This window comes from Muscardinus avellanarius (assembly GCF_963383645.1).
Source record: "Muscardinus avellanarius genome assembly, chromosome: 3".
NCBI lineage: Eukaryota > Metazoa > Chordata > Mammalia > Rodentia > Gliridae > Muscardinus > Muscardinus avellanarius.
This window is the reverse complement of record NC_137788.1, coordinates 131,867,861-132,012,039: the sequence shown is the minus strand read 5'-3', so window position 1 is coordinate 132,012,039 and position 144,179 is coordinate 131,867,861. Positions and strand designations below refer to the sequence as shown.

Sequence of the window (144,179 nt, the reverse complement as noted above, 5' to 3'; positions counted from 1 at the left end):
ACTAAGTAGCTGAGGCTGGCTTCAAACCTGCACAATCCTCCTGTCTCAGCCTCCCGAGCGCTGGGATTACAAGCGTGCGCCACCACGCCCGGCTTTCACTATTTCCAAAGAACCAAATCTATATGGAATCAACTGACCTAGAGCTACTAGAAATGGACCAAGAAGGGAAACTAGCCCTGCCATGCCCAATGTCAGCATCTCCTGCTGAAGAGGAAGGCCAAGGGGACACAGCAAAGACATAAAGGATGTGACCACCTATGAATCCAAGGTGAATAGGAGCGAGGCTTGGTGGCACACACTTGTAATTCTAGTACTTGGGAGGCTGAGACAGGAAGACCACAGGTTCGGCACCAGTGTCAGCAACTCACTAAGGCTTGCATCAACTTAGACCTTGTTTTTCCAAATAAAATAAAAAATAGGCCAGGCGTGGTGGCACACACTTGCAATCCCAGTATTCGGGAGGCAGAGACCGGAGGATCACCAGCCTCAGCTACTTAGCGAGGCTCTTTGTAGCTCAGTGAGACCCTGTTTCAAAAATAAAGAATAAGCTGGGCGTGGTGGCGCACGCTTGTAACCCCTGCACTTGGGAGGGGGAGACAGGAGGATCGCACTGGTTTGAAGCCAGCCCCACTGGCTTACTGTTTCCAAAAATAAAAGTATAAAATAGGTCTGGTAGTGTAGCCCGGTGGCAGAATGGCTTCCACGAACCCCAGTACCAACAAAAATAAATAAATAAATAAATAGAGGGAGAGAGAGAGAGAGAAAAAGGAAGAAAGAAAGAAAGAAAGAAAGAAAGAAAGAAAGAAAGAAAGAAAGAGAGAGAGAAAGAAAGAAACTTAGGGCTGGGGCAGTCACTCAGAGGTTGAATGCCTCTGGGTTCCATCCCCAGTACCACAAAAAATAAAATAAAATAAAGATAAAATAAATAGGGCAGAGTATAGCTCAGAGGTAGAATGACCCTGGTTTCAATCCCCAGTACTACACACACACACACGTGCGCGCGTGCGCACACTCAAATACAAAGTGGATAGGAATCCCAGAATCATCTCAAAACAGGACAGTGTAGGGCAAATAAAAGACTAGCCTATCCACTTGTCAGGAGGACACACAGGCTGGTTCAAGAGGTTCCAACAGGATATGAATAAAGGAAGTGGCCACTATCAGTGTGCAGGGTCTAACCCCAATCTCTAAAGCAAGCGCCCTGGAGTTTAATCCTGCTCCTCCCCAAATGGTCTCCTTGCTCCTCTACTAAAGGGAGAAATTGGGGTGACACAGAAGTTGGAAACAGCTCGGAAACAGCTGGAGCAGGCATGAAATGACAATGCCTGGAGCTCAGATGCTCTCGGGTCTGCACTGATATCCTTCACTAGAGAAGGTGCTAGAACACAGCCACTCGGCCTGTGCAAAGCTCAGGAGGAAAGCCGGGTGTGGTGGCGCACACTTGTAATCCCAGCATTCAGGAAGCTGACACAGGAGGATCACACAGTTCAAAGCCAGCCTCAGCTACTTACTGAAGCTCTCAGCAACTTTAGTGAGACCCTGTTTCCAAATAAAGTATAAAATAGTTCTGGGAGTATAGCCCAGAGGTGGAAAGCCCCTGGGTTCCACCCCCAGTACCACAGAAACACGAAAAGGGGGGGGGGCGAGAAAGAGAGAGAGCGCCTGCGCACAGGCGCACACACCCCCGGGTTCAATCCCCAGTACTGTACCCAAAAAAAGTGCTTATGAAATGAACCCAATTTGATTAACCAATGTAAAGCCTGACTGGCACAGGTGCCAAAACACAGAGAAACACATGGTGTGAGCACAGTAAGGTGCCCTAGCAAAGAGCTTGTCTAAACACGGCTGTGGAAGATGCGAAATCCCGCAAATGTTCTCACTTGCCCTCACCTTCCACTAATGTGCATCATAGGACTGCATCTCTCTTCACCCAAAGAAACCCCCCAGGCTGTCCTCAGAATATACACTTACACAGGGTAATGAGGAGAGTATGAAATTTAAGCCAGGAATGGCGGTGCATTCAAAGGTCACAGGTTCAAGACCAGCCTTAGCAACCTAGTAAAACTCTATTTCAAAAATAAAATAAAGCCGGGTGTGGTGGCGCACGCTTGTAATCACCCCACTTGGGAGGCAGAGACAGGAGGAACGTGCAGGTTCGAAGCCAGCCTCACTGGCTTAAGAGACCCTGTTTCCAAATAAAATATAAAATAGGTCTCGGAGTGTAGCCTGGAGGTAGAAGGGTTCCATCCCCAGAACCACCAAAATAAATAAATAAATAAGTAATAAAATAAAATAAAAAGGTGCTGGGTTGGGAGTGTAGCTCAGAGGTAGAATGCTACTGCATTCAATCCAGAAAGAAGGAAAGGAGGGAGGGAAGAAAAAGTAGACCTTGATAGAGACTAGCGCTTACTGGTTTTTATGACCTAGACTAATTATAAAACCTGTCAGGAGCTGGGTGTGGTGACATGCTTGCAATCCTAGGACTTGGGAGGCTGGGACAGGAGGACTGCAGATTTGAGAACAGCCTCAGCAATTTAATGAGGCTCTCAGAAATCTGTTTCCAAATAAGAGATAAAATCGGTCAGGGGATGTAGTTCAGAAGTAGAATTCCTTTGGGTTTGATTCCCATTCACACACACACACACACACACACACACACACACACACACACACACACACACACACACTGTCAGGGCCTTTATCTACTAGCTGCAGGTCAGGGGAAAGTCAACAATCCATCTTATGAGATGGGGCTAATGGGATTAATAACTAATATAATGTGAAAAGAACTTGAAATGTGATAGGAAATTCAAAAGCTAGTTGCTGCCAGGTGTGGTGGTGCACACTTTGTAATCCCAGTACCTGGGAGGATGAGACAGAACCACAGGTTCACAGCCAGCCTCAGCTACTTAGTGAGGCCCTCTGTAAATTAGTGAGACCCTGTTTCAAAATAAAGAATAAAAAGTGAGGCTGGGAGTGTAGCTCGGAGGTAGAATACCCCTGGGTTCAATCTCCAGTACTGAAAAAAAAAAAAAAAAAAAAAAAAAAGGCTAGTTGCTATTGTATGAAGTCTTGCCACCACCCACCCTCCATTACATTAGCAAGACCTAAGAGGAAAGAGGGCTACTCTGGCCTTTCCTATCACTGGTGGTTACCACTGCCCACCCTCTCCCCCTTCTTGTTTTCAGTGCCTTCCCTGCCATTTATATAACTTCATCCAAAAGTTATAGGCTAGAGCTGAAAAATCAGTACCACCAACACAAGGAGCACAGGAAACCCGAGGAGTAGAAACCATCTCCTGAGGAAAGTCAAGACCCAGGAAGAAAACAATCAGCACCCTACGCAGGGCTGGGACCAAGCCAGCAAATGTCCATGATTCCCACAGAGAAGGCTTCTTTCTAGTTGCAACAAAATGGAACAAGAGAGATTTCTCAATAACCTTTAGACACGCTGAAGATGTTTTCAGGCTCTGCGTTCCATCTGGCACTCACAAGTGTTGGCAGATGCCTGCATCGCTGTATGCGGCCCTTCTTGATCATTAAAATGATTCAAAACAATGGGGGCACCAGCAAAGGAGAGAGTTCTCTTGGCATTCATTTAGACCAGGCACCAGGGCTGTCCAAGTTCATAAGGAGAAGCTGACAATCAGTAAACAATTATTGAGTACCTGCTATGTGCCAGGAATGTTCTGGGCTCTCAAGACACTTGTGGCAAACATGACAAAGTCCCTTCTTAGATTTTCATGGAGGAAAGAATATGAATAAAACCTGTCGGATTCCAACGTCCCCTGCACCATGCTGCATAATGGGAACAGAAAAAAGGAGCAACCATGAAGCCAGGGTCTCCGAGGTTCTAGGCTACCAGGATGGAAAGAGCCTCAAACCCTTATCACTGTCCAGGGGAGTCAATAAAAAACAGACCACCTATGCCGGGCGTGGTGGCGCACGCTTGCAATCCCTGCACTTGGGAGGCAGAGACAGGAGGATTGCGCAGGTTCAAAGCCAACCGCGTGTGCTGGCTTAGGAGACCCTGTTTCCAAATAAAAATGTAAAAATGGGTCTGGGAGTGTAGCCTGGAGGTAGAAGGGCTTCCAGGAAGCCCAGTACCACCACCAAAAAAAAAAAAAACAAAAAACAGACCACCTAGCTTAAATTCTACCAGTGCCACATAGTAGCTGCATGACCTAGGGTAAATTATTTGACTTCTATGTGCCTCAAATCCCTTAGAGTGGGATAATAAAATCACTCATAAAGGTTGTGAAAAGGTAATACCATACTGATCTGCTTAGGGTAATGGTGGATATACTACAATCCCAAGAAATACTAGATTATCATTATCAGCATTAACATTATTGTTGTTAGTCACTAGGAAGAGAGGGAGGGACTCGAGGCAGCAGCTAATGGTAAAAGGACTGACAGCTCACACGTATAATCAGCACTTCCCCTTTCATTTACGAATATGCACCAGGGATTACTTCCCTCCTCACCCCAGGAAACCCGAGGCTGCCCTAACATATAAACTATCTGAAGACAGGAGCTATTTCACTCATCTTCATAACCCTTGCTAGCAAAGAGTCCTATAGAGAATAAATGAATTTAAACTATTTTAACCAGATTTTAAGCACTTTGAAACCATATGGCCATCTGGATAGGAGAAAACTAGGAGATGTGCTCTAGGTACACACCAGGAAAGCCAAATTCAGCTAGGCATGGTGAAGCATGATTGTAATCCCAGTACTTGGGAGGCTGAGACAGTAGGATTTCAGGTTCAAGGCCAGGCTCAGCAAGTAGTGAGAGTCTCATCAACCTGGCGAGACCCTGTTTCAAAAATAAATAAATAAATATAAATATATTTTAAAATATATATATATATATATATATATATATATATATATATATATATATATATGTGGTGGAGGTGTATTTTGGAAGTAGAATGCCCAGTTTCAATCCCCAATATCCTCACCCCAAACACAAAATGCCAAATTCTACAGGCAAGCTTCCCAATCGCCTAAGACACTGGTGTGGATCCAGGGGAAGACAGCTGGTCAAAGCCACCCAAATGCCAGGCTGCGGCTCTAGAAGCCACAGATCGCTACATACCATGTGCTCCATGCAGATGCTGATCTCGCCATCGCTATAGAACGCCCCGTAGAAGCCAACGATGTAAGGGGAGTTGCACTCGTGCAGGACCTGCAGCTCCCTAATGATCTGGTTCCGGATTGCAGGTTTGATCTCCAGGTGAATCAGCTAGGAAAAAAAGATGGAGGGAAGAGAAATTTTATGGACGGGATGAACGGGAAAAGGAAAAAGGAGGAGAGGGACCTTCCTGCAATGTTTAAGCTCTTAAGGGTAAAGACAGGAGAAACAGGCAATTTTTAATTCATTGATTCATTTATGTATTTATGTATTTATTTATTTATTTTTGGTTCCAGATATTGAACCAAGGGGCACTCTACTTCCAAGCTTCACTCCCAGCCTTTTTATTTGGAAACAAGGTATCACTAAATTTCTAAGAGTCTCTCTAAATTGCTTAGGCTGGCTTTGTGGGGTTTTTTGTTTGTTTGCAGTACTAGGATGAAACCCAGGAGCATTCATCTCCAAACTATACCCACAGCCCTATTTTTTACAGGATCTCACTGAGTTGCAAAGGGCCTCACTAAGTAGCTGAGGCTGGCCATGAACCTGGATCCTCCTGACTCAGCCTCCTGAATGCTGGGATTACAAGCATGCGCCACCATGCCCAACTGACTGGCTTTGAACCTGTGATCCTCCGGTCTCAGCTTCCCATGTACTGGGATTACAGACATGCACCAACATGCCTGGCTAAAACAGGCAATCTTTTTTGTTGTTGTTGTTGTTGTTTGTTTGTTTGTTTGCAGTACCAAGGATTGAACCCAGGGACATTCTACCTCTGAGCTATAACTCCGGCCCTGTTTTTTATTCTTTATTTTGAAACAGGGTCTCACTGAGTTGTAGAGGGCCTCACTAAGTAACTGAGGCTGGCCGCAAACTTGCTTGAAATAGGCAATTTTTACAAACAAGTTTCTGCCCAGAGTCCTGAGTATTGCTGTATAAGGTGGGCTGGCACTAGAAAGCTTTAATGAGGAGCAAGAGGGCCAGTTGCGCTTTTGCTCTTGGGAGTCAAGACGAGGTCCGAGGGCTCACTACTGTGAAGAACAAATCTGAACGAAATAGAAATGGAGCCAGGAGTAGTGATGCACACTTGTAATACCAGCATTTGGGAGTCTGAGACAGGAGGATCATAGTTCACAGCCAGCCTCAGCTACTTAGGCCCTTTGCAACAGTGAGACCCTGTTTCAAAAAAAAGAATAAAAAACAGGGCTGGGGACAGGAGGATCACGCAGGTTCAAAGCCAGCCTCATTGGCTTAAGAGACCCTGTTTCCAAATAAAATATAAAATAGGTCTGGGAGTGTACCCCAGAGGTAAAAGGGTTCCATCCCCAGTACCATAAAAAAAAAAAAAAAAAACCAGGCTGGGGATATAGGTCAGAGGTAGAATGCCCCTGGGTTCCACCCCTAGTACTACAAAATAAAAAATAAAAAAATAAAAGGGGCCTGTGGAGCTGACATATGAGGGAAGAAACTGGCCTTGAGGACCTGGTCACGTCAGGCTGCGGGTAGGAGGCTTGAGGAGCTAAGGCAGGCTGGCCTATGCTTTTCCCGAGCCGCTCGGCCTCAGGAGCTTGATGTGGTTGGGCTTTAGTCAAAGCCTCTAATACCGTCCTTGTTCCAATTGTGGAGACAAGTAGCACACATGGTATCAGCTACCTAGGGCTGGGGTTAGCTCAGTGGCAGAGCACTCGCCTAGCCTGCACGAGGCCCTCGGCTGGATCCCCAGCACCAGAAGTTTCCTCATAAGGTTCAGCTTCTAAAAAATGCCATGGACAACTGAGCATGAGAGGACATGGAAGTGGTGCTATCAGTGTGGGTTGGAGCAGCTGGTGAGAGCTAGACAGGAGGTGATGAGCACAAACATGGGGACAGGAATGAACATGATGAGTTGAAAAACATGGAAGAACCGGGCATGGTGGCGCACGCTTATACTTCCAGCATTTGGGAGGCTGAGACAGGAGGATCGTGGCTCATGGACAGCCTCAGCTACTTAGTGAGGCCCTTTGCAACTCAGTGAGACCCTGTTTCAAAATAATAAAAAAATAGGGCTAGGGGTATAGCTCGGAGGTAGAATGCACTGGGTTCCATCCCCAGTACCCTCCCCCTGCCCCCCCAAAAAAGGAAGAGCCCATCCCCTCTGGACAGAGGGACTATGTTCAGAGAGAAGACCACAGCTAGACAGGAAGGAAGTCCAGCTGGAAGACTGCGGGGAAATGAAGGAATCCCCTGGCAGGGAGGGAGCACAGCAAAGGTGAACTCGGCTTTCTTGGGTTGGATAACATAAGCAGCGTCTCCTGCTCTTAACAAATGACACACTGGCACCTGGCACCCTTTCCTAGCACATGGAAAGCTGCAGTAGAGCCACTTGCTATTTCCCAGACTGAGAATGGGATTAACAAACTAACACAGTCATTAGCATGTTTACCCACAGTCTGACAGATAACAAATTCAAAATTCAAATAGTAGCTGTGCATGGTAGTGCAGGCTGGTAATACCAGTGCTTGGGAGGTTGAGACAGGAAGATAAGACAGCCTCCGCAAGTAGTGAGACTCTCATCAATCTAATGAGACCATATTTTAAAGTAAGAATAAAACAGGACTGGGATGTAGTTCAGAGATAGAACACCACTGGGTTCAAGCCCCAGAAATACAAAAAATAAAAAATAAAATATAACTCAGCACAAAATGAAAGTGAAAAGCCCATCTTCCTTCCACCCTTGTCCCCAAGCCTCCAGGGCTTCCAAGAGACAATCCAATTACCGGTTTATCCAGGTAAGCTCACCTTTCTGGCCATGACCAGGCCAGACGGCTTGTGGGAGACCTTGAACACCACACCGCCATTGCCAGCACCCAGCTCGCTGATCTTCTCAAAGTCATCATCCTTGAGTTCTCCCACCTTCTGCTTCTGGGTCAGGAAGGCCTCAAGGCGCTTCCGCTGCTGCTCATCAAGCTCCAGCTCCTCCAGCTTCTTCTGCAAGGCCTCCAGGTTGGTCCTGTCCAAGGGGAGGGTCACAGGTCAACGGTATTACAGGAGGAGTCCCAGAGGAGTACCCCATCATGCAAGGCTCCAGCTCAGGGGCCAACCGGACAGACTGGAGGAGGAGGCTGGCGGGCAGGGTTCTGCCACCAGGCTCTGCCCTTTGCTGCAGCTGCCTGGACAGCTTCACCATCAACACCCTCCACCTCGTAGGACTTGGGCTTCCTCATTTGTAAAATGAAAGACTTAGGTCTCTCTCAATGTGGTCGAAGTCTGTATGAGGAACCAAAGAATCTCCTAAAATCAAGAGTGAGCCATCTTAAATAGCTTTAATGCCCCAGTTTAAAAAGTCCCACTAATGGTGATTTCATTAAGTTTACATCATACACAAAATGAAATTTCCTAAATCATCTCAACTGAAACCAAACCCAATTTAAACTGAATCACAACAGTGGGCACTTTCAGGTCCAAGAACCAGACTAATCAGAAAAGTTAGACCAAGATATCATTAAAAATGACATACCTAAAGCCTGTGTTTTCACAATCGTACAAGTCTGCATTCATTCACTCATCCGTTAACAATGGCTATGACCGTTTGAGTAGGATTCACTGCTAACAGCACCACATCATCTTTACACAACCCAGAACATAAAGCACTACAACCTCCAAATCCTAATTCTATAAAAGGAACTAAAACTGTAGACACTGGCAGAGTAATCACAACATTAAATTTTAGAATCTTAATGATTCCCCCAAATTTATTGCTCATCTAATTTGATAGTAATGTATTGTGGTGACATGGCCTTACTGCATCTTCCCACAGGTTTTAACTAATGTTCAAAGAACAAAAGAAAGTCACTTCATCTGCAGTCATATTTCAACAGTTTATCTGATATTTAAACATATTACTGCCAGGCGTGGTAGCACATGCTTATAATCCCAGTACTTGGGAGACTGAGACAAGAGACTCACAGGTTCAAGGACAGCCTCAGCAACTTAGACAGGCCCTCTGCAACTTAGTGAGACCCTGTTTCCAAATAAAAAATAAAATAGGGCCTAGAGTATATAGCACAGAGGTAGACTGTTCCTAGGTTTGATCTCCAGTACCACAAAAAGTCAATAAATCAATAAATACTTTACTTAGCTACAAAGCTAGCTATGCTGTTGCTGTGGCTTTGGGAACAAGCCAGCTCTCTGTAAGCACATAACTGAGTCAGTGGGTGCCGAGGAGAGTGGGCACGGCAGAGGGCAGCCTGCCAGCCATGCATCCAGCATGCCATGGGCGTTACTCAGTGTTTTACAGAAAGAACTGAAAGTGCTCGTTACTTGCGTGAGTTGGTAAGAGGGCTTGTACTATATTTCATTTGCTATCATTCTCTAAACAGATGACATGGTGATACAGGTGACAAGACAGGCCTTATTATACATCTGAATATTGGTGCCCCTCACACCCCAGTTCTGAGCTGGAAAGAAGTAAGCATCGTCTCCTGCTCCTCCTTCAGGCCCACTATCCCAAGCCTCAAGAAGGCAGGGAGATGGTGACCACAGTCCTCCCGATGTACCTGGAGGTTCAAAGCTGACTCACAAAAATCAAGGTTCATGGGGCCAAAGCGGACACAGTATGGTAACACCAACACTCAACACTGGGTCACAGGGGCTGGGGAGGCTGGTCCTATGGAGTCAACTATACCCACCCCTCAGTTCCCACATGGAAGCCCCAAGCTCCAATGTGACTGCATTTGAACACAGCACTTTCAGGAGGTAATTAAGGTTAAATGAGGTCATAAGGTGGGATCCTGAGCCGGGCGTGGTGGTGCACACTCGTAATCCCAGCATCGGGAGACTGAGACAGCAGGACCATGGTTCGTGGCCAGCCTCAGCTACTTAGTGAGGCTCTCTGAAACTTAGTGAGACCCTGTTTCAAAATAAAGAATAAAAAATAGGGCTGGAGGTGTAACTCGGAGGTAGAATGTCCCTGGGTTCCATCCCGAGTACTGCAAAAACAAATAATAATAATAATGATGATGATAATAACAATAACAACAACAACAACAACAATAATGTGGGATCCTAATCAGATAGGACTGTAGGTCTTATAAAAAGAGGAAGCTTCCTCCTATACATGTAGAGGGAAAAAAGCCACACAAGCATGAGGAGGCAGCCATCTGCAAATGAGAGAGAGAGAGAGACCTCCCTAGAACCCAACCGAGCTAACATCCTGATCTGGACTTTCAGTCTCCAGAACTGTGAAAAAATAAACGTCTGTTTAAGTCTCCTAGTAGTGTTTTGTTATATATTAAATGGCAGAATATGAGAGTTGATCAATATTCTCACCTTGCTAAAAAGCTCGGCTAAGTCTCACAGTGCCCCCCCAATTTGTGGGGACTCAGAGCACATATAACTGCGGATAGCGTCCGCTCTCTCTGGTTTCTTTACTTCTGAGTCTCTCAGCAAAGAAGCCCAGTGAGGACCACATTTAGAAACACATGTCCAGTACAGCAAGGCGTGCTGATACACACTTGTAATCCCAGCACCTGAGAGGCTGAAAGAGGAGAATCTGGGTTCACGACAAGCCTCAGCCACTTATGCCCTCCACAACTTAGTGAGATCCTGTTTCAAATAAAGAATAAAAAATAGGGCTGGGGGTATAGCTTCAAGATAGAATGCCCTGGGTTCAATCCCCAGTACCACAAAAAAAAAAAAAAAAGAAAAAATAGAGAATAAAAAATAAAAGCTGGGTGTGGTGACGCACGCTTGTAATCCTAGCATTTGGGAGGCTGAGACAGGAGGATCCAGGTTTGTGGCCAGCCTCAGCTACTTAGTGAGGTCCTCCGTAACTTAGTGAGACCCTGATTCAAAATAAAAAATAAACCAGGTGTGGTAGCTCACGCTTGTAATCCCCGTGCTTGGGAGCAGAGACAGGAGGAACGTGCAGGTTCGAAGCCAGCCTTGCTGGCTTAAGAGACCCTGTTTCCAAAAATAATATAAAAATAAGTCTGGCAGTGTAGCCCAGAGGTAGGCTTCCAGGAACCCCGGCACCACCAAAAATAAATAAATAAATAAATAAATAAATAAATAATAAAAAATTGAGATGGGGGTGTAGCTTGGAGGTAGAATGCCCCTGGGTTCAATCCCCAGCACCACCAAAAAAAAAAAAAAAAATTTTTTTTTAACTTAAAAAAGGCTAGGCGTGTAGGTCAGAGGTAGCATGCCCCTGGGTTCAATCTCTAGTACCACAAAAAACATAAAACAAAAGACAAAAACCTGTAAAGTGTGGTGGCAATACCCTCCCAATAACAGGTGGGTTAAGAGTGACCAATCCCTTACTAGTATCATAAGACTAATGGAGTTGAAATAGTGTTGTCAAATCAGTAAGTCACCAGTTTCTAGGACTCCTGAATTCTTCGGTAAAATGAGTAGTAAAAATGCCATGATTACTGCTGGGTGTGGTGGTGCACGCTTGTAATCCCAGCACTTGGGAGGCTGAGACAGGAGGATCACACAGGTTTGAAGCCAGCCTCAGCTACTAAGTGAGGCTCTCAGCAATTTAGTGAGACCCTGTTTCCAAATAAAATATAAAATAGGTCTGGGAATGTGGCACGGGGGTAGAAAGCCCCTGGGTTCCATTCCCAGTAACACACACACACACACACACACACACACACACACACACCCATGATTACTCTACCCGGAGAGTAAAAATAGAAAACAAATGAGAGAAGCCGGACATGGCAGTGCACGCTTATAATCCCAGTACTTAAGAAGCTGAGAAAGAAGGATCTCAGGTTTGAGGCCAGCCTCAGCAACTAAGACCCTGTTTAAAAAATAAAACCAATAAGTCTGGCATGGTGGCACATACTTATAATCCCCGTACTTGGGAGGCTGAGATAGGAGGATCTCAGGTTCAAGGCCAGCCTCAGCTACATAATAAGGCCCCCCACAACTTAGTGAAACCCTCCCTGTTTCAAAATAAAGAATAAAATAGGGCTGGAGGTGTAGCTCAGAAATAGAATGCCCCTGGGTTCATCCCCAGGTTTGCAAAAAAAAGAAAACAAACAAATGAGAGAAACACTAAAATTTTTGACTTTTTTTTTTTTTTTTTTTTGGTGGTACTGGGAGTGGAACCCAGGGGCTTTCTACCTCCGGGCTATACTCCCAGACCTATTTTATATTTTATTTGGAAACAGGGTCTCACTAAGTTGCTGAGAGCCTCACTAAGTAGCTGAGGCTGGCTTCGTTTTTGACACATTTGGACACTAATGTTAAGAGTTAAGAGGGAGAGGAGGAGCTGGGGAAAGGAGGAGGAGCCAAAGCAACAGCAGCAGGATCCAGAAATCACTGCCTTTCCTGGAATCTAGTAATTCTTAGAGGACTTTAAGTGTTTTAAAAGTCTCTTTCAGAGCTTGATGTGGTGGTGCACACTTGTAACCCCAGCATTTGGAAGTCTTAGACGGGAGGATGGTGGTTCACAGACAGCCTCAGCTACTTAGGCCCTTTGCAGCTCAGTGAGACCCTGTTTCAAAATAATAAAAAATAGGGCTGGGGATGTAACTCGGGTTCCATCCCCAATACCACAAGAAAAAAAAAAATCTTTTTCAGAGAAAAACATATTGACATTGAAGTCTTTTTGAAGATCCTGGCATCAAAATGGCTTTTGGTGCTCATAACAAAGAGATCAATCAATAATGTAATAGTATTTATTCAGTACTGCACAGTCGATGATGTTCCACAAAGTTCATTTCTGGCCTCCCAAGGTGAAATGCTTCAAGCAATGAAAACAAGGAGAGAGGCTGTCATCCCTCACCAGCATCACAAGTCCTCAAACCTCAGAGATCAAGAAGAACCTGTGTCCTTTGTATCTTGGTTTAACTAAAATCAGCAAAAATTAGACTGGAGATCTAAAAACAAAACTGGAGCCCATTTCTCCCTCCCTCCCTCCCTCCCTCCCTCCCTCCCTCCCTCCCTCCCTCCCTCCCTCCCTCTCTCTCTCTCTCTCTCTCTCTCTCTCTCTCTCTCTCTCTCTCTCTCTCTCTTTCTCCAGGGACCAGCTGTGATTAGTTCCAACCCCCATCATGTTCACCACAGTGGCAAAAACAGCAAGCACACTGTACCATGAATTCTGCACATTTGTCTAACAGCAACACAAATTCTTCAAGATAAAAGAAGATTATAGGTTTGAAATGGGAATGTAGAGAAAAACAAGGATTGTCACTTACATTCTAAAAACACCATGGAGGCACAAGGAAATAAACGGGAAAGGATGATCCTATGGGGAAGAACATCTCCTTCCCTCTCAGTCCATCTGCTAAGCCTAATTTACAATGCCACAACTGGAGTCTTTCATATGTGGCTCAGCAATTTAATTCAGAAGTAGTATAAAATGTAGCACAGGGAAAGACTTTAAAGACCACCTGAACCAGGCATGGCTGCGCAGGCAGCTTGTAATCCCAGACTTGAGAGGCTGAGACTGGAGGATCCCAGGTTCCCAGCCAGCCTCAGCTACTTAGTGAGGTCCTCTGCAACTTAGTGGGACTCTGTTTCAAAATAAAGAATAAAAAATAGGGCTGAGGTTGTAGCTCAGTCCCCATGACCACAAAAAATAAAAATAAATAAAAATAAATGAAGACCACCTGAGCCAACCCCCATTTTGGACCAAAACAGGAAACAGGACCAAAGAGAACAAGGTTACAGGCTCATTGATGGCAGATCTCTAGAACAGAACTGCTGTCAAGGCCCCACAGTGCCCTCATTAAACCCTGATGGTTGCTGATCTTGAAAGCGGGCCTAAGGAATGATCACAAGGGGTGGGGAGGTGATGTCCAGAACAAAAAGAAGGGTTTTCAAATTGCCACACAGACAGGGGCCACAGTTGTAGATTAAACACAGACAGCTACCCAGGTGTGGTGGCGCACACTCGTAATCCTCCCAGGATTGGGAGGCTGAGATGGGAGGATCACGGTTCACAGCCAGCCTCAGCTACTTAGTTAGTGAAGCCCTTTGCAGCCCAGTAAGACCCTGTTTCAAGATAAAGAATATAAAAAAATAGGGATGGGGGTGTAGCTCAGAGGTAGAATGCCTCTGTGTTCCATTTCCAGTACCACAAAACACACACACACACACACACACACACACACACACACACACACACTGATAGCTGTCACCAACCTGATCCTCACTGAAGCCTAGGATTAGACTTAAAGGGGCAGAGATGTAGCCAGGCACGGTAGCACACGCGTGTAATGTCATGGAGGCTGAGACGGGAGGATCAGTTTCAAGGCCAGGCCCGGCAACCTAGCAAGGCTCTCATCAACCTAGTAAGACACTGTTTCTAAATAAAAAATAGTAAAAATAGGGTTTAGGGTGCAGCATCAAGGTAGAATGCTTCTGGATTCAACCTCTTAGTTACCTTCTCCCTTAAAAAAAAAAAAAAAAAAAGAGGATGGGTAGAAGATGACAACAAATCACTGCAACAAATCACTGTGCTGGGAGGAAAGCAAGCAAGAGACCCCAGCAGGGGGGTAAGGGCCTTCCCAGAGCCCAGGGAGTTGTAGAGTTCTCCCTCACCTGTGACACTTGGCAAGTAGGAATGCTCCCGCAGCGGGGACCAAGTCAGAAAGCAGGGAGGGCAACAGGGAGAAGCAGAGACCCAAGAGGAACCAGCACCTGGAGACCAAGGACACAAGGCCCTGATTACAACCTGCACCTGCCCAGCTGCAAGCTTGTGACCAAGCTACCCTTCTGTTTCCACATCCATAGAAAAAGTATTTGGAGCAGGGCGTGGTGGCACATGCCTCTAATCCCACTACTTGGGAGGCTGAGACAGAAGGATTACAGGTTCAAGGACAGCCTCAGCAATGTAGCAAGACTCTCCATAACCTAGTGAAACCCTGTTTCAAAAACAAAGAGTAAAAAGGGCTGGGGGTGTAATGGGGAGGAAGAATGCCCCAGGTTCAATCCCTAGTACCATGAAAAAAGAAAAAGAAAAAAAAAGTATTTGGAAGGAGGAAAAAAAGGATGGGAGAGCTACCGAAACATCTCTGAGGTCCAAGTCTACCCACGTGACAGCAAGTGAAGGAGGTTCAGACTATGGCAGAGAGCGTGTCCAGGCTGAAGGGCTGAGGCGCTGCAATGGGCAGAGGAAAATGTGAGAACCAGAGAACTGGCTCCAGGGGTCTCTGTACATCAGGTTGAGGGGACCAAAAGTGGAAGGAGTGGAGGAACACAAGAAGACAGAGCCCAAAGCACCAGCTTACAACTCGAAGGTTTCACCCTAACGATCCTTTCATTCTCAAATGAAAAATAACAAGAAGTGCGTGCAAGTACGAACCAGGGCCTAAAACCATGTAACACGGGAAACCAACCACTTTGCCCACAGAGAAGCAAGGCCCTGGCACTTAGCTGCGAAGTGTGTGTGTGTGTGTGTGTGTGTGTGTGTGTGTGTGTGTGTGTTACTGGGATTGAACTCAGGGACATTCTACTTCCAAGCTACACCCAATTTACTTTATTTGGGAGGGATACTGGGGATGGAACCCAATGGATGAGGCTGTCCAGGAACCAGGATCCTCCTCTCAGCCTCCCAAATACTGAGATAACGAGAGCGTTCGCCACCACACCCGGCTGACTGGGTGGTTTTAAAAGTCCTATTCAGTGTGAACATTCATTAATCCTATTATATTCTTCCTATAGTATTCCAAGGTTAGAATTCTGCACCTCAACTGGGCATGGTGGCATACCTTGTAATCCCAGTGGTTGGGAGGCGGAACAGGAGGAGTGCAGGTTTGAGACCAGCCTCGGTAACCTAAACCCTGTTTCAGTATAAAAAATAAAATTGAGCGGGGCATACTGGCACATCTCTGTAATCATAGTACTTGGGAGGCTGAGATAGGACTGCAGGTTCGAGGACAGCCTCGGCAAATAGTGAGACTCATTAACCTAGTAAGATCCTGTTTTCAAGATAAAAATAAAATCAGGCTGGGGGTATAGCTCGGAGGTAGAATACCACTTTTCTCCCCTACATGTCTGTCAGCAAGCAGAGTAGTAGAATATGTGTATAACATATGAAGGACCATCAACAAAAACAAAACACAAGCATTTGGGAGGCTGAGATGGGAGGATCGTGGTTTGCGGACAGCCTCAGCTACTTAGTGAGGCCCTCCGCAACTCAGTGAGACCTGGTTTCAAAATAAGCAATAAAAAATAGGGCAGGGGGTGTAGCTCAGAGGTCGAATACCCCTGGGTTCTATCCCTAGACCCGCAAAGAAAAAAAGAAGAAAACACAACTGATAGCACATCCTTGTATGTTTGGTTTTTTTTAAAGACATAAGTCGAAAAATAGTCTTTATGCTAACAATCCCCCTCATAGCAGAGACTACTAGAGGACCAGAAGGCTTACCTATAGTTTATGTTTTTATTTTATTGCTGTTGTTGTTTCTGATAGTGGGGATTGAATCCAGGGGCATTCTACCTCCGAGCTATACCCCCAGTCCTGTTTATTTATTATCATTATTATTTTTTTATTATTATTAATTTTGAAATAGGGTCTCATTTGGTTAATGAGACTCTCACTATTTGCTGAGGCTATCCTTGAACCTGTGATCCTCCTGTCTCAGCCTCCCAAGTACTGGGATTACAAGTATGTGCTACCACGCCCAGCTTGCCCATAGTCTAGAAGAGCCTCCTCCTGAGCCTTGGGATAGGCAGAAGCAGGTCTGAATACCATGTTGAGATGGATCTGAAGAAATGAATTATTTTGCAAAATAAAATGAAAGAATTTTGAGAAATGACTGAGAAATAGACAGAGAGGAAAAAAAGGATGCACTGTGGCAGAGTGGCAAAAGTCACTTAAGACCAAAGATACCTAATACCACTACATTTTGTCTTTATTGCTGTAACGTAATACACCCTCCCCACCCCAGACCTTCAGTCCAATCTGCCATGCACACAAATAGCTTTGTGTATATTTTGTTCCTACTGTTGTCTGGTGGGAACCAGGGAAAAGAGGCCAAATTCCAAACTGGTTCAAAATACAGGAAAGAGGAGGAAAAAAACATATAAAGGGAAAAGTGAGTCCCACAGCAGAAATGACCATGAGAATGTAGACTTTCAAGACTCCTTCAATCATAGCTTGATTGAGCTTGGGTGAACACCTGGGTACCAGAACTTTATACCTATCACTATGCAAATGCAATGCAGACTTGTTCTGGAGTCTCCACTGCATGAAAGGCTCTGTGCTGGGGACTAGGAAGGCACAAGTGAAGAATAGGACCCCAGCCCTCATAAGGCCATCTCAGTGTGTGGGCACGGCTGTGAGTAAGAGGGGCAGTGAGGGAGACAGACATTACAAGGTAGGTTTAGGAAGGCATCATGATACAAGCCAAACACAGGAGAGGAGGCTAACAAGTACAGTAAGCCAGGCGTGGTGGTAAAGCCTCTAGATCCAAGTACTTGGGAGCTGAGAAAAGAGGATTGCAGGTTCAAGGACAGGCTCAGCAAGTAGTGATACTCTCATCAACCTAGCGAGACTGTGTTTGAAAATAAAATAGGCTGGGGATAGCCAGGCATGGTGGCACATGCTTGTAATCTCAGCATTTGGGAGGATCAGACAGGAGGATCAAGGTTCACAGACAGCCTCAGCTACTTAGTAAGATCCTTTGCAACTCAGTGAAACCCTGTTTCAAAATAAAGAATAAACTGGGCGTGGTGGCATACCCTTGTAATCCCAGCATTCAGGAGGCTGAGACAGGAGGATTGTGGTTCACCGACAGCCTCAGCTACTTAGGAACTTTGCAATTCAGTGAGACCTTGTTTCAAAATAAAGAATAAAAAATAGGGCTGGGATGTAGCTCAAAGGTAGAACTCCCCAGGTTCCATCTCCAGAAGAAAGGAAGAAAAGAAAAAGAAAGGAAGGAAGGAAGGAAAAAAGGAAGGAGGAAGGAAGGAAGGAGAAGAAGAGCCGGGTGTGGTGGTGCACGCTTGTAATCCCAGCATTCAGGAGGCTGAGATTGGAGGATCACGGTTGGTGGACAGCCTCAGCTACTCAGTGAGGCCCTCCACAACTTAGTGAGACTCAGTGGTAGAATGTCCCCACGTTCCATCCTCAGACCCGCAGAAGAAGAAGAAGAGGAGGAGGAGGAGGAGGAGGAGGAGGAGGAGGAGGAGGAGGAGGAGGAGGAGCAGCAGCAGCAGCAGCAGCAGCAGCAGGAGGAGGAGGAGGAGGAGGAGGAGGAGCAGGAGCAGGAGGAGGAGAGAAAAAAAGATAGGGCTGGGGGTATAGCTCGGAGGTAGAATGTCTCTGGGTTCCATCCCCAATACCACCAAAAAAATGAAATAAAATAAAATAGGCTGGGGATATAGCTTGGAGGTAGAATGCCCCTGAGTTCAATCTTCAGTACCATAAACATACAAAAAGTACAGCAACAACTTTACTTGTTAGGGCTCATCAAAATGCCGAAAGTGAGATGGCACAGGGGGCCTTGGGAACAAAGAGATCAGCCCCCCAGTTCCATCTAAGATGAGGAAGAGAAAATGAAGGTCAGAAGATGTACTGCCCAATTTTAGTCCTAAATGGTGTCAGTTTTCACAGCAGAGAAAAAGGCAAAAGCAGCCCAGCTTTGGGCATCAGCTTGTGCAAGCCGTTCCAAGTGGCCAGACAGTGTTCCAAGGACTAGACAGTGGAGGGCATGCACACCATGCTATGGGGTCTGGGGTGAGGGCAGGCTCCTATAATTTTACCAGGAATTTAAAAAAGTGATGGGAACTCATTACAAAAAGAAATCCAACCAATCCAGAAATGTAAAAAGTAAAACTATGTGCCACCATGCCTCAGATAACTACTTACTGTTCACAACGTTGAACATATACATTTCTACATTCCTTCTAGTACATTTCTGCTGAGTATATACAGTATGTTTTGTTTTACACAAATGGAATTATATATACTGTTTTACAACAACAAATTTTGAAGTAAGAATGTGTTAAGATTGGTTTTATATTTTAAAACCAAGTCTGGCACTAACAAAGAGCTTAGGAATGGGGAGAGAGAAAAGAGGGAAAGCAGCTTGAAGCAGTGAGGAAAGCAAAAGATGACGTGAAAGGGTAGACAGCTGACCACACAGGGATGGAGAAGAGAGTGAATGGGACAGACTGAAGTTAAAGCTTGCGAGTCCCAGTGACCATCCAGTCATGGGAAGGGAAAGAGAGTGGAGGATGGGTCCAGATTTCTGACTGGGCACCCAGGGCACTGTTGTTGACAACATTATGAAGACTATGACTAGAAAGCCCTAGGGGTAGGAGATGCTGTACAATAAAGAATCTGGTTGGCAGCCGGGCGCAGTGGCGCACACTTATAATCCCAGTACTTGGGAGGCTGAAACAGGAGGATGGAAGGCTCAAAGCCAGTCTCAGTACTTAATGAGGTACTTTGTAACTTAGTGACACCTTTTCAAAATAAGTAATAAAAAATAAGGCTGGGAGCCAGGCGTGGTGATACACACTTGTAATCCCTGCATTTGGGAGAATAAGACAGGAGGATCCGGATTCTCGGACAACCTCAGTTACTACAACCTTTGCAATTCAGTAAGATCTTGTTGTTGTTGTTGTTGTTGTTTGCGGGTCTGGGGATGGAACCCAGGGGCATTCTACCTCCGAGCTACACCCTCTGCCCTATTTTTTATTCTTTATTTTGAAACCGGGTCTCACTGAGTTGCAGAGGGCCTCACTAAGTAGCTGAGGCTGTCCGCGAACCGGGATCCTCCGGGTCTCAGCCTCCCGAATGCTGGGATTACAAGCATGTGCCACCACGCCCGGCTGAGATCTTGTTTCAAATAAAGAATAAAAGAGGGCTGGGGGAGCCAGGTGTGGTAGCGCTCATTTGTAATCCCAGCATTTGGGAGGCTGAGATAGGAGGATTGTGGTTCAAGGATAGTCTCAGCTAACTAGTGAGGCCCTTTGCAACTCAGTGAGGCACTATTTCAAAATAAAGAATAATTAAAAATATGGCAGGGGGGGTGTCACTCGGGGGTAGAATGCCCCCAGGTTCCATCCCCAGTACCGGAAAAAAAAAAAAAAGAATCTTGTTGGCATCAGTCCTGCTTCTGGGAGGTAGCCTGTAAATCTTTGCAATTTCCTGAGTAATTGGAGTGTCACGGTTATTACTCACAGTGGGCCCTGATAGTTTATGCTAACAAGGCAACTCAGGATGAGCCCCTAGCAGTGTGTGTCAAGAAGACACAGGATGGGGCAGCAGACCATACCAGAAAGGCCAGGCATGTGATTAGTGAGCTGGGGTTTCAAGCCATGTGATATCAGCCCAACCTACAGGGAATGGACAGGGCTAGAGATTGAGTCCAATCACACCACCAATGATTAAATCAATCATGCTTGTGTAATGAAATTCAGGTGAGTTTCCCTGGTTAACAATACTCTGAATATTTTAACATACTGGTGTTCCAGGAAATTCATGTGCCATGATTCAGAGGCTTTGCATTTAGAATCCTCCTAGACCTCACTCCACGTGTATCTCTTTTTGACCCATCTTGATGTTTTTTTCTTCAGTAGTGGGGATGGAACCCAGGGGCATTTCACCTCTAAACTATACCTCCAGCCCTATTTTTTCTTTTTTTGGTGGTTCTGGGGTTCTTGGAAACCCTTCTACCTCCGGGCTACACTCCCAGACCTATTTTTTTTTTTATATTTTTACTTGGAAACAGAGTCTCTTAAGCTAGCGCGGCTGGCTTCAAACCTGCGCGATTCTCCTGTCTCCGCCTCCTAAGCACGGGGACCCAGCCCTATTTTTTATTCTTTATTTTGAAATAACAGCTCACTTGCCGGGCATGGTGGCGCACGCTTGTAATCCCCGCGCTTGGGAGGCGGAGACAGGAGGATTGCGCTGGTTCGAAGCCAGCCCCGCTGGCTTAAGAGACCCTGTTTCCAAAAATAAACAAGTATAAAATAGGTCTGCGAGTGTAGCCCAAGGTAGAAGGGCTTCCAGGAACCCCCCCCCAAAAAAAAAGAAAAAAGAAATAAAGAAATAAGGGCTCACTAAGTTTTTGAGGGCCTCACTAAGTATCTGAGGCTGGCTGTATACCTGCAATCCTCCCGTCTCAGCCTCCCAAGTACTGAGATTACAAACACGTGCTTGATATTCTTTTTAGTATATTAAAAAAAAAGTAATCAGAAATATAGCACTTTCTAGAAATCTGTGAATTGCTCTAGAAAGTTATGGAACCTGGAAGGGTAGCAGGAACCCCCAAAGTTATAGTCAGCTCATGAGAAGTGCAGGTGGCCTGGGAAGCCTTAGGTTTGCAGCTGATACTGAAAAGTAGGCAGGCTTGAGGAGGACCTTTAACTCATGCAGCCTGGCCTAACTCCAGGAAGTATCCGAAGTCACTATCAGAGACAAAGGGATTATGAATGTATTATTTAGACAAACTGAGTTGGAGATAACCTGCGGGTTCTATAAGTGAAATGACATAGTATGTGACTAAGCAAATATGCCAGAAACACACAAAAGACCTAAGGGAAGGCTAAAAGACAAAAGAGGAGAGCCAAAAAACTCCATGGATGGCCAGGATGACTGCTCTGGAATGCAATCCTTGGAAGGCTGAGACAGGAAGATTGCAGGTTCGTGGCCAGCCTCAGCTACTTAGTGAGACCCTCTGCAACTTAGTGAGACCTTGTTTAAAAATAAATAAATGAAACAATTTAAAAAATAGGGTTGGGGATGTAGCTCAGAGGTAGAAATCCCCAGGGTTCAATCCCTATATCGCAAAAAATAAATTAATAATTAAAAATGAAATAATAGGGCTGGGGTGTTGCTCAGAGGTAGCATGTCCCTGGGTTCAATCCCAGTACCAAATAAAAAGTATGTGCTCCAATCCTTAGCAAGGCCAAAAGTAGTCCCAAATTTTTGTCCAATCCAGTGTGAGCTATATAATAAGCACTAAAAAAATGCCTACACTACAGAGTGAATAACAGTGAGACTTTCTTATTTTCTTGTTATTAAGTTCACAGTTTGTTTTAGCATTACTATGATTTGTTTTGCAGTACTGGGGATGAAACCCAGAGGCATTCTACCTCCAATCTACATCTAGCCCTATTTTTTATTCTTTTCTTTTCTTTCTTTTTTTTTTTTTTTTTTTTTTTTGTGGGTCTGGGGATGGAACCCAGGGGCATTCTACCTCCGAGCTATACCCCCTGCCCAATTTTTTATTCTCTATTTGGAAACAGGGTCTCACTGAGTTGCAGAGGACCTCACTAAGTAGCTGAGGCTGTCTGCAAACCACGATCCTCCGGTCTCAGGCCTCCCAAATGCTGGGATTACAAGTGTGTGCCACACGCCCGGCTTATTCTTTATTTTGAAACAGGGTCTCACTGAGTTGCAAAGGGCCTCACTAAGTAGGTGAGGCTGGGCGTGAACCTGCGATCCTCCTGTCTCAGCCTCCCAAGTACTGGGATTATAAGCATGTGCCACCACGTCCTACTGTTAGTATTACTATGATTAAGTAGACATAGGGAAGTCAGAGAATTTAAACATCAACAACCAACATTCTGACTAGAGAAAGATAGTTGAACTAAGTCTCATCTATGGAGTTTTATTTTGGTGCTGGGGATTGAAACCAGGGCTTCACAAACACACAGACATATTCTACCACCGAGCCACATGCTCAGCATCCAGTTTTGTTAATGGTTTGTTTAAAACTTGCTCTACTCCACTGAAAAAAATACAACTCAGAAGCAACAAGAAAACAGTGAAGTCAGGGTGGTGGCACACACCTGTAACCCCAGTACTGGGGAGGCTGAGACAGGAGAGTCACACAGTTCAAGGCCTGTGATGGCAACATAGCAAGACCCTGATTCAAAATAAAAAAGAAAGCCTGCCTCAGCTATTTAGTGAGGCTCTCAGCAATTTAGTGAGACCCTGTTTCCAAATAAAATATAAAATAGGTCTAGGAGTGTAGCCCAGAGGTAGAAAGCCCCTTGGTTCCATCTCTAATACTACCAAAAAAAAAAAAAAAAAAGTCCTAAAACATCAGCCTAAAATAATTCAAGATGTTTAGCTATGTAAAGAACAGCTTGACAGCTTCTTAAAAAATTTTTTTAAATAAAAAATATTTGTTTTAATATTTAAACATCTAAAATTTTATGTAAGATTATATATATATTTTGTTTGTTTGTTTGTTTTTGCAGGTCTGGGGATGGAACCCAGAGGCATTTGACCTCCAAGCTACACCCCCTGCCCTTTTTTTTTTATTATTATTCTTTATTTTGAAACAGGGTCTCACTGAGTTGCGGATGGCCTCACTAAGTAGCTGAGGCTGTCCATGAACCGCGATCCTCTGGTCTCAGCCTCCCGAATGCTGGGATTACAAGCGTGCGCCACCAGGCCCAGCTGAGATTATATTTTGACCAGAATGCAATTTAAGTATGCAGCTTCAGGGGAAGACCACCCATAATGTGCTCATGTGCTCATGCGAGGTATACATTGTCAATATAACAATCATAGTCTGGAACTTTCTGTGTGTGTGTGTGTATGTGTGTGCTGGGTTTTTTGTTTTTGTTTTTCTTGTGGTACTGGGGATAGAACTCAGGGCATTCTACCTCCGAACTATACCCCAGCCCTATTTTTTTTTTTTTTCCGTAACTGGGGATGGATCCCAGGGGCATTCTACCTGAGCTACACCCCCAGCCCTATTTTTTTATTCTTTATTTTGAAACAAGGTCTCACTAAGTTGCTGAAGGCCTCACTAAGTAGCTGAGGCTGTCTACGAACCACAATCCTCCTGTCTCGGCCTCCCAAATGCTGGGATTATAAGCATGCTCCACCACGCCTAGCCCCAGCCCTATATTTTACTCTTTTTTTTAATTTTTGAAACAGGATCTCACTAAGTTGCAAAGGGCCTTGCCAAGAGCTAAGCCTGTCTGTTAATTGTGAGCCACGGTCCTCCAGGCTCAGCCTCCTGGATGCCTTTACAAGTGTGTGCCACCATGCCTGGCTTGGAACTTTCAAAGGAATATAGTCAAGGATTGTACATGGCTTCCTTAAAGAGCTATACAGAAACTTAAAGTTCAAAAGGTGCTAAGCTCAAGCCGGGCGTGGTGACGCACGCTTGTAATCACCGTGCTTGGGAGGCTGAGACAGGAGGATCACACAGGTTCGAAGCCAGCCTCAGCTACTTAGTGAAGCTCTCAGCAACTTAGTGAGACCCTGTTTCCAAATAAAATATAAAAAGAAAAAAGGTCTGGGAGTATAGCCCGGAGGTAGAAAGCCTCTGGGTTCCACCCCCAGTACCACAATAAAAAAAAAAAAAAAAGAATCAACTCAAAGAAGCCTTGATAGCACAGTCAAATCCAGCCCAGTATATATGCCAGCCCACAGGAAAGGGAGAAATATTTTCACATTCCAAACCATAGTTTTGGATCTTAAAGTCTCAATTCCTAAACTCAACACTTTATATTATTGCTATCTATGTAATGAATTTGTTTTATTTATTTTTATTGTCTCTATTTTTTTTTTTTAGCAGTACTGGGGATTGAACCCAGGAGACATCTACCTCAGAGCCACATCCCCACCCCAATTTTTGTTTGTTATTTTTGTCTTGTTTTTTTGTGTTTGTTTTGCAATACTAAGGATGGATCCCAGGGAAATTCCTCCTCCGAGCTACACCCCCAGCCCTATATTTTTATTCTTTACTCTGAAGCTAGGTCTCACTGAGTTGCAAAGGGCCTCACTAAGTAGCTGAGGCTGGCCAGGAACCTGGATCCTCCTGACTCAGCCTCCCAAGTACTGAGATTACAAGCTTGTGACAAAACACCCAGCTTCTATGAAATAAATTTATAAATGATCATTGTTTTCCAGAGACAATGAAGCCTCACCAAATTCAGTTCACCTATTTCATATACCCATTACTGGTTCTTTGAAAGAAATGTTTATTTGCAAAACTATCCTCCTTTGATAATTTTTCCCTAGTATGTAAACTATGCTCTTAATAAAAGGTTAATTATCTTAATAAAATGGCTGGAGATGGAGCTAAATAGTAAGTCATTTGCTTCGCATGTTTGAGGCCCTGGGTTTGAATCCAAGCACCAAAAAATAGAAAGTACTAACATTGTGGGAACAACCATAGAAATCAGGTGGTCTGAAGCCCTCCGTCAGTTCTGTTGACAACCAGTCATGTGACCTGGAACAACAACTCTGTCTACAATAAATGGAAGCATACTCTTATCCTGGATCACAAACAACTGTTATGAGAATCTATACAGAGAACGGGTAGAAATGTGTTGTGAAATCAGTAAGGTTTGCTTGTTTGTTTGCAGTACTGGAGTTGAACCCAGGACATTCTACCACTAAGCTATATATATTCCTAGACCCACTCTGTTTTTATTTATTATTGTGTGTGTGTGTGTGTGTGTGTGTGTGTGTGTGATGCTGGAGATTGAGCCCAGGGCCATTCTACCTCTGAGCTATACCCTCAGCCCCATTTATTTTTATATTTTTGAAATAGTATCTCACTAAGTTGTTGAAGTTGGCAGAACCGGTGATCTTCCTGCCACAGCCTCCCAACTACTGTATTACAGGCATGCACTGCCATGCCTTGCTTTTTTTTTTTTTTTTTTTTTTTTTGAGACATGTCTCACTAAGTTGCCAGGCTGGCCTTGAACTTGTGATTCTTTCCCCACCTTAGTATTGGGAACTGAACCCGGAGGAATTCTCCAAGCTATAGCCTCGCCTTTTTTATTTTTGAAATAGGATTTTACTAAGCTGCTGAGGGTCTTGCTAAATTCCTGAGCCTGGCCTTGAATCTGTGATCCTCCTGACCCAGTCTCTCAAGTACTAGGATTGCAGGTGAGCACCACCATCACCAGCTGAACTTGTCTTCCCTCAGCATCCCCAGATTACAGCACCCAGCGATAAGTAGATAACACTGAAGAGACACTTTTCCAAGCAACATACCTCTCTTCTAATTTATTCTTAGTTAGAAAGGGTGTGATTCTGGATGACGTGTCATGTTCAATGTGACTCTCCAAAGGGTATTAAACCATATATCTGGGGCAGAGGGGAATACACCTGTGACCAAGATTAGAAAACAAAATCTACTTACATAACACTCCACTGCATATTAAGCAAGTTATTAGCTATGGAGAAAAATGAGACAACTCCAAAACCAGCGTCACACCGTTCTTAGGATTTGGTCACTTTGGGTCAAAATTCTACAGGTTTGCCTGACTTTCAAAATAGCACATTGTTATAGCAGAGATAAAAAATGTGTCCAGTGAGTGCTTCCTCTTTACTTCCCCCACCTACTTCCTTTTCTTCCAAAGGAGAAGCCTCTCATTTACCCTCTGGTTTGCCACATCCTGCCTCTGAGCTACTGTGTCGGAGCTGCCTGGGCTACTCTAGGAGCTTTTAACTCTATCAGAACTTCAGGCCACAAGTATATTTATGATATCCATAACTAACACAATCTAGTAACTAGACTCTAACTGACCAAATAATATTCCCAACTTCCTTTCCACCAGACACTAGAGTAAGCACTTATCTACAACAACCCTAAAAGGAGTCCCATTTCTTGGCTCCATCTGAAGGTTCTAACTTCAGTCAAAAAGGACAACAAAAAATTAAATAAAAGGATTTAATAATAGTTATTAAGGCTGAGATAGGACGATCGTAGGTTTACAGTCAGCCTCGGCTACTTAGGTAAGGTCCTCTACAACTTAGTGAGGCCCTCTGTTTCAAATTAAAGAAGAAAAACAGGGATAGGGGTGTAGCTCAGAAGTAGAATGTGCCTGGGTCCAATCCCCAGGACCGCACACACACAAAAAGAGAGTAATTATCAGTGAGTAGAGGTGTTACTCAGTGTTAGAGGGCCATGGAGTTTGATCCCCAGCAACACACACACACAAACACACACACACACAGAGTTATCAACGTAGCTTCAATGGTAAAGCACGCAATTACCATATGTGAGGCCATAGGTTGAATCTCTAGCATCAAAAAAATAAAAATAAAAAAAGTTATCAAGAAACTCAATAACATAAGCATTGTATCTATTATCAGTAAAAACTCAATTGTACAAAGCTTCTGTCCCACGCCCTGTACACCAACAGTAGCTTCCCACGTTTACTGACCACCTGTACACACCAGGCCTGGACTAAAGAGACTGAATTCTTGGTTTCTAGAAGCTCACAATGTAGGTAGCAAAACAGAACAAGTATATATAAAGATACACACACCTTCCTGGCCTGGTAAGTGATCTGTCTCCTGAGCAGTTCATGTATGATCCCACTGGAACTTTTCCAGTGGAGACCACGTTCAAGATAATATCTGACTTCAACTCTCAAGAAGATATAGGTTCCTAAACACTGGAATAAGCATGAGGGAGAAACTCCAAGTGAAATGTCAACAGTCCGAGGTAAAATTATTTTAAATACTATGATTTCATTTTCATGCTAAGGACCTTATATTAGCCCTCTAAACCCTATCAGTTATTTCTGAAATCCTGCATTTACTAGTGAGAAAACTAGGGATCAGTAACCAACACAACTAGTTAGGGGGGCGGTGCAAGGATGCCAGTCTCAGCATCTGCCTTCAGGGATCACTCCTAAGACACAAAGAACACCCACTAATGGCCAGAACAGAGTTTGTATCTGTCAAGAGCAGGGTCAGATGGTCAGCAGCTCTTTTGCCCCTCAGAAAAAACTTGATACCTTTGTAACCCTGAGTAAAATGTGGTGTGTGTGTGTGTCTGTCTGTCTGTCTGTCTGGTCTGTCATACTGGAGATTGAACCCAGGGACATTTTACCCAGGGGCTATGCCGTGCCTGGTGGCACATGCTTGTAATCCCAGTACTTGGGAGGCTGAAACAGGATGATCACAGGTTTGAATCCAGTCTCAGCAACTCAGTGAGGCCCTCCACAACTTGGTGAGACCCTGTTTCAAAATAAAAACTAAAAAAGTACTGTGGATATAGCTCAAAGGTAGAATGCCCCTGGATTCAATCCCCAGTGCCACACACACACACACACACACACACACACACACACACCTCTTAGATACACAACCAGACCTTCCCCCCACCCCCAGTACTGGGAATTGAACCCAGGGGCATTCTACCTCTGAGCTACACCCCCAACCCTATTCTTTATACTTATTTTGAAACAGGGTCTAAGTTGCAGACAGGGTCTTAGGCTTCACTAAGTAGCTGGGGCTGGCTTTGAACCTGCAATCCTCCTGTCTCAGCCTCCCAAGTACTGGGATTACAAGTGTGGGCCACCATGCCTGGCTATAACCAGACCTTTCTATTTTTAGTTTTTGGGGGGATTCTTTTGTGTGGAACTGGGGGCTGAATCCTGAGGCATTCTACCTCCAAGCTATACCCTCAGCCCTATTTTTTATTCTTAATTTTGAAACATGCTCTAAGTTACAGAGGCTTCACTAAGTAACTAAGGCTGTAATCTTCCTGTCTCATCCTCCCAAATACTGAGATTACAAGCATGTACCACCACACCTGGCTTATGTTGTTTAGGGTGTGTGTGTGGGGGGGAATCCTGGGGATGGAACCCAGGAGCATTCTACCTCCAGGCTACACCCGCAACCCTATTCTTTTATTCTTTTTTTTTTTTTTTTTTTTCTCCAAGCACTGGCGATGGAACCCAGGGACATTCTACCTCCGAGCTACTGGAATTACAAGCGTGAACCACCACACCTAGCTTATTCTTGAGTTTTTTGTTTGTTTGTTTGTTTGGGGTTTTTTGCAGATCTTGGGATGGAACCCAGGGGCATTTGACCTCTGAGCTACACCCCCTGCCCTATTTTTTATTCTTTATTTTGAAACTAAGTTGCAGAGGGCCTCACTAAGTAGCTGAGGTTGTCCACAAACTGTGATCCTCTGGTCTCGGGCTCCTAAATGCTGGATTACAAGCGTGCACCACCACGCCCAGTTTTAGTTTTTGAAATAGTGTCTGAATAGGCTGCTTAGTGATAGCCTCTCAATGTTGCTGAAGCTGTCCTAAAATTTTTGATTCTCCTGTCTTAATCTCCCAAATCCTGGGATTATAGGCATATGCCAGCATGCCCAGCAAACAAAAAGAAAAAAGAAAAAAAAATTGGGGGGGTACCAAGGATTGAACTCTGGGGCGTTCACCTTCAAGTTCACCTCCTAGTCTTTTTTTTCCTCTCTTTTTTTTTATTTAGTGGTACTGGGGATTAAACCCAGGGCATTCTGGCTAGCCCCCAGACCTCTTTTTGTTCAAACACAGTCTCAGTGAGTTGCTGAGGGTGGTCTAGAACCTGCAAGCCTCCTATCTCAGCCTTTATATTTTGATTGGAACAGGATCTCATTAGATTGCTAAGAGTTTTGCTAAATTGCTAAAGCTAGTCTTGATTTGTGACCTCCTGAAACAGGGGTTTCTTCTGAGCCACCCAAGATGAAACGGGGGGTTTCCTGAGAAGAAACTCGGCATTTCCTTACAGGGTTCTTGCCTATGGTGAGCGAAGAATGACACCCGCAGACCTCAGGAAGGGGATTAAAAGGTTTATTGGAAGCAGAAGGGAATAAGGAAGATGGCTGAACACCCCAAAGGGGCTGTCGGGTCTCTGATGTCCAGCTGCTGGCTTCAGGACATTACTTGGGAGTAGCCCAAGCCTAATGCCTTCAATTTACAGGCGGCTTTCTTCCAAAATCCACGCGATCTGCCAGAAAGGAATAGGAAAAGTGGCAGAACAACACTCAGGCTGTTGAGTCTCTGATGTCCAGTAGCTGCCTTTACGTCACTACCCGAGTGTCTCCCAAGCCAAGTGCCGTCAGTTGCAAACTACTTTCTCCCAGAGTCCATGCGATCTGCCAGAAAAGAGGTGCAGGTCACCCCTAGAGGCCCTGGTCAGCCTTGATGTCCAGCAGAGGCCTTCAGGTCACTATCCAAGGGTAGTCTGAGCCACGTGCCCTCAGTTGCACTCTGCCTTCTCTCAGGGCTAACACGACCTGCGAGACTGAGAACAGCTCCCCAAAAGGGGAAGGGGTCCCGAGAGGGGAAAACCCCATTTGCTGGCCGGCTAGGGGCCTTTGCCCGATGTTTGTGAGTCCTCTTTTGGGTTAGGGTGACTTTGAAATTCCGGGAATTCTGGGAAGCAGCTCTTATAATTTGCATAGGGTATTTGCAAATCCTTTGAAGAGTCTCCTTTCAGGAGTGCCAGACTTGCTCCTGGATTTGTTGATTAGTAAACCGATGGCTTTGTGAAGCTCTGGTCCTTCTTATCTCTGAGCCTTGGAATTTCAGATATTCATCGCCCCTCAGGAAACTCAGGAAATTAACTTTTTTCTACCGAGGCCTTTTCCCTATCTGCCTATTTCCTTTCTACCTCCTCACTCCCATCTCAGTACCCCAAGTACTGGGATTGCAGGCATGCGCCACCACACCTGGCTAAATTTTTTTTTTCCCCCTTCAGTACTAGGGATGGAACCCAGGGGCATTCTACCTCCAAGCTGCACCCCCAGCCCTATTTTTTATTCTTTATTTTGAAACAGGGTCTCACTGAGTTGCAAAGGGCCTCACTAAATAGCTGAGGCTGTCAATGAACTGTGATCCTATCTCAGCCTCCCAAATGATGGGATTACAAGCATGCACCACCACCACAACTGGCTCCTGTCTACCATGTTTGAAACATAATCTGATGATTTACAGAGCCAAAAAGAATGATTGTGTTGTCATTCTAGATTAAGTATTTTAAAAATAACAAAATTTTCTCTCCCTCCAACTACACTTATCCTTTGCTTGCCTTTTTTTTTTTTTCCTTAAAGGTTAAATCCTACCAGTAAAACCCCTAGGCTGCATTTCACTGTATAAAATTCTATCAGACTTTAAAGGCCCTTACCAAAGATATGTCAAGAGAAAATGTAAAGGTTAACAAGAATTTAATTCACACTGAACTGGAAGCCTTTAACAACGAACACCTTTACTGTTATTCATTATAAACTGAACATATCAGAGAGTAGCCTGTGGCGCAAGGCAACAAACAGGAGGCTCAAACTAGAGAAGTAAGGAGTTCTGGATCTCATCCAGGTCTTTCGGCCATGACATCAATCACACTGTCCAGTTTCTCTGGACCTTAGTCTCTTCATGTGTACATAAAAAGAGGTTGAACTATGATGATCTTTTCTTTTTTTCTTGGTATGGTGCTGGGGATTGAACCCTACCTCCAAGCTAAAACCTCTGCCAGGTTTTTTATTCTTTTATTTTGAAACAGGACCTCAGTAAGTAGCTAAGGCTGGCCAAGAACTCAGAGATCCTCCTGTCTTAGCCTCCCAAGTACTGGGATTACAAGCATGAGCCACCATACCCGGCTTATTATGATCTTTTCCATCTCTTAACATTTTAAGAACAGGTGTCTGTACTCAGGGAAGAAGGAATTAAAGGTAATGGTGGGGGAAAGAATGATTAATATACTTCTATCCTAGGCCCAGAAATAGCCTGGCTTAGTTCTGCGTTCACCTTATCAGCCTAGATTTATTAGGGGGGTGGGAGGACTGGTGGGCAGGAATAACAGCCACCTACAGTGAAATTAAGCTCTGTTCCCAAATGAGTTCTGCTAAAGTGTGATTTATAGAGTGTTAAACAATTTACCAGCAAGTATGAGCCATGCTACCAAAATTGTGTTACTGTACAAACTTTTCCACAAATGTGATTTGCAAAAAAGCTTCAGAGCTGAGAATCCTGCGTCTGTGGCCATCTGTCCTATCCCAATCCCCCGAGAGGTGTGAAGGGGTGTGTGAAAAGCCACTAGGTGCCATGGAAATTCAGCCACCCAATGTCACATTCACCAAGGAGCCCAACATTGGCTGAGGATGAGTAGGCAGCTCAACGTACCAGGCACAGGGCTGAGGGAAAGCCACAAAATAGGTAAGGTGTCACGACCACAACCTGCATCCCAAGCGTTTCCCTCTCTGGGGTAAGAAGGGGCTGTTGGCTGAAGAGGCAACAGCAGACGAGGGGAGGACTATAGCACTCAGCTGCCTGTGTGCCCTGCACGCCTTTCTATGTCCAACTGCCTCACTTAACCCGCAAGATAGTTAGGCAGTAGAGACACCTCCCCCTTGTCTCAGGGGTTGAGTAAGGAACTAGCGGATGTACAAATAAGAGCACAAAGAGCCCCACAGAACAAATGTGATTACCATCAACACTGTGGCTCTGTCCTGCTTAGATATTACAAAAACAACTGACCATCAATGAAGTCAAGGTCAGAGCTTTGCCCTCTGCAGAGCAGTGTCTCTAGCCCTCCATCTTCACCCCACCTCGAGGTCTGTTTAGACACCAACAAAACTGTTCCAAACCAGAGTCCAGGGGCTATGGCTTGGATCTGCAAAGTCTCCAAAGGCCCATGTGTTAAAGGCATGGTCTCCAGGTTGGCACTATGACAAGGTGGTGGAACCTTTAACAGATGCAAGGTCTTCAGGTCATTGGGGAAGGGGGGGATGCCCTTCAAGGTTAGAAGGACCTTGGTCCATTCTTTTATTTATTTTTGTGGTACTGGGGGTGGAACCCAGGGGCTTTTCTACCTCCAGGCTACACACCCAGACCTATTTCCTACTTTATTTGGAAACAGGGTCTCACTAAGTTGCTGAGAGCCTTCTAAGTAGCTGAGGCTGGCTTCGAACCTGTGCGATCCTCCTGTCTCAGCCTCCCAAGCGCAGGGATTACAAGCGTGCACCACCATGCCTGGCCCTTGGTCCATTCTGATGACGTAGAAGAAAAGAAACAAAATTTTAGGTAGAAAGGAGACACAATGGGAAGCAAAGTAAAAATACGGTTTTATATCTGAAATCTTCAGTTTAAGAGAGACTTGGTTATTCTTCTAAAGCCAGGCCCACTACTTTTATATCATAATGGTCTGGCTCAGGAAATTCCTTAGGTGATTATATTTTTACCTTTTGTCTGCCTCCAGAAGATCCCCAGAAAAAGTGACACCTTTTGTTAAAAAGCCCTGCTCCCAGGCTTCAAGTCTCTGCTCCTTGGGATTCTTATCTAAAAGAAATTCCCACCTTTTTTGAACCAGAAAGCTTCAAATAGAAGAGATGGCCAACCCATGTGACCTGGCCTACCCCTCTCTAGTAAGGCCTGCAAGAAAATATAGCTTTGAAGAGCTCTGGGCCATCTGGGGTCATTCTGAGCCACTGGGGGCAGCTTTTGCAGCTCTTGCCCTCTCCCTGCACTGCTCTCATGTTCTGGGGATATGGCTAGTGCTTCCCCTGAACGTGTATCTTTACTTGAATTAAAACCCCTGCCTTTACTTCTCTGACTGGCATGTGTTGAAGTTCTTTTTGCCATGGAAGCTGAGAACCCACAGAAGTTATGGTGTTGCCCGTGACCCCTTCCCTCTTTCTTTCACTTTCCAGCCATGAGGGGAGATGTCCGGCCCTGCCGTACGCTGTTGTCACAGTGTGCTGCCTTGGCACAGGCCCCGAACAAGAGGACCAATCATTAAAGACCAAACCTCCACAGCCCTAAGCCAAAATGAGTCTTTCCTTGGAGGAATAATGATGGGAAGCTGACTAACACATGAGGGAATGTGCTATGCACCAGAAGGAAGAAAGAATAAAACCCAGCCCAGAAGTGGTGCACATGTGTAATTCCAGAACTTGGGAGGCTGAGACTGGAGGGTCACAGGTTCGAGGACAGCCTCAGCAAGTAGTGAGACTCTTATCAACCTAGCAAGACCCTGTTTCAAAATAAATAGAATTAGGCTACGGGTGTACCTTGGAAATAGAACAACCCTGAGTTCAATCCCCAGTGTACCAGTTTGGGAATGGCCTAGGAAGATTTGAGAAAGCTCTGATTATTAATATATTTCAAAAATTGGGTGAGAGGCAGATCTATGAAAGGACTTGGTTTCTGCCAAGAAGCAGGCAACCATTCCAATGTAAATTAACTTAGCTAAAGGTAATTAACAAGTCTATAGGAGAGGGGAACTAGGACTTCCTCATCCTCTAGAATTCTAAAGAGAGGTTTACATAATTGGATAATGTAGCTAGGATGGGAGGAGGGGGTCAACCTTCATGAAAGGAGACACCTCAGCGGGAAAAAGTAAGGGGAGGAACTTTACAGGGGCTTTTACTATCTCAGAATTACATGAAACAAGATGGAGGATGTCATGTTTTTAAAAAGTCTGTTCCGTGTTTTGTACTTCAGTGATTTCGTTCGAAGCACCCTCTCTTGTTACCCTTGGGTAACATGAGACTATAACTATCTTCTGTATTTCTATCTTTTTAATAAACTTCTTTAAATCTTCAGCAAGAGTCTGGGCTATTGCATATTTATCCTTAGCTCAGGACAAGAACCCGCGGTTTTTGTGTTTGGGGGGAATTATTCCCAGGGGTCTAACAAAGGTCCCTGGGGACAGTTCCCCTAGACAGTAAGTCACAGTCCAAACCTCATCATCTTTTCTCAAAACCGTAACACCAGTAACACCCACACACACACATACAAAAAAAAAAACCCAGTCCAGGCTTCCCCAAGTTCAGTGCAACTGAATAGTCACACAAACTAAAGTGTGCTGGAATATGTAGAGTTGTTTAGAGGGTGGAGCAGCTGGCTCCTGCCTAGAGCGGGGCAGAAGAGAATCTGTAATAGATTTACAGAAGAGGTAATGGTCGATTTATTTATTTATTCATTTATTGCGGTACTGGGGATTGATCTCAGGGGCATTCTACTTTCCAGCTCTATTTTTTTCCTTATTTTGAAACAGGGTCTCACTGAGTTGCAAAAGGCCTCACTAAATAGGTGAGGTGGTCCGCAAACCACAATCTCCTGTCTCAACCTCCCAAATGCTGAGATTAAAAGCATGTGTCACCACGCCCAGTGAGGTCGGAGATTTACAGAAGAGGTAGTCACTTCAGAAGAGGTGACTTCTTACCCATTGAACTGTGGCCCAAGACTAGGATTTCAAAATACTGAGTGAAGAAAGGAATCCCCAGTAGAAGACACAGAGCAGTGGGTGGGGCCCTTTGGGATGGCTAGAAGAACCAGGAGCTGATACCAACATCTGGCTTCAGATATAGAGAGGGCGTGTTATCTTCCAATTATGGCATCAAAGGCCAGTTACTACTGTCTCACTGTGCCCTCCTCGCCCACTCTTCCAGGCACATGTACGTGTACACACACACACACACACACACACACACAGCGCCAGCGCGAGCACGAGCGAGCAGGAAATCCTCTTGGAGAAGAAAGCCGGGCTTCCTGGGTGTTCATCGGGCAGATGGCCAACCCGGAGAAGCTGGAAGGAGTCTATATTAGGATGCACTCTGTGGCAGTTGTTTCCCCAGCACCTTTTGCAGACTCCTGTTTCACTGAAAATAATTCTTTTACTTCCTGCACATCCTAAAAAAATTGCAAGTATGCCCGGGGTTGTCTCCATTCTAAGTCTGTGTGGATAAAGAGCAGCTGAGGAGTGCTGTCACTGCATGTTCTTTGGAGGTGAGAGTTCTCTCTTCTTCTCACCTAATGCAAAGTCAGGCATCCTGGGCTGAGGCTCTAATCCTGCTCCCATTAGCTCTGTTAATCATGAAAAGCAGTTTATATACACAAAGTGTTTACGAATCCCTTCTGCTGGGTAAGTGTTAATAAGCCTACTTTACAGATGTGGAAAGACTCAAGGATGTGAAAATTTGCACAAGAACATAGAGAGTAAAAAGCAAGGTCACAATTCAAACTCAGTTCTTCTGAGGTTTCAAAGCCTTTCTGCTGTGCCACAATTCCTTCAAGCTGTGTTACTCAAAAGTCACAAATTCAAAATAGTACTGCTGTGTGATACAACAAATGTCTCTTAACCCCCATTTGTAGTCCCAGATTCTTTCTCTGCCAAAGGACAGAACTGCAACAGACCATTTCTAAGATTCCTTCCAACAATAAAATTTAATCTACTTATTATCTACTCAGAGCTTAAAAGTGTGCTGACTGGTGACCCATATAATCATGTGGAGCTCATATATACACTGAGAGATGGAAAACCACTACCATCTCCCCCACTTTGCAGGGAAGAATCCAAGGCAAGAAATGGCCAATGGCGACTTAACCATTGCACCAGGAAAGGAGCTCAGACCTCACACTTTCACCCTGCACAAGATACTGTCTTTCTAGAGCACTGTGGCCTGAACATGCTGAAGCCTGAAGACTCCCGTGCCCCTCTGAAAGGAGGGGAGTAGTCTCTGAATGCAAGAACCACTTGAAGAAGAGAAATGCTCGTTCACTATACAACTGAGAAGCGGGGCTTTTCCTTGCATTGCTAGCACTCATAACAAGCACCACTCCGTGAACTGCCGTCCTTCCCCAGACCATCCTGCCTTTGAAGCTGCGTACTCCAAACTCACACACCTATTCCCAATGTTCTAGAAATCAGACCCAGCTCAACACAAGAATAGAGAGACCTCTGAATGCTCAGCTCCATGCTAGCTGAAACTGCAGAGAGAAAGACCAGATGTCAGGACCCCTACTGATTCCTTCCAGCTGTTCTACTGGGGGTTGGGGGCTGGAGGATTGAACCCAAGGGAATTCTACCTCCCAGCTACACCCCCAGCACTACTTTACTTTTCATTCGAAAATAGGGTCTATGTTGCTGAGAGCCTTGCTAAATCATTACTACAGCTGGCTTCAAACCTACAATCCTCCTCTCTCAGCCTCCCAAATACTGGGATTACAGGTGTACCACTCCTGGCTCTTCCCACCACTGTGTGTGTGTGTGTGTGTGTGTGTGTGTGTGTGTGTGTGTGTGTGTGTGTTACTGAGGACTGAGCCCCAGGAGCATTCTACCTCTGAGCTATACTTCCAACCCTTTTTATTTATTTATTTTTTGTGTGTGTGGTACTGGGGGTGGAACCCAGGGGCTTTTTTCCTGCCTCTGGTATATTCCCACACCTATTTTATATTTTATTTGGAAAGAGGGTCTCACTAAATTGCTGAGGGTCTCACTAAGTTGCTGAGAGCCTCACTAAGTAGCTGAGGCTGGCTTTGAACCTGTATGATCCTCCTGTCTCAGCCTCCCAAGCAACTGGGATTACAAGCGTGCGCCACCACGCCCGGATTTTTTTTTTTTTTTTTTTTTTTGCAGTACTGAAGATTGAACCCAGGAGCATGTTACCTCTGAGCTACATCCCCAACCCAATTTTATTCTTTATTTTAAAACAGGGTCTCACAAAGCTGCGGAGGGCCTCACTAAGTAGCTGAGGCTGGTCGCGAACCCAGATCCTCCTGTCTCAGCCTCCTAAGTACTGGAACTATAAAGCGTGTGGCACCATGCCCAGCTATTTTTTTATTTTGAAACAGGGACTCACTAGGTTGATGAGAATCTCACTATTTGCTGAGGCTGTCCTTGAACATGCAATCTTCCTGACTCAGCCTCCCAAGTACTGGGATTACAAGCCTGCGCCACCACAGCCAGTTTCCCACCATCTTTAAAGTCCTTTACACCCCTGTCTTCACGTTCTCAGGAAAGACAGGAACTTCCCTGGATAACCTGCTATCATTCCAGTTTCTCCAATTTAAATCTCTCCAAGAAGCCAGGCATGCTGGTGCCCACTTGTAATCCCAGTACTTGGGAGGCGGAGACAGGAGGATCCTGGGTTCACAGTAAGCCTCAGCTACTTAGTGAGGCCCTCTGCAACTGAGTGAGCTCATGTTTCAAAATAAAGAATAAAAATAGGACTGGGGGTATAACTGGGAGGTAAAATGCCCCTGTGTTCAATCCCCAGTACCACAAAAAATAAATAAATCTCTCTAAGCATACTAATGCACATGACTTTTAACACTTAGGAAGAAACCCAAAACTTCAATTTCTCAGTTTCTGAAAGACAACTTTCTAAACCCTGACTGTGTTAGTTATACTGCAATCAACTATCACATTTAGGCTTCCTAAAAATATCATCCCAGTACAATGTCTCCTTTTTTGCTCCCACGTGCCCATCCCCCAAGCGCACACACATACATTTTATACTGTCACTTAGACACTGGAGGGTGTAATTTAAATGTCTTTAATAGCATCTACTACAAGGACATTTGTACAATCCTTCACTTCAGAGATTTCACCTAAAGCTTTTACTGAATTCCAAGACTAAGTAGGTATATGTATGGATGGCAAACACTGACAATATAATTCAGACAAGAATTTAAAACGTATTAGAGTTGTTTATAACATCTGTATTTTTTCAATTTTCAGCAAAGTCCTTTAGTGCATTATGTAACCCAGTGCCTTGGTATGTATTAAGTATGCACTTAGTATCAGTTGAATGAATGTTGATACAGCTGAACCTGTAAATTAAAATTTTATTGCTAAGCCTGGTGTGGTGGCACAAGATTGTAATCCCAGCATTTGGGAGGCTGAGACTGGAGCCTCAGATACTTAGTGAGGCCCTCTGCAACTCAGTGAGACCCTGTCTCAAAATAAAGAATAAAAAATAGGGCAGGGGTGTAGCTTGGAGGTCAAATGCCCCTGGGCTCCATCCTCAGACCTGCAAAAGAAAAGAAGAAAAAAACAAACTTATTGCTGAGACTAGTGAGACTAGAGAACCACCATTTGCGGACAGCTTCAGCTACTTAATGAGGCCCTTTGCAACTCAGTGAGACCTTGTTTCCAAATAAAGAATAAAAGATAGGTCTGGGGGTATAGCTCAGAGGTGAAGTGCTCCTGGGTTCCATCCCCAGTATTGCAAAAATAATAAAAAATAATAAAAAACTATTATAATTTTGGTCATACTCTATTTGACCCTACAATTGCCATTTAAATCAACAGCAAATAATAGGCAGCTGCTCACAAAACCACTGCCATTTGAACTGTTCTAAAGTTGGTCTTGTTTAGAAGACAAATGGTTAGCAGCTGCAAGTTTAATTACAAAGTGGCAGGAAGGCAGAAAAGGAACCGGAGGGAATCCAAGTGCCACTTCATACAGTAAGCATGGAATTCCTTTCCAACAAACATCTTTCATTTCCTTGGGGGAAACTAATCCGGTCGTGCCCTCTGAACTTGGGAAAACACAGGGCTGTGCTTTGGGAGAAAAAATCCAGTTTAAAGGCTAGGCAAAGCTGGGAGAGTAGGGGAGTCACTCCTTTTAAACATCTCCATTCTGTTTTCAGAGAGTGTATAGGGCATGGGAAAATTCACCAGGCAACCAGTCCAAAGGCTTGGATTAATTAGATGTATGATGTTAACAAGTTACTTCCTTTGTCCCTCATTTCCTCCTTTGTAAAATAAAGGAGCAAAAATAAAAGGACAAGATTAGTTGAACTCCAGACCAGCACTAATACAACTTTCTGCAATGACAGAAATGGTTAAATGTGTTTTCTAATATAGTAGCAACTAGCCACATGTGGACACTGAATCCTTGAGGTGTCGCTGGTAGTTTAGAAACTGCTTTTTTTTTATTTTAATAATTAATTTAAGTATAAATAGCCACATGTGGCTATTGACTAGAGTTTTGGGGGAAAAAAAAAAAAGCCTGAGCACTAACACCTGAGTGCTAATCATTAACTTAGCTCCACCGTGTGCCAGTTGTGCAATCTTTGAGATGACTTCCCTAGACTTCACTTCCCCACTGTACAGCAGAATGCTGTAACCTTCTGCAGAATTAAGTGCAAATCTGAGATGTAGAGACCATGGAAACTGGTGGTGTGGTGCAGTCTGTAATCACAGACTTGGGAGGCTGAGACAGGAGGATAGCAAGTTTAAGGCCAGCTTCAGGAGCTTACTCAGCAACTTAGTAAGATCCTGTTTCAAAATAAACTAAAACAGGACTAGGGAGGGGGTGATGGCTCAGAGGTAGAATGCCCCTGGGTTCAATTTCCAGCGCCACAAACAAAAAGCCGATGTAAAGATAGATACCAAGTGGATTACTAGGCAATGGTGGCTACTTCTCCAGGTGTCTTTTAAGAAAACTTTCATGCCTTCTTACTTCTTCCTACTGCTTCTTCTTGCATTAGGATCCATTTTCATCAGCTCACAGATTCGAAGCTGTGGCCCCCGCTGGGTGTGGTGGTGCACACCTGTAATCCCAGTACCTGGGAGGCTGGGACAGGTTTGAGGCCAACCTCAGCAAGCTAGCAAGACCCTGTTTCACAATAAAAAGGGCTGGCAGTGTAGCTCAGAGGTAGAAAACAATCCTGGATTCAATATGCAGTGCCAACGACAACAAGTTGTGGCCCTACACATCCAGCCCTGTCTATTAAAAAAAGCAACTAGCTCAGGAATTGTTCCAGGTGATAAGCTTTGGGCAAGCCTCTGTGCCCTTGGAACCAGAGATTTCCGCTTACCCTGTCCCTCCCACATCACACCATCATGCAGGAATTCACAAACTCTTCCCTGTGACTGCATATCAAGCTGACACTTTCTTAGGTGCAACCAAAACACCTGTTGGTAACTTCTGGTACTTTCCTCACTTTCTCCTTGACCACCCCTAATCAAGATGGTGCAGCTTTTTATTTGGAAATGCTTTAGGGGTTTTTTAATTCTTCAGTAATTTAGAACACTCAGAAACACATCAAGATTTTTTTTTTTTTTTTTTTGGTGGTACTGAGGGTGAAACCCAGGGAAGCCAGGGGCTTTTCTACCTCCGGGCTATACTCCCAGACCTATTTTATTTTTATATTTTATTTGAAAACAGGGTCTCACTAAGTTGCGGAGAGCCTAAGTAGCTGAGGCTGGCTTTGAACCTGTATGATCTGTCTCAGCCTCCCAAGTACTGGGATTACAAGTGTGCACCACCATGCCTGGCTCGCATCAAGATATTTTATGACTAACCCAGCATTTAATTACCAAATAAAGTAAGGCAAGAGACTGTTTTAAAGGAATGTTCCAGTAAAATATTAAAAATGTTCTAATCTCTAAATTACTAGTAGATATGTCATATGCAAATATATACAATTATAATATAAATATAAGTAAGATCCTGGCCCAAGGGTTTTTTGGGGTTTTTTTTTTTTTGTTTTTTTGTTTGTCTGTTTGTTTTTGGTGGTGCTGGGATTGGAACCCAGGGGCTTTTCTATCTCCAGGCTATATTCCCAGACCTATTTTATACTTTATTTGGAAACAGGGTCTCACTAAGTTGCTGAGAACCTCACTAAGTAGCTGAAGCTGGCTTTGAACCTGTGCGATCCTCCTGTCTCAGCCTCCCAAGCACTGGGATTACAAGCGTGCGCCACCACGCCCAGCTCAAGGCCCAAGATATTTTGATGGTCTTCTTTAGTGGATGGAACCTTTCCTTAGCTTCAACAGTCAAGTTTCATCAGTAGACACAAATGAGTGTCTAAGATAAGCAAAATAAATTTTCTATTATACTAGTAAGTATTGGAATGTTAAGTGGCGCTCTTCATCCTGTTTCCCCACCATTCCACAAACTCTAAGGAGAGAGAGGAGCTGGAAGACAGGATGGCAACCTGGTGGGATTTCAATGTGAATTGGGTAAACCATTACACAAATGTTTACAGTTAGCTTGGAATTTTTGTTAATTTTTGAGGTCTCCCCTCAGACTTTCCAGAAGGCTTGTTTAACAAAGTGTAGTACAAAAGCAGGAGGGCAGCAGGCGTGGTGTCCCACTCTTGCGATCCCAGCATTTGGGAGGCTGAGACAAGAGGATCACTTTGCGGACAGCCTCAGCTACTTAGTGAGCCCTTAGCAACTCAGTGAGACCCTATCTCAAAATAAAGAATAAAAAATAGGGCTAGGGAGGTAGCATGCCCCTGGGTTCCATCCCCATACCAAAAAAAAAAAAAAAGAAGCAGGAGGGCAAATTATTTTAAAAGTTGGGGTTTTTTGTTGTTGTTGTTTATTTGCTGAGAGCTTTGCTAAGTTGCTGAGGCTAGATCTGAATCTGTGATCCTCCTGTCTCAGCCTCCCGGGTTTGAGGACAGCCCTCTGCAACTTAGAGAGAATCTGTTTCAAAATAAAATAGAGCTGGAGTATAGCTCAGAGGTAGAATGCCCCTAGATTCAATCCCTAATACCCAAAAAGAAAAAGAAAACTCAGTTAAACTGGACCCAGACAAACCTAAAAGGACAGCAATGATTGACTAATTAGCTCTGTCTACTTCCTACAAGTCCCCAGATTCAAGATTTAACCTGAATCTCTCTGGAGCCCAAGTGGATTATTCACTCAATTGTTCCGCTTTATCTGAAAAGCAAATGCACTTAAGAGCATTTGAGACTGGAAAACTTCTTGCTAAACCCTTCTTGCTAACAGTTAAACTCAAAATAGGTCAATTCCAGAAAGGCATGCATTTCAAGGGAACTTTCGTCTATGGTTATTTTGAAAACCACTGCTTTTAAAACTGACATTATGAAACTTAAATATAGGCCCTCCTACTCAGGATCAAGGACGAAAATACCTTTTCCTTCCCCCCATTTCCTTATTCTGTTTTCTCTCAATTACCTAGGAGAGAAGGGATAGAGAAGGGTAACTTTTCCACAGCATCATATTATTACTTGAGAAAAAAAATATATTTTAGAATACTGGATAAAGTTACCAAAATTCAGGGGACATTTGGTTATCAAAATTTGTGAAAAGTTGGAAATTTTTCAAACCATTTAGTATCCCAAGTAAAAACATGTAATATATACGCTATCAGTAAATGAGATAAAAGCTCAACCACCTCCTTCCGCTCCAGCAGTGTGAACTCCAGTAATTTCCTTCCGCCCTGGCTCTGGTTTCCTCATCTCTCAAATGAGCTCTCACAGAGCTCATGGCCCCACCAGCCCTAACTGGCCCTGCATCTATAAAGCTGGGCAGCTGCTTCCTATCTTCATGGCTCCCTGGAAAGAATATAAAACCCTGGGCACAGAAGGTCCTTATGAAGCCGCATTACACGTGAATGCCCCGAGACACAACTGCCCTGAAGAAATGCAAGCTGCGGCTGTTAAAAGGAAAAAGTTATGTTTTGCAGATGACACTAATAAACTGAGAAATGCCTATGTAGTCAATAAAAAAATGACTAGATATAAATGAATTTAAAAACTATAGGATGTCTGTAATACCAATACTTGGGAGGGTGAGAAAGGAGGATTGCAGGTTCAAGACCAGCCTCAGAAATTTAGCAAAACTTGTAGCAACCTAGCAAGACTGTTTCAAAACAAAACAAAAAAAAGTCTGGGGGTGTAGCTCAGAGGTAGAATGCCCCTGGGTTCAGTCCCTAATAACACACACACACAGGTAGTGGTGCACACTTGTAATCCCGGTACTAGGCAGGCTGAGACAGGAGGATCGCAGGTTCATAGCTAGCCCTAGCTACTTAGTGAAGCTCTCAGCAACTTAGACCCTGTCTCAAAATAAAGAATAAAAAATAGGGCTGGGAGCCAGGCCTGGTGGCACAGACTTGTAATCCCAGTATTTGGGAGGCTGAGATGGGAGGATCGCGGTTCACCGACAGCCTCAGCTACTTAGGCTCTTTGCAACTCAGTGAGACCCTGTTTCCAAATAAAGAATTAAAAATAGAGATTGGGGTGTTGCTCGGAAATAGAGTATCCCTGGGTTCCATCCCCAGTACCTCAAAAAACATTTTTTAAATAGAAGATATTAGAACTCATTTTGGAGATAAATTAACTTAAACCTATACCTCACACCAAACACATTAATTCCACAGGGACAAAAAGTTAACCACATAAGGAATAAACAAATCTAAAAGGAGGTCACATACTCCAGCTAGTTGCAAAGAAGTGATAGATGTCTAAATGTTAAAGAAAATTAGGCTATCATAATTTTTTCAAACATACTTTTAAGCCAGACATGGTGGTGCACGCTTGTAATCCCCGCACTTGGAAGACGGAGACAGGAGGATCGCGCAGGTTCAAAGCCAGCCGCTTGCTCTGGCTTAAGAGACCCTGTTTCCAAATAAAAATGTAAAAATAGGTCTGGGAGTGTAGCCCGGAGGTAGAAAGGCTTCCAGGAACCCCAGTACCACCAAAAATAAATAAATAAATAATAAGACAAAAAAGTGAAGTGTTTACTCCTCTGGTGAGGCCATTATAACTTAAAAAAACATACTTTTAAAGATTAAAGAAATAAAATGTTTAATACAACATTAAATATGATTGGACAATATGTAGTAACCACACAAATTATAAAACTTTAAAATACAAAGGACATTAAAATGATCAAAAGGGGGGGAAAAAACTTTGCATGGGGGGGAAAAAACTTTGCATGTGACTTCAAAATGTTCTGCCTCATAGCACAACTCCTTCCAACCTACCTATCCAGCTTCATCCTGCTCCCGCACAGCCGCACTGAGCCACCTGGGCTCCAGCTCCCAGCCTCCCTGGTGAAGGCTCCTACAGTCTCGCTGCCTGCCACGCCCCTCCCCACCCCAGGGAAATCCTAGACATCCTCCAGGACCCAGTTCAAATATCATCTCCGAAGGCTCTCCCGTCTCCCGGCTGGATGTGTGGTCTCCCTCCTCTGAGCGAGTTTCCACAGTGCTTTCTTTGTACCTCTTCTTTGGGGGCATTTTTCTTCCTCCACAGCCATTTGTTTCGTTCTCTGGCCCCTGCTGATAGCCTTCTTCCCTTCCCTTCCTATTTAGACTTTAAGATCCTTGGAGGCAGAGATAATCTTACTCATCTGAGTCATCTACCTGCAGCTCCTAACACAGTGACTTACATTCAGTAAATATTAATCTAAACTGAAATGATGAAATACAGAAAATAATCCCATTTTTTAAAATATAGCTAACAATGAAAAGAAGGCAAATTGGTTTAAAAAATCATATACTACCTATTAAGCTGTAATATATTTAAATTTTTATGGATATATATTTACTATATATATTTATAAATATACAAATATTTATATATTTGTGTATATATATGCTACATATGTATATATAAGACCTACAAATTTTTTTTAAAGTCTGGAGGTTTAAAGAAACAGGTGAAATATACACTATAAACCGGCTCAATCTTTTTTTTTTAACATGCTGTTAATATGTAACAACAGCGGTAGCATGGTTCATTGCCTTTCAGTTGGTGAGTGAATTCAACTGAAAGCAAAATAAAATTGGTTCAAAAACAGTTACAAGCCGGGCATGGTGGCACACCATTGTAATCCCCACGCTTGGGAGGCTGAGACAGGAGGATCGCGTTGGTTCGAAGCCAGCCTCAGCTGCTTAGTGAGGCTCTCAGCAACTTAGTGAGACCCTGTTTCCAAATAAAATATAAAATGGGTCTGGGGAGTATAGTCCGGAAGTAGAAAGCCTCTGGGTTCCACCCTCAGTACCACCAAACAAACAAACAAACAAACAAACAAAAACAACAGTTACAAGCCGGGCATGGTGGTGCACGCTTATAATCCCAGCATTTGGGAAGCTGAGACCAGAGGATGGAGCAGACAGCCTCAGCTACTTAGTGAGGCCCTCTGCAACTCAGTGAGACCCTGTTTCAAAATAAAGAATAAAAAATAGGGCAGGGGTGTAGCTCGGAGGTCAAATGCCCCTGGGTTCCATCCCCAGACCCGCCAAAAAAAAAAAAAAAAAAAAAGTTACAAAAGGCCTGACATGGAGCATGCTTATAATCCCAGTATTAGGGAGGCTGAGACAGGAGGATCACAGTTTACCGGCAGCCTCAGCTACTTGGCCAGGCCTCAGCTACTTAGGAAGGTCCTTCTCAATTCAGTGGGACTCTGTTTCAAAATAAAGAATAAAACATAGGGCTGGGGATGTAGTTTGGAGGTACAATGCCCTGGGTTTTAAGCAACTAAGTGCCATTAGCATAGCCAGAACTTACCATAGTCTACTCTTCATCCAACAGAAATGACAAGTATGAGGATTATGCCTATGTGTAAAAGGGGTAGGAGAGAATGATGGGCTCATCTTAAAGATCGAAGAAAAAAAAGCTGGGGAAGGTGCAGGCTTGTAATGCCAGTACTTGGGAGGCTGAGACAGGAGGATCACAGGTTCAAGGCCAGCCTCAGCTATTTAGGCCCTCCCAACTTAGTGAGACCCTGTTTCAAAATAAAGAATAAAGCCCGGCTTGGTGGCACACACTTGTAATCCCAGCATTTGGGAGGCTGAGACAGGAGGATCTCAGTTCAAAGACAGCCTCAGCTATTACTTAGGCCCTTTGCAACTCAATGAGACCCTGTTTCAAAATAAAGAATAAAAAATAGGGCTGGGGGCATAGCTTGGAGGTAGAATGACCCTGGGTTCCATCTCCAGTACCACAGGGGGGAAAAAAAAAACAGCTGGGAGAGCCGCGCGTGGTGGCACACACTTGTAATCCCAGTATTCAGAAGGCTGAGACCGAAGGATCACGGTTCTTGAACAGCCTCAGCTAACTTAGTGAGGCCCTCTGTAACTTAGTGAGACCCTGTTTCAAAATAAAGAATAAAAAAGAAGGCAGAGGGTGTAGCTTCGAGGTCGAATATCTCTGGGTCCCATCCGTAGTACCGCAAAAAAAAAAAAAAAAGAATAAAAAACAGGGCTGAGGGTTTAGCTTGGAGGAAGTAGAATGCTCCCAGGTTCCATCTCTAGTAACACACACACACACACACACAAACACACACACACAATAAAAATTTTAAAGAGGTATTTTGTATATCCAAACTTTCTAGAGTTCTCATTAACTATTCAAAGAAGGAAAGGAGGAGTAGAGGTCATTCTACTTGTGCCTACTTTCTTTAGCCTCCTTGTAACCTTTTCTTAATCTTTTTGTTTGTTTTTGTTTGTTTTGTAGTACTGGGCATTCTACCCGAGCTGCATACCCAGCCCAATTTTTTATCTTTTAGAGTTTGAAGCAGAATGTCACTAAGTTGTAGAGGGCCTAAGTTGCTGCGGCTGGCTGCAAACTTGAGATCCTCCAGTCTCGGCCTCCCAACCTGACTCCCTTTCTGACATCAAAGCAAGATGCCCCTGGGAGCATCACAGAGAAACCAGATACCCTATCAGCATTTCAGCAGTAAGCTCTTCACCAGGGTCCAGAGAGGCCAAACAAGACACTATTCCTCCTTGGAGGAGTTAAGTTAGCAAACAGGTATGCGGGCCTCTACACAGCTCTCATGGGATTTTGAACAACAAAAGCAGAGCATGGGATAGAAGTAAAACCACAAATCAAGTAGCAAGAAGAGAACAGGGTGATTTTTCAAAATTGGCAGCATCTGGAAGGGAACAACAGAAACAAAATCAGGACCCTACACTTTCTTTCTCAGGCCTGCCTCATCTTATCCTCCTAGCCTTTGGGCTCTCTGGGTTCGTTTTCTCAACCTGTCAGAAAGACCCACTGCTGCTTGTCCTGTACTTGACATGGATGAGATAGGAAAAAACCACCATTTATACGCAAGAAAGGCAGCCGACAGGGTTTGTGGTGGTGATGGCTGGGTTTCCATGTGTTTGAGTGACATGGGTCTTGCTATATTGCCCAGGCTGGTCTCCTGAACTCAAGCAATCCTCTGACTCAGTCTCCTGAATAGCTGGGGCTACAAGCACGCAACACCAGGACAGGCTTGAGTTTTTTCAAATCTACCTGCAAGGATGTGTTTTATCTGCAGTGCTATAGTCACAAGGGTCCAGATAGATTCCCTAACAAGATAAGAGGGTGGGGGAGATACATAGGTACACTTAGTAGTAAGTGTAAGAAATGGTAGCAGAATGGTGGAACATGCCTATAATCCTAGCATTTGAGAGGCTGAGACCAGAGAATCGCAGATTCAAGGCCAGCTTCAACAAATTAGCAAGACTCTGTTTCAAAATAAAAAATAAAAGCTGAGCATGGTGGCACATGCTTGTAATCCCAGCTAGGAGGATGAGATAGGAGGATCGCAAGTTCTCGGCCAGCCTCAGCTACTTAGTAGTGGGGTCCTCTGCAACTTAGTGAGACCCTATTTCAAAATAAAGAATAAAAAATAGGGCTGGGGGTATAGCTTGGAGGTAGAATGCTGCCGGGTTCAATTCCCAGTACCACAAAAATAAAAATAAAATAAAATAAAAAAATAACATAGGGCTGGGAGTGTAGCTTGGAGAAAGAATGTTCCTGGGCTCAATCCTCGGTCCTCGGTGTGTGTGTGTGTGTGTGTGTGTGTGTGTGTGTGTGTGTGACACACACACACACACACACACACACAGTAATAAGTAGCCGGGCCTGGTGGAGCATGCTTGTAATCAAAGCATTCAGGAGGCTGAGACATGAGGATCCCGGTTCGAAGACAGCCTCAGCTACTTAGTGAGGCTCTCACTAATGTAGTGAGACCATTTCCAGATAAAATATAAAATAGATCTGGGAGTGTAGCCCAGAGGTAGAAAGCCCCTGGGTTCCATCCCCAGTACCATACACACACACACACACACACAGAGCCCTCAAAAGGCTGTCTCAAGATTCCTGTTCCTTCCTCAAGGGCCTCACACTCTAACAGATGTATCTTCCTTACAAACCTAGCAGAACTGCTAATGCTATGAACCGTGCTCTGAATGCAATTAAGTCTGCATGTTTCAAGGTTACACAGAAATACTTCAAATCCAAAATCATAGATAATACCAAGGCCAAGCAATGAACCCTCTTGAGTTTATTTAGCACCTTATAGCAGTCAAAGCATATCAAAGTGTTATCTTGTTTCATCTTCATAATACTATTTTTGGGTAGAAACTGTCCAGCCATTTACTTAGCAAGTATCAACCTAGTACTGCCTATGTAGTAGACACTATTCTGTACACTCAGCAAGGAACAAGGCGAAGCCTCAACCATTATAAAATTCACATTTGGAGGCAGGGGGGCAATAAACACATATGCTTTGCAACATTAGTGGTAGCACCACAAAGAAGAAAAAGGCATAAGCTGGGCGTGGTGGCGCATGCTTGTAATCCCAGCATTTGGGAGACTAGACAGGAGGTTCACGGACAGCCTCAGCTACTTGGTGAGGCCCTGTACAACTCAGTGAGAGCCTGTTTCAAAATAAAGAATAAAAAATTGGGCAGGGGGTGTAGCTCAGAGGTCGAATGTCCCTGGGTTCCCTAGACCAGAGGAAGGAGGAGGAGGAGGAGGAGGAGGAGGAGGCGGCGGCGGCAAACCAGGCATGGTTGTGCACGCCAGTAATCCCAGCACCTAAGAGGCTGAGACAGGATGATCACAGGTTTGATGCCAGCCTCAGTAACTTTGTGAAGCCCTCTGCAACTTAATGAAGCCCTGTTTCAAAATAAAAAAATAAAATAGGACTAGGGGTACAGCTCAGAGGTAGAATGCACCTGGGTTCAAACTCCAGTACCACAAAAAAAGAAAAAAGAAAATCCTATGCTTAAAGTTTCTGGTAATATAAGAAAGGTAGATAATAAAAAAATCCCTAGTTTAAAAAAAATGGCAATGATTAAGTCTTTAAACAATCAATGACACAAAAGATACTTTAGGTGATCTATAAGGAAATTACATTTTCACGTGTAAGCATAGAGGTGATGATTGCTTTCTTCCTCCCCAGGAAAGATGATTCATTCCAGGAAAAGGGAAGAGCATTTGCAAAGGCCAGGAGGGAGTATGACCTTCCCATGGAGGAAGTGAAAGAGGACCAGTGTAGAGGAAGAAAGGAGCGGCAGGAAATGAGTAAAACAGATCTGGGGCTGGGCTGGGGGTCCTGGCAGGCAGTCACTTAGGATCTCAGAGTAATATAAAAAGTTTGGATTTTAAGCCAGGCGTGGTAGCACATACTTGTAATCCCAGTACTTGGGAGGCTGAGACAGGAGGATCTAAATTCTCACGCAGCCTCAGGTACTTAGGCCTTCAGCAACTTAGTGAGATCCTGTTTCAAAGTAAAGAATAAAAAATTGAGGCTATACCTCAGAGGCAGAATGCCCCTGGGTTCTACTCCAGTAACACAAAAAAAAAATTTTTTTAAGATAGCAGTTTGAGCCAGGTGTGGTGGTGCACACTTGTAATCCCCACACTTGAGAGGCAGAGACAGGAGGATTGTACAGGTTCAAAGCCAGCCTCGCTGGCTTAAGAGGCCCTGTTTCCAAATAAAATATAAAATAGGTCTGGGAGTGTAGCCTGGAGGTACAAGGATTCTATCCCCAGTACCACCAAAAAAAAAAAAAAAAAAAAGCAGTTTGGATTTTATTCTAATTGCAATGGAACCAGAAAAACATTTTAAACAGAGGGAATGATATATTTCTAATTTATTACTTTTTTTGTTTGTAGTACTGAAGATTGAACATAGGGGCATCTACCTCCAAGCCATACCCCTATCCCCAGCCCTATTTTTTTTAACCTTTTTGTGTGTGTGTGGTACTGGGGATGGAAACCAAGGGCATTCTACATCGGAACTACACCCCCACACAAGCCCTATTTTTTTTTTTTTTTTTTTTTTGAAACAGGGTCTCACTGAGTTGCGGAGGGCCTCACTAAGTAGCTTTGGCTGTCTGGGAAACGCAATCCTCCTGTCTTAGCCTCCCAAATGCTGAGATTACAAGCATGCACCACCACGGCTGACTTTTATCCTTTATTTTGAAACAAGGTCTCACTAAGTTTTGGAGGGCTTCACTAAATACCTGAGTCTGGCCACAAACTTACCTCCCAAGTATTGGGATTGCAAGCAGGTGCCACCACACCCGGCTCTAATTCATTATATTAAAATACTTAGGATCCTAACAATATGCACACGTATTTTTGCATTCTTTTTGAGGACCCTCCCAAACTTGCATAAACTTCAGGTTCCATATTACTCAGCTCCATCTCTAGGTGAGGTACAGCAATCCTGAACATTTATTAACAAGGGTTCTTCACTGGCAATGGACTCTTTTCCTCCCTTAATTCATATTGTCCAATGTTTAAAATTGTCCTGTAACCTAATCACAGAAATTACAAGCTCAGCAGAGTTCTTTCTGCCAGCAGCCCAAGATAAGAGAAGCTTTGCCTGACAAACACTCAGATGAAAGGTGAGGGTGTGCACACTTTCCCCGCTCACTAGTGCTAGGAAATATGGGGGAACAGTCCCTGTTTGTCTCAGGCAGCCTACACAGCTACCTCCTATTGTAACACAGCAATGAGTCAGGGAGATGCAGAAGGCAGGAAAACTAAGCTAGGGAGGGCCGTGTGTCAAGAAGCACCTTCACACACACATACACCACCAAAATGGAAATTACCTCCCAGTGTCCTTCAGCCCTCTCACAATACCAGTAACAAAAGCACTGTGTGTGTGTGTGTGTGTGTGTGTGTGTGTGTGTATGTGTGTGTGGTACTAGGGTGGAACTCAGAGGCTTTCTACCTCCGGGCTATACTCCCAGACCTATTTTATACTTTATTTGGAAACAGGGTCTCACTAAGTTGCTGAGAGCCTCACTAAGTAGCTGAGGCTGGCTTCGAACCCGTGCGATCCTCCTGTCTCAGCCTCCCAAGTGCAGGGATTACAAGCGTGCGCCACCACGCCCAGCCTCAAAAGCACCATTTTTTTAAATTTTTACTATATTGAGCTCATTTAATGTTCACAACTAAGGTAAGTAGATTCTGTGATTATCCCAATTTTGTAGATAAATAAATAAACCTAAGCCTAAATGAGACTAAGAGACTTGACCCAGGTCACAAAACCACAAGTGACAGAGCCAGGTTTCAAACTCACTCAACTCCAGAGCCCAACCTCCTCCTAGTCCCACCCAAATTTCTCTCCAACCAACTAATTTCTCCAACCAAGATAGTTTCTTCTTTTTTTTTTTTTTTCTTTGCAGGTCTGGAGATGGAACCCAGGGGCATTCTACCTCCAAGCTATACCCCCTTCCCTACTTTTTATTCTTTATCTTGAAACTGGGTCTCACTGAGTTGCAAAGGGCCTCACTAAGTAGCTGAGGCTGTCCGTGAACCGCAATCCATGGGTCTCAGCCTTCTGAATGCTGTGATTACAAGCATGTGCCACCACGCCAGACTCTTATTTTTTGAAACAGGGTCTCACTGAGTTGCCAAGGGCCTCGCTAAGTAGCTGAGGCTGTCCATGAAGAGGGATCATCCTTTCACTCTAGAATTGAAGGTAGCCTAAAAAGGGGCCTATTGGAAATAGGTCTAAGGAACCTAAGTTCACAAAAGTTCACCACTGGCCTCGTGACCATTATTGGGATGGACAGTCACCAAACCAACAGGTCTTGGGGTTATAAAAAATTAGGGAAAAGAGGCAGAAGTGATGGTGTATACCTGTAATCCAAGCACCTCCAGAGACAAAGGCAGAGGATCACAAGTTAAGAGGCCAGCCTGGCCAACAAACTTAGCAAGATCCTGTCTCAAAAAAGGGCTGAGAGCCGGGCATGTTGGCACACGCTTGTAATCCCAGCATTTGGGAGGCTGAGACAGGAGGATTGCAGTTAGAGGGACATCCTCAGCTACTTACTGAGGCCCTCTGCAACTCAGTGGGACCCTGCTTCAAAATAAAGAATAGAAAACAGGGCTGGGGGTGTGGCTTAGAGGTAGAATGCCCCTGGGCTCCATCCCCAGTACCACACACACAAAAAAAGGGCTGGAGATGTAGCTTAGTGGTAAAGTGCCCCTGGGTTCAACCTCACTACAATGAACAAGTGAATAAATAAATAAATCTAGGGAGGGAGAAAGGAGGTTACAGAAATTACCAAGGGCTGAAGGTCCCTGCCTACTTCAATGACTTTATCAGCAAGCATAGAGGTTAAAGAGTAAGAATGGAAGCAGGCTGTGGCGTAGGCTTGTAATCCTAGTACTTGTGAGGCTGAGACAGGAGGAGTGCAGGTTCACGACCAACCTCAGCAACTTAGTGCGGCCCTCCATAATTTAGTGAAAACCTGATTATTTCTCCAGCTACCCAGGTGTCTCTCCCTCATGATACTGTCCCTTGCCCACAACCCAAAAGAGTTGAGAGCTCATAAATCCCCATGAAAACAGCCTCATGAAATAAGTGCTGGTATGTGAGCAACACTGCATACAGAGGACCCTGCTGCAGTGTCCAGGGTCATGGTGTTCACTCGGGAGTTCAGAGCTCATACATAGTCAAAGAAGAAAAATCCAGGGAACCACTGGTGAGAGGATGGCTTGTTGAATGATGATCAGGTAAAGAGGACAGTCGCTTCCCTTCAGCAAGGCAGTTCCCAGGAAGAAGGCCAAGGACGGGGAGTCCCCAGACAAGGGGAAAGCCTCGGGAAGTCTGCGTACACGCGCCCCCGCTGGCCAGGCGGCCCACCGGCTACCAGGACCCACAGGTGTCAAACACCAAGGTAAGGATGGGGTTTGCCGATCACAACTCCGCACTCCATACCGGAGCCGGCCTCGCAGGCGCAGGTGCGATCTTAATTCTTTGCGAGACATTTGCGTCCACATCCCGTTCCGGACCAGAATCCCAGGGGATCACATTCTGAACACAGCCGCGGGGAGGGAGGGGAGATGCGCTTGCTTTCATTTTCTCGGCAGAAGACGGGTCAGCGGCCGGGACGAGTGAAAGGGTCGAGAACGGGGGGTGAAAGTCGACACTAGCCGGGTCCACTCACTGGTCTGAGTCAGGAGCACGATCAGTGCTTAGTCACCGACACCGAGGCGGCGGGGAGTCCCTCGCCCCCCGCCAGCCCGAGCCGTACGTGACGACCCGCGCGGAGCCGGCGCGCCCGCACCCCGGCCGCGGCCGCCCCGGGGCCTCCCCCCGGCGCGCGCTCGCGCCCCCGACTTACTCCGCCGAGCTGGTCCCGTTAACCGCGGAGCCGTCGGGGGCCGGGTTCAGCTGGATGGGCGTCGGCTTCTTTTTGGGCATTTTGTACCGGGAAGGAGCTCCCAACTCCGAGGGGAGGAGAACGGCCCCTCTCGCGCCGGGTCCCGGCCCTGGGGCTGCCTTCGAGGCGACCCTGCACAGAACCGAAGGCGCGGGTCTCGGGGACCCCCGCCCCACCGCGCGGAGCTCGGCGCGCAAGGAGCCCACGGGCTGCCCGCGGGCGGCAGAGCGGGACGGGCGGCTCGGCGAGCCGGGAGCCCCTCGCTCTCGCCCTCGGCCGCACTTCCTCACACTCCGCGGCCCCAGCGCGCGCGGGAGCGCCCCGCTCCAGCCCCGGCCCGGGAAAGTGCGGTCGCCGCCGCCGCCGCCGCGCTCCGGCCCAGCGCGCAGCCGTCCCCGGGAGGGAAGGGGAGCGGAGGCGGGGCGGGCGGGCGGGCGGGGCGGGGAAGCCTCGCCGCCTCCCAACGCGGCGCTCCTCACGCCCACTCCGCTCCGCCCCTACTGCCTCGCGACAGCCAATGGGAGCGAGCGACGGCGGTAGATGACGCGGAAGTGCGTCACGGGGGCGGAGCCCGCGGGCGGCTCCACGGCGCCCTCTGCTGCCCGGAGGCGCCAGGTGGACTCAGGGGAAAGTATATCTCCAGCAGGACTCTGCTGCCGGCAGGCAGTGCGGGGAGGGGGGGGGGGGGAATTCAGGGTTTTCAGGGCCAGGTGTCTCTGCGAGAAAGTCACGTTCACAGAAATGATATTACAAAATAAAATTAATAAGGAAAAGGATAAGCCGGGCGTGGTGGCGCACGCTTGTAATCCCCGCGCTTGGGAGGCTGACACATGAGGATCTCATGGGTTCAAAGCCAGCCTCAGCTACTTAGTGAGGCTTTCAGCAACTTAGTGAGACCGTGTTTCCAAATAAAATATAAAAAGAAAAAAGGTCTGGGAGTATAGCCCGGAGGTAGAAAGCCTCTGGGTTCCACCCCCAGTACCACTAAAAGGATATCTTGTGTCCAGAAGATAGGCTGTGTTAGGAAAATAGAAAACTTGTCCATAGATTTCTTTTGCCAAACTGGTGCGAGTGTGTGTGTGTGTGTGTGTGTGTGTGTGTGTGTGTGTGTGATTTTCCTCTTGTCATACTACTGATGAAGGTATAGAGAGATTGATGGGTACTCACAGCTGATGATAGTAAATTGGTGCAACTTTTGTGTGTGTGTGTTACTGAGGATGGAACCCAGGGGCATTCTCCATCTGAGCTACTCCCTCAACCGTATTTTTTTATTATTATTCTTTATTTTGAAACAGGGTCTCACTGCGTTGCAAAGGGCCTCACTAAGTAGCTGAGGCTGGCTGCAAACAGCAGCCTCCTATCTCAGCCTCCTAAATTCTGGAATTAACAAGCATGCGCCAACACGCCTGGTTTGGTGAAACTTTTTTTGTGTGTGTGTGTGGTAGTGGGGGTGGAACCCAGGCGCTTTTCTAACTCTGGGATATACTCCCAGACCTATTTTTATACTTTATTTGGAAACAGGGTCTCACTAAGTTGCTGAGAGCCTCACTAAGTAGCTGAGGCTGGCTTCAAACCTGTGCATTCCTCCTGTCTCAGCCCCCCAAGCGCTGGGATTACAAGTGTACACCACCATGTCTGGCTTTTGGTATAACTTTTTTTTTCTTTTTTTATCTTTTTTATTGGTGCACTGTATCCATACATCATAGTGGGATACAAAAAAACTTTTGTACACATACATGCACACATCGCCCAATCAGCCCCCACTCAATCCCCACCCCATTCCCTCCCCATCCCTCCTTCCCATGCTTGGCTTAGTGGTTGACATCTAGTATTATAGCAATTTATCCAAAATTAAAAATGATAATCTCATGTAACAGTTTCATTTGTCTGATACCAAGCTTTTGATAACTTAAAGATAACATTTCAATAATTCTTTTTACTTTCTTTCTTACCAGAGAATATTTTTTTCTTTTTTTTTTTTTAGGTGAAACTATCATATATTTATATATTTATTTTTCAGAAAAAATCTATCCTAATATGGAATATGGACTCTAGATACCCAAAACGATCTCGAAAAAGAACAAAGCTAGAAGATATATATTTTCTGATTTCAAACCATATAAAGCTACAATAATTGAAACAGTGTAGTACTGTTCTAAAGGCAGATATATAAACCATTGGAGTTAAATAAAAGCCTAGAGATACATTCTTCCATATATTGTCAAGTTATTTTTGACAAGGTTTCCACGAATATTTGGTGGAGGAAATAATTATCTTTTAACTAAATATTGTTGAAAAATAATAATTACATGAAAAAGAATAAAATTGGACCCTTACCTAATCCCATATACAAATATTAACTCAAAATAGATAAAAGACCTAAATATAAATCTTAAGACTATAAACTTTTAGAAGAAAATCTGGGTCATAAAACCTCACAACATTGAAATTGGCAGTGATTTCTTGGATATGATTTCAATGGCACAGGCAACAAAAGGGTAAACAAACTCCCTAAAAAATAAAAAAAATTGTATATCCAAAGACAATGTAAACAGAGTTAAAAGTTACTGATAGAATGGGATAAAATATTTCCAAATGCTATATCTGAAGGTATATTAATATTCCAACTAGAAATCCTAAAAATAAACAATAAAAGCAAACAATACAATTTAGAGATAGGTATAAGATTAACATAAATAATGAATCTCCACAGATAACTAATCTTAGTTGTCTGTTGGATGGAAAATCTTGTTTCTCTGGTTCTGGTGTTACCTATTTCTTCTTTGTAGTTAATCTCTTTGAGTATTTTCTCTAGCGCTGGTTTTGAAGACATAAATTCCTTCACTTTCTGTTTGTCATGGAAGCTTCTTATTTCTCCATCTAATTTGATAGAAAGTTTTGCTGGGTAGGAAATTTTTGGCTGGAAGTTGTTTTCTTTCAGAGTTTGAAATATGTTACTCCAAGCCCTTCTGGCTCTCATGACTTGGTTTGGGAAGTCTGGATGGATTCTAATTGGTTTGCCTCTGAATGTCACTTGGCCCTTTGTTTTTGTTGCCTTTAAGATTCTCTGCTTGGCTTCCACATTGGTCATTTTGACAATTATGTGGCGTGGGGATCCTCTTCTCCGATCCTGTCTAAAGGGAGTTCTATAAGTTTCCTGGATCTGTGTATCAACCTTTTGCTCTATGTTTGGAAAATTTTCTGCTATTACTTCCTTGAAGAGATTGTTGATCCCTTTGGTTTCACTTTATTTTCCCTCCTCTATTCCAATTATTCTTAGGTTAGCTCTCTTAAAATGGGCCCATATTTCTTCAATGTCAGATTCCTGCTGTCAGATATTTTTTTCTAGATTAAAAACTATGCGTTCATTTTTGGATTGCTCATCTTCTAAGAGCAAGATTCTATTCTCCATGTGGTCTAATCAGTTGTTTGTACTTTGAATTGTGGCCTTTACTTCATTAATTGCATCCTTTATCTCTTTTTGGCTCTCTCTGAGATCTTTTCGAAACACCTCTATTATTTCTACAGTTATTTTCCTGATTTGATCTTCTAGAAATCTCTGAATTTCTGTTTTATTGGGTTCTGATGTTGTGGTGTTGTGCGCATTCATTGCTCCATTGTTATTCCTCTTTCCCATGATTTCGGAAGTTTGTGCCTTCTCTGGGTTCTTCCCTTGGGTCACTACGACTTCACTTAAGGTGCTCTGGATCTCAAGTCTGTGGTATCTCAGACCCCACTACTCCTTTACTGGGTTGTATCGCAGAGTCTCAGACCCAGGGAGTCAATCGAGGCTGCTTTAGACCATGGGGGCTGCCAGATTGGACGTTCTCCTATGGTGTGATATCTCTGCCACCGCCACTCCCCCACTAGGTCAAGTCCCTGGGAGTCAGTACTGGGATTTCTCCTCTGGGGCCTGCAATTTGACTCACTGTTGTTGAGTACTCAGATGGAGCTGTAGTGGACTCGGTGAATTCACTGCTGCTGCCGCCGGTGACAATATGGTGCCGCTGCCACGCCCTCGGCTGTGAGGTTGGCGTATTTCTTCTCTGGTTTTGAGTTCCGCTCTGAGTCCCTGCAGTGTGTGCTGAGCCCAGCCACTGGGAGCTTTAGATGCTCCCTGCGCCGAGAAATCTGCCGAATCCCGCCGGGCTGTTCCGCAGCGGCTCATCTCGGCTCGCTGTCCGCTGCTCCTCTCTGGAGCCTGGTGGGCTGCTGAGTGCGTTGGTCTGGTGCCGTCCAGTGAACTCGCCGCTGCCACCGGCAGTAAGGCGCTGCTGCCGCGTCCCCGGACATGAGGCCGGCGTGTCTCCTCTGTGGCTCTGAGCTCCGTTCTGAGTCCCCCTCCTCTCTGGGGCTGGTGATTTTTTTTTGTTTCTCTGGTGATGGTGTTTTCTGGCTATGAAAGGTGCTGATTTTGTGGTAATAGAGATTGGTTGTTAGCGGGGCTCTTAAGCCCCGCTTTTCTCGGTCGCCATCTTCCCGGAAGTCCACTTCTGGTATAACTTTTTTTTTTTTTTTGGTGGTACTGGGGTTCCTGGAAGCCCTTCTACCTCCGGGCTACACTCCCAAACCTATTTTTGCATTTTTATTTGGAAACAGGGTCTCCTAAGCCAGTGCGCGGGGCTAGCTTCGAACCTGCGCGATCCTCCTGTCTCAGCCTCCCAAGCGCGGGGATTACAAGCGTGCGCCACCACGCCCGGCCTGGTATAACTTTTTTAAAGAGTGGGCTAATATTTTTTGGGGGGGAGGCGGTACTGGGGATTAAACCCAGGGGTATTCTACCTCAGAGCTCCACCCTCAGCCCTATTTTATTTTTAATTTTGAAATAGGGTCTTGGCCAGGTGTGGTTGTGCATTCCTGTAGTCCCAGTACTCAAGAGGGTGAAACAGGAGGATCACAAGTTCACAGCCTTCGCAACTTAGTGAGGCTGCCAGTAACTTAATGAGACCAAATTTTAGGCCAATATACAGTAATTTAGCCAGAACCAGTTTCAAAATCAAATGTAGCTGGGCATGGTGGTGCACACCCGTAACCCCAGTATTTGGTAGGCTAAAACAGGAGGAGGATTACAGTTTTAAGATCACCTTTAGCCGGGCGTGGTGGCGCACACTTGTAATTCCCGTGCTTGGGAGGCTGAGACAGGAGGATCGTGCAAGTATGAAGCCAGCCTTAGCTGGCTTAAGAGCCTCTGTTTCCAAATTTAAAAAATATATTAAAAAAATAGGGCTGAGAGTGTTGCCCGGAGGCAGAAGGCCCCTGGGTTCCATCCCCAGTACCGCAAAAAAAAAAAAAAAAAAAAAAAAGACCACTTTTAGCAACCTAGAGAGACTTGTTTCAAAATAAAAAATAAAATAAAATAAAAGGGCTAGGAGTGTTTTTCAGAGATACAATGCCCTGGGTTTCTTTCCCAGTTCCAAACAACAAATAAAATGGGCTGGGCTGGAGCTCCATGGACGAAACCCCTGCATTCAATCCCCAGGGGCAGGAAGAACATCCTAAGCAGCTGCACCTATGTTTCAGAACCAGGTGTCACCCACCTAGTGGGTAAGTAGGCTGTAGACACCTGAGAGGGTGAGGACAGCTTGCACTGCACCCTAGGGAAGCCACCCTACACAAAGCTTCCAGCCCTAGAGCCCAAATGAGGACAGCAAGGCACCCAGTGGGGGATTCCTAGCAGTTTTAGGTGGGAGTCTGGTTATACATTGCATAATTGATCAAAATAACTAAATAAAGGTCGGGTGTAGTGGCACACACTTGTAATCCCAGCTTTCTGGGGGTGGAGAATGGAGGATCACAGTTCATAGACAGCCTCAGCTACTTAGCGAGGCCCTTTGCAACTCAGTGAGACCCTGTTTCAAAAAATGAAAAGACAGCCGGGCGTGGTGGCGCATGCTTGTAATCCCAGCACTTGGGAGGCTGAGACAGGAGTATCACACAGGTTCGAAGCCAGCCTCAGCTACTTAATGAGGCTTTCAACAACTTAGTGAGACCCTGTTTCCAAATAAATTATAATACAGGCCTGGGAGTGTAGCCCAAAAGTAGAAAGACCCTGGGTTCCACCCCCAGTACCACAAAAATAAAAATAAAAAATAACGTGGTGGCACATGTAATCCTAGTACTTGGGAGGTTGAGACCAGAGGATGGAAGATTCAACTACAGTCTCAGCAAGTAGTTAGACTCTCAGCAACCTAGGGAGACAATGAATACTGCTTCAAAATAAAAATAAAATATGACTGGGGGTGTAGCTTGAAGGAAGAATGTCCCTGTGTTCAATCCCCAAAATGAAAGAAAGAAAGGAAGGAAGAAAGAAAGGAAAAATCTGGTTGGGGTTTTAGCTCAAGGGCAGAATGCCCCTGTATTCAGCTCCCATGATGCAGCCAGTTTTCTCACTGTGGGAGAATGAAATATAAGAAGTGAGAAATTGGAATTAGAGGTATCTGTGAACTCACTTTTTGCCACAAGAAAATAGTACTACTGCAATAACTTAGTGAGACCATGTTTCAAAGAAACATCTTATTAAGAAATTAAATAGATCTGGAGGTGTAGCTCAGAGATAGAGCACCCTGGGTTCAATCCTACATACTCCCTCCCACACACAGACAAAGTAATAATACTTTTATATATAGTTCAAAAACTGACAAACCAAAGCTGGGCGTGATGGCGCACGCTTATAATCCCAGTACTTGGGAGGCTGAGACAGCAGGATTGTGCAGGCTCGAAGCCAGCCTCAGCTACTGTAAGACCAAAGTGGGGCCATGACAGTCTTCATCCATACAGCAAACACGCTAGGCCTAAGTTTCAGTTTCCCAGAAATACAACTAACAGTTAAGTGCCAGTTTTGGCACCTGGGTCAGGATGAAAAACTCCCAACCAACCCCAGGAGGCACGAACCAAATGGGAGGCACCAAGTATCCTGCCGTTGCTTGTGATAACAGCAGTAAAAATTCCTTTTGGTCTAAAGATAACTCCTTTGCAAATCACAGCCCGAGTGACTGAAATGTATAAAACTGCCTTGGAACAAAGACTCGGGGTCCTTGTCAAAACTCCATTGCATTGGAGGGACTTGGACCCTAGCTTGAGCTAGTTCCCCAATAATACCCCCCTCCTGCCTTTGCAGTATTGTGTGTGGTGGTGGTCTCTGTCACCCTGGGGTCCCGGACTTTGAGTATAACACTACTTAAGTGAGGCTCTCAGCAACTTAGCGAGACCATGTTTCCAAATAAAATATAAAATAGGTCTGGGAGTGTAGCCTGGAGGTAGAAGGCCCCTGGATTTTATCCCCAGTACCACAAAAAGCAAAAAAAAAAAAAAAAAAAAAACAACAAGAAAGACAAATGACAAACCAGCTGAGTATGGTGGCGCATGCTTGTAATCCCAGCACTTGGGAGGCTCAGACAGGAGGATCGCAGTTCGAGGACAGCCTCAGCTACTTAGTGAGACCCTTTGCAACTCAGTGAGACCCTGTTTCAAAATAAAGAATAAAGCCGGGTGTGGTGGTGCACACTTGTAATCCCTGTGCTTGTGAGGCGGAGACAGGAGGATCGCGCAGGTTCGAAGCCAGCCTCACTGGTTTAAGAGACCCTGTTTCTAAAAAAATATATAAGACAGGTCTGGGAGTGTAGCCCGGAGGTAGAAGGGCTTCCAGGAACCCCAGTACCACAAAAGGAAGGAAGGAAGGAAGGAAGGAAGGAAGGAAGGAAGGAAGGAAGGAAGGAAGGAAGGGAGGGGCAGGCAGGAATATAGTTCGGAGGTAGAATACCTGTGAATTCTATCCCCAGTACAGGGGGGAAAAAAATCTGACAAACCTCTTCTACAATGATAGAAGCTGGGATAATAGTTATCCTTGAAGTTAACTTTGAAGAGGGTACAATAGTAAGATGTGATGAAGGCGTTTTCAGTAAAGAATAAAAAACAGAGCCGAAGGTGTAGCTTGGAGGTAGAATGTCCCTGGGTTCCATCTGCATTACCAAAAATGAGAGAGAGAGGGTAGAGAGAGAGAGAAGGAGAGGGAGAGGGAGAGGGAGAGGGAGAGGGAGAGGGAGAGGGAGAGGGAGGGAGGGAGGGAGGAAGGAGCCGGTATGTTGGCACACAATTGTAATCTCCGCACATGGAAGACTGAGACAGGAGGATCGCGGCTCGTGGCCAACCTCAGCTACTTAGTAGGTCTACGCAACTTAGTGTGACCCTGTTTCAAAATAAATAATAAAAAAATAGGGCTGGGGGCATAGCTCAGAGGTAGAATGCCCCTGGGTTCAATTCCCTGCACAAAAAAAGAAAAAAGAAAAAAGAAAAGAAAGAAAAGAGCCAGGCGTGGTGGCGCACGCTTGTTATCCCCGCACATGGGAGGCTGAGACAGGAGGATTGCACAGGTTCGAAGCCAGCCTCAGCTACTTAGTGAGGCTCTCAGCAACTGAGTGAGACCCTGTTTCCAATTAAAATATAAAAAAGGTCTGGGAGTATAGCCTGGAGGTAGAAAACCTCTGGGTTCCACCCCCAGTACCACAAAAAAAAAAAAAAAGAAACAAAAAAGAAAAGAAAGAAAAGAAAAGAATAAAAAAATAGGACTGGAGTATACCTCAGAGGTATAATGTCCCTGGGTTCCAACCCCAATACCGCCAAAAAAAAAAAAGGGCGGGGGGGGGGGGAAGGAACACCGGTCAGGGTAGAGTGCTCCTGGAATCAATTTCTAATACTGGGGTGAGTGGGAGGAGAAGCAATTAACAGGGGAAAAAGAGAAATTGTTTGGACAAAAATTATTTGTGCATGTGTTACTGGGGATTAAACCCAGAGGCAATCTATCTGTGAACTACACACACATTCTTATTTTATTTTTTATTTGGAACCAGAGTACTCACTAAGCTGCTGAGAGCCTTGCTAAATTGTCAAAGCTGGCCTTGAACTTGCAACCCTCCTGTCTCAGCGTCTAGACTACTGGGAGTACAGGATATACCACTAAACCCAGCTGTAAAACTATTTTTTCTTTTCTCTCCTTCTCCCCTGTATTAGGTCAAAACAGAAAACTAGGCAGATCAGCTCAAATGCAGATGTTCTTTTTTTTTTACATTAAAAGAATAATATTGGCCTTTCTTACATTCTACCTCTGAGCTATACTGCCAGCCCTGTTTTATTTTTATTTTGAAACAGGGTCTCACAAGATTTTAGAGGCTGGCCTCAAATTTATAATTGTCCTGTCTTAGCCTCCCAAGTACTGAGATTATAGGCATGTACCACCATGGCCATTTTTAAATTTTTATTTATTTATTTATTTCTATTTTTTGTGGTACTGGAGATGAAACCCAGGAGCATTCTACCTCCAAGCTACACTCCCAGCCCTATTTTTTATTCTTTATTTTGAAACAGGGTCTCACTGAGTTGCAGAGGGCCTCACTAAGTAACTGAAGCTGTCTGTGAACTTGGATCTTCCTGTCTCAGCCTCTCAAATGCTGGGATTACAAGTGTGTGCCACCACACCGGGCTGCCAGTTTATTCTTTATTTTGAAAAAGGCCTCACTAAATTGTTGAGGCTGGCCTGGAACCTGTGATCCTTCTGTTATCAGCCTCTTAAGTACTAGGATTACAGGAGGGTTCCACTACTCTGGGTTGGTTATATAATTTTTAAAATTATTTATTTTTGTGGTACTGGGGATAGAACCCAGGGGCACTATACCTCTGAGCTACACCCCCACCCATATTATTTATTTATTTATTTATTTATTTATTTATTTATTTATTTATTTTTGTGGGTCTGGGGATGGAACCCAGGGGCATTTAACCTCCGAGATACACCACCTGCCCTGTTTTTTATTCTTTATTTTGAAACCAGGTCTCACTGAGTAGCAGAGGGCCTCACTAAGTAGCTGAGACTGTCCATGAACCACGATCCTCCAGTCTCAGCCTCCCAAATGTTGGGATTACAAGGGTGTGTGCCACTACGCCCAGTTCTATTTTTTATTTTTTTGTGTGTGGTACTCGGGGTGGAACCCAGGGACTTTTCTACCTCTGAGCTATACTCCCAGACCTATTTTATACTTTATTTGGAAACAGGAAACAGGGTCTCACTAAGTTGCTGAGGGCCTCACTAAGTAACCGAGGCTGGTTTTGAACCTGTGCGATCCTCCTGTCTCAGCCTCCTAAGCGCTGGGATTACAAGCATGCACCACCACGCCCGGCACCACCACGCCTGGCTAATCTTTTTATTTTTGAAGCAGGGTCTCACTAAGTTGGAAGGGCCTTGTTAAGTAGCTGAGGCTCTCTGAGAAGCTAGCCTCCAGTCTCCGCCTCCTGAATGCTGGGATTACAAACAAGCAACACCACACCCGGCCAGTTATATAATTTTAAAATAAGACCTTTAGCCGGACAAAGTGGCACATGCTTGTAATCCCAGGGCATGAGAGACTGAGACAGAAGGACTGCAAATTGAGGACAGCCTCAGCAAGTATTAAGAATCTCATCAACCTAGTGAGACACTGTTTCAAAATAAGAATAAACAGGGCATGGTGGTGCACACTTGTAATCCCAGCATTTGGGAAGCTGAGACAGGAGGATGGAGTTCATGGCCAGCCTCAGCCACTACTTAGTGAGGCCCTTTGCAACTCAGTGAGATTCTGTTTCAAAATTAGGAATAAAAAAATAGGGCTGGGAGCCAGGCATGGTGGCACATGCTTTTCATCCCAGCATTTGGGAAGCTGAGACAGGATTGTGGTTTGTAGACAGCCTCAGCTACTTAGTGAGGCCCTTTGTAATTCAGTGAGACCCTGTTTCAAAATAAAATATAAAAAATAGGACTGGGGGTGTAGCTTGGAGGTAGAATGCCCCTGGGTTCCATCCCCAGTACCACACACAAAAAAAAAGAATAAAATAAGGTTGGGGGTATAGTTTGCAGGTAAAATGTCCCTAAGTTCAATTTGCCCCAGTACCAAATAAATAAATAAGTTAATTAATTAATTAATTAAGAGATATGAAGGCAGTGTGGTGGCACACACTTGTAATCCCAGTAGTTGGAAAATTTAGACAGGAGGATTGCAGGTTCGAGGACAGCCTCAGCAACTTCCTGAGACTCTCAGCAATTTGGTGAGACTCTCTGCAGGTATAGCTCAGAAGTAGAATGCCAGCCAGGCGTGGTGGCACATGCTTGTAATTCCAGCACTAGGGAGGCTGAGGCAGGAGGACAGCCTCACCTACTTAGTGAGGCCCTTTACATCTTAGACTCTGTTTCAAAATGAAGAATAAAAAATCGGGCTGGGGATGTAGCTCAGAGTTAGAATGCCCCTGGTTTCTATCTCCAGTACCGCCAAAAAAGAAAAAAAGAAAAAAGAAAAGAAAGAAAAAGAAACACACACACACACACACACACACACACACACACACATTAGAACTCAGTCTGGCATGATGGTGCACACCTATAATCTCAGTACTTGGTGTGCTGGTATTGGGAAACATCTTTGGTACTAATTTCCAATGCTTTGGCATTAATTTTAAAATACAGAAAGTAGTCAGAGCTCGGGTGTTTCACAGGAATTCGGGCAGAGAAGGATGTTGTGCCACTTTAACACTTGGTGTGATTCTTTTTTTTTTTTTTTTTGCGGGTTTGGGGATGGAACCCAGAGGCATTTGACCTCCGAGCTACTCTCCCTGCCCAATTTTTTATTCTTTATTTTGAAACCGGGTCTCACTGAGTTGCAGAGGGCCTAAGTCGCTGAGGCTGTCCGTGATACGTGATCCTCCTAGTCTCAGCCCCCCGAATGCTGGGATTACAAGCGTGCGCCACCACGCTTGGCCCACTGTAACACTTGGGAAGCTGAGTCAGGAGGATCACAGGTTTGAGGCCAGCCTCAATAACTTAAAAATAACTTAGCAAGGGCCGAGATGTAGCTCAGTGGCAAAGTGCCTGCTTTGCAGGTGCAGCACTCTGGGTTATATCCTGGTTCCAAAAAGACAAAAAAAAAAAAAAAAGAATCTCTTTTAAAAAAATAACTTGCCGGGCGTGGTGGCGCACGCTTGTAATCCCCGCGCTTGGGAGGCTGAGACAGGAGGATCGCGCAGGTTCGAAGCCAGCCGCGCGCACTGGCTTAGGAGACCCTGTTTCCAAATAAAAAAAATATAAAAATAGGTCTGGGAGTGTAGCCCAGAAGTAGAAGGGCTTCCAGGAACCCCAGTACCACCAAAAAAAAAAACTTAAGGCCGGGCGTCGTGGCACACGTTTGTAATCCCCGTGCTTGGGAGGCAGAGACAGGAGAATCGCACAGGTTGGAAAGCAGCCGCGCTGGCTTAAGAGACCCTGTTTCCAAAAATAAAAATGTATAAAATAGCTCTGGGAGTGTAGCCTGGAGGTAGAAGGGTTTCCAGAAACCCCAGTACCACCAAAAAAGAAAAACAAAACAAACAAACAAACAAACAAAAATTGAGCAGCTGAGTGTGGTGGTACATGCTTGTAATCCCAGCATTCAGGAGACTGAGACAGGAGAACAGCAGTTTGCAGACAGCCTCAGCTATTTAGTGATGCTCTCTGCAACTCAGTGAGACCGTGTTTCAAAATAAAGAATGAGCCGGGCGTGGTGACGCACGCTTGTAATCCCCGCGTTTGGGAGGCTGAGACAGGAGGATCACACAGGTTCGAAGCTAGCCTCAGCTACTTAGTGAGGCTCTCAGCAACTTAGTAAGACCCTGTTTCTAATAAAATAGAAAATAGAAAATAGGTCTGGGAGTATAGCCCAGAGGTAGAAAACCTCTGGGTTCCACCCCCAGTGCAACCAAAACCAAAACAAAAAAACTATTTTAAAAAGTACAGAATGAAAAATAGGGTTGGGGGTGTAGCTTGGAGGTAGAATGACCCTGGGTTCCATCCCCAGTATCACATACACAAAAATAATAATTTAGCAAGAGCTGGTGTCATGGTGCACGCTTGTAATCCCAGTACTTGGGAGACTGAGGTTTTTTTTTTTTGTTGTTGTTTTTTTGGTGGTACTGGGGTGGAACCCAGAGGCCTCCTACCTCCGGGCTATACTCCCAGACCTATTTTCTATTTTATTTGGAAACAGGGTCTCACTAAGTTGCTGAGAGCCTCACTAAGTAGCTGAGGCTGGCTTCGAACCCATGTGATCCTCCTGTCTCAGCCTCCCAAGAGCGGGGATTACAAGCGTGCGCCACCACGCCCGGCCTGAGACTGAGGTTTAAGGCCAGCCTCAGCTACATAATGAGGCCCTCCACAACTTAGTGAGACTTGGTTTCAAAATTAAAGAATCAAAAATAGGGCTAGGGGTGTATCCTGAAGGCAGAATGCCCCTAGAATTAATCCCCAGTTCCACACACACAAAGAATTGTAATAATAATTCCTATAGCTGGGCATGGTGGCGCACACTTGTAATCCCAGCATTTAGGATGCATGGGAGGATCATGGTTCACGGACAACCTCAGCTACTTAGTGAGGCCCTTTGCAATTCAGTGAGACCCTGTTTCAAAATAAAGAATAAAAATAGGGCTAGGGGTATAGCTTGGGGGGTAGAATGCCCCTGGGTTCTATTCCCAGTACTGCAAAAGAAAAAAAAGAACAGTTATAATAATAATAACTCTTGCTGGGCGTGGTGGCGCACGCTTGTAATCCCAGCATTGGGAGGATGAGACAGGAGGATCATGGTTCGCGGACAGCCTCAGCTACTTAGTGAGGCCCTCTGCAACTTAGTGAGACTCTATTTCAAAGTAAAGAATAAAAAATAGGGCAGGGGGTATAGCTCGGAAGTAGAATGTCCCTGGGTTCCATCCCCAGACCCGCAAAAAAAAAAAATAATAATAATAATAACTCTAAGCTGGGCGTGGTGGCACAAGCTTGTAATCCCAGTACCTGAGAGGCTGAGACAAGAGGATCACAAGTATAAAGATGGCCTCAGCAGTGAATTCTCATTAACCTAGTGAGACCCTTTTTCAAAATAAAAATAAAATGGGGCTGGGAGTATAGTTTGGAGGTAGAATGACCCTGGGCTCAATCCCCAGTACCACCAACGCCGAACCAACCAACCAACAGCTGAGGAATGTAACCCATGGTCTGAATGTGTGCGCTCCTGCAAGTCCGCAGCTGTCCCTGTTGGGTAACTGAGTGAGCTTGCCAGTGACACCGGGACACTATGACACTGAAGCCCGGCTCTGAGCAGCATCCGCTTCCTCAGTTCTTGGTCAGACAGGTTATTTTGGGAGCTACTTTTCATGGTCACTTGCCCTTCATTTAAAGAAAAAGATGCCTCAGCAAGGTGGCTGATGATATAGTGTTAGTTGCTATTTAAGGATGTGGCTAAAACCAGACAGGATGTCAGGTCTGGCATCCTTTTATAAAAAATTTATTTATTTATTATTTGTGTGTGTGTGTGTGTGTGTGTGTGTGTGTGTGTGTGTGGTGGCACTGGGGTTCCTGGAAACCGTTCTACCTCGGGGCTACACTCCCAGACCTATTTTTATTATTTTTTATTTGGAAACAGTGTCTCTTAAGCCAGCCCGGCTGCCTTTGAACCTGTGTATCCTCCTGTCTCCACCTCCCAAGTGTGGGGATTACAAGCGTGCGCCACCACACCCGGTGAAATTTATTTATTTTTTGGGGGGGATGTGGGGTAGGAGCCTCCCCCTGATTTGACGGTGTCATGCATGTATTGGTACTTTGCTTTTTACCCTTGGATAGCACAATGGCAGCAGATAGACTTGGGATATACCAGCTTCCTAGAGGGCTGCTGTGGAGAAGGAAGACAGGACTTCTTGTGGAATCACAGTGTAGGACCCCAGATATTCTACTTCCAAAACTGGTCTGAGACTAAAATTTCAAATATCTTTCCCAGAACATTCATTGGTCTTTAATTAATTAATTAATTAATTTAGTGTATGGTATTAGGATTAAACCCAGGAGCATTTTACCTCTGATCTACACTCCAACCCTATTTTATTTTCATTTTTAAATTATTATTATTATTAGGTCGGGCGTGGTGGCGCACGCTTGTAATCCCCGCGCTTGGGAGGCAGAGACAGGAGGATCGCGCAGGTTCAAAGCCAGCCGTGCGCGCTGGCTTAGGAGACCCTGTTTCCAAATAAAAATGTAAAAATAGGTCTGGGAGTGTAGCCCGGAGGTAGAAGGGCTTCCAGGAACCCCAATACCACCAAAATAAATAAATAAATAAATTATTATTATTATTATTATTATTATTATTATTAGCGGTGGTGGTACTGGAGATGAAACCCAGGGTGTCTTTCTTTCTTTCTTTCTTTCTTTCTTTCTTTTTTTTTTTTTTTTTGGTGGTACTGGGGGTGGAACCCAGAGGCTTTCTACTTCCGGGCTATACTCCAGACCTTTTTTTTTCTATTTTATTTGGAAACAGGGTCTCACTAAGTTGCTGAGAGCCTCACTAAGTAGCTGAAGCTGGCTTTGAACCTGTATGATCCTCCTGTCTCAGCCTCCCAAGTGATGGATTACAAGGGTGAACAATCACGCCCGGCTTTTATTTTTTATTTATTTATTTATTTTTGGTGGTACTGGGGGTGGAACTCAGAGGCTTTCTACCTCTGGGCTATACTCCCAGACCTTTTTTTATATTTTATTTGGAAACAGGGTCTCACTAAGTTGCTGAAAGCCTCACTAAGTAGCTGAGGCTGGCTTCGAACCCGTGCAATCCTCCTGTCTCAGCTTCCCAGCACAGGGATTACAAGCGTGCGCCACCATGCCCAGCTTTATTTTTATTTTGAAACAGGGTCTTGCCAGATTGTTGAAAGTTTTCTTTATTTTCTGAGGCTGTCCTTGAATCTGTTATCCTCCTGTCTCAGTCTTCCAAGAACTTGGATTACCACCATTGCCTGGGTTTTTAAAATTTGTTTATTTATTTTTGCGGAATTGGGGATGAAACTCAGGGACATTCTACCTCTGAGCTATGCCCCCAGCCCTATTTTTTATTCTTTATTTTGAAACAGGGTTTCACTGAGTTGCAAAGGGCATCACTAAGTAGCTGAGGCTGCCCCGGGAACTGTGATCCTCCTTTCTCAGCTCCAAATGCTGGGATATAAGCACAAGCATGAGCCACCACGCCCGACCACTATTTACTTTTTAAAGCATTACATTGGTTTTGCTTGGCATAATGGCACACACCTCTAATCTCAGTACTTGGTAGGCTGAGACAGGAGGATCTCAGGTTAAAGACTGCATGTGCTAATTTAGGGAGACCCTTAGCAACTTAGTGATATTGTTTAAAAAATAAAAATATTGTTATCCATTAATTTATACAGCACTCAAAGTATCTATGATTGTGTGTGTGTGTGTGTGTGTGTGTGTGTGTGTGTGTGTGTGTGTCTGGAGATGGAACCCAGGGGCATCTGACCTCCGAACTACACTCCCTACCCTATTTTTTATTTTGAAACATGGTCTCACTAAATTGTGGAGGGCCTCACTAAGTAGCTGAGGCTGTCCCTGAACTACAATCCTCCAGTCTCAGCCTCCTGAATGCAATCTATGACTTTTTAAAACTAAGATCTGTTAAAAGGAAATCTGTTTAAACAGATGACTGTATACAATACCATGTGGTGAAAATGAATTCAGATTTATTAAATGACAAACTTGTTAAATCTTTTCAGTGTCTTATTTATCAGCACAATATGCACAGAACTGTTTATGGCATATTGAATCGATTGTGTGTGTGTGTGTGTGTGTGTGTGTTGTGTGTGTTATCGGGCATGGAAGCCAGGGGCAGTGTACACCCCCAGCCCTATTTTAATTAATTAATTTATTTATTTTGCGGGTCTGGGGATGGAACCCCAGGGCCATTCGACCTCTGAGCTACACCCCCTGCCTTATTTTTTATTCTTTATTTGGAAACAGGGTCTCACTAAGTTTTGGAGGGCCTAAGTAGCTTGAGGCTGTCCGGGAACCGCGATCCTCCGGTCTCAGCCTTCTGAATGGTGGGATTACAAGCGTGCGCCACCACGCCCGGCTAGTATTTTTATTTTATTTTACTTTATTTTTTTTGGTGGTACTGGGGTTCCTGGAAGCCCTTCTATATCTGGGCTACACTCCCAGACCCTTTTTTTTTTTTTTTTTTTTTTTTTTTAGTTTTGGAAACAGGGTCTCTTAAGCCAGCTCGTCTGGCTTCAAACCTGCGTGGTCCTCCTGTCTCCGCTTCCCAAGCGCAGGGATTACAAGCATGCGCCACAACGCCCGGCCAGTATTTTTATTTTTGAAACAGGGTCTCACTGAGTTGCAGAGGGCCTAAGTAACTGAGGATGTCCGCGAACCATAATCCTCCGGTCTCTGCCTCCTGAATGCTAGAAGTGAGCGGCACCACGCCCGGCTTTTTTCTTTATTTTTTGAAACAGGGTCTCACTGAGTTGCAAAGGGCCTCACCAAGTAGCCGAGGCTGTCTGTGAACCGCCATCCTCAACCTCCCAAATGCATGCGCCACCACGCCCAGCTTAGATCCAGTACTGTTGAGGCTGAGACAGGGCAACGGCCATTTCGAAGCTAGCTTCAGTAACATTGCGAGACTCTCAGCCTAGCAAGAGATAGTGTCCAGATAAACTCATAAAAAGGGCTGAGGGTAAGATGGGTGTGGAGGTGCACACCTGTAATCCCAGTACAAGGCAGGCTCGAGACCGGAGGATCGCAGCTGTGAGCTTGCCTCAGCAATTTAGCGAGGCTCTGAGCAACTTAGTGAGTCCCTTTTTCCATGGATATCCTATGTCCTTGGGTTCAATCTGCAGTACCACACGCACAAAATAAATGACTTCATATGTTAAGAAAATGGGCAGCCTGCCAATGGCTTGTGGCTGTTTTATTAAATACTTGAGGGGCTCAGGTAGGAGGGTCTCAAGTTCCAGTCCAGCCCGAAAGGGCTTGGTCGGTGTCGTGGTATCCCCTGTGCCGGGGAGGGGGCACTGACCGGACACTCCTGCTCAAGGCATTCTGCAGAGCTCTGCAGAAGCGGTATCTTCGCACCAGTGCGTCTCGACGCTACCGTTTTTACTCTGTCCACAACTCAGTCTAATAAAAAAAAAAAAAAGACCGAACTTCAAAGTTTAAAGTACCCACAAAGTAAAAACTAAAAACTTAGCCAGCAACCTAAGATGCACAGGCGCCCGCCGCGAGGCGGAAGCAGAGACCGAGCGTGGCGGAAGCGGTGCCGGGGTGGGGTCAGGGGACCGGAAGCGCGGCTGGGCGGGGCGGAGATTTGGCGCCAAATTCCGAGGGCTCAGTTCCCGGCCGGAGCTCGAAGTCTCGCGAGAAGTGCGACGTGCGGGCTCCTTGAGCGTCGCGCTAGGGCGGCTGCGGTCTGCGGGAGGTGAGAGCGTGCGAGCGGCGGGTGGGACAGTGGGGCGGCCGGGCTGGGGGGCCGGGCGCCCTCGCCGCTCGCCGCTCGCGTGGTTTCCAGCCGCCTGTGGTCAAGCCCAGCCCTTACCTGGCGGGAACGTGTTTCTGGTGCATCTTTCTGGCGCCAGCTGCTGTGTAGGGTCCGCCCGTACGGGGCGTCCCGAGTGCAGCGGGTGAATGCGGTTGGAGAGGGTGGACGGCGCAGGCCGGAGAAGAGGGCCGGCAGGTTTGCTGTGCTCGGGGGCACCCAGGGGGACGTGGAGTCAGCCTGGGAGGATTTCCTTGGCGAAGAAAGTTGGACATTGGGAACAGGAGGGTCTGAGGACGAATTGTGGTTTGGATATTAAAGTTTTGTGGGTCTTTTTTTCGGTACTGGGGATGGAACCCAGGGGTATTCTACCTCGAGCTACACACCCAGCCCTATTTTTTATTTTTATTTATTTATTTTTTGGTGTGTGGTACTGGAGATGGAACCCAGGGATTTTCTACCTCCGGGCTACACTCTCAAACCTATTTTATATTTATTTATTTATTTATTTATATTTTTGCGAAACTGGGGGTTTAACCCAGGGGCATTCTACCTGGGCTACATCCCCTGCCCCATTTTTTATTCTTTATTTTGAAACAGGGTCTCTCTGAGTTGCCAAGGGCCTAAGTAGCTGAGGCTGTCCGCGAACCGCAAGCCTTCTGTCTCAGCCTCCCAAATGCTGGGATTACAAATTTGTTCACCACGCCCTATTTTATTATTATTATTTTTTTCTTGCGGGACTGGGGCTGGAACCTAGAGGCATTTAACCCCCGATCTACACCCCCCTGTCCAATTTTTTATTCTTTATTTTGAAACAGTCTCACTGAGTTGTGAAGGGCTCACTAAGTAGCTGAGGCTGTCTGCGAACCGCGGTCCTCTGGTCTCAGCCTCCCGAATGCTGGGATTAAAAGTGTAAGCCATCACGCCCGGCTGGCTTTATTCTTTATTTTGAAACAGGGTCTCACTAAGTAGTTGAGTCTGGCTTGGAGCCTGTACCATCTTCCTGTCTCAGCCTCTCGAATTCTGGGATTACAAGCGTGTGCCACCACCCCCAGCTTTATTCTTTATTTTGAAACGGTATCACCTGGTTGTGGAGGGCCTAGCTAAATAGTTGAGGCTGGCTGTGAACCTACCATCCTCCTGTCTTAGCCTCCCAAGTACTGGGATTACAAGTGTGTACCACCATGCCAGGCTCTGTCTTACTTTTCTAAATACTTTTTTTTTTTAAGAGTCTGGATTTCTATGTTGGCCAGCCTGATCCCAATTCTTTGGGTTTAGTTCTTCCTGCCTTAGCCTCCCAAGGCTGGGACTGCTTGGATTACAGGTGCAGGCTATTGTGCCTGGCTTGGAAATTTTTTTGTAACTTTCTTCACTTAACATATATGAAGCACCTATTGTGTGTCATCATTAAGAACACCAGTGGTGGAGCTCTGAGACCTGCCTGGTCTTTCCCTTTTTAGAATTAGTCTGGTATGACCCAGGCATGGTGGTGCACGCTTGTAATCCCAGCATTTGGGAGGCTGAGACTGGAGGATCATGGTTTGCGGACAGCCTCAGCTCCTTAGGCCCTCTGCAACTTAGACCCTGTTTCAAAATAAGGAATAAAAAATAGGGCAGTGGGTGTAGCTCGGAGGTCGAATGCTCTTGGGTTCCATCCCCAGAAACCCCCCCACCCCAATCAGTCTAGTTTGGGGAACAAATGAACAAACGTTAGATAAGCACACAAATAAAACTTTTTTCGCCGGGCGTGGTGGCGCACACTTTTAATCCCCGTGTTTGGGAGGCTGAGACAGGAGGATTGCACAGGTTTGCAGCCAGCCTCAGCTACTTAGTGAGGCTCTTAGCAACTTAGTGAGACCCTATTTCTTTTTTTCTTTTTTTTTTTTTTTTTTGCGGGTCTGGGGGTGGAACCCAGGGGCATTCGACCTCCGAGCTACACCCCCTGCCCTATTTTTTAATCTTTATTTTGAAACCGGGTCTCACTGAGTTGCAGAGAGCCTCACTAAGTAGCTGAGGTTGTCTGCAAACCGCGATCCTCTGGTCTCAGCCTCCCGAATGTTGGGATTACAAGTGTGCACCACCATGCCCGGCTGAGACCCTATTTCTAAAAAATATATAAAATAGGTCTGGGAGTATAGCCCGGAGGTAGAAAGCCCCTGGGTTCCACCCCCAGTACCACCAAAATAAATATAAACAAGTAAAACTATTTTCTTTTTTTGGTACACTGTTTTAGATGTCAAGGAAAACATTTTTTAGAAAAAGGAATGGACAACCTGGGCGTGATCACACATGCTTGTATACCCAGTACTTGGGAGGCTAAGACAGGAGGATCACAGGTTCATGGTCAGCTTTAGCTACTTAGTGAGGTCCTCTGCAATTTCGTGAGACCTTGTTTAAAAATAAAAAAATAGAGCTAGGAGAGTAGTTCAGAGGTAGAATGCTCCTGGGATTGATCCCCAGTAATGGAGAAAAAAAAAAAAGGAATGATATTGCTGAGAGGTGAGATAAGGTGGTACTGAAAACCATTCTTTCCAGTTACCAGCCTGAAGATACTTTTCTATTTTTCAATGGAAATACTACCTGGAGCCAGGTGCTGTGGTGTACACTTGTAATCCCAGTACAGTACTTAGTAGGCTGAGACAGGGAGATCGTAGGTTTGAAGCCAGCCTCAGCAACTTAGTGAAACCCTGTTTCAAAATAAAAAGGACTGCATAGGAGATGCCCCTAGATTCGGTCCCCAGACCAAGAAAAAGGTAAGCTTATCTAGAAAACTAGTGCTACTCTAAGCAGACATGGTTGTTCGTGCCTGAATCCTAGTATTTGGGAGGCTATGATAGGATTTCAGGCTCAAGAACAGCCTCAGTATCCTAGTGAGACCATGTTTTTAAATAAAAAAGGTTGAGGATATACTTCTGAGGTAGAATGCTGCTGGGTTTAATCACCAGTACCACCCCACCACCCCCCCCACACACACAAAAAAACGCTACTCCAGGGTTGAGGAGTAGTTAGGTGGTAGAGAACTTGCCTGACATGTACAAAGCCCTGGTGTTGATCAGTAACACTCATAAAGCTGTTCTGGTTGTAGGGAGAATTATCTGTATCCAGCCTTTTTATTGGGGGGGGGGCAGGTCTGTCTGGGGATGGAACCCAGGGGCATTCGATCTCTGAGCTATACCCCCTGTCCTATTTTTTATACCCCCCCCCCCTTTTTTAAGCCAGGTTTCACTGAGTTGCAGAGGGCCTCACTAAGTCTGTCCACGAACCGTGATCCTCCGGGTCTCAGCCTCCTGAATGCTGGGATTACAAGCGTGTGCCACCACACCTGGCTTGTACCCAGTCTTTTTGTGTATATGTTTGTTTGTTTGTTTTTGTTTTTGTTTTTTGCGGCACTGGGGATTGAGCCCAGGGGCATTCTACTTCTAAGCTACACCCCCAGCACTATTTTTTATTCTTTTAAAACAGGGTCTCACTAAGTTACAGAGGGATTCACTAGTTAGCTGAGGCTGGTGGCGAATGTGTGATCTTCCTGTTTTAGTCTCCCAGTAGGATTATAAGCATGTACCACCACGCCTGACTCTTCCCAGCGTATTTGATAACTTTTTGTATCACAGTTTAGAATCTTATGAAAATAAAATTAATCCCCTTATGGTATAGAAAACTTAGTAGAGATAAAATAATTGGTTAAAAATAATTGGTTAAAAATCATAGTTATTTAATGGTAGTATCCACCTTAGAACCTAGTTCTAATTTCTTTTTGTGTGTGGGGGGGGGTACTGGGGGTAGTACCCAGGGTCATTCTACCTCTAAGCTATACCCCCAGCCCTATTTTTTATTCTTTATTTTGAATCAGGGTCTCACTGAGTTGGAGAGGCCCTCACTAAGTAGCTGAGGCTGTCTGCACACCCTCCTGTCTCAGCCTCCCAAATGCTGGAATTATAAGGGTGCACCACTACACCCGGCCCTAGTTCTGATTTCTAGCCTAGTCATTGTTAGAATTGTTATTGTTATTATTATTATTTTGTGGTAGTGGAAATTGAACCTAGGGACATCCTACCTCTGAGCTATACCCCCAGCCCTATTTTATCTTTTTTATTTTGAAATAGGGTCTAACTAAATTTGGAGGGAGTTGCTGAGGCTGGCCTTGAACTTAAGATCTTCCTGTCTCAGCCTCCCAAGCACTGGGTTACAGATGTGTGCCCATTTCACCTGTTTAGTTGAAACATGTGAATCTTGCTGCTGATAAAACTTGACTGTATAAAAAGGTGCTGAGTGTGGTAGCACACGCCTGAAATTTCAGCATTTCGAAGGCTGAGACTGGAGGATCGCTGTTCGTGGACAGCCTCAGCTACTTAGGCCCTTCAGTGAGACCCTGTTCAAAAAAATAAAAGGACTGAAAGATAGAGCTGGGGATGTAGCTTAGAGGTAGAATGCCCCTGGGTTCCATTCCTAGTAACACACACACACTGTTTTGGATGATTGAAAATAAAATACTTTTTTCACCCAGAGGAAAAGATGCTAGAACCACAAGAGGATGGTTTGCTTGATATACCAGAGTATGAGCATGGAGAAGATGAGACTTTTCCTCCTTTCCCACCTCCAGCTTCCCCAGAGAGAGATGGCGAAGGAGCTGAACCTGATGAAGGTCGGTATCAAGAGTGTCGCAAAAGTATCCATGTTCAGTTATTCACATGGAAGTGTACATCTGCAAATAAGGCTCAAGTTTCTTAATACTAAATCTTGTTGTATTTCTCTAGAATCAAGGAGCAGAGTGCCTGTTCCTGTACCTCCAAAGAGAACGGTTAAAAGGAATATTCCCAAGCTAGATGCTCAGAGGTACGTTTTTCTATATATATTTATACTTTGTTTTTACAGCCACTGTTGTTGTTCTAATGTTAGAAGCTTATGGTTGGGATGATTTGGAGATCAGAAGGGTGTGTGTGTGTGTTACTGGTGATGAACTCCTCTGAGCTACATCCCCATTCCTTTTGTAGTTTGAAACAGGGTCTCACAAGTTACAGATGGCTGATCTCCAACTTGTGATTCTCTTGTCTCAACCTCCCAAGTATCGAAATTAGAGGCATGCGCTACTATTACTATAACAAATAGATATATCTTTTTTTGTGGTACTGGGAATAGAACCCCGGAGCTGTCTACCTCAGAGCTACACCCCCAGCCCTATTTTTTATTCATATTTTGAAATGGGATCTCACTGAGTTGCAAAAGGCCTCACTAAGTAGCTGAGGCTGGCTGAGAGCCGCGATCCTCCTGTCTCAGCCTCCCAAATGCTGGGATTACAAGTGTGCGCCACCACGCCCGGCTATAAGTAGATTTCTATAAGCTTTTTCTGTTCAGGAGAGCATATTTTTTCATCTATGGTCTTGGTGTGGACATGACTTTAGGACACTTGAAGTTCAAAATGTATTTCTATTCACAGATTAATTTCAGAGAGAGGGCTTCCAGCTTTAAGACATGTGTTTGAAAAGACAAAATTCAAAGGGAAAGGTCATGAGGTAAGAAATGCCTAATTTTTATTTTGGATTTCTTCTTTTTTTTTTTTTTTTTTTTGCGGAGCTCTGGATTGAACTCAGGAGCATTCTATCTCTGAGCTACGCTCTCAGCCCTGTTTTTTATTCTTTATTTTCAAATAGGGTCTCATTACGTTGTGGAGGACCTCACTAAATTGCTAAGGCTGGCTGTGAACTGGTGATCCTCCTGTCTCATCCTTCTAATTACTGGGATTACAAGCGTGCGCCACCACGCCTGGCACAAATCCTATTATATTTGAATCATCTAGAACTGGAGATAGAAGTTGTAGTTTAAAGTGCTTAACTGTGTTCCTCTTTAAATTTTAACCTGCAGCGTAGGTTTTAGCTTCTAATTAAGGAAGCTAAATTTTAAAGTTCAAGTAGCCTGTGTCAGTAATTAAAAGTGTGTCTTGACTTTGCACCTTATAACTTAAATAAAATAATATTTATACATCAGTGAGTACCGCTTCCCATTTAGGTATGGAATGTAGGATAATTTGGAAGGAGAAACCAAGGCAGGCCGCAGCTCAGGCTGTTTTACCACCAGTGGGATGAGGTGATACCAGCCCAGAGAGGGTAATAGTGGAGAGATGTACAGCACATGGGACCTGTAGGTGACTGGCTATGAGCAAGTAGGGAAGGAAGAGAAATAATTCCAAGACTTCAAACCTGGGAGGCTGAAAAATTACACATTTGGACACAAAGAGTATAAGGCAGCCGGACGTGGCGATGCACGCTTGTAATCCCAGCATTGGGAGGCTGAGACAGGAGGATCTCGTTCACAGAAAGCCTCGGCTACTAAGTGATGCCCTTTGCAGCTCAGTGAGGCCCTGTTTCAAAATAAAAAATAAAAAAATAGAGCTGGGGGTGTTGGTTAGAGGTAGAATGCCCCTTGGTTTCGTCTCCAGTACCTCACCAAACACACACACACACACACACACACACACACACACACACACACGTACCTGTGTTCTGTTGCCACAAAATAAACATAAATCAGGGCATTTCATATATTTATTTTTTGTAGTACTAGGGATTGAACTCGGGCATTCCACCTCAAAGCTATACCCCAAGTCCTATTTTTTATTCTTTATTTTGAAATAGGATCTCACCAAGTTTGTAATGGCCTTAATATGTAGCTGCAGCTAGCTGTAAACCTGTGATCCTCCCCAGCAACACACACACACACACACACACACACACACACACACACACACAGTTTTCAGTGCTGGGGGATCTCCTCTAGGGCTTTGCAAACGTTAGGTGAGTGCTCTACCACTAAGCCATACTCCTCTGTTTGTTTGTTTGTTTTTCCTTTTTTGTGATATTAGGGATTGAAACCAGGGGTAATTTACCTCCTAGCTATACTCCCAGCCCTTTTTTGTGTGTATTTGTTTTGAAACAAGGTCTTGTTAGGTTGCTGAGAGTCTCACTAATTGATGAGGCTAACTTTGAACCTGTAATCCTCCTGGCTCAGCCTCCCAAGTACTGGGATTACAGGTGTGAGCCATCATGCCCCACTCATTTTTTCCTTTCTTTCTTTTCTCTCTCTCTCTTTCTTTCTTTCTCTTTTTTTTTTTTTTTTTTTTTTTTTGTGGTACTGGGGGTGGAACCCAGAGGCTTTCTACCTCCGGGCTATACTCCCAGACCTATTTTATATTTTATTTGGAATCAGGGTATCACTAAGTTGCTGAGAGCCTCACTTAAATAGCTGAGGCTGGCTTTGAACCTGTGCAATCCTCCTGTCTCAGCCTCCCAAGCACTGGGATTAAAAGCGTGTGCCACCACGACTGGCTGCCCCACTCATTTTAACAATTCTTTTTTCTTTTTTTCGTGTGTGTGATATTGGGATTGAACCTAGGGACATTCTACCTCTGAGCTACACATTTATCCCTATAATATTTCTTTTCCTTTTTTATTTTTCAGTCTGGGGATTGAACCCCTGGGCATTCTACTTCCAAACTACACCTCTAGCCCCATTTAATTTAATTTTTAGAAACAGGGTCTCAAGCCAGGTGTGGTGGCACACGCTTGTAATCCCAGTATTCGGGAGGATGAGACAGGAGGATCACAGTTCACAGACAGCCTCAGCTACTTAGTGAGGCCCTCCGCAATTTAGTGAAACCCTGTTTCAAAATAAAGAATAAAAAATAGGGCAGGGCGTGTAGCTTGAAGGTTGAATGCCCCTGGGTTCCATCTCCAGACCCGCAAAAAAAAAAAAAAAAAAGAAAGAAAGAAAGAAAGAAAGAAAGAAAGAAAGAAAGAAAGAAAGATCACACTAAATTGTCGTGAACCTTGCTAAATTGCAAAGACTAGCTTCAAACTTGTGTCAGCCTTTCAAGTTCTGGGATTATAGCCGTGTGCCAATATGCCTTGTTTTTATTCATTTTGAAGCAGGGTCTCACTAAGTTGAGGACCTCATTAAGTTGCTAAGGCTGGCAGCCAACCTGTCTTCCTCTATCTGGGTTTACAAATGTGTGTGCTACTATGCTTGGCTCATTTTTATTTTTTTGTGGTACTGGTATTTATTCTTTCTTTTTTGTGTGTGATACTAAGGGTGGAACCCAGGGGCTTTTCTATCTCTGGGCTATACTCCCATATCTTTTTTTTAAATATGTACTTTATTTGGAAACAGGGTCTCACTAAGTTGCTGAGAGCCTAAGTAGCTGAGGCTGGCTTTGAACGTGTGCAATCCTCCTGTCTCAGCCTCCCAAGCGGTGGGATTATAAGCATGCACCACCATGCCCGGCTCTTATTCTTTATTTTGAAACAGGGTCTCACTGAGTTGCAAAGGGCCTCACTTAAGTAGCTGAGGCTGTCCTCGAACTGTGATCTTCCTGTCTTGGTCTCCCAAATGCTGGGATTATAAGCGTGCACCACCACACCTGCTTGCTTGGCTCATTTTAACAATTCTTTTTTCGCTTGTGTGTGATACTAGGTATGGAACCCAGGGGCATTCTACCTCTGAGCTACAGCCCCGGCCCTATTTTATTTTTATATTGAAACATGGTCTTGCTAGATTGAGGAGAGTCTCAGTACTTGCTGAGGCTGGCCTCAAACTTGCAGTCCTCCTCAGCCTCCCCAATACTAGTATTACAGGCATGCATTGCCACACCTGGCTCATTATAAACATTTTTTTTGGGGGGTGGGTGGGACCTAGGGGCATTCTACCTCCATGATACACCCTCCAACCCTATTTTTAAAACTTACTTACTTTGAAACAGGGTCTCACTGAGTTGCAAAGGGCCTCACTAAGTAGCTGAGGCTGTCCGTGAACCCAGATCCTCCTGTCTCAGCCTCCCAAATGCTGGGATTACAAACGTGCACCACCACACCTGGCTCATTTGAACAATTTTTAATTGGAATTTGAAATATAGCACGGTATTATGGCTTGACACTGTTTAAACTCTTCTTGCTAGTTTCTACACTTGGGGTTTCTAAATATGTTCTTAGAGTTCTGAATTCTGAATGCTTTCTTCTCTATATATGATTTAGGGACCTGTCACAATGTTCAGTTATTCCTGAACGATTTTTTTTTTTCTCCTGAAAGATTTGTTGACATGTTGTATTAAAAATTTTTTTGAGCCAGTTGTGACAGACAGGAGGATTGCAGTTTTTTTTTTTTTTTTTTTTTTTTTTTTGTGGTGCTTGGGATTGAACCCAGGGCCATTCTACCCCTAGTCCCATTTTTTATTTTTATTTTGAAACAGGGTCTCGCTAAGTTGCAGATGGCCTCACTAAATAGCTGAGGCTGACCACGAACTTGGATCCTCCTGTCTCAGCCTCCCAAGTACTGGGATACAAGTGTGCTATGCCTGGCTTTTCCTGTAACTTTTTCTTTGGTACTGGGGATGGAACCCAGGGGCAATCTGCCTCGGAGCAGCACCCTTGGCCCTATTTTTTATTCTTTATTTTGAAACAGGGTCTCGCTAAGTTGCGGAGGGCCTCACTTAAGTAGTTGAAGCTATCCACGAACTGCAATCCTCTGGTCTTAGCCTCCCAAATGCTGGGATTACAAGCATGTGCCACCACACCTGGCTTATCCGGCCCTATTTTTTAATTCTTTATCTTGAAACAGGGTCTCACTGAGAGTTGCATAGGGCCGCACTAAGTAGTAGCTGAGGCTGTCTGTGAACTGCGATCCTCCTGTCTCTGCCTGTCTCAGCCTCCTGAATGCTGGGATTACAAGCGTGCACCCATGCCCGGCTTTTTCTTGTAATTAAAAAAAAATCTTGACATGACTACAAAAGTTAAAAAGTTTCTCAACCTTATAAATATAACATCAGTGACTTTGATATTGCTTTTCAGTTTTAAAATGTGCTGACAGGGCTAGGTGTGTGAATGAGTCTTCTGTTTAGCATTTTTATTTTTATGTGCCAGGCTGAAGACTTGAAGACACTAATCAGACACATGGAGCACTGGGCGCATAGGCTATTCCCCAAACTGCAGTTTGAGGACTTTATTGACAGAGTTGAATACCTGGGAAATAAAAAGGAAGTTCAGGTAATTGTGATTATCATGAATGTCATTCACAATGCTGAATAGGACAAGGGTAGATTTAGTTAAAAGCTAAATTGCTATTTGGGGGTCTTCGTTTAGAAATCTGTGTTGGTAGAGAGGGAAAATTAGTAGTAGTTGTTTGAGGAACAAATGAAATGAATAATCATTTCCCTCCCTAACAGTGATTGAAGTGTAAAAATATCTTTTGTATTTTCAGACTTGTTTAAAACGAATTCGACTTGATCTCCCTATTTTACATGAAGATTTTGTTAGCAATAATGGCAAGTATATAGGTTTATTTACTATTTAACAATTTTGCTTTTAAAGCTAGTTGCCAGGTCTGCTGTCATATGTTTGTAACTTCAGTAATTGGGAGGCTGAGACAGGAGGATTATAGGTTTGCAGCCAGTCTCGGCTACTTACTGAGGCCTTCAGAAACTTGGTGAGACCCTGTTTCAAAATAAATAATAACTAGAGCTGGGGGTGTAGCTCAGAGATAGAATGCCCCTGGCTTCAATCCTCAGTTCTGCAAAAAAAAAAAAAAAAAAAAAGATAAAGTATTCATAAGCAACATTAGAAAAAGTGGCTTTTGGAATTTAGGCTGAATAATTTGTTGATGAAAGTTTGCATTTCATTTTAAGTACAGATACTGCATTCAGGACTTTACTAAGACCTATGTGACTGTTCTTTGTGTTGATTGCATTTGTTAGTTGTACAGTGCAGTCATAGACAGTCACGCACATTAAAACAGATGGTTCCTGCCGACAGGGTCTGTATAGTTATCAGATTTTCTGTGCGATGGCTCCATACATTTATAGTATTTCCATTTGACTTAACATGCCTCTTTATTTAAAAAAATTATTTTTGTTTAAATCAAGCATGTAAGCCAGGCGTAATGGCACATGCTTGTAATTTCAGTACTTGGGAGGCTGAGACAGGAGGATTGCAGGTTTGTGGACAGCATCAGCTACTTAGTGAGGCCTCTTCAACTTAGTGAGACCCTGTTTCAAACTAAGGAATAAAAAATAGGGCTGGGGGTCTAGCTCAAAGGTAGAATACCTTTGGGTTCAATCCACAGTTCTACCAAAAAAAGAAAAATCATGTAAAATCAAGCATGTATTCACAACAGTTTCATACATCATCAGTTGTTTCTTTAGGTCTGGCCTCTTTCCCCTTTAAAATGCTTTTCAGTTAAAAGCTACATTAGCTCTTTTTATTACTAATCTAACACTATAGGTATACTAACTTTTTCTTCTCTGCTACAGATGAAGGAGCGGAAAATAATGGGCTTGATGTAACTGCTACTGAATTCGATCCCTTTTTGACAAACTCATCTGAAAGTGAGAAGTTTGTTTCTGAGTCCAGCAGAAGCCTAACAGAAGAGCAGCAACAAAGAATTGAGAGAAATAAACAACTGGCCTTGGAGAGAAGGCAGGCAAAGCTACTGAGTAATAGTCAGTCCCTAGGAAATGGTAAGTTTTATGCTGGTTTTTATAAGCTCCCATGAATATATCAAGGACATGATAGAAATGTTAACTTTTCTATCTCCCAAGATAAAATACCTCTTAGAATCGAAGAGTGTGATATTAAGTTTATATTTGAGAGAGAGAGAGAGAGAGAGAGAGAGAGAGAGAGAGAGAAGAGAGAGAGCGCGAGCGTGCGTGCGCGTGTGTGCTCACTATTTGGAATCTTCAAAGAATATATTAGTCTAAGATTGTTTTCTGGATAACTGAGCACCTCTTTTTTTTTTTTTTGGTATTGAGGGTTGTACTTGGGCTTTCTACTTTTGAACTACAACCTTAGTCCTAGTTTATTTTACTTAACTGATTTTTTTATTTTTTATTTTGGTGGCACTGCAGATTGAACCCAGGGGCATTCTACCTCTGAGCTACACTCCAAGACCTATTTTCTTGCTCTTTCTTTTTTTTTTTTTTTTTTTTGATGGTGCTGGGGATTGAACCCATGGGGAATTCTACCTCTGAGCTACACCCCTAGCTCAGTTTTTTATTCTTTATTTTGAAACAGGGTCTCACTAAATTGTGGAAGGCCTCACTAAGTAGCTGAGGCTGGCCACGAACTGTGATCCTCCTGTCTCAGCCTCCCAGTACTGGGATTACAAGTGTGAGTCACCACGCCCGGCTTTGTTTGTTTGTTTCTTTGCAGTACTGGGGGTGGAACTCAGGGAGATCTTTTGGTGGTACTGGGGGTAGAACCCAGAGGCTTCCTACCTCCGGGCTATACTCCCAGAACTATTTTATATTTTATTTGGAAACGGTCTCACTAAGTTGCTGAGAACCTCACTAAGTAGCTGAGGCTAGCTTTAAACCAGTGAGATCCTCCTGTCTCAGCCTCCCAAGCGAGGGGATTACAAGCGTGTGCCACCATGCCTGGCTAACTCAGGGGGATTCTACCTTTGAGATATATACCCAGCCTTATTTTTTTATTTATTTTGAAACAGGGTCTCACTGGGTTGTAAAGATTCTAAGAAGCTGAGGTTGGCCACGAACCATGATCCTCCTGTTTCAGCCTTTGTTTTTATTATTTATTTATTTATTTAATTTTTTAGAACTGGTGATGGAAGCCCAGGGCATTCTACTTCCAAGCTACACCCCCAGCCCTATTCTTTATTTTCAAACGGTCTCACTGAGCTGCAAAGGGCCTAAGTAGTTGAGGCTGGCCGCAAATCCCGATCCTCCTGTCTTGGCCTCCTGAATGCTGGGATTACAAGCATGCATCACCATGCCCGGCTCTGTTTTTATTTTTGAAACAGTATTTTGCTAGGCTTATAAGAGTCTCACTATTTGCTGAGGCTATCTCTAACCTGCAATCCTCCTGTCTCAGCTTCCCAAGTACTGGGATTACAAGTATGTGCCACCATGCAGACTTTTTTTTTCTCTTTTTTTCAGTACTGGGGGTGGAACCCAGGGGCATTCTACCTCCAAGCCACACCCGAGCCCTATTTTTATTCTTTATTTTGAAACAGGGTCTCAGAGAATTGCAAAGGGCCTCACTAAATAGCTGAGGCTGTCTGTGAACTTGGATCCTCCTGTCTCAGCCTCCCAAATGCTAGGATTACAAGCGTGCGCCACCATGCCCGGGTTTATTTTTATTTTTTTAAACAGGGTTTTGCTAGGTTGATGAGAGTCTTACTACTTTGTTGAGCTTGGCTTTCAACCTTCAGTCATCCTGTTTCAGCCTCCCAAGTACTGAGATTACAAGCATGAGTCACCATGCCCGGCTTTAACTACCTCTGAAAAAATTCTAAATCTGCTGGGTGTGGTGGCACATGCTTGTCATTCCAGCATTTGGGAGGCTTGAGACAGTAGGATTGTGGTTCGTGGACAGCCTCAGCTACTACTTAGGCCTTTTGCAACTCAGTGAGACCTTGTTCCAAAATAAAGAAAAAATAGGACCGGGGTCATAGCTCAGAGGTAGAATGACCCTGGGTTTCATCCCCCGTACCTCAAAAAAAAAAAAAAATCTAAATCCTTCAAAAGTCCTTTTTTTCCTGGCTAGGTGTGGTGGTGCATACGCATAATCTCAGAGACTTGGGAAGGTAAGGCAGGAGGATTACAAGTTTGGGGCAGCCTCAGCAACTTCTCAAAATAAAACCAAAAATGAACCACTGCAATGTAGCTCAGTGGTAGAGTGCCCTGGACTGACTCCTCAGCACTGTAGAAAATTTGTGTATATTCACCCCCCCTTTTTTGTCATACTAGGTATTAAACTCGGGGATCTTTTACCTTTGAGCTATACCCCTAACTCTTTTATTTATTTTTATTTTGAAACAGGCTCTTTTTATATCCCCAGTCCTTTTCTAAATTTTTTTTTACTTTGAAACAGGGTTTGGCTAAGTTGCTGAAGTTGTCTGGAACCTGTGACCTTCCTTTCTCAGCCTTACAAGTACTGGGGATTACAGGCATGTACCAGCATGCCTGGCTACAAGTAATTCTGATTTTGAATGAGAAGTTACATTTGGTTATGATTCAAGAGTTTGAGTTTAATATCATTCATCTGAGCAGAATCCCATAGTACAAACCTATGTAACCTATGTTTTTAGGAGGTTAAGGCAGGAGGATTACAAGTTTGAGGCCAGACTTAATGAGACCCTGTCTCAAAATAAAAAGGGCTAGAGATATAGTGCAGCCAGGAAAGGACCCCTAGATTCAGTCCCCAGTACACAAAAGGCAAAGACCCTAGACCTCATGCTTCATGCTCAGAACATACTGTCCCACTGAGCTGTATCCCAGCCCAAGACCCTTTGAAGAGATTTGTACTTAGGAAGTGTGATTGGATCGTGTGTGATTGGATCATTTGATTTCTTTATTTTAGACACATCGGTGAACACACCCAGCGTCCAGACAGTCGAAGAGATTAATTCTGGTGAGGATGGAAGGGAAGGGTCAAATGGATTAAACAAAGACACTCTAGACACTGCACGTAATGACACTTCTGTCAGTACTGTAAGTGAAGAGGAGCTAAAGTTGGAGGAAACACAACTGGACCAGTCCTTTTAAGATATATAAAAGTAAAGTTATGCTTCATCCAGAAACGTTACTGTGATTAGGTAGCTCACCATGAATAGACCCTGTATCTATTCAAATGCTCAATGTCCTGCAAGTTTGATTCACTATACATCTTGTCTCCTTCCTGAGAAAATCCTTAGGTAGTAAACCTTAGAGATTTTTGTTTAAAATCTGGTATTTATCTGATATTTATTTTTAATTGTCATGTATTAACCTTAGTTTATTTATTTTTACTTTTTTGTATTACTAGGGGTGGAACTCAGGGGCAGCTACCTCCAAGCTATACCCCCAGCCCTACTGTATTTTGAAACAGGGTCTCACTAGGTTGATGAGACTCAAAATTTGCTGAGGCTGTCCTCAAACCTACAATCCTCCTGGTCTCAGTCTCCCAAGTACTGGGATTACAAGCATCAAGCATGTGCTACCACACTTGTCTAGTTAAGTCTACTTATTTAGAGTTGGTGTGTTTGGTTTTTTTTTTTTTTTTTTTTTTTTTTTGTGGTACTGGGGTACCTGGAAACCCTTCTACCTCCAGGCTACACTCCTAGACCTATTTTATACTTTTTTTTAAAAATTGGAAACAGGGTCTCTTAAGCCAGCGCAGTTGGCTTCGAACCTGTGCGATCCTCCTGTCTCTGCCTCCCAAGCACGGGGATTATAAGCGTGCGCCCCCACACCCAGCTTTAGTGTTAATTTTTATGTACATGTAACTTCACAAATGATTAATAGTTTAATATGCTATTGCTAGGTTGCATTAAATGTCTTGTCTTCACTAAATTAGGTAATGTTTTAAGATGTAAATGTGTACTAGATATTGATGCCTTTTTAAAAAAATATTTTTTGTGTGGTGCTGGGTATCTAGCCCAGGGCCTTGTACATGATAAGTAAGTACTCTTTCATTGAGGTATACCTACAGCTTCTAAATGTCTATTTTTAAAAATAAATAAAATTATTTTGAAACTGCATTTAGAGGTTTTATGAAGTGTCTCATCATTACTTAGTTCTATAATTTGTACTTCAGGCAAGATGTTTAAGTATTTGCCTATATTTTAAGAGCGTTTATTTTGTGGTACTGAGGATTGAACTCATACCTCTTAGCTACACCCCCCAGGTCTATTTAATTTTATTTTGAAATGGTCTCATGAGGTTGATGAGAGTCACTACTTGCTAAGGCTATGCTCGAACCTGTGATTCTCCTGTCTCATTCCTAGTACTGGGATTACAAGTGTGGATCACACCTTGCTATGATAAGTTACTTTAATACTTAAAAGGGAACATGAGCTGGGCTGTAGTCCCAGTACTTTGGAGGGCTGAGACAAGAAGATTACAGCAAGGCCACCCTCAGAAACTTAGACCCTTGGCAACTTAGACCCTCTTACTGGGGATGGAACCCAGGAGCATTCTACCTCTGAACTTACACCCTCAGCCCTATTCTTTATTTTGAAACAGGGTCACTAAGTAGCTGAGGCTTTCCGTGAACCGTGATCCTCCCGTCTCAGCCTTCCCAATGCTAAGATTACAAGCATGCACCACACGCCTGGCTAGACCCTCTTTCAAAATAAAAAGGGTTAACCCGGCGAGGTGGCGCACGCTTGTAATCCCAGCATTTGGGAGGCTGAGACCAGAGGATTGTGGTTTGCGGACAGCCTCAGCTATTTAGTGAGGCCTTCTGCAACTGAAACCCCATTTCAAAATAATAAAAAATAGGGTAGGGGGTGTAGCTCGGAGGTCAAATGCCTCTGGGTTCCATCCCAGACCTGCAAAAATAAATAAATAAATAAATAAATAAATAAATAAATAAATAAATAAATAGGGTTGCACTTGGGAGGCTGAGACAGGAGGATTGCACAGGTTCAAAGCCAGCCTCAGCTACTTAGTGAGGCTCTTAGTGAGACCCTGTTTCCAAATAAAGTATAAAATAGGTCTGGGAGTATAGCCCACAGGTAGAAAAGCCACTGGGTTCCACCCCCAGTATCACACCCACAAAAAGTAAATTAAAAAAAAGAAAAAAGGGCTGGGGAGCTGGGCATGGTGGCACACACTTGTAATCCCAGCATCTGGGGGCTGAAACAGGAGGATCGCGGTTCCTAGTATCATCTCTCTCTCTCTCACACACACACACACACACACACACACACGAGGATGAGACAAGGATTGCAGGTACAAGAACATACACTTCCACTGAGACCTTATTTAAAAAATAAACAGTAAAGAGGCCTGGGAGTATAGCTCAAAGCAGAGTGCCCCTGGGTTCAATCCCCAGTACCACACACACACACACACACACACACACACACACACACACATAGATGAAACATATATGTGGATATAAAATGCTACCTTTTTTGTTGTTGTTGGTACTGGGGGTGGAGCCCAGGGGCTTTTCTACCTCCAGGCTATACTCCCAGACCTATTTTATACTTAATTTGGAAACAAGGTCTCACTAAGTTGCTGAGAGCCTCACTAAGTAACTGAGCCTGGCTTTGAATCTGTGAGATCCTCCTGTCTCAGCCTCCCAAGTGCTGGGATTACAAGTGTGAGCCATCATGCCCGGCTTTATTCTTTCTCTTTCTTTCTTCCTTCCCTCCTTCCTTCCTTTCTTTCTCCTCCTTCCTTTTTCTCTTTCATTTTATTGCGGTACTGAGGATGGAACCCAGGGGCATTCTACCTCCAACCTATACCCCCAGCCCTATTTTTTATTCTTTATTTTGAAACAGGGTCTCACTGAATTCCAAAGGGCCTAAGTAGCTGAGGCTGTCCTCAATCATGATCCTCTCACCTCAGCCTCCCAAATGGGATTACAAGCTTACGCCACCATGCCTTTTTCTTTTATTTTTGAAACAGTCTCACTGAGTTGTAAAGGGCCTCACTAATAATTAGCTGAAGCTGTCCTCCAACCAAGATCCTCCTATCTCAGCCTCCCGAATGCTGGGATTACAAGCGTGCGCTACCACGCCCAACTTATACTTTTATTTAAAGCAATTAAATTCATTACATGAGAAAACATTTTACACATGTATAAAATACCTACCAACTGATCAGAGTGTTGGATGACACAAAATTAGATGTAAAGTGTAAAAAGATGGTAAAGCACATAAGACAAATTGGTCTTTTAATGAAGTAAGAGTATCTTATATTCCATAATTGCCTGAAACATCCAGGAGAGCAAGGTCTCTTATCTCCTCCAGGAGTAGGTATAGACTCCTTCCCTTTGTTTGGCAATATTCTTGATATTCTTGCTGAAGGACGTTTACTTTGACTTCTTGGGCAAGCTGAGCTTCTTCCACAGATCTGGTCACTTCTTTCACTAATTCACTCTTCAAGAGAGAACTCTGAGGGCAAAGTTCCGTGTTTGGCATCATATATGGTTTGTTGCTTATTATTTCAAGCCTGATTGTATCAGAATGGCAGCGAAAGGCCTGCACGGATATTTTTACCTATCAAAGAGGAGAAAATACACATTAAATCACAGAATTATAACTTAAAATTGTTTACACAGAAAACAATGCCTTATAGAAATACAGACTTACTGTTACATGGTCAAACAAATGGAATGTAACACATTCGCCTTCTGTTGTGGTAGAGGTGATTTTGTCTTGAGATCTGTGAAGGGATCCTGGTTTCCACACAGAACGGCTATCTGGGCCACAGGAGACCACTAAACCATCTTTATTTTTCAGGTAAGCAGCACCTTTAATCCCATACCTTATAAGTCATTGCAGAATAGAAATCCAGAGATGATGGATTTTAGTATATAGAGTATGCTTATGGAGAATGCTAGTTTTTCTTCTAGGTTAAAAACAAATACTTTTCCTACTATTTACATCTAAGGATTATAATAGCAAACCAGCACACAAACTATTTAGCTAGAGAAGAAAATAAAGGCCTAAGATTGATATAGATGTACATATATGTGTTCCAATTGCCTGCTTCATTTCATAATTACATACGGAATCATGCATTATATACAACGCACGCACGCGCGTGTGCGCGCGCATGCGCGTGCGCGCCCACTGCTTGGGATCCTGTTCTGGGTACTGCATGCTAGGCAAATGCTCTATCACCAAGCTACATCCTTAGCCCTAAATGAATATTTTAGAATTATATCTAATGTACTTTTCTGTTCTATACGTTAGTCTAACTCTGCTTTCTCATTAGCTATTGCTTTGGTTGGAACGTACCTTGGTATAAACACAAGTACACCATTTGTTCTAATTGAATAAATAACTCCATCAGATATGCAACGCTCTTTGGTTTCAGGGTCTTTGTCTTTAAAGTACATGCACTGGAAGAGCTCAGTAGACTGCTTCTGAGAATGCTGTGCTGCCTGTAAGAAGCACAACCAACACAATAACAGATCCCCTTGCATTCCCAGAAGAATTTCATATTCCACAGAAAAACTGTCTTTTAAAAGGTTCAGTCTTAGCCAAGCATGGTACATATGCCCATAATCCCAGTACTTGGGAGGCTGGTACAGGAGGCACACAGGTTCAAGGACAGCCTCAGCAAGTAGTGAGACTCTCATCAACCTAGTGAGGCCCTGTTACAAAATAAAAATAAAAATAGGGAAGCCAGGCGTGGTGGTGCACACTTGTAATCCCAGTACGTGGAAGACTGAGACAGGATTGTGCAGGTTCGAAGCCAGCTTCAGCTACTTAGTGAGGCTCTCGGCAATGTAGTGAGACCCTGTTTCCAAATAAAATACAAAATAGGTTTGGGAACCTGGCGTGGTGGTGCATGCTTGTAATCCCAGCATTTGGGAGAATGAGACGGAGAATTGCGGTTTGCGGACAGTAAGGCCCTCTAAGTTAGTGAGACCCTGTTTCAAGATGAAGAATAAAAAGCCGGGCGTGGTAACGCACGCTTGGAGACAAGAGGATTGCATAGGTTTGAAGTCAGCCTCCCTGGGTTAAGAGACCCTGTTTCCAAATAAAAATAATATAAAATAGGTCTAGGAGTGTAGCCCAAAGGTAGAAGGGTTTCCAGGAACCCAAGTACCACAAAAAAAAAAAAAAAAAAAAAAAAAAAAAAATTTAAAAAATAGGACAGGGGGTGTAGCTTGGAGGTCAAATGCTCCTGGGTTCCATTCCCAGACCCACACACACACAAAAAAGTAGGTCTGGGAGTGTAGCCCAGAGGTAGAAAGCCCCTGGGTTCCATGGCCAGTACCCCCCCACACACACACACAATAGGGTTGGGGGGAGAGCTTGGAGGTAAAATGCCCCTGGCTCAATCTCCAGTACCACAAAAAAAGTAAAAGGTTAAATTTTATTTTATTTTTTTGTGGTACTGGGGATTGACCCCAGGGGCATTGTATCTCTGAGCTATCCCCCCAGCCCTATATTATTTTTTATTTTGAAACAGGGTCTCATTAAGTGGTGATGGACTTGATGTTACTGAAGCTGGCCATCAACCTGTGAGCCTCCTCTCCCAGGCTCCCAAGTCTTGTGATTATAGGTGTGCACTGCTGTATACCGCTAGATTCTATAAACTGTTAATATAAAACTATTCTCTATTATAAATTAATTAAATGTCGTGTGTGTGTGTGTGAGAGAGAGAGAGAGAGAGAGGGAGAGATACTGGGGACTGAACCCAGGGGCATTCTGCCTCACCCCCAGCCCTATTTTTTATTCATTCATTCATTTATTTATTTATGTATTTATTTATTGTGGTGCTGGGGATGGAACCCAGGGGCTTTCTACCTCTGGGCTACACTACCAGACCTATTTTTTTTTTTTTTTTTGGTGGTACTGGGGTTCCTGGAAGCCTGTCTACCTCCGGGCTACCCTCCCAGACCTATTTTATTTTTATTTGGAAACAGGGTCTCCTAAGCCAGCGCAGCTGGCTTCGAACCTGCGCGATCCTCCTGTCCCCGCCTCCCAAGCGCGGGGATTACAAGCGTGCACCACCACGCCCGGCTACCAGACCTATTTTATATTTTATTTGGAAACAGGGTCTCACTAGGTTGCTGAGAGCCTCACTAAGCTAACGCTGGCTTCGAACCTGTGCGATCCTCCTGTCTCAGCCTCCCAAGTGCGGGGATTACAAGTGTGTGCCACCACACCCAGAAAAGTATGTATATTTTTGTGAGAATTTAACCATCCAGCATTATCCAGTATATGTACACCTGTAATATAATGTAGCCTATAATATAATATAATGTACACCTGTAATATAACTTTGGTGGCTGAGACATGAGGATCTCAGTTTCAAAGTCAGCCTCAGCAACTTGTTAAGACCCTCAGGAAGACCATTTCCAAATAAAAAGGGCTAAGGGCATAGCTCAGAGGTAGAATGCCCTTAGGTTCAATCCCCAGTACCAAAATAAAGAAGAAAAGCAAATGATTTCTTTAAAGTGAAGCTTGGGCCGGGCATGGTGGTGCACGCTTGTGATCCCAATACTTAGGAGGCTGAGATAGAAGGACTTCAGGTTTGCAACCAGTGTCAGCAAAGTGAGGCCTTCCTCAACTTAGTTCCAAAATAAAAGAATAAAATGCGGCTGGGGGTGTAGCTCAGAATGCCCTGGGTTTCATCCCCAGCACCACAAAAAACAAACCCCAAACAACAACAAAACAGTTCTGTTCAACAGAAATTTCTGTAATGATGGAAAAACACTGTATTTGTTGCCAATAGGTTAACCACAAATGACTATGTGACGAGGCACCTGAATTCTAATTTTCGTGAACTGAAATTTAAATAGCCGCATGACCAATGACACTAAAAACTATAAAACATTAGATATAGAAAACTATCTTAAATGCTTAGGTGGCTTTTAGTTTTTTGTTACCCAGTGGTCTTGTTCTGTGTTGTGCAATCCTGTAACTAGTAGCAACTATGTGAAATAGAATAAAACGCTCCTAAAAATGATGATTTATTGATATGGTGGGCTATCAATAATGCGCATATTAAGTGAAAAAGATTTCAGTATATAAAAAAAAATTTTGAGCCAGGCGTGGTGGCGCAGGCTTGTAATCCCAGCATTTGGGAGGCTGAGACTGGAGGATCGTGGTTCGCGGACAGCCTCAGCTACTCAGTGAGGCCCTCTGCAACTCAGTGAGACCCTGTTTCAAAATAAATAATAAAAAATAGGGCAGGGGGTGTAGCTTGGAGATCAAATGCCCCTGGGTTCCATCCCCAAACCTGCAAAAAAAAAAAAAAAAAAAAAAAAAAATTTTTTTTTGGTACTAAAGATTGAACCCAGGAGCAATTCTACCTCCAAGCTACACCCCCAGCCTTTTTGTATTTTTTTTTTTTTTTTTTTTTTTTTTAGGTACTGGGGATGGAACCCAGGGGCATTTAACCTCCGAGCTACACCCCCAGCCCTATTTTTTATTCTTTATTTTGAAACAGGGTTTTACTGAGTTACAAAGGGCCTAAGTAGCTGAAGCTGTCTGCAAACCAAGATCCTCCTGTCTCAGGCTCCTGAATGCTGGGATTACAAGCGTGCGCCACCACGCCTGGCTTAAATTATTTATTTATTTCTGTCATTATACTGGGATTGAACCCAGACGCTTTCTACTTTTGAGCTACACCTCAGCCTGATTTTTTTTATTTCTTATTTGGAAATAGAGTCTTGCTAGGTTGACACATCTTACTACTTGCTGAGTCTGTCCTTGAACCTGTGATCCTCCTGTCTCAGCCTACTAAGTACAGGGTTTATAGGTGTGTACCACCACGCCTGGCAGGTCTTGCTAAATTGCTGAGTGTCTTGCTTAATTGGTGAGGCTGGCCTTGAACTTGCAATCCTCTTGTCACAGCCTCCAAAATACTGGGATTCTAGGCATGTACCCCATGCCTGGCAATTATGGCGTGTGTGTGTGTGTGTGTGTGTGTGTGTGTGTGTGTGTGTGTGTGTACTGGAGATTCAACTAAGGGGCATTCTACCTCCAAGCTACGCTCCTAGCCCTTTTAAATTTTCCTTGAAACAGGGTCTCACTAAATTGCTGAGGCTAGTCTCAAAGCTGTAATACATCTGTCTCAGCCTCCCAAGTACTAGGATTCCAGGCATGTGCTACCATGCCTGTTTTATGGTATATTTTTATAAATAAAAATGTTAGCAGCCGGGCATGGTGGCACACGCCAGTACTCCCAATACTTGGAAGGCTGAGACAAGAGGATTGCAGGTTTGAGGACAACCTCAGCAATAACGTGAGAGCCTGTTTGAAAGACATAAATAAAATATAATAAAAAAGGAGGTTAAGGATATAGCTGGAGGTAGAATGTCTCGGGGTTCAATCCCCAGTACCACACATACACACACAGTTAGCATTGTCTAGAATTGGGTGGTAAAATGACAGGTGATATCTCTGTCTTCATTCCTTCATGTGTTGCTTGAATCTTTACATTTCTACCTTTGGGAAAAACATCTAATCCATTGTCAAGTCTCCCAAATCTAAGCTAGGCATGGCGACATGCACCTAGAGTCTCAGCTACCAAGACTGAGTCTGAAGTATTTCAACCCCACACAGAAGTTATCTCAGAACATCTGCAAATTTATTAAGAGCACTTTTTTTGAGTTACTATAGAATTTAATTTGTTAAAATATATGGCACTTTATTATGCAATAAAGCTGATACTCTCTCTTAGCAGGAAAAGATGGATAAGAGAATTTTTATTTTTATTTTTTGTGGTCCTGGGGATGGAACCCAGAGGCTTTTACCTCTGGGCTACAGACCTATTTTATAGTTTATTTGGAAACAGGTCTCACTAAGTTGCTGAGAGCCTCACTAATTAGCTGAGGCTGGCTTAGAACCTGCGCCATCCACCTGACTCAGCCTCCCTGGTACTGGGATTACAAGTGTGTGCCACCATGCCAGGCTGGATAAGAGAATTTTAAAATGTCTTCTTATGCCGGGCGTGGTGGCGCACACTTGTAATCCCCGCGCTTGGGAGGCTGAGACAGGAGGATCGTGCAGGTTCGAAGCCAGCCTCAGCTACTTAGTGAGGCTCTCAGCAACTTAGTGAGACCCTGTTTCCAAATAAAATGTAAAATAGGTCTGGGAGTATAGCCCGGAGGTAGAAAGTCTCTGGGTTCCACTCCCAGTACCACCAAAAAATAAAAAATATAAATAAATAAATAAATAAATAAATAAATAAAATGTCTTCTTACTCGGTTTCTGTTGTTGATATGTCTGCATAATTCCTCAAGATCTTTGTTGTTGAACAGATTTTCTTTGATTTCCATTTTCTTATCTTTTAAAATTGCTGCCATTAATAGTCGGTGTACTACAATATCTGAATATCTTCTTATTGGAGAAGTGAAGTGGGTATATTTATCCAATGCAAGACCTTGGAAAAAATACGGAATGTTAAAATGTATATATATACTATATATGTGCTTTTTTTGTATTTTCAGTATTGGGGATGGAACCCAGGGGCATTCTACCTCTGAGCTACAACCCCACCCAGCCCTATTTTTTATTCTTTATTTTGAAAAAGAGTCTCACTGAATTGCAAAGGGCCTAAGTAGCTGAGGCTGGCTGTGAACTTGGATCCTCCTGTCACAGCCTCCCAAACGCTGGGATTACAAGTGTGCACCAGCACGCCTGGCTTATGTATGTGCTTTTAAAGCAGCTTGTCCAAGGTTGTAGGCATTTTTTTTTTTTTTTTTTTTGGTACTAGAGATTGACCTCCCAGGGATATTCTACCTCTGAGCAACACCCCAGACACACACACACACACACACACACACACACACACACACACACATTTTTTTCCGTACCGAGGATGGAACCCAGGGGCATTCTACCTCTGAGCTACACCCCAGCCCTATTTTTTATTTTGTATTTTGAAACAGGGTCTCACTGAGTTGCAAAGGGCCTCACTAAGCAGCTGAGGCTGTCCACGAACTGTGATCCTCGTGTCTCAGCCTCCCGAATACTGGGATTACAAGTGTGAGCCATCATGCTGGGCTCCCAGCCATATTTTATTCGCTTTGAGACAGGATCTCACTATGTTGCAGAGGGCCTTACCAAGTTGCTGAGGTTTGGCTGCAAACCTGTGATCCTCCTGTCTTAACCTCCCAAGTACTAGAATTACAGCTGTGTGTCACCACGCCTGGCTCACACATGGAAAATTTTTACCACTTACCATAATGATGGAACTCTTCCTCCGCACACGTTCCGGTAGAGAAATACAGTGCATTAGACATGGCCTGTGTAGCCATAGACCGCAGCAGCCTATTTACAATAGGATCATTGGGGTCATTTGCATTATCCAGAGAATCAGCCAGTGTTTTATTGGACCTGACAAAAAACAGAAATATCTTTATGTAGTCCCCAAAGGTAACAAGCTAACACTATAAGTGGAAACCCTTGACTCATTGGTCTGAATACCTTCATCTTCCAGCAGTTAAATTTCTTAAGTAGTAAGTATTATCCTGTGTAATAGTAGGACATAACTAATATTAGAACTAGTAAATTAATGCCTAGCCATACCAGGTGATCAAATTTTGATCAGGTTGAATTTTTAATATACCTAAGTTTAAACATTCTAGATAGGTCAAAGAATAGGCTTTTTCTTTTTTTAAATATCAAAAATTTCTGGGCATGGTGGCACACACTTGTAATCCCCGCGCTTGGGAGGCTGAGACAGGAGGATTGCACAGGTTCGAAGCCAGCCTCAGCAACTTAGTGAGACCATGTTTCCAAATAAAATATGAAATAGGTCTGGGAGTATAGCCTGGAGGTAGAAAGCTTCTGTGTTCCACCCCCAGTATCCATACACACACAAATAAAAAATAAGTATCAAAAATTATTCATCCAGAACCATGTGTGCCTGTAGTCCCAGAACTCATGAGGTTGAGACTAGAGGATCACTTGAGTCCAGGAGACTGAGATCAGCCTTGGTAACATAGTGAGACCCTTTCTTGAAAATTAAATTTAAGATCAAAGCCAAACTAAATCTGAGGTGCAATTTTTTTTGAGATAGGAAGCATTCCATTTTGATTTTGATTTTGAAACAGGGTCTCACTAGGTTGATGAGTCTCACTGCTTGCTGAGGCTGTACTTGAACCAGTGATTCTCTTGTCTTGGCCTCCCAAGTACTAGAATTACAAGTGTGCCACCATGCCCAGCTCAACATGTATGGAATCTCAGGAAATATAGAAGTATATTAAAAATAAAACTAGTTGGGGCAGTGGCACATGTCTGTAGCTTCAGCTACTCAGGAGGCTGAGGGAAGAGGAGCCTGAGTTCAAGGTCAGCTTGGGCAACTTTGTGAGAGTAAAATAAAAAGGGTTGGAAGCCAGGCCTGGTGGTGCATGCCTGTAATCTCAGTTCTTGAGAGGTGAAGCATTAAAATTGCAGGTTCAAGGCCAACCTCAGCAACCTAGCAAGGCTCTAAATTTAGCAAGACCCTGTTTCCAACTAAAAAATAAAATAGGGCTGGGGTGTAGCTAGGAAGTAGAATGTTCCTGGGTTCAATCCCAAGTGCCCCCGCCAAAAAAAGACTGGGGATGTAGCTCAGTGGTAGAGTTTGCCTAGCTGTGCCAGTCCCCAGTTTTGATCTTAGCACCGAAACAGAACAACAACAAAAAAAAACCCTATCTAAATATACTTGTTTTAGCCGGGCGTGGTGGTGCACGCTTATAATCCCAGAGTTTGGGAGGTTGAGACAAGAGGATTGCACAAATTCAAAGCCAGCCTCAGCTACTGAGTGAGGCTCTCAGCAATTTAGTGAGACCCTGTTTCCAAATAAAGCATAAAAATAGGTCTGGGAGTACAGCCCAGAGGTAGAAAAGCCCCTGGGTTCCACCCCCAGTCTCTCACACACACACACACACACACACACACACACACACACACACAAATTAAAACTTGTTTTAATTTTGAGTCTACCTAACATTTATGGTAAAACTATAATGGAGTTTCTTTGTTTTGTTTTGTTTTGGCAGTACTGGGCATTCTACCTCCGAGCTACACCCCCAGCCCTATTTTTATTCTTTATTTGGAAACAGGGTCTCACTGAGTTGCAAAGGACCTCACTAAGTAGTAGCTGAGGCTGTCTGTGAACTGCGATCCTCCTGTCTCAGCCTCCCGAATGCTGGGATTACAAGCTTGCACCAGCACACCCGGCCTGATTTTTTATTCTTTATTTTTAAACAGGGTCTGAGTTGCAAAGGGTCTCACTAAGTAGCTGAGGCTGCCTGTGAACCGCGATCCTCCTGTCTTGGCCTCCCAAATGCTGGGATTACAAGCGTGCAGCACCACGCCCAGACTAGCCCCGGAGTTTTCTGTTTGGTCAAAGGTTGGCCTGTCACATTTTAAGAATGAGGATATGATAAATAAATGTATAGCGACCCCTGCCATTCCTCTGCCCTCCCAGGTGGAATACCGGGTATCTATGAAGAAGCCTCTTGCTTTAGCACATTCCCGGAGCTCAGCGAAAAACTCCTGGTGTGGAGAAGGGTGCCGGCGCAACAAGGCCTGGTGAGGGAAGCTCTCCCAGATCTTCTTGGCTACCCAGTGGTTGGCCAGGATCATGCATTCAGCCACTGTCTCGTGGACCTCCAGGGGCTGCTTGGGGATGAGGTCATGAATGTTCTTTTTTTCATCTAGCTGTACTCGAACTTCTACCCCTTCGAGTTCCAGGGCACCACAGCGGTCTCGTTTCGCTCGGACATGGCGAGCTATGTCAGTCAGCGTCCCAATCGCCCACACTAGCTCCTCCAGCTTGGCCTGTCTGCTCTTCTCATCCAAGTCTTTAAGCTCCGGGATATCAGCAACAGTGCTCACGTTTCCGTCCAGTAGTTCTTGGGCTGCTTCATAGAAGAGTTTGTAAGCTGATCGAATGATGGTTCTGCCATACCACACCTTCTTGATTTCATAAGATGTCTTATCCAGTTCCCACAGGACACTCACAGCATACCTGCAGAGCCGGTAACATTGGCAACATCACTTTTCAACGCTATTTTTATTTATTTATTAATTTGTGTGTGTGGTACTGGGGATGGAACCCAGGGGGATTCTACCTCTAAGCTATACCCCTAGCCTGCTTTTGTTCTTTTATATATTTTTTTTATTTTTTACAGTACTGGGGATGGAACCCAGGGGCATTCTGCCACTGAGCTACACTCTCAGCCCTATTTTTAAATTTTTTTTTTTTTTTTTTTTTTAGGTGGTACTGGGGTTCCTGGAAGCCCTTCTACCTCCGGGCTACACTCCCAGACCTATTTTTACATTTTTATTTGGAAACAGGGTCTCCTAAGCCAGCGCTCACGGCTGGCTTCGAACCTGCGCGATCCTCCTGTCTCTGCCTCCCAAGCGCGGGGATTACAAGCGTGCGCCACCAGGCCCGGCTAAATATTTTTATTTTTGAAACACGGTCTCATGGAGTTGTTGAAGGGCCTCAGTAAATAGCTGAGGCTGGCCGTTAACCAAGATCCTCCTGTCTCAGCCTCCCAAATGCTGGGATTACAAGTGTGCACCACCATGCATATTAATTAATTAATTAATTAATTTAGTACTGGGGATGGAACCCAGGGGCATTTTACCTCCGAGCTACATCCCCAGCCCTATTCTTTATTCTTTTATTTATTTATTTATTTATTTATTTATTTATTTATTTATTTTTGGTGGTTACTGGTATTTATTTATTTCGGTTCCTGAAAGCCTTTCTACCTCTGGGCTACACTCCCAGACCTATTTTTATACTTTTATTTTTGGAAACAGGGTCTCTTAAGCCAGCACAGCTGGCTTCAAACCTGCGCGATCCTCCTGTCTCTGCCTCCCAAGCGCGGGGATTACAAGCATGCACCACCACGCCCGGCTTATTCTTTTATTTTGAAATAGGGTCTCACTGAGTTGCAAAGGGCCTCACTAAGTAGTTGAGGCTGTCCGTGAACCATGGTCCTCCTGTCTCAGCCTCATGAATGCTGGGATTACAAGCGTGCATAACGATGCCCGTTTATGTTCTTTTATTTTGAAACAGGGTAAGTTGTGGAGGGCCTCACTAAATTGCTGAAGCTGGCCAAAAAAGCTGGCCACAAATCTGTGATCCTCCTGTCTCAGCCTCCCAAGTATTGGGATTACAAATGTACACCACCATGCCTGGCTTCCAGCCCTATTTTATGTTTTATTTTAAAAACAGGACCTCAGCCTGGTGGTGCACATTTGTAATCCCAGTATTTGGGAGGCTGAGATAGGAGGATCGCAGGTTCATGCGGTCCTCCACATATACACATACATATACAGGTCAGCACCTTCCTTTTTAAAATTGTAACAATTCAAAGACAGTCTCAGCCACTTAGTGAGGCTCTCTGCAACTCAGTGAGACTCTGTTTGAAAATAAAAATAAAAATATAGGACTGGGATGTAGCTTGGAGGTAGAATCCCCCTGGGTTCAATCCCCAGCAACACACACACACACACACACACACACACACACACACACTGTGTTGCAAGGCTATAGGGAAACAAACACATACATTGATGGTGGAAATATAATTGGTATAACCTGTGCACAGGGCAAATTGATTATATTGATCTAACCATAAATACATGTACCCTAGACACAAATTCCATGCTAAAGAATTTCTTCAGATAAGTTATATTTTTCAAAATGTGAAGTAATTTGTGTTCAGTGTAATTTAGTAAAGCTTTATAATATCAAGATTGGAAACTATCCAAATTTCCATAGATAAGCAACTGTTACTAATCTACAATGTTCTCTAAAATAATTTGTTAAAATTTTATTTATTTTTGCAGAACTAGAGATTTAACCTAGGGGCATTCTATCTCCAAGCTACACCCTTAGGTCTCTATTTTTTTATTCATTTCGAAACAGTCTCACTGAGTTGCAGAGAGCCTCACTAAGTGGCTGAGACTGTCCTTGAATTGTTAAAATTTTTAAAAAGAAGGTGCTGACCTGTGTATGTATGTGTATATGTGTATGATTATGTATGTATATATAAAATGCTACTTTTTTTGTGTGTGTGGTACTGGGGGTGGACCTCAGGGGCTTTCTACCTCCGGGTTATACTCCCAAACCTATTTTTTATACTTTATTTGGAAACAGGGTCTCACTAAGTTGCTGAGAACCTCACTAAGTAGCTGAGGCTGGCTTTGAACCTGTGATCCTCCTGTTTCAGCCTCCCAAGTACTGGGATTACAAGTGTGCACCACCACGCCTGGCCTTTTTTTTTTTTTGGTGGTATCAGGGATGGAACCCAGGAGCATTCTACCTCCAAGCTATACCCCAAGCCCTATTTTTTATTTTTTATTTTGAAACAGGGTCTCACTGAGTTGCAAAGGGCCTAAGTAGCTGTGGCTGTCCATGAACTGCGATCCTCCTGTCTCAGCCTCCCAAATGCTGTGCACTACCACACCTGGCCTACCATTTATTTAAAGTAGAAAAATCACATATCCACACACTGTATGTGTATTATCTCTAGGGGAAAAAACCTGATTACTGAGGGAAAGTAACAGAAAAGAGCCTTTCATTAACTATCTTTTTGAACCTATGAATTTTGGTCTATTCCAAGATAAACGTAATTTTTTTTTTGGTAGTACTGGGGATTGAATTCATGGGATTGAATTCTACCTCTGAGCTATACCCTCAGGCCTATTTTTTTCTTTCTTTCTTTCTTTCTTTCTTTCTTTCTTTCTTTCTTTCTTTCTTTCTTTCTTTTCTTTCTTCTTGTGGTACTGGGGTTCCTAGAAACCCTTCTCCCTCTGGGCTACACTCCCAGACCTAATTTATATATTTTTTATTTGGAAACAGGATCTCTTAAGCCAGCGTGTGCAGCTGGCTTTGAACTTGCGCGATCCTCCTGTCTCCACCTTCCAGCACGGGGATTACAAGCGTGCACCACCACGCCCAGCTTATTCTATATTTAAAATCGGTCTCATTATTCATGAAGGACCTCACAAATTGCCGAGGCTGGCCACAAAATTGTGATCCTTCACCGGGCATGGTGGCGCATACTTGTAATTCCCGCACTTGGGAGGTGGAGACAGGAGGATCACGCAGGTTCGAGGCCAGCCGTGCTGGCTTAAGAGACCCTGTTTCCAAATAAAAATATAAAAAATAGGTGTCTGGGAGTATAGCCCGGAAGTAGAAGGGTTTCCAGGAACCCAATACCACAAAAAAAAAAAAAAAAAAAAAAAAAAAATTGTGACCCTTCTGTCTCAGCCTCCCAAGTACTGGAATTACAAGCATGCACCACCATCCCAGTTGCTAACAAGAGCCAGGCGTAGAGGTGCAAGCTTGTATTCCTAGTACTTGGGAGGATCATGGGTTCAAAGACAACCTCAGCAAGCAGTCAGACTCTCATCAACCTAAAAGACCCTGTTACAAAATAAAAATAAAATAGGGCTGGGGTTGGAGGTAGGATGCCTCTGAGTTTAATCCTCAGTACCACATACACACAAACACATACAAAAAAAAAAAAAAAAAGCTAGACACGGTGGCGTACACATGTAATCCCAGTACTTGGGAGGCTGAGATAGGAGGATTGCAAGTCCTCAGCCAGCTTCAGTAATTTAGACCTGGTTTCAAAATAAAATATAAAATAGGCTGCAGTTGTAGCTCAGAGGTAGAATGAAAAGCTGGAAAGCCGGATGTGGTGGTGCACTCTTGTAATCCCTGTACTTGGGAGGCTGAGACAGGAAGATTGCAGGTTCAAAGCCAGCCTCAGCAACTTGGCTCTCAGCAACCTAGTGAGACCCTGTTTTGAAATAAGAAATAAAATCAGGCTGAGGATGTAGCCTGGAGGTAGAATGCCTCTGGGTTCAATCTCCAGTGCCACAGAAAACAAACAAACAAATCAACACCCCTAACAACAGAGGGAGAAAAGCAGAGAGGAGAGGATGGGAAGGCTGGAGGAATACAGCTGTCATGCTGAGATGGGGCTAGCAGAGATGGAGGGAGAGAGCACAGGAGAGGAGGGAAAGGCCAGAGCGGGAACACCAGCACCTCAGAAGGCCAAGACCAGCCTTGAAGTCAAACAACCAGCTCACCTATCGACGCCTCCCAGGAGGGAGCACAGGTCAGCGCTGAGGACGGAGGGCAGCATGTCGTAGCGGCGGTCAGCTAGGTAGTACGTGGTAGCCCTGTGAACGACACGCACGTGGTGACTGACCCTCAGCAGCGAGAAGCAGGACGCTGACGGCACGGGCTGAGAAGCAAATGGCCTGGCCCTCAGCACGGTGCCCAAGCCACGGCCGCTGCTCCACACAGAGCCCAGCCCGGGCGCGGCAAAACCGCTGCCAGGGTCCTGCTTTCCAAGCGATGCCCACTGGTAGGAGAAAGAGAAAAAGCGACACGAAGCCGGGCGTGATGGTGCACGCTTGTGATCCCAGTACTTGGGAGGCTGAGACACGAGGATCCAGGTTCACAGCCAGCTTCAACTACTTAGTGAGGCCCTCCACAACTTAGTGAGAAACTGTTTCAAAATAAAAAGAATAAAAATAGGGCTGGGAATGCAGCTCTAAGGAAAAAAGAAAAGAAAAAAAAAGTGACAGAAATCCTTGGTCACAGGTGAAAACTGGGAGCACAGTGACCCAGTATTTTTGTACAGGAGTTAAGACACTCCTGTACATAAATTTACATGAAGATTTCATGTGCAGAGCTGGGCATGGTGACACACGCTTGTAATCCCAGCATTTGGGAGGCTGAGATTAGAGGATCACAGTTCAAAATAAAGAATAAAAAATAGGGCTGGGGGTGTAGCTTGGGTAGAATGTCCCTGGATTCCATCCCCAGTACTGAAAAAAAATAAAATAAAATAAAGAAAAAAAAAGAAAAGAAAAAGATTTGCACAAACATCTAAACATCTTGGAACATCTAAAATGGCACAAAAAGCCGGGCATGGTGTCACACGCTTGTAATCCCAGCATTTGGGAGGCTGAGACCAGAGGATCGCGGTTCGCGGAAAACCTCAGCTACTTAGTGAGGCCCTCTGCAACTCAGTGAGACCCATTTTCAAAATAAAGAATAAAAAATAGGGCAGTGGTTGTAGCTCGGAGGTAAAATGACCCTGGGTTCCATCTCCAGACCCGCAAAAAAAAAAAAAAAATAAAAAATAAAATAAAATAAATAAAATAAAATAAAATGGCACAAAAGCGAGGCGTGGTGGTGCATGCTTGTAATCCCAGCATTCGGGAGGCTGAGACCGGAGGATTGTGGTTCACGGACAGCCTCAGCTACTTAGTGAGGCCCTCCGCAACTTAGTGAGACCCTGTTTCAAACATAAAGAATAAAAAAATAGGGCAGGGGGTGTAGCTCGAAGGTCAAATGCCCCTGGGTTCCATCCCCAAACCGCAAATAAATAAATAAATAAATAAATAAATAAAATGGCACCAAAAAAATGAAAACCCAAGGGAACAGAGAAGAAAAATTTAAAAAAGGAAATAAAATGGCACAGAGCCAAGTATGGTGGCACATGCTCGTAATCCCCGCACTTGGGAGGCGGAGACAGGAGGATCGCGCAGGTTCGAAGCCAGTCGCGCTGGCTTAAGAGACCCTGTTTCCAAATAAAATGTAAAAAATAGGTCTGGGAGTGTAGCCCGGAGTTAGAAGTGCTTCCAGGAACCCCAGTACCACTAAATAAATAAATAAATAAAAAGAAAATGGTACAGATACAAAAGAGAGTTACATACACAACAGCCACATTGTGGATCTGAGGCTGGGTTACCTTGTTCTGGCTTCAACATCAGTATAAGAATTGGGAGCCACAAAGTGGGTTACATCTGCAATGTGGACCCCGAGTTCCAGGTTGCCGTTCTTTAAGGTTCTGACCGAGAGCGTGTCGTCCACATCTTCACAGCCTTTGGGGTCGATGCTGAACACAAGATGGCTTTTTCTCAAGTCTCTGCGGTCTCTTTCCTCTTCGGCACTCACCTTCCAGGGGTTCCCTGGTGTGTTCACAGGCATCTCACACATCTACATGAGAGGTCAAATATTCAGCTATTCGGGAAGAACAGTTTCTATAAAAATTGACTGTTTGCCGGGCATGGTGGTGGCACACGCTTGTAATCCCAGCACTTGGGAGGCTGAGACAGGAGGATCGTGGTTTGAGGACAGCCTCAGCTACTTAGTGAGGTACTCTGCAACTCAGTGAGACCCTGTTTCAAAATAAAGAATAAAAAATAGGGTGGGGGTGTAGCTCGGAGGTCGAATACCCCTGGATTCCATCCTCAGACCCGCAAAAAAAAAATAATTAAAAAAAAAATAGGGCTGGGGTTGTAGCTTGGAGGTAGAATACTCCTGGGTTCCATCCCTAGTACCACCAAAAAAAAAAAAAAAAATCTGTCATTCTCAGTATGACCATGTAGCCGGGCATGGCAGTGCATGCCTGCAATCTCAGTCCTTGGAGGGCTGAGAAAGGAGGATCATAGGTCCCTATTCACCTCAGTGACTCAATATAAACAAGTAGAAATTCATCCCCAATTACATGCTACATCAATTATTTTACTTCTTTTGATCAATAATAAAAGTGTGTGTGGGGGGGGGGACTAGGAATTGAACCCAGGGACATTGTACTTTCAAGCTACACTGCCAGCCCTAATTTCATTCTTTGTACTTTATTTTTATTTATTTATTTTTTCTGGTACTGAGATGGAATCCAGGGGCATTCAACCTCCGAGCTATACCCCCAGCCCTATTTTTCATTCTTTATTTTGAAACAGAGTCTCACTGAGTTGCAAAAGGACTAAGTAGCTGAGGCTGGCTTTGAACCTGCACGATCCTCCTGTCTCAGCCTCCCAAGTGCGGAGATTATAAGAGTGCTTTAAATAGGACTGATCTGGGACATTTTCACTCCTTGATTACCTGTTTAAGCCGTCAATTTGCAGTTAAGTAGGCTAAAAGGGGAGAGAGAGTTCTAGCTCTGTGAAATCTAATTCATCCTTTATCCTAACATTTTCACTAAGCTGCCAAACAAGTCAACAAATAATTTCTAAAAATTAATGTTAAACATAAAAATTTAAAAATGTAAAATATTCTAAGACATTTTCATAGTATGGCTCCTGATCTGTGAAAAACAACAATGAAAATAAGGACATTCATATACTCTTGATGATAATGCAAAATGGCCCAATTTTTCTGGAAAACAATGTGCCAATACATAACAAAACCTATTTAAATTTTTCATGCCCTTTGACCTGGTAATCACACTTTAAGGATTATATTGCAAGGAAACGATCAAAAGGTTTAAAAAAAGATAAGAAAGTTGGAAGAAACATTTTTAAAAATAATACCGAGAAATTAAACAGTTCAAATGCTCAACAGTTGAGGAATGTTTACGTGAACTAGGGTGCGTTGATATGTGGTAATTTGTCATAAGTACTAAAAATAAGTAGGCTATATCAATATATAGAAATAATTTTAAGTGAAAGAAGCAGAACAGAAAATAAGTCCACACAATGAATGTAGCTATACAAGAATAAATAAGATTTATGAGGATTTTAATAGGCCATAAAGTGATGGAAATAGCTGGTGCTTTATGTTCATTGGAGTTTTGTTTTCTCTAAAGGTTATAAAAACCTTTTCATAATGAGCGTTGTATTTTGACCCACAGGTCAGAGATATACGGATCCCAGGAGCCTGTTCCCTGCAGGTTTACTCCACCTCTGGTTAACAATTCTGACGGGCGTGGAGCTCAGCTGGGTCAGTCTGTAGCTGAGCGCTCTTGAAGCTGCTGAGGATGGATGCGTGTCGACTACAAGACACTGACAGGCCATTTTTAAGCACACTTGGAAAATTTAACAACTTGACGTCTGTGAGGTTGCAGGAAACTAATTCTACACTCAAAGCTGACTTTAGTCTGGTCCAGATACAAATGAAGAGGGGGGAGATCTTTCTTTCTTTTCTTTCTTTCCATTATTCTGTGGCTTTAGACAATGGGTTGTTATGTAGTATCAAGTTTTTGCTTTCTATTTTGGGGGGAGTCCCAGGAGTTAAAATCAGGCTCATTTTACCTCCGAGTTACACCCCCAGCCTTTTTACTTTTTACTTCTTTGAAACAGAGTCTCCCCAAATTGCCGACCTTGCCTCCTGTTTCAATCTCCCAAGTGGTGAGATTATGGGAATTTTCCACCACATTCAGCCAAAGATCAATCTGTTTAGCTATCTTTCTTTCTTTCTTTCTTTCTTTCTTTCTTTCTTTCTTTCTTTCTTTTCTTTTCTTTTTTTGGTGGTACTGGGGGTAGAACCCAGGGGCTTTTATAACCCTGGAGTATACTCTCAGACCTTTTTTATACTTTATTTGGAAACAGGGTCTCACTAAGTTGCTGAGAGCCTCACTAAGTAGCTGAGGCTGGCTGCAAACCTGCGTGATCCTGTCTCAGCCTCCCAAGCACTAGGATAGATTTTTCTTTCTTAATAATCAAACAATAAAAGGGAAAAAAATGTCTGTTACTAGATTGAAGGTGTCTGGAAACTGACCTGAGCTTCTGAGAAAGGGACGACTGAGATACTGTTTTCTACCAGGATGGTTGCAATTTCCCCTTCCAGGTCACCGATTCTTCCTAAAACACGCACAAAATGTCCATTTGGATACACAGATGTTGACTCCCAGGAATCGATGCGCACAACCACCCTGAAGTCCTACACAAGGGGAAAATGAAACACAAGCAGACACTGGGAGTTAAGTAGCTCAGTCAGAAGCATCAAACAGGAGAGAAATGGCACTGAGTTCCAAACAGAAGGGCCGATTTGCAGAGTGGTATGTGACGGTTTAATTTTGGTCTTTTGTTCTTCCTATTTTACTGAATTGCCAGATGGTATGCAAATGCTTGGCAGATGTTTTGAGGGGAGGCTTTACCTCTAGACATCAAGTAAGTGGGCTGGAAATTTCAGTCTTTGTTAAAGAAAGCCAGTTGTAACACATTTTAGTTAACATTTGCAACACAATGGAAAAACTGAACTGTGCATGGTCCAAATTAAGTTTTAAAACAGCAGTCTCAATTTTAAGTGTGTGGGAGAGGCTGAGACCAGAGGATCGCAGTTCGGGGACAGCCTCAGCTACTTAGTGAGGCCCTCCGCAACTCAGTGAGACCCGGTTTCAAAATAAAGAATAAAAAAATAGGGCAGGGGGTGTAGCTCGAAGGTCAAATGCCCCTGGGTTCCACCCCCAGACCCACAAAAAAAAAAAAAAAAAAAAAAAAAAGTGTGTGGGAGTTACTTTTTGATTCCTGTGAAGTCTTAAGATGCTCTTTGGCGAGAAAGATGGTCTCCTGTAAACTGGACCTTCGCTGCCCAACAATTCCAGCAAACGATGGGAATGAAATGTGGACTAGTCACAGCTGGCCTTGAGAGTTTGCAAAAAGCTTCAGGATGTAAAGGTACAATGGCCAGGTTCCTGACTGGGGACATTCTGCTTTACTGTCTCATTTATAAACTGCAAAACATCCGCTGAATTAAATCGGGCAGTGCCTACAATCTTTGCCACAAGTAAAGTTTAATTTCTAACTTTCTTGTTTATGTCTTCTCTCCAGTGCTATATTCCTTTATGGATAATCGATTCTGTGAAGTACCACTACATCATCCCTACAGGGCAGAGTGATCGTATTTCTATATCTCTTGCTGGAGGAAAGCTTGTTAGTGTTGGCAAAGTGTAGCTATTGAAAGTTTCTGGGTTGGACAGCTGGATAATGTATGTTCACTCAGGTTGTCCTACACAGCTCTTTCTAGGACGATTTCTCTCTGGCCTTCATTTATTAACCATGGACTACTTAATAGATGGTTCTTATATATTTAGAACTTTTAAAAAACAGTGTCTTGGAGTGCCAGAACCCATCAATAATTTATTTTCTCTTATGCAAAGGAATTATCAGTGCTTCCTGGTACTGCTCAAAGGCTGGCAGAGACGGAAGGCAAACAGTCGAGGTGTGGGTTAGCTACCTGGAGGGCTTCTGCTTGCTGGGTGCTGATTCGAATTTTGGGGATTCTGTAATCCCAAGGTGTAACTAGGATTTTCTGGGCATTTTTGCCTTGAGATTGAACCTCTTCTTTGGATGGAAATGTCACCACGTAGTCTCGCCAGTTCTTCTGAAGGATGCCCACCACTCGCCCTTGGGGAAACGAGACAGAATAAAGCGTGAACTGGCTGGTGTCATTTACCTGGGCAGTGACGAATTTGGCAGTAAAGACGAGAATAAGCTGGGTGTGGTGGTGCCTGCTTGTAATCCCAGTTCTTGTGAGGCTGAGACAGGAGGACCCCAGGTTCAAGGACAGCCTCCGCAAGTAGTGAGACTCATCAACCTAGGAAGACCCTGTTTCCAAATAAATAGGGTTAGGGGTGCAGCTTGGAGGTCAGATGCCCCCCGGGTTCAATCCCTAGTTCCAAAATAAAAAGAAAAGGAAGAAGAAGAAAGGAAGATGGGGCTCACCCGTGGGCATGGGCTCGCTCGCCTCGCCCGGGGCCTTGTCCTCGCTGTCGTTCTCACACAGGGCGGTGGTCCTTCCCTTCCAGTCCTTTCTGGGGAGCAGTTCCACGGCCACCACGTCTCCATGGATTGAGCGGTTCCGCGCTTTCATGCCATGGATGAGGATGTCACTGGCTAAACCTGCATCAGGCAGTGTACACAGACTCGTGAAGCACCAGGGTACCGCACCAAGGGAGGGCAGACGGAAGGCACTAGAGGTCTAATCAGCATTCCTGCAGAGAAAAACTCCTCCCGGCCACGCGTGGTAATCCCAGTACTTGGGAGGCTGAGACAGGAGGATCGCAGGTTCGTGGCCAGCCTCAGCTACTTAGTGAAGATCCGCAACTTAGTAAGACTCTATTTCAAAATAAAGTCTAAAAAATAGGACTGGGGTGTATCTCGGAGATAGAATGCCCCTGGGTTCAATCCTCAGTACTGCAAAATAAGACAAACAAAAACAAAAAAACTCCCCTTCAAAGGTGAAATTAAACTTCTTTGTGGTGCAGGTTAGGGGACTTCCACCAAGTCCCACTGGTGAAGTGCTTTCATGCAGGCCACCCTGGACCACCTGGTAACGCTGACCTTCCTCGGTTCTCAGTCTCCTTCCACCCAGTCATGCTCCTTTGACTGTAAGTTGGTGTGTGTGTGTGTGTGTGTGTGTGTGTGTGTACTGGGGATTGAACCCAAGGGCATTCTACCTCCAAGCTTCATCCCCAGCCCTATTTTTTTATACTTTATTTTGAAACAGGGTCTCACTAAGTTGCAAAGGGCCTAAGTAGCGGAGGCTGGCCCTATACCTGATCCTCCTGTCTCAGCCTCCCAAGTACTGGGATTACAAGCGTGCGCCACCTTTCCTGGTTGACTATAAGAGTTTTTGCTTTGTTCTCCCACCCTGGCATCACAGAACCAAAAATTTTATTACGATACAACTTATTTTCCCATTTTGATGACTTTTTTTTTGTGGTACTGGGAACGGAACCCAGGGTCATTCTAGCTCTGAGCTATACCTCCAGCCCTATTTTTTATTCTTTATTGTTTTATTTTTTATTTTTATTTTTTGGTGGTACTGGGGTTCCTGGAAGCCCTTCTACCTCCGGGCTACACTCCCAGACCTATTTTATTTTTAGAAACAGGGTCTTGTAAGCCAGCATAGCTGGCTTCAAACCTGTACAATCCTCCTGTCTCCACCTCCCAAGCACGGGGATTACAAGCGTATGCCACCATGCCAGGCTTTATTCTTTATTTTGAAACAGGGTCTCACTGAGTTGCAAAGGGCCACACTAAAGTAGCTGAGGCTTTCCGCGAACCCAGATCCTCCTCTCTCAGCCTCCTGAATGCTGGGGTTACAAGCGTGGGCCACCATGCCCAGCTTTGATGACTTTTTTTTTTTTGGTGGCACTGGGGTTCCTGGAAACCCTTCTACCTCTGGGCTATGCTCCCAGACCTATTTTTATACTTTTTAATTTGGAAACGGGTCTCTTAAGCCAACGTGGCTGGCTTCAAACCTGAGCGATCCTCCTGTCTCTGCCTCCCAAGCGTGGGGATTACAAGTGTGCGCCACCACGCCCGGCTGATGACTTTTTAAAAATAATTCAACAAGGCAACTGAAGCACACTAAGGCAGTAGAGAGGAATGTCTAACCCACAGCCAGGCTGCCTTGGTTGAATTTCTGCTCTACCAATGACCAGGTGTGTGGCCTTGGGCAAGTTACTTTGTGCTTCTGTATCTTGGTTCATTACAATAAAACCAGGAATGACTTGTAGTGTTCTGAAGCATAGTAGCATGACTAAGGTTGATAACAATTAATTGTAAGTTTCAAAATAACCAACAGGAAGAAATGGTAAGTGTTTGGAGTGATGGATACATTGTTCACATCTAATCATTGCACACTGTCCACTGCACACTGTATATAATGTACTGAAGCCGGTCGTGGTGGTGCACGCTTATAATCCCGGAGCTTGGAAGGCGGAGACAGGAGGATCGCGCTGGTTCGGAGCCAGCCTCACTGGCTTAAGAGACCCTGTTTCCAAATAAAAAAATATAAAATAGGTCTGGGAGTGTAGCCCGGAGGTAGAAGGTCTTCCAGGAACCCCAGTACCACCAAAATAAATAAATAAATAATTAATAAATAAAGTACTGAAATATCACACTACCTACACCCCATAAATAGGTGTAATTACTATTTTTAATTAAATTTTAAATTATTATTATTGTTATTTTTTCTGTGTGTGGTACTGGGAATGGGGCCCAGGGGCATTCTACCTCCAAGCTACATCCCCAGCCCTATTTTTTATTCTTTATTTTGAAACAGGGTCTCACTAAGTTGCGGAGGGCCTCGCTAAGTAGCTGAGGCTGTCTGTGAACCACGATCCTCCGGTCTCAGCCTCCCAAATGCTGGGATTACAAGCCTGCGCCACCACGCCCGGCTCAACTTTGCTTTCTTCATTGTGTAATAACAGAACAAAAAAGTAGTATGACAATTTATGTAGGGTTTATACTGAACCTGAATCTTTACTGCTGGCTCCTTGAAGTCGAACAAAAGCTTCTATTTGCGCTCTGTGTTTATTGACATTCAGAATTCCCTAAAATCATAATCAAGAAGCAGTGTGAAAAAAAAATTATTTTCTGCCTGATTTACCTGCAAAAGGTCTAGTTTTCAAAACTTAGGAAAATATCCACATGATATCTTACAGTTTAATGATCACTTTTTTTGGTACTAGGACTGAACCCAGGGGTATTCTACCTCTTATTTTTATTTATTTATTTATTTTTGCAATACTGTAGATGGAACCCAGGAGCATTCTACCTCCAAGCTATATCCCCAGACCTATTTTTTATTCTTTACTTTGAAATAGGGTCTTACAAAGTTGTGGAGGGCCTCACTAAGTACATGGGGCTGGCTTCAGACCTGTGATCTTCCTGTCTCAGCCTCCCAAAGTACTGGGATTATAACTGTTGGCCACCACACCTGGCTTGGCTTCTTAGATTTATTTATTTATTTATTTATTTATTTATTTATTTATTTATTTATTTTTGTGGTATTGGGGATGGAACCCAGGGGCATTGTACTTCCAAGCTACACCCCAGCCCTACTATTTAGTCTTTTTTATTTCAAAACAGGATCTCACTGAGTTGCGAAGGGCCTTGCTAAGTGGCTGAGGCTGCCTGAGAACCACTATCCTCTGGTCTCCGGCTCCCGAATGCTGGGATTACAAGTGTGCACCACCTTGCCCAGAACCTTAGTTAGTTAGTTTGTTTGTTTATTTGGAGTACTGGGATGGAACCCAGGGGCATTCTACCTCCAAGCTATACCCCAGCCCTATTTTTTTTATTCTTTATTTTGAAACTGGGTCTCACTGAGTTGCAAAGGGCCTCACTAAGTAGCTGAGGCTGGCTTCAAATCTGCAGTCCTCCTGTCTCAGCCTCCCGAGTACTTGTATTACAGGCATATGCCAGCACACCTGGCTGCTAATGATCACGTTTTCTAAGAATGATATTAATCACCAAAGTTTATTTTCGCCAGAGAAAATGCCATCATTTTGAACTACTCTCTAGCTATACCAAGTGCAATAAAATATTCACACTTTGGCTGGGCGTGGTGGCCCATGCTTGTAATCCCAGTGTTTGGGAGACCGAGATAGGAGGATCACACAGGTTTCAAAGCCAGCTTCAGCTACTTAGTGAGGCTCTCAGCAACTTAGTGAGACCCTGTTTCCAAATAAAGTATAAAAAAGGTCTGGGAGTATAGCCCGGAGGTAGAAAAGCCCCTGGGCTTCACCCCCAGTACCCCCCCACTCTGTGTGTGTGTGTGTGTGTGTGTGTGTGTGTGTGTGTGTGTGTTTTCATACTTTCTAAATTAGGGATTTTAGTGTGGTGTTCTCAGGCAGAAGCTCGGCAGGCCTGCTCCTACACTCTGCCTGTGCAACGCTCAATGTACAGCACAACTGAGAACGCTACGACACAGGAGCTTAGGCGTGACAGGCCTGGCTACTCCTATCTGTCCCGTGTCCAGTCTATGGACTAAGCAGCCTGTGATGGAGGCCAGCACAGAAGATGGCTGGTCCTGACACAGATTCTCTTTCTCTCTTTTCTTTTTCCACAGTACTAGCTATCAAACCCAGAGACCTACACATATAAAGTAAGAGCTCTATCACTGAGCTACATGCCTAGCTCATTGTGTGTGATACTAGGGATTGAGCCCAGGGGTATCTTACCTCCAATCTACACCCCTGCCCTATTTTACTTTTTATTTTGAAACAGGGTCTTTTTAGGATGCTGAGAGTCTCACTACTTGCTGAGACTGGCCTTGAACCTGTGATCCTCCTGTTTCAGTTTCCCATGTACTGGGACCACAGGTGTGTGCCACCCTACGTGGCTTGCATGGCTCTTTGTTTAAATTTTACTTGGAGACGGACTCTCCCTAAGTTGCCCAGGCTGGTCTCAAACTTGTGATTTTCTGGCCTCCGCCTCCCGAGTAGCTGGGGTTACAGGCGTGCACCGCCATGCCTGGCTACAAGGGTGAGTCCTCATTCCCGTCCTTACCTGGAGATAGCGTCCAGATTTGATTCCAGCTTCGAGCACCTCCAGGGGAAGGTGTTCTGGGTACTCCCTCCCGCGGCTCTCCTGACTCTCGTTCTCCCTCTCCCGTCGAGACTGAAGGATAGATTCCCAGAGCTCATGAGCAGCCTTGAAATCTGGCCAAAAGTTGTCCAGGTAATTCTGCATTTCATAAAGGGATAGAGAAACAGGGTCAGAAGACAGTAATTCTTCAATACACTGCTACGAAAAGATCCTGCCTTGGAACTGCTGGCTGCGAGTGTCAGGTGAGCACTGCCTCCTGAGCCTCAGGCCACGGCACACTTCCTGCTTGCTCATCAGTCCCTGAGGCCTTGCCAAGGGACCCCAGGCAGGCTGGGCCACGGCTTGCTGCTGTCGCCTGGGCTCCCTGCACTTTCAAAGCTCTCCACCATGCATCCAGGCAGCTCGTCCTTCCACGCACTGCACTGCCCCAAGCTACGGCTTCCTGGCAGTGGACAGGGAAAGCTCCCGAGTGTGCAGTCTTACCTTTTTAAATGTGATTTTAATTCAGTACTAAGTCTGAGGCAGAGTGGCACATTCTGTTTTCTCAAATCGCAAAGAAAACAAATCATCCTTCTTGTCAGCTCTAACTTTCTTCCCGTTAACTTCTGGGTCTTGTTCAAATTGCCTCCTTTCTCCTCCTCTTCCTTCCAGAAGTTCTGTGTGTGCTAACGTCAGTACCCCGATTCCATGGGCCCTAAACACTAACCAACGCCGAGCCTCTACCCCTGTGAACTAGCTCTGCAAGAGGGATTGACCGTCTTGGCTCTTCTCCATCTAACTTCGAGTCCCCAAAGAAAATTCTGCACTTCCCTCTCCTCTGAGCTCCACAGTCTCTCCTTTTTCTACTATCATTCACCTCCATGAGACCCTTAGTCAAGCAGCTTGCTTGAGAAACACTATCCAAAATAAAACTGTCCTATACTACTGGACTACAAAGAAAAGTAATTTTCACAAAAAGTAGAAAAATGTAATTTTACTCAACTGTCCTCTGCAGGAACAAGACATGATATATTGCAACAGCAGAAACGAGTGACACTGCCATTAATATCTGGCGCCCTGGAACTCTCTGGCATGCCAAAACACTTTTTATAGCAGGGCCAAGAACATTCTATTGGCAAATCTTTAGCAATACATGCACTGGGGACCCCTTATAGAATCTACAATTCAAAATCCAACCAGACTTTCTGTAAACTGACCGGAGAAGGAAAGGCTTCCTTTTAGTTTCTGCATCAAAAAATAAAATCAACCAGTAGAAGTTGATTGACTGACTGAGCAGACAGACCAGTCATCTACTGAGAGATGAACAGTCATCCGCTCTTCTCAAAAGGTACTTAAGAGATAGGAAGACCTGGGTTGCCATGGCAGCCGGAAGCAACTGGCACTGATAATACCGCTCCTGCCTGTGATCTTTACCACGCTGATCTACAGCCTTGACATAAGTAATGTCACCTCTCAGCCCCTTCACGTTTCTCTACTAACCCACGAAAGACTGTGGAATAGTGAAGAAGAGATAAAAAAAACAAGTCTGGCCTTCAAACCTCAAAACAAAACTGGGTGTGGTGGCGCACAGCTGTCATCTTACTACTGGGGAGGCTGACATAGGAGGATTACAGGTTTGAGGACAGCCTCAGCAATTTAGCGAGACCCTGTTTCAAAATTTTAAAAAGGGCTGGGGATGTAGCTAGGGGGTAGAAAGCCCCTAGGTTCAGTCCCTAGTGTCCCCCAAACCTCCCCATACAAATCTTTCAACACAAACCTTAAAAAAGTTTGTGTTTTGTGTGTATCAGAAAAACAATCTGTGAGGCAATTTAGCTTGGTGGTTAGAGCTTTGGGATCAGACTGACCCCAGCCCTTCCAAGTTCTATCGTGTGACCTTGGGCAAGCAGCTCAGCCTTGCTTTCATTCATTCATTCACTCATTCATTCACTCACTCATTTATTCTTGGCGTGGTATTAGAGGTTGAGCTCAGACGCATTCTATTTCTGAGCTATACTTTCAGCCTTTTATTTTATTTCATTTCAGTACTAGGATAGAACCCAGGGGCATTCTACCTCTGAGGTATATCCCCAGCCCTATTGTTTGTTTGTTTATTTATTTATTTATTTATTTATTTATTTATTTATTTATTTATTTATTTATTTTTGCGGTACTGGAGATGAAAACCAAGGGCATTCTACCTCTGGGCTATATACCCAGCTCACTTTTTATTCTTTATTTTGAAACAGGGTCTCACTGAGTTGCAAAGGGCCTCACTAAGTAGTAGCTGAGGCTGTCCATGAACTGCGATCCTCCTGTCTCAGCCTCCCAAATGCTGGGATTACAAGTGTCCACCACCATGCCTGGCCTTTATTCTTAATTTGAAACAGAGTCTCACTAAGTTGCGAAGGGCTCCACTAAGTAGCTGAGGCTGGCCACGAACCTGGATCCTCCTGTCTCAGCCTCCTAAGTACTAGGATTATAAGTGTATGCCACCACACCCACTTTTAATTCTTTATTTGAAACAGGTCTCACTAAGTTGCAGAGGGTCTCACTGCACTGGATTACTGGGATTACAAGCATGTGCCACCACACCCAGCTTATTCCAGCCCTTTTAATTTTTGTTATTTTATCTTATTTTATTTATTGTTTGTTTGTGGGTCTGAGGATGGAACCCAGGGGCATTTGACTTCTGAGCTACACCCTTTTCCCTTTTTTTTTTTTTTATTGTTTATTTTGAAACAGGGTCTCATTAAGTTACAGAGGGCCTCACTAAATAGTTGAAGCTGTCCGCAAACTGTGATCCTCTGGTCTCAGCCACCTGAATGCTGGGATTACAAGCGTGTGCCACCATGCCTGGCTTATTTTATTTTTATTTTTTGTGTGGCAATGGAGATTGAATACAGGGGCATTCTACCTCTGAGCTACACCCCAAGACCTATTTTATTTTAGTTCATTTGTGGTCCTGGGGATGGAACCCAGGAGCATTCTACCTCTGAGCTATACCCTCAGCCCTATTTTTTATTCTTTATTTTGAAACAGGATCTCACTGAGTTTCAAGGTCCTAAGTAGCTGAGGCTGTCTGTGAACCAAGATCCTTGTCTCAGCCTCCCAAATGCTGGGTATACAAGGATGTGCCACCATGCCTGGCTAACTCAGCTCTATTTTTTATTCTTTATTTTGAAACAGGGTCTCACTGAGTTACAATGGGCTTCACTAAATAGCTGAGGCTGTCTGTGAACCGCAATACTCCGGTCTCAGCCTCCCAAATACTGGGATTACAATCATGTGCCACCATGACTGGCTTTTTATTTTGAAAAAGGGTCTTGCTAGGTTAATGAGAGTCCCACTATATGCTGAGGCTGTCCTTGAACCTGAAATCCTCTTGTTGCAGCCTCTCAAGTACTAAGAGTATAAGGGTATCCACCATACCTGGCTTATTTTTTAATTTGAAACAGGGTCTTGCTAAGTTGCTGAGGCTAGCCTCAAACCTGTAATCCTCCTGTCTCAAGTACTGGGATTATAGGGTGTGCCACCATGCCCAGCTAAAGTTTTCCTTCTTTATTTTCTCTTTTCTGTGTTGTCAAAGAGATCTGCAGCCTTACGGCTGTACTTAATACAGCACTATTTAGGAAATGAATTGTGTGTGCGTGTCCACACACAACCACGCCCATTGGACATACCTTGAAAGAAATCACAAACACTCCCTCAGTTTCACTTCCATACTGCTCAATTGCCTCTGCATCTTCTGTCACCATAACGACTGGCATCCTATCCTGGATGTGGTGAAAGTACCAAACGGCCGCGTTGTATATGCTCCTGGAAAAGCAAGGCGCCCATGAGCACTCCCAAGGTGATTCGAGCTCTGTTCACACTGCAATACTTGGGCTTTGCCACGCCATTCTTGACCCATATAGATAACCATTAATTTATTTCCTCAACAAACACTTCCTGATGTCCATTATAAATAAGCCCTGGCTGGTCCTCTGGGGGATGCAAAAATAAATCAAAAAGCAAGCTGAGTGTGGTGGCACACGCTTGTAATCCCAGCATTCGGGAGGCTGAGACAGAAGGATCGCGGTTCGAGGACAGTCTCAGCTACTTAGTGAGGCCCTCCGCAACTCAGTGAGACCCTGTTTCAAAATAAAGAATAAAAAATTGGCAGGGGAGCCAGGCGTGGTGGCGCATGCTTGTAATCCCCGCGCTTGGGAGGCAGAGACAGGAGGATCGCGCAGGTTCGAAGCCAGCCACGTGCGCTGGCTTAGGAGACCCTGTTTCCAAATAAAAATGTAAAAATAGGTCTGGGAGTGTAGCCCGGAGGTAGAAGGGCTTCCAGGAACCCCAGTACCACCACCAAAAAAAATTGGCAGGGGGTGTAGCTTGGAGGTCAAATGCCTCTGGGTTCCATCCCCAGACCCGCAAAAAAAAAAAAAATAAAATAAAATAAAATAAAAAATAAAATAAAATCAGAAAGCACTGGAGAACTCTTCTCCCCTAAGACATTCAACCACCATAACTCACTTCTTTCTTCCTTCCTTCCTTCCTCCTTCTGTCTATTCTGAGGATTGAACTCAGGGTCATTCTACCTCCAAGCTACACTCCCATTATTTTTATTTTTTATTCTGAAATAGGGTCTTGCTAAACTACTGAGGGACTCACTAAGTTGCTGAGGCAGGCTTTGAACCTGCGATCCTTCTGTCTCAGCCTCCTATGTTCTGAGATTGCAGTTGTGCACCACCACACCAGCACTACTTTTTTTTTTTTTGTGTGTGGTACTGGGGATGGAACCCAGGAGCACTCTACCTCTGAGCTATACCCCCAGCCCTATTTTTCTTTCTTTCTTTCTTTCTTTCTTTCTTTCTTTCTTTCTTTCTTTCTTTCTTTCTTTCTTTCTTTTCTTTCTTGTACTGGGAGTGGAACCCAGGGGCTTTTCTACCTCCAGGCTATACTCCCAGACCTATTTTATATTTTAGTTAGAAACAAGGTCTCACTAAGTTGCTGAGAACCTCACTAAGTAGCTGAGGCTGGCTTCGAACCTGCGCGATCCTCCTGTCTCAGCCTCCCAAGCGCGGGGATTACAAGCTGCGCCACCGCGCCCGGCTTATTCTTTATTTTGAAATCAGGTCTCACTGAGTTGCAGAGGGCCTCGCTAAGTAGCTGAGGCTGTCTGCGAACCGCGATCCTCCCGTCTCAGCCTCTCACCTGCTGGGATTACAAGCGTGCACCACCACGCCTGGCTCTCTACTTTCATCTTGATGTGACCTAGAAACCAGGAGGCTCTGTCATCTTTAACACCCTTTAATTAAAGGGCTGGGCCATAGAGCAACCACGTGAAACGCCAAGCTATTGTGAAGACGAAGAAGCAAGTCTTTGGCTAGGAGAAAAACTAGGCTGCAAGTAGCTGAAGACCATGATCCACCAGGGTCTGATACAGAACCACAAGATATGCCTGGAACCTTCCTGAAAAGAACTCGAGTTAGGAGCTGGAGTCGTGGCCTGGTGAACTGTGTCCAGGACTGGAGTGCAGAGTGCGCAGGTGTGGACGGTCTGTGCCTGTGGACACCTGTTTCCCTGCCTGCAAATGAAGGTGCTTTGTCTACAGAGAGGAGCAGAGCTACTCTTGCCAGCGCCTGGACCCTGAAGGTTTAGCTGCAGTTCTGGTGGGCAGAGCCATCCTGCCTCAAGAGCCACTGGATGGTATTAATGCCCCGTGGGAGCGACGCTCAGTTAAAGGGGACAGCTAACTATGTGCCCTGGCCCCTGACTTTTGGGGTGCCTTCCGCAGCACACTCTGCGGGGCTTCTCAGTGGTTCCCTAGCGATACTGCCCGAGCTTTCATTTACCACATCAGCGCCACATCCTCTACTGTTCAGGCCCCTCTGTGCCCCTGTCCACACGTCCTCACTCCGGCTTCTGGGATCACTTCCCATACACACTGCATGCCTGAGGGCCAGCTCCAGACCCCCACGTCCCAGAACCACTTCAGTTTAATAAGACTGGTTAAGGATAGTAAATGGAGCTGATGATCTTATTAGCTTAAAGACAGGACTCCAAGCTGGGAGTGGTGGTACCTGCTTGTAATTCCAGTCCTTGGGAGGCTGGGACAGGAGGGTCGCACAGGTTCAGCTACTTAGTGAGGCCCTCTGCAACTTAGTGAGACCTTGTTTCAATATAAAGAATGAAAAATAGGGCTGAGAGTATAGTTTGGAGGTAGAGTGCCCTGGATTCAATCCTCAGTACCACAAAAAATAAAAAAAGTAAATAAAAAAAAAAATAGAGCCAGGCATGGTGGCGCATGCTTGTAATTCCAGCATTTGAGAGGCTGAGACAGGAGAATCGTGGTTCGCGGACAGCCTCAGCTACTTAGTGAAGCTCTTTGCAACTCAGTGAGACCCTGCTTCAAATTAAAAAATAAAAAATAGGGCTGGGGGTGTAGTTTGGAGGTAGAATGCCCTGGGTTCCATCCCCAGTACTGCAAATAATAAGTAAGTAAGTAAGTAAGTAAGTAAGTAAATAAATAAAATAAAAAAGAAAAAGGCCTGGGGATGTAGGTTGGAGGTACTGGGTTCATCCCTAGTGCCAACAAGAACACACACACACCCAAAAGTGGGACTCCTTCCCCGCTTCACATACACACAAGCATTGAAGTTATGACTTCTACATCACTGGAAGGATCTGGTCTGCTATTAGGGTCTGAGGTAAACTTATTCTGGGTACCTATGTCTCTCTAGTTACTATCATTATTATTTTTTGGTGGATCAAACCAAGGCATCACACTTGGTAGGTAAATTGCTCTGGCACTGCGCGGTATCACCAGACCATTTTTTAAATTTTGAGACCGGGTCTCACCAAATTGCCTAGGCTGGCCTCAAACTTGGGATCCTCAAGCCTCAGTCTCCTAGAGTAGCTGGGATCACAGGCATGTGCCACATTACTCAGCTGCCCTAATTACAATTTTAAAAATCTAACAATTATGTCTTCAAAGGACATACCTAAAATACAAAAACAGCAAGTATTTCATTATTATTATTATTTGTTTTTTGGTGGTACTGGGGATGGAACCCTTCTACCTCCGGGCTACACTCCCAGACCTATTTTTATACTTTTTTATTTGGAAACAGGGTCTCTTAAGCCAGCGCAGCTGGCTTCAAACCTGCGTGATCCTCCTGTCTCCGCCTCCCAAGCGCGGGGATTACAAGCGTGCGCCACCATGCCCGGCAGTATTTCATTATTAATCAGGGATCCGAAACAAGTGTGGGTTTATTCTAGCATATTATATTAATTTGCAAAGAGCCCACGAGAAGAAATTAAAGAAGGTTCGTGAATTAACCACCGCGGCAGGTGCCATACCTGGTCTGCCATTTTTCCATGGATTCCCCTCTTTCCCGAGGGAGGTAGCAGTGCTGCTGGAATTCATTAGCGAAGAGGATGCAATCATGACGCGCATCCTTCAGGAGGTTCCGCAATCTGTTATACTGCCTGCAACACAGAGGAGAAAAATCAGTCTCGCGTGACAGGTACTCGTCTCTGGCCATCTCCTGCTAAAGACCAAAGAGCATGCGGTATTGAGAGCAAAAGGGTGATTGTGTAAAACCTGACGCAGCCACGCGGTGGCGCACGCTTGGAATCCCAGCATTCGGGAGGCCGAGACTGGAGGAATCGTGGTTCATGGCCAGCCTCAGCTACTTAGTGAGGTCCGCTGCAACTCAGTGAGACCGGTTTCAAAATAAAGAATGAAAATAGGGCAGGGGGTATAGATCGGTGGTCAAATGCCCCTGGGTTCCGTCCCAACCCTCAAAAAAAAAAACAAAAAACAGAACCCTATGAAGCTGGCGTGGTGGCGCACACTTGTAATTCCAGCACTTGGGAAGCTGAGATAGGAGGATCGCGTAGGTTTGAAGCCAGCCTCAGCTACTGAGTGAGGCTCTAAGCAACTTAGTGAGACCCTGTTTCCAAATAAAATATAAAATAGGCCCAGAGGTAGAGGCCTCTGGGTTCCATCCCCAGGACCAATAAACAAACAAACAAACAAACAAACAAACAAACCTGACAAACATTTTCGGCCTTTGCATCTGTGTTATTGGGCATAAAGTGTTCCTCAATTTCTTCTGCCAGAATGCACTGGGGCAGGGCTAGGTCACTGGTTTGCAGATTAAACTCTCTCTCCCAGTTCCCCTCAGAGACTATGTAATTATTATTATTATTATTTGTAGTACTGGAGATTGAACCCAGGGGCATTCTACCTCCAAGCTATACTCCTAGCCCTATGTTTTATTCTTTATTTTGAAACAGGGTCTCTAAGTTGTGGAGGGCCTAAGTAGCTGAGGCTGGCTGTGAACCTGCAACCCTCCTGTCTCAGCTCCCAAGTGCTGAGATTACAAGTGTGTGTCACCACGCCTGGCCTGGAACTTTATTTTTGTATCCCACTTTGTTCTTTAGATGGCATTAGCTTTAATACATTAAACTTTTTGTTGACAGGCCTAAAACGGATATGTAAGGAAAATAAGTTTAGGGATTTTTAAAAATATATATATACTGCGGATTAGACACAGGGACATTCTACCTCTGAGTCACACACACAGACCTTTTAATTTTTCATTTTAAAACAGGGTCTTAGGCCAGGTGTGGTAGCGCACGCTTGTAATCCCCGCGCTTGGGAGGCAGAGACAGGAGGATCGCGCAGGTTCGAAGCCAGCCGTGCGCGCTGGCTTAGGAGACCCTGTTTCCAAAATGAAAATGTAAAAAATAGGTCTGGGAGTGTAGCCCCGAGGTAGAAGGGCTTCCAGGAACCCCAGTACCACAAAAAAAAAAAAAAAAAAAAACAAAACAGGGTCTTATCTGGGTGCGGTGGCGCACGCTTGTAACCCCAGCATTTGGGAGGCTGAGACCAGAGGATGGCAGTTCACGACAACCTCAGCTACTTAGTGAGGCCCTTAGCAACTTAGTGAGACTCTGTTTCAAGAAAATAAAAAGACAAAAAAATAGGCCTGGGGTGTGGCTTGGAGGTAGAATGTCCCTGGGTTCCATTTCCAGTACTGCAAAACAACAACAACAACAACAACAACAAAAAACAGAAAACAGGGTCTTAGCCAGGCATGGTAGCACACACTTGTAATCCCAGCATTTGGGAGGCTGAGACAGGAGGATCACAGTTCGTGAACAGCCTCAGCTACTTAGTGAGGCCCTTTGCAACTTAGTGAGACCCTGTTTCAAAATAAAGATTAAAAAATAGGGTTGAGGGTGCAGCTCAGAGGTAGAATGCCCCTAGGTTCTATCCCCAGTACCACAAAAAATAAACAAAACAAAACAACAACAGAAAAACAGAGTCTTGATAAGTTGTTGAGACTGGCCTCAAACCTGCAGTCCTCCTGTCTCAGCCTACCAAGTACTGTAATCCCAATCCCTAAGATAGAAAAATTGCAGGTTCAAGGCTAGTGCATGGTAACCTAGGGAGAGCTTATTTCAAAATAAAAAATAGCCAGGCATGGTGGCTCTGTGATCACAGTACTTGGGAGAACGACAGGTTTGAGGCCAGCCTCAGTGACTTAGAAATCCTGTTTCAAAATAAAAAATTAAAAGGGCTACCTCAGAGGTCGAATGTCCCTAGCTTAATCCCCAGTGTGAAAATAAAAAGGCTGGGAGTATAGCTTAGTTGTAGAACACCACTGGGCTCAATACCCAGACACACACAAATTCTACATAAATGTGGATTCACTGTGAGATTTACCATGGGCTTAAAAAAGAATAAGTCTTTGGGAATTGGGGGTATAAAGAAAAACTCATATGCTGCTTTATACATTTCTACAATGCTTGAAGTTTTTAAAGTGAGCATTTATTTGTTACGCAGTAAAGGTTTCTGAAGAGATTTCATGAACCTCTGTAATTTATTATTTCAGAGAAAACACTAAAAAAAATACTGCCTGTTCTTCCTGATCTTATCTTGCCAGATGCTAGTTTCCCCATGTTGGACTTTCCAGCCTACTGAACTGCGAACCATTACATTTCTGTTCATTATAAATTACACAGCTGGAGCGAGGCATGGTGGCATATGCCGCTCATCCCCGTCCTTGGGAGGCTGAGACAGGAAGATTAAAGCCCGCCTCAGCAACTTAGTGAGGCTGACAGCAACTCAGCAAGACCCTGTCTCAAAATTAAAAAGTCAAAATAGGGCTGGAGGTATAGCGTAGAGGTAGAATGCCCCGGGGTTCGACCCCAGCACCACACTCACACACACACAGATTACCTCGGTGGGCTAGGGACTAGCGGTGGGAGGCGGGGCCGCTGCTGCCCTTCCCGGGGTAGAGGTCTGGCCACTGGCACCTGAGGCCATATTCCAGGTCCCTCCCCCATCTACCTGCCTTTCCCTTTTCAAAGTGAGTGTGTGTGTGTGTGTGTGTGAGAGAGAAAGAGAGAGAGAGAGAGAGAGAGATAGAGAGAGAAGAGAACCCTGCTATTTTCACTGTATTCTTTTTTCCCCTTTTCACAGAGAAATAACTCTACAAATAGTCAAAAATAAATAAGTTACCTGCCCGCAGGCATTCTGCTCTGGTTGCCAAACTAGACCAAGGTGTGCTGACCGATCTCCCTGGGTGCGTGGCTGACCACCTCATGCCCTCCCAGCCTGCACACCCTGGCAGTACGCACAGACTTACTGCAGTTACTTCTTGACACATGATCCCCTTGCTAACCATCTTTCATTCTGGCAAATACTCTCCACACTCTTGCCACGCACCGGGTTTGTGCTGGGCGGGGGGGGGGGGGGGGCTACAGCGCTGAAGGCCCTGGGGATGGCGGCCAGGCCTCCCACGGCAGGTGGACCGCGCCTGAGCCGAGGGCGGTGCCCTCTGTCTATAGCAGCGCTGACCACCGTGAGCAGACCAAAAAATCCAAACCAGAATTACCTAAGATCCAGCACTCCCACTTTTGGGTACATCGCCCCAAAAGACAAAGGTGTTTGTGGACCATGTTCAAAGCAGCATTATTTGCAGTAGCCAAGAGGTAGAACACCCTATTGACAATGGGTGGAGAAACAAAATGCATATATTACTCTGTCTTTTGTTTTGTTTTGGGAATTGAACTCAGGTATTTTCTTTTCCTTTTTGTGGTATTGAGGATGGAACCCAGGGGCACTCCAACTTCAAGCTACACCTCCAGCCCTATCCATCCATCCATTCCTTCCTTCCTTCCTTCCTTCCTTCCTTCCATACATTTGCAGTACTGGGGACTGAACCCAGGGTTATTCTACCTCTGAGCTACACACCCAGACCTATTTTGTATTCTTTACAAAGGTCTCACTGAACCTGGGTGTGGTGGCGCACGCTTGGCTTGTAATCCCAACATTCGGGAGGCTGAGCCCCGAGGGCCACAGTTCGCGGACAGCCTCAGCTACTTAGTGAGGCCTTCTGCAACTCAGTGAGACCCTGTTTCAAAATAAAGAATAAAAAATTGGGCAGGGGGTGTAGCTCAGAGGTCAAGTGCCTCTGGGTTCCATCCCCAGACCCGCAAAAAAAAAAAAAAAAAAAAAAGCTGTCCCCAAACCACGATCCTCCTGTCTCAGCCTTCCAAATGCTGGGATTACAAGTGTGCACCACCATGCCTGGCTCTGAGTGGTTTTCTACCTCAGAGCTACTCCCTAGTTCTATTTTATTTTTTATTTCTAAACGGGGTCTTGCTAAGTTGTTGATGCTAACTCAAACGTGTTTCTCCTGTCTCTGCCTCCCAAGTACTGCTATTACAGATATCTATCGCTGGTCTGGTTGTTACCATTATCGTCATCATTATTATTATTTTTAATTTTGAACCAGGGTCTTGTTAAGTTGTTGAAGTTGGCCTTGAACCTACCATCTTCTTGTCTCAGTCTACCAAGTGTTGGGATTACACATGCACCACCATGCCTAGCTACTCTGTTTTTACTTATTTTTTTTATTTTTTGCAGGTCTGGGGATGGAACCCAGGGGCATTTGACCTCCGAGCTATACCCCCTGCCCTATTTTTATTCTTTATTTTGAAACCGGATCTCACTGAGTTGCAGAGGACCTCGCTAAGTAGCTGAGGCTGTCCGCGAACCGTGATCCTCCAGGTCTCAGCCTCCCGAATGCTGGGATCACAAGCGTGCGCCACCACGCCCGGCTGCTACTCTGTTTTAAAAAGGAAGGAAAATCCAGGCATGGTGGCACTCACTTGTAATCCCAGTACTTGGGAGGCTGAGACAGGAGGATGGCAGGTTTGAGGCCAGCCTCAACAATTTAGTGAGACTCTCAGCAACGTAGCAAGTTTCTTGTTTCAAAACAAAAAATAATAAAAAAGAAGCAAATAAAAATAAAATAGGGCTGGGGGTGTAGCTGAGAGGCAGAATGGCCCTGGCTTCAATCCGTGGTACCATAACACAACCATTAAAGGATGGAAATCCTGACACCTGCTGTAACGTGGCTAAAACTTGCCATCTTACACTGAGTAAAATAAGCCAGTTCCAAAAAGACAAACACGTTGTGATTCCAGTTACAGGAGATACCTTAGAGTAGTTGAACACATAGAGACAGATGCCAAACAGTTACTTGGGGGGGGGTCAGGGAGGAGAGTTAGTGTATATGGACTGGGTACAGAGTTTGAGTTGGGAGAGAGAAAAACGTTCTGAAGATGGTGACGGGATGGCTGTATAGCACTGCAAACATACTTAATGTTGAATACTAAAAAATAGTTAAAAGGTTTTTTTTGTTTTTGGTGGTACTGGGGGTGGAACCAGGGGCTTTCTACCTCCGGGCTATACTCCCAGACCTATTTTATATTTTATTTGGAATCAGGGTCTCACTAAGTTGCTGAGAGCCTCACTAAATAGCTGAGGCTGGCTTCGAACCTGCGTGATCCTCCTGTCTCAGCCTCTCAAGTGCGAGGATTACAAGCATGTGCCACCACGCCCGGCTAAAAGGGTCAAGTTTTATGTGTATCTTTCCATCTTCCCACAGTTTACAAAAAGAGCTAGGCTACTTGGGAAAAGCAAAATAGAACCACCCATGTCAGCGGGGTAAGTCCTTTAAGGACTTAAGGAGGTGTGCGGGTTGGGACGGCTTCCTGGAGCAGCGGCCCTAGAGCTAAGGGTGAATGGTACCAGCTCGGTAGACCTCCGGCTAGACGGCAGGTTCCGGGAGCAGAGCGGGGATGACTGCTCAAATCAGGACGCGACAGGCTGCTTTCCTGTATCTTTGGTGCTTGGCTCCCTGCAGGGGTTCAACAAATGTCTCCCCAGTGAACAAATGAAGGCAACCTCCTGCCACAGGAAGCCAAGTCCAGGATAACAATGTCTCTGAACAAGCGCTGACATCCTCAGAAACCCGGCTTCACATACTCATGTCCAGACAGGGGGGTTCTTATTTTCTTTTTTTAAATTTTTTTAATTTTTTCTCTTTTTTTTATTGAAAGTAAATGGCATACATTTAAACTGTACTTGTTGCTCTCGTCACCCCCAGACAGGGAGATTCTGAAATTTAGCCCTTGCCCCAAAATGACAGGCCGCAAGTCAGACCTAGGGATTACCACCAAATCGAGTAATGCTGAGCCTTCCTAATATTTAGACAAATATCTATGCTAAAATAATCTTCTAGCAGGGCGTGGGGGTGCACGCTTGTAATCCCCGCGCTTGGGAGGTGGAGACAGGAGGATCGCGCAGGATTGAAGCCAGCCAAGCTGGCTTAAGAGACCCCATTTCCAAAAATAAAAAAGTATAAAATAGATCTGGGAGTGTAGCCCGGAGGTAGAAGGGCTTCCAGAAACCCCAGTATCACAAAAAAAAAAAAAAAAAAAAAGGTCTGGGAGTACAGCCCGGAGGTAGAAAGCCTCTGGGTTCCACCCCCAGTACCCCCACCCCACACACATGAAATAATTTTCTGAATTTTAGGTTTCACGCCCATATATTCTTAGACTTTTAGTGTATGTTTCCATTTTTCAGCTACCTATCAGCCAGATAAAACAAATGAACAGATGGCACAAAAATACTAACGGGAAAAGCAGGGAGCAAGCAGCGAATCACTGGGAATGTGACAGTGAGGCTTTTGGTAGACATGCGGGCTTGTGCTCATAATTTAATACTACATGCATACGGCAGAGTTACATTTTCTGCTAGTCAGGGTTTCTAGTGCTTGTGATGGAAAAGATAGACAAGGACCTGTGTGGAGTCAGCACAGAGCACCATGGTGCCTGGTACAAGTCAGACAGGAATGACAGCGGAGCAGTGATTCAGAGATGCAATAAAGGTAAAAATATCTTAAGCTTTAAAAACTTCAGTCTGGCTGGGCATGGTAGCGCAGGCTTGTAATCCTAGTACTTGGGAGGTCGAGACAGGAGGATCATGGTTCACAGACAGCCTCAGCAACTTGAGAGGCCCTCTGTAACTTAGTGAGACCCTGTTTCAAAATAAAGAATAAAAAATAAGCCGGACATGGTGGCGCACGCTTGTAATCCCCGCGCTTGGGAGGCTGAGACAGGAGGATTGCACAGGTTCGAAGCCAGCCTAAGCTACTTAGTGAGGCTCTCAGCAACTTATTGAGACCCTGTTACTAAATAAAAATATAAAATAGGTCTGGGAGTATAGCCCAGAGGTAGAAGGCCTCTGGGTTCCACCCCCAGTACCACCAAAAAAAAAAAAAAAATGTTTATCAGCTACTTAGTGAGACCCTCTGCAACTCAGTGAGACCCGGTTTCAAAATAAAAAGAATAAAAAATAGGGTAGGGGGTGTAGCTTGGAGGTCAAATGCCTCTGGGTTCCATCCCCAGACCCGCAAAAAAAAAAAGGGGGGGGGGCTGGGGACGTGGCTCAGTTATAGAGCGCTTGCCTGGCAAGCATGTGGGTTTGGTTGCCAGCACGGCAAAAAAAAAATAATAATAAAATAAAATAAAATTAAAATGAGCCAGGCATGGTGGTGCACACTTATAATCCCAGTACTTAGGAGGCTGAGACAGGAGGATTGCAGTTCACGGCCAGCCTCGGCTACTTAGGGAGGCAGGTCTTCTGCAACTTAGTGAGACCCTATTTCAAAATAAAGAATAAAAAATAGGGTTGGGGGTGTAGCTTGGAGGTAGAATGCCCCTGGGTTCAGTCCCCAGTATCTCTCACACACACACACACACACACACACACACACACACACACACACACGATGATGATGATGATGATGATAATAAAACTCCAGTCTAATAATAATAATAATAATAATAATAATAATAACAAAACTCCAGTCTTACAGAAAACCCCCAGATTCCTTGAATTGGCTTGGATGTTTCCCAAACCTCTATCATCTAAATATTTCTTTCTCTCTTTTATTTATTTTTATTTTTATTTTTTATTTTTTTTTTGCGGGTCTGGGGATGGAACCCAGGGGCATTTGACCTCTGAGATACACCCCCTGCCCTATTTTTTATTCTTTATTTTAAAACTGGGTCTCACTGAGTTGCAGAGGGCCTCACTAAGTAGCTGAGGCTGTCCGCGAACCGTGATCCTCCAGGTCTCAGCCTCCCGAATGCTGGGATTACAAGCGTGCGCCACCACGCCCGGCTTTCTTTCTCTCTTTTAGTACTGGGGATTGAACCCAGACACATTCTACCTCTTGAGCTACACTGCCAGCCCCTTTTTTGTTTTGAAACAGAGACTCGCTAGGTTACTGAAAGTCTCACTACATTGCTGAGGCTATCCTCAAACCTGCAATCCTCTTGTCTCAGCCTTGCACGTACAGCAAAGACAAATGTGCACCACCGGTCCTGGCTTCCAGGCCTCTTTTCCAACAGGTCCAGTAATCTTAGCACAAGACTCCCATCATGTTTTCCTACCCTGCTTAAAAGCCTTCCCTGACATGCCTGCCACTCAGGAGGCCTTCTGCCTGACTAGGGCAGGCTCCGGCTCCCTGAGCAGACTCCTGAGCACACTCCTGCCCCTTCGTGGATGAAGCAGGGCAGTTTCCTCTGTCTAGGGAGCTCTTCTCCTTTCTCCACCTGTCTACTCCCCCCAGCCCTTAGAGCTAGCTGGGGCCAAGACCCCAGCCCTGGACTTTGTGCATTCGTAACAGCCGCTGTCCATGTCTGTTTGTGAGACTACCTGACTCCTGCCCGTCCCTCCCCCATCAGGACAGAACCTGTCCTTGTTTACCACTGAATCCTTAGGGTTAGCAGTTTCTAAAACTGATAGTCCCTCAAAACACAGTTGTTACGTAAGCAACCGCACATCTAAACACATGAGTGTGGTGGACAGGGTAGCCTTAGAGTTACCAAGTGACTCCTCATAAGCATTTGAGGACCATGAGATGACAGATGCGGCTATCCTGATCAAAGACTTCACACTGCAAACACCGACTGGTACAATATGCTTAGGAGAACAGGCATTCTCTGCACTGACATTACCGAAATCAAAATACAAAGTCATGTTACATATAGAGCCGGATTAAAGGCTAGGTCTTTCTCTTGTTAAGTCCAATTCTGGCGATCTCATTTCAGTAACGCAGTGGCATCTGCCACACTCAATTAGACGAGGCCTTCTGCATCCTGTGTTCTATCCCTGAGGGTGCCTCATTTACAGATGCAAAATATTCGGGGGAAAAAAGGAATTTCAACTGTGCTGAAAATGTACAGCTTTTCTTTTCCCTCCACAATATAGTGTAACAACTGTTTACATGGCATTAACATTGTATTAGATAATTTAAATATTCTAGAGATTATTTAAAGCATGCATTCTCAGACTTTAGTATTCTTGGAAAGTCTTGGAGCCAGTGCTCCTACCACTGATCTGTACCCCAATTCCTTCTTTATTTTTTTATTTTGAAATAGGGTCTCAGCCGGGCATGGTGGTGCATGCCTGTAATCCCGGTAGTTGGGAGGCTGAGACAGGAGGATTTCACGTTTGCAGCCAGCCTCAGCTACTTAGTGAGATCCTCTGCAACCTAGTGAGACCCTGTTTCAAAATAAAGAAAAATAGGACCGGGTGTGTAACTCGGAGGTAGAATACCCCTGGATTCAATCCCCAGTACCACAAAAACAAACAAATAATAAATGTAATTTTTGTCAATTAAAAAATAAATTTATACTTAACAATTATGAAGGCCAAATTAATAAAACTAAATTCCTGGATTTTATATATTCAGCAATTTTGACAGGGGGTATTGGGGCTGAGGTCACAGAACCATGCTATGCAAGTGTTTATCACTCAGAGAAACCCCCAGTTCTCCTATCTATCTATCTATTGATCTATCGATCAATCAATCTATTTATTTTAGTGGTTGAGATTAAGCCCAGGGGCATTATACCTCTGAGCTACACCTCCTTCCCTATTCTATTTTTTATTTTGAAACAGGGCTTCACTAAGTTGCTGAGGCTAGCAGCAAACCTGTGATTCTCCTATCTCAGCCTGCCAAGTACTGGGGTTACAAGTGTGCACCACCATGCCTAGCTCCTTTTTATTTATTTATTGAGACAGGGACTCACTAAATTACTGAGGATGGCTTCGAACTTGCAATTCTGCATCAGCCTCCTTAGTGGCTGGGATTACAGACATGTACCACCATGCCCAGCTCATAACAGAATTTATTCATTCATTTGTTCATACTGGGGATTGAACCCAGGGGCATTTTACCTTATTTATTTATTTATTTATTTATTTATTTATTTATTTATTGCAGGTCTGGGGATGGAACTCAGGGGCATTCGACCTCTGAGCTACACCCCCTGCCCTATTTTTTATTCTTCATTTTGAAACCGGGTCTCACTGAGTTGCAGAGGGCTTTACTGAGTAGCTGAGGTTGTCCGTGAACCATGATCCTCCGGTCTCAGCCTCCCGAATGCTGGGATTACAAGCGTGCGCCACCACACCCAGCTGGCATTTTACCTTTGAGGTACACCCCTAGCCCTTTTTATTTTTTGTTTTGAAACTGGGTCTCTCTAGGTTGCTGAGAGTCTTGTTATGTTGCTGAGGCTGGCCTCAAATCAGCGATCCTCCAGCCTCTCAAGTATTGGGTTTAGAGGTGTGCACCATCATGCCTGACTTTAATAATAGACTTTATTTACTTACTTTGTGGACAGAGTACTGAGGATTGAACCCAGGAGCAGTCTACCTCCAAGCTACACCCCCAGACCTTTTTATTTTATTTATTTTATGGTACTGGGGTTCCTGGAAACCTTTCTACCTCCGGGCTACACTCCCAGACACCTATTTTTTTTAATACTTTTATTTGGAAACAGGGTCTCTTAAGCCAGCAAGGCTGGCTTCGAACCTGCGCGACTCTCCTGTCTCAGCTTCCCAAGCACGGGGATTATAAGTGTGCGCCACCACGCCCGGCTAATTTTTTTGTTTTTGAAACAAGAGTCTCATTAGGTTGCTGAGAGCCTTCACTGGAGGTTGCTGAGACTGCAACCTGTGATCCTCCCATCTCAGCCTCCCAAGTACTAGAATTACAGAAGCAGAACACCACACCCACCTTCATAATACATTTACAATGGCAGTGGGGATTGAACCCAGAGCATTCTATATCCTAGCTACACCCCCAGCCCTATTTTTTATTCTTTCTGTTTTTTTTTTTTTTTTTTGGTGTTACTGGGGGTGGAACCCAGGGGCTTTCTACCTCTGGGCTATACTCCCAGACCTATTTTATATTTTATTTGGAAACAGGGTTTAAGTTACAGAGAGCCTCACTAGGTAGCTGAGCCTGGCTTTGAACCTGTGCAATCCTCCTGTCTCAGCCTCCCAAGAGCGGGAATTAAAAGTGTGCGCCACCACGCCCGGCTTATTCTTTATTTTGAAACAGGGTCTCACTAAGTTGCAGAGGGCCTAAGTTGCTGAGCCTGACCGCGAACCTCTAAGTACTGGAATTATAAGTGTGTCCCACACCTGGCTCATAATATTTATTTATTTATTTATTTATTTGCAGTACTGGGGATGGAACCCAGGTGCATTCTATCTCCAAGTTACAGCCCAAGCCTTATTTTTGATTCTTTATTTTGAAACAGGGTCTCACTGAATTGCAAAGGGCCTCACTAAGTAGCTAAGGCTGTCCCTGAATCGCAATCCTCCTGTCTCAGCCTCCCAAGTACGGGGATTACAAGTGTGCGCCACCACTCCCGGCTTTCATAATAGATTTTTAAAGATCAGTCTCAAACCTATTTCTCCCAGAAGGCTTCTGGTTTAACCCCATACCCTATGTATACTTCTGCACTTTGGTGAATTCATATTTAATTATTATGTATGTGGCTATGGTGTATTATAATTGCCTTCTTGTTTCTTGCGTCTCACCCCAACAAGACAACAGGTTGCTGCGAGAGGGACTAAGATTTCTTATATTCCCCAAGGCCTGGAATTAACAACTTAAAAGTTCTCATCAAGCAGGGTATGGTGGTGCAAGCCTGTAATTCTATCAACTCGGGAGGCTGATGTAGAAAAGCACAAGTCAGAGGCCTGGGACAACACAGTGAGGCCCGGTCTCAAAACAGAATGAAAAAGGACTGAGATATAGAGTGCCCCTGAGTTTAATCCTCAGTACTGACAAAGCAACAACAGCAAAAAAAAAAAAAAAAAAAAAAAAAAAAACCCAAAACAAAAACAAAAAAAAACAAACCAAAAAAAGTGCTCATCAAATGGAGAAACCAGAGTATTATTACCATGAGGCCCTAGTTCATAATTCTTCATCTTTTGCTTTCACATTTAGTATATTCAGAGACACAAAGCACACTGGAAAAGCAATAAGTTTTTCATCCAGTTAACTACTTTTGAAATGTTCAGAAGAAAAGACATTTAAATTCCAACTCCTTATTTTTGAATGTCCCAGGAATGGGTTTTTAAAACAATCCTTAATATTAAAAATATTTTAGAAAACAGAAGTTGAAAAGGCTTTGCAGTGTGTTAGCGATCTGAATGATAATAACAAATTGATTTTAGTAGCAGAAATTGAAATACGACACCTGGAGCAGCATTTAAACCTGCATGTGTGTAAACATCTATATCTTTGTGTCTGTACAAAATCAACTCCAAGTCATCTTAAAATATTCTATCTGAAAAAGCCTGTACACAATCTAGGTAATGTACGTTTTTAACTGAGCGTATCATAAGGACAATTTGTCATTTTCATATCCAAATAAAAACACTTTATCTTTTACTACCAAGGTCTGAAGAAGCCACATTTGAAAAAAGAATAAACACATAGATTCTGCTTATTAAGTAATTTAGGATGTTAAGAGGTGGGATATATAATTCTGATGTTATTTCCATGTAGCCTAAAGTTCAAATCATAAAACCTTTCCCAGTGTTAAATGAAACAAAACTATTTTTTAGAGTATTTGTTTAAAAGGTGGACCATAAACCCGGTGTGGTGGCGCACGCTTGTAATCCCAGCATTCGGGAGGCTGAGACAGGAGGATCGCGGTTCGCGGACAGCCTCAGCTACTTAGTGAGGCCCTCTGCAACTCAGTGAGACCCTGTTTCAAAATAAAGAATAAAAAAATAGGGCAGGGGGTGTAGCTCGGAGGTCAAATGCCTCTGGATTCCATCCCCAGACCCCCCCCCCCAAAAGGTGGGCCATTATTCTTCATTAGGTACAAAGCAATTATTTTAGATTGGTTCAATTAGAAACCTTTTGTTTGGCAAATACAATTACCATGGTCGGTAGTGACACTAGCAATTTAAAAATAAAAGTTATTTCTGGTTTCATTGAATAAATAATTGCAAGTACAATTTGCATTCACAATAAAGGTTCTAATATTTAAGAGTACTCTTTTTTCCCCCCCAGGAAAAGAATGTATACTCCTTAGACAATGTATCTACAAATAAGATTAAATAATATACTTCATCAGCAAAATAAAAAAAAAAAAGAAACCAATAACACTGCTATCATAAAAATGCAAACTAAAAGTCGAGTCAGTCCAGAATCCTAAACACCTGCATCCTGGGGACACTGCAGATTATTGATCTGCAGTCAGATCTTTTAGCCAGGTGTTGAAGCAGAAACCTAAAATAATGTTACGGCATTCCTCACTAGCGATGAGAATCCCAAATTAGTTTCAAAAGTCCTTTCTGACAAAATAATGAATTCCTCCCTTCCCCTCCCAACAAGGGACCTCTTCTATATACAGAAAAAAAAAAAAATCTGCACTATACATAAATAAATAAAGCAAAAGAGATACCTCCGGCCTCTTTGATGCTGCACAGCTTGACAAGCCGTTTGCATGAAAATAATTCCCCTCAACTCTGGAAACTCAAGGATCTCAAGGTAATCAAGAACAACTTTCCAGTCTGGGATCACATAATGAGTCACGTCGGTAGACAAGAGCTTCCCCTCTGAAACATAATTCAAAATGGAATAGATTAGCTAACATTTCCAAACCCGGTTTATTACTATTCCAATGTCACGGTGCCCCGGTGTGTAAAATAACTTTCCATCTTAATTTCACCAGGAAGTTTTTAAAAGACAAGAAAAATCTACTCTGGTAGGAGCCCAAAGTTTAGGGAAATTCAGCACTTTTTTTTTTGAAGCTGTGATAAATACAAGCTCAACATAGTTTATGGTGTTGCCAGTGGCGCAGGAGAGAATGACTGATACTTTATAAACAAACATAGGCTGAATATTTCAGTGTTAAGTCATCACTGACACGCACACACATTCAGATAGAGCACACATATATCATATGTATACATAATATATATATAATATGTATAAATATGTATATATCGTGTATGATTCAGGCTTCCAGACAGGCTGAGAAGTGTCCAAGGCCCAGAAAGATAGAGTTGATTAGGAAAAGAGGCCTAACTTAGTGAGCCCTTGTTTCAAAACAAAAGTATAAGCCGGGGGTGGTGGCGCACCCTTGTAATATCAGCATCTGGGAGGCCGAGACAGGAGGATCGCGGTTCGAAGACAGCCTAGTGAGGCCCTCTGCAACTTAAGTGAGCCCCGGTTTCAAAATAAAGAATAAAAAAAATAAAGAATAAAAACTAGGGCTGGGGGGGGGGGGAGAGGAGGAGTATAGCTCGGAGGTAGAATGCCCCTGGGTCCCATCCCCAGCACCGCAAATAAATAAATAAATAAAGCATAAAACAGGGCTAGGAGTTTAGCTCCGAGGTAGAAGGCCTCTGGGTTCCATCCTCAGGACTACAAAAAATAAAAATCAAAATCGAAGAGGCTGGGTGCAAGCCAGGGCCAGGGAGCGTAAGGTCTAAGGCGGCTGAAGGCTGTAACTGAAACTGTAACCGAGCCGTAACCGAGACTGGACTGCACGCACTGGCCGCGGCGGCCGGGGCTCGGGTCGGGCCGCGCCTCCCGCGCCCGCGCCCGCGCCCGCCCGGGCCTCGGAGGCCTCGCCGCCCGCCCTCCCGGCCGCCCTCCCGGCCGCGCACCGTTGCGGCAGGCGGCGGGCCGCGGGCACAGCGCGCTGCGGCAGGGCACGCCGGGCCGCAGGTAGTGCTCGCGCACCAGGCGCAGCGTGCGGCCGCGGAAGGTCCTCAGCAGCAGCACCTTCTCCCGCTTCTGCAGCATGGCGGCATGGCGGCCGGGGACGGGGCGGGCGCGGCCCAGGCCCGCCCTCCAGCGCGCGCCGCCCAACGCCGCCGCCGAGCCGCGCGGGCCGCGGGCTCCCCGCACCCCGGCGGGAGGCTCCGGGGCAGCCACCAGCGGGACTGTCTCCGCCCCGGCTGGATGGGGGAGTGGGGCTTCCGTACTGTACGGGGCAGGGACCAGAGTCGTCGGCCCGGTGCTCTTGTTGTGCCTAAAAGAGCTAAAAAGCCGGGCGCGGGGGCGCACGCCTGTCATCCCAGCCTTTGGGAGGCTGAGACCGGAGGACCGCGGTTCGCGGACAGCCTCGGCTACTTAGGCCCTGTGCAACTCAGTGAGACCCTGTTTCAAAATACAGAATAAAAAATGGGGCTGGGGGTGTAGCTCCGAGGTAGAATGCCCCTGGGTTGTATCCCCAGTACCTCAAATAAATAATAAATAAATAAGCTGAAAAACTTAAAAAAAAAAAAATGAGCCAGCGACTCTGCTAGCCTGACATTTTCCCTTTAAAAATATACTTATTTAAATTTATTTTAAGCCAGGCGTGGAGACACACGCTTGTATTCCCAGCATTTGGGAGGCTGAGACAGGAGGATCCTGGTTGACAGCCTCAGCCACGCTGCCCCTTTGCAATGCAGGGAGACCCTGTTTCAAAATAAATTTTAAAAAATAGGACTGGAGGTGTCACTCGGAGGTAGAATGCCCCTGGGTTCCATCCCCAATACAACCAAAAAAAAAAAAAAGAAAAGAAAAGAAAGAAATTAATACAGGCAGATATTCTTACACTGCAGATAAGATGAAAACCAGCTCCTTTCCTTACAACAATTGTCAGCCTCAACTTTTTTTTCCCCCACTGAGGATTGAATCTAGAGGCATTCCAAGCTAGGCCTCTAGCCCAACTTTTATTTCTTTTTTTGGAAACTGAGTCTCACTAGGTTTCTGAGAGCCTGCTAAGTTGCCGAGGCTGGCTTCGAACCTGCAATCATCCTGTCTCAGTCTCTCAAGTACTGGGCTTGCAAATGTGTGCCACCATCTCTGGCTTCAGCCTCAACTTTAAGAGCATGGACATTTTCTGGCAGAGGGCTTCTTTAAAACTGCACAAAGCTGGGCGTGGTGGCACACACTTATAATCCCAGCGCTTTGGAGGCTGAGACAGGAGGGTGGCACAGGTTCAAAGCCAGCCTCAGCTACTTTTTTGTGTGTGTGGTACTGTTGATGGAACCCAGGGGCCTTCTACCTCCGGGCTACACTCCCAGACCTATTTTATATTTTATCTGGAAACCGGGTCTCTTGAACCAGCTGAGGCTGGCTTCGAACCTGCGCGATCCTCCTGTCTCAGCCTCCCAAGTGAGGGGATTACAAACGTGCGCCACCACGCCTGGCTCAGCCTCAGCTACTTAATGAGGCTCTCAGCAACTTAGTGAGACCTTGTTTCCAAGTAAAATATAAAATAAGTCTGGGAGCATAGCCCAGATGGTAGAAAGCCTCTGGGTTCCACCCCAAGTTCTACCAAAAAACAAAAAAACAAAAAAACAAAAAACAAAAAATCCCACCAAAAACAAAAACAAAAAAACCTGCATAGAACAATTACAATGTACCTCTCTACCTTTGCACTCTTTTCTTTTCTTTTTCTTTTTTTCTTTTTCTTTCCAGTACTGGGGTGTTGAACCCAGAACCCAATCTGTGTCCACAGTCCTTTTTTATTTTGAAACAGGGTCTTGCTAAATTGCTGAGGGTTTTGCTAAATTGCCCAGTCTGGTCTTAAACTTTTTTTTGTGTGTGTGGTACTGAGAATTGAACCCACAGACATTCTACCTCTGAGTTACACCCCCAGACCAATATTATTTATTTGGAAACAGAGTCTCATTATTTGCTGAGGTTGTCCTCAAACCTATAATCCTCCTATCTCAGCCTCCCAAGGACTAGGATTACAGCCATGTGCAACCACGCCCGGCTTTCTTTTCTTTTTCTTTATCTCTTTCCCTCGCTCTTTCTTTTTCTTTTTTTTTTTTTTTTTTTTTTGGGTACTGGGATTGAACCCAGGGCATTCTACCTGTGAGCTACACCCCCAGCCCTTTTTATTTTTTGTTTTGAAATGGCCTCACTAGGTGGCTGAGAGTTTCACTAAGTTGCTGACTCTGGTTTGGAACACGCAAACATGTGATCCTCCTGAATTTAGCCTCCCAAGTACTGGGATTATAGGCGTTTACCACCATGCTCTGTTGGCCTTAAATCTTCAGTACGCCCAGCTTCTTTCTTCATTTTTTGAGACAGGGTGTCTCTTGTACCAGTATTGGGAATGGCTTAGGAAGATTTGAGAAAGCTCTGATTATTAATAGACATATTTCAGAAATAATTGTGTCAAAATGGCAGACCTGGAGAGAGAAAGGCTTGGCTTCGGTCAGGAAGAAAACACCTATTAAAATTTAGATTGATTTAGCTAAAAGTAATTAGCAAGTCAATAGGAGAGCGGAGCTAGGGCTTCCTCTTTCTACAAGACAGATCTACACAATCTAGCTAGGATGGTAGCTAGAGACACCTTGCCACACCTTGCTGGGGGAGGAACCTTACAGGGACGTTTACTATGTCAGAATTACTTAAACAAGATGGAGGTCATGGGTATAAAAAGTCCGGTCCAGCCGGGCGTGGTGGCGCACGCTGTAATCCCTGCGCTTGGGAGGCTGAGACAGGAGGGTCGCACAGGTTCGAAGCCAGCCTCAGCTACTTAGTGAGGCTCTCAGCAACTTAGTGAGACCCTGTTTCTAAATAAAATATTAAAAAATAGGTCTGGGAATGTAACCCCAAGGTAGAAAAGCCCCTGGGTTCCACCCCCAGTACCACCAAAAAAATAAATAAAAAGTCCGGTCCATGTGCTGTATCTTGGGTGGGGCATTCATTTGAACCACCGTCCCACCCCATGCCATTTTGGCATGGGGCTGTAACTATCTTCTGTATTTCTACCTTTTTTTTTTTTTTTGGTGGTACTGGGGGTGGAACCCAGAGACTTTCTACCTCCGGGCTATACTCTCAGACCTTTTTTATATTTTATTTGGAAAAAGGGTCTCACTAAGTTGCTGAGAGCCTCACTAAGTAGCTGAGGCTGGCTTCGAACCCGTGCGATCCTCCTGTCTCAGCCTCCCAAGCGCGGGGATTACAAGCGTGCGCCACCACGCCCGGCTCTGTATTTCTACCTTTTTAATAAACTTTAAATCTTCAGCAAGAGTCCGGGCTAAAGTGTATTTTCCCTTAGCTCAGGACAAGAACCCGTGGTTTTTCTTTTTCTTTTTCTTTCTTTTTTTTTTTTTGTGGTTTGAGGGAAATTGTGTCCAGGACCCTAACAGGGGTCCCCGGGGACAGTTTCCCCAAAGCCATAACATTTCCACACCGTAACATCTCTGAGTGAGCCCACGCTGACCCTCGCAGCTTTAGACAAGGAGACACACACAGTCTCTTCTGAGATCACACACCCTTGACTGGATAGAAATCACTGTTCTCTAGCTGACTTGAACTTGACCTGCACCTGCAGCTTCACGCACAAGTGTCTCCAGCACCTCCCGCAGTTCAAAGGAGCGGGGCTTTGGCGTCCACTAATTTTACAGGGGAGGCTGAGTGGCCAAGGCTACCCAGTTATTAAGTGGGCTCAACATTCAATCCAGAACCTGGCTGAATCCAAAGCAGGTTCTTAAGTAATTACTGGGCTATTCACAGATGAATACAGGCCCTGCATCCAGGGAATTTTTAGTGTACTTGGCCAGCTCTAGTTAAGGCAGCTCAACCAGCTGGCTGGAAACACTGGAGCTTCCTAAGCTGCTGGAGTAAGCAGAACTGGGAGTGCCCTGCTGATCTCTCCACTCACTCCAGGGGAACACAAAAAATAGCCAAGGTTGCGGTGGTGCAGGGTAATTCCAGCAACTCCCCACAGAGGAGCAGGGTCTCGAGTTGAAGGCCAGCCTGGGCAACTTAGCGATCCTCGCAGCTCAGTGTGAGGCTGGGGAATTCAATCCTCAGTGATGCCAAAAGAAAAAGAAAAAAAAAAAAAAGGCAGCAACAGTAGCAGCCATGGCCCTTTCAGTGTACCTCTATGTCAAGCTACCCTGCTGTGCGAGATGCCAGGGGGAACTGAAGAAATAGAAAAATAATATGGGGTGGTCCCCAGGCCAGAGAGCCAGGAGGGCCCATAGGTGACCAGCAGTGCAGAAGGCCCTCCCTGATTCAGAAAGCCAATTCTAGAGAGCCCAGTGACAACAGTAGCCAACTTTGAGCTGGGCATGGCAGCACACATCTGTAATCCCAGTACTTGGGTGGCCGAGACAGGAGGACTGCAGGTTTGAGGCCAGCCTCAGCAACTTAGTGAGGGCTAAGTTTCAAAATAAATAAACACATAAAAAAGGCTGGGGATACCTGGGCGTGGTGGCGCACTGTTGTAATCCCTGTGCTTGGGAGGCAGAGACAGGAGGATCGCGCAGGTTCTCGAAGCAAGCTGCGCTGGCTTAAGAGACCCTGTTTCCAAATTAAAAATATATATAAAAATATATAATATATATACATAATATATATATAAATATATATAAAAATATATAAAATATATATAGGTCTGGGAGTGTAGCCCAGAGGTAGAAGACTTTCCAGGAACCCCAGTACCACCAAAAAACCAACCAACCAAACAAACAAAAGGCTGGAGATACAGTGTGAAGATAGAATGCCTCTGGAGTCAATTCCCAGTACCCTCCACCAAAAGCTGAATGTGTCCCCTACATAAAAATGCTTTATTTTAATTTCGAAGCCAGCCGCTCGCGCTGGTTTAGGAGACCCTGTTTCCAAAATGAAAATGTAAAAATAGGTCTGGGAGTGTAGCCCAGAGGGAGAAGGGCTTCCAGGAACCCCAGTACCACCAAAAAAAAAAAAAAAAAAAAAAAAAAAAGCTTTATTTATTTATTTACTTGCACTGATAATTTTTTTTTTTTTTTTTTTTTTTTTTTTTGCGGGTCTGGGGATGTAACCCAGGGGCATTTGACCTCCGAGCTACACCCCCTGCCCTATTTTTTATTCTTTATTTTGAAACCGGGTCTCACTGAGTTGCAGAGGGCCTCACTAAGTAGCTGAGGCTGTCCGCAAACCGTGATCTTCCAGGTCTCAGCCCAGCTTGCACTGAGAATTTTACCCAGGGGCCTTCTACCTCCAATATATACTCCCAGCCCTATTTTTTATTCTTTATTTTTGAATCTCTGCTCTTATCTCTGACTGGCACATGTTTAAATTCTTTTTTTGCCACGGAAGCCAAGAACCCACAGAAGTTATTGTGTTTTTCCATTGACAACATGATCTCTTAGTTCTTAGAACTGATGATCTACAAAGGTGAAGTGTCGTTTTGGTTGGTTGGTTTGCCTCATAGGTCATGGGAGGCCTCTTGACTGACAAGGAGTGTCTCTATAACTTAAAATAAACAAGTTTATGCAGCAGTAATATGTAATTTAAAAGCCAGGCATGCTGGCTCACGCGTGTAATCCCAGGATTTTTGGAGGCTAAGATAGGAGGATCACAATTCAAGGACAGCCTCAGCCTCGTCGTGAGGCCTTTTGCAACTCAGTGAAACCCTGTTTCAAAATAAAGAATAAAAAATAGGACTGAGAGTGTAGCTCGAAGGTAGAATGCCTCTGGGTTCCATTCCCAGTACTGAAAAAAAAAAAAAGTAACTGAAAAATTTTTCCTGTTAGCCGGGCATGGTAGTGTATGCCTGTAATCCCAGTACTTGGGAGGGAAATAGAATCACAGGTTCAAGGACAGTCTCAGAAAGTAGTGAGACTCTCATCAACCTAGCAACACCTGTTTGTTTGTTTGTTTGTTTGTTTGTTTTGTGGTACCAAGGATGAAACCCAGGGATATTCTACCTACACCCCCAGCCTGATTTTTATTCTTTATTTTGAAACAGGGTCTCACTGAGTTGCAAAGGGCCTCACTAAGTAGCTGAGGCTGGCCATAAACTGTGATCCTCCTGTCTCAGCCTCCCAAATTCTGGATTACAAGCATGAGCCACCATGCCCAGCTCCCTGTTTCTAAATAAGAAATAAAACTGAGCAAAGGGGATAGCTCAAAGGTAGAATGCCTCTGGGTTCAATCTCTAGTACCAAAAAAAAAGTTTCAGTGTAAGAGCTGGGCATTGTGGTGCACCCTCGTAATCCCAGCATTCGGGAGGCTGAGACCCAAGGATCACAGTTCTTGGACAGCCTCAGATACTTATCGAGGGCCTTCGCAACTCAGTGAGATCCTGTTTCAAAAAATAAAAAGACTAGCTGAGCGTGGTGGCACATGCTTGTAATCCCAGTGCTTGGGAGGCTGAGACAGGAGGATTGTACAGGTTCAAAACCAGCCTCAGCTACTTAGTGAGGGTCTCAGCAACTTAGTGAGACCCTGTTTCCAAAATAAAGTATAAAATAGGGCTGGAGGTATAGCCCGGAGGTAGAAAAGCCCCTGGCTTCCACCCCCAGTACCACTAAAAACAATAAATAAATAAATAAATAAAAATAAAAAGACTAAAAAATAGGGCTAGGGGTGTAGCTCAAAGGTAGAATGGCCCTAGGTTTCCTATCAGCCAGGTGTGGTAGTGTATGCCTGTAATCCCAGTACTTGGGAGGCTGAAATAGAATCACAGGTTCAAGGACAGGCTCAGAAAGTAGTGAGGCGCTCATCAACCTAGCAAGACTCTGTTTCTAAATAAGAAATAAAACTGGGCTAGAAGCAGAGCTCAAAGGTAGAATGCCTCTGAGTTCAATCCCCAATACCCCCCCCCAAAAAAAAAAAAAGTTTCAGTGTCTTCTGAAGATGCTGTGGAGGCACCAGGAGCGTGGCTCTGCCTTTCACCAGGACTCAGGTTGATGAGGGGGCCCCTCTGGAACACCGCTGCTCACTGGCAAGGGCAGAGACTCACGTCAGCGCAAGTTCAATCAGGAAGTAACCGCAGTCGCTTCCTCCCCGAGCTGGGATCAGTCACGTGACCCCGCACCAAGCAGTGGGTGGGCGGTGCAGGGCACATTCCCGCAGCCCCGGCTTGGCCTTAAGACGAGACGTGTGCAGAAGCCCTTTGAATAGCACTAGGTCTCA

At 44.5% G+C, this 144,179-nt stretch overlaps 3 protein-coding genes across 5 annotated transcripts in view; 1 reads left to right on the top strand and 2 right to left on the bottom strand.

Moving 5' to 3' along the window:
* The window catches only part of MAP2K1 (mitogen-activated protein kinase kinase 1), a gene marked incomplete at both ends in the record, with an annotated part of 98,657 nt that extends 44,867 nt beyond the window's left edge, over positions 1-53,790 (bottom strand). The window contains 3 exons of the mRNA XM_080692788.1: positions 5,103-5,249; positions 7,917-8,127; positions 53,711-53,790. Coding sequence (XP_080548914.1) covers positions 5,103-5,249; positions 7,917-8,127; positions 53,711-53,790 — 438 coding nt within the window. The remainder of the gene's footprint in view (positions 1-5,102; positions 5,250-7,916; positions 8,128-53,710) is intronic.
* Positions 53,791-76,608: 22,818 nt separating this feature from the next.
* Positions 76,609-86,641, top strand: TIPIN (TIMELESS interacting protein; the record flags this gene model as incomplete). The annotated part of the gene is made up of 7 exons (XM_080692665.1): positions 76,609-76,754; positions 76,867-76,932; positions 77,534-77,609; positions 82,005-82,127; positions 82,342-82,405; positions 83,390-83,596; positions 86,457-86,641. The coding sequence occupies exons 1-7, from the start codon at positions 76,612-76,614 to the stop codon at positions 86,639-86,641; spliced, it is 864 nt and encodes a 287-aa protein (XP_080548791.1). The 5' UTR covers positions 76,609-76,611.
* Positions 86,642-89,781: 3,140 nt separating this feature from the next.
* DIS3L (DIS3 like exosome 3'-5' exoribonuclease) lies at positions 89,782-137,066 on the bottom strand (the record flags this gene model as incomplete). 3 transcript variants are annotated; one of them, XM_080693368.1, is made up of 17 exons in its annotated part: positions 89,782-90,087; positions 90,181-90,355; positions 90,832-90,977; positions 95,760-95,938; positions 96,740-96,894; positions 98,984-99,517; positions 103,609-103,701; positions 105,285-105,532; positions 108,035-108,196; positions 109,493-109,662; positions 109,981-110,157; positions 112,520-112,598; positions 114,559-114,735; positions 118,257-118,392; positions 121,924-122,052; positions 135,718-135,871; positions 136,901-137,066. In XM_080693368.1, the coding sequence occupies 17 exons, from the start codon at positions 137,064-137,066 to the stop codon at positions 89,782-89,784; spliced, it is 3,186 nt and encodes a 1,061-aa protein (XP_080549494.1). The 3 variants fall into 3 exon arrangements, with proteins under 3 accessions (XP_080549494.1, XP_080549495.1, XP_080549496.1); XM_080693369.1 differs by having other exon boundaries at positions 136,928-137,066; XM_080693370.1 differs by lacking the exons at positions 121,924-122,052; positions 136,901-137,066 and having other exon boundaries at positions 135,718-135,863.
* Between the last annotated feature and the right edge of the window lie 7,113 nt (positions 137,067-144,179).